Source organism: Amblyomma mixtum, chromosome 1 (genome assembly GCF_055824585.1).
Source record: "Amblyomma mixtum isolate Tamu chromosome 1, ASM5582458v1, whole genome shotgun sequence".
NCBI classification, from domain to species: Eukaryota; Metazoa; Arthropoda; class Arachnida; order Ixodida; family Ixodidae; genus Amblyomma; species Amblyomma mixtum.
In genome coordinates, this window is record NC_143012.1 from 325,712,410 (window position 1) to 325,856,588 (window position 144,179).

Below are 144,179 nucleotides of genomic sequence, written 5' to 3' on the forward strand. Positions count from 1 at the left end.
GCTCCGGACGTCTTGGAGCCAGGCCTCCTTGCCTCGAGCAGCTCGCAGGAACAGGTTAGTGTCTAACGACTCTTAGTGCGCTCACTACCACGCGTGCCTTTGTTTTTGATCTTTTTAATACAACGGCCGGTCCCAGCGACCCCATAAAATGCGTGCAGTATACTACCCATAACGCGGACGTCCAACGGCAGTCGTCCTCTTCTTCAACTAGAACGGGAGTAGCCCCACATTCAGATGTTCTTATACTACAATGGATTCTCCTTTCGTGCGAGCCACGCACGGCATATATGAAGGGAATATATACGGCTGCTTAATAGAACTGAGACATCAGAGAATGGCGGACGACCCCGGGGAAAGCCAGCCGTGGTGGCGGAGTGGACCACACAGAGGTGCAACGAGTCATCTTATTCAGCTGTCTTCTCTACGGCCTCTGTCTTCGCGGTACTGCACCGAAATAATTACTCGCAGTTAAAGAGACGTCCTAACGGCGGCGTGCCTTAAAGACGAACTCGAAAGCAGCGCTGGCGATGCTCGCAAGTATAAATAAAGAAAAAAACAACAACGAGGAAACGGGTGGTGCGCCTCACTATGGACACTGGCTCGTGTAGAGCGCCGCCAGAAGGAGGCGTCTCGACTCCAGCAGCAGTCGGTGTTTTGGAACAATTAGCCGGGTTATTCTCGCTTTTTTCTCTCTGGCGCCTCTCGCTTTCCAGGGCACGTCCGCCGCCCGACTAATACACAGGCTCATTAAGCCAGCTCCTGTCGCTCCCTGCCCCTTACCCGCTTGCTCCGTGCCAGCAACTATACAGCTGCTCGCTCTTGGCTGAAAATGACGTTACGCTGCCCAGCGGGGAGCCAATGCGGCGCCTGTAGTGTGTGCTAAGACACTATACTGCGGAGGGGTGGCGTCAACGCTGGCTGACGCCGGCGCTGGGAGGGACGAGGTCGACGGAGAGGCCTTGGGAGTGCACGCGCTCGGCAGGATACTGCTCAAGCCGCTCCTTTCTTAGAACATTCACCGCCACGCGCTCGCGGCGCGGGGCAGTGCGCTCGGTCCGCGTTGAAGCCTGCACTTTAGGAAGCGGGACGCCGTCGTCGCTCTGAATACGGAATCGGGGGGCGGACTCGCAGCGAGCAGGCTTGTTTCTCTCTTGACTTACTCCCACCTGCTTCCCTTTCCCTGCCGTCGCTGTGCGGTCTGGGCTGGAGGGAGTGCCCGGGGTAGCCACATGTGTGCGCGTGTATGCATGAAGGCAACTTTTTCGTCGTCGTTTTGGCTACTTCCTTTCGCTTTGTTTATGTAGGATGTCGCCTCGCATCTTCTTTTTCAGCGCGTACGTGAGTTCCGGTGGCTGCGGATACTGTAGGTCCGTAAGTGCGAAAAATCGAAGCGACGAAGCGGAGAAGGCTGCCGCTATATGCGCACGCAGCCGGCACAGAAATTGGAGGAGGGCGAGAGAAAGAGCAAAAGGAACCTGCACGAATCTGGTGCACCGATAGGCATCTCTCACGACACCGTGCTCGGCAAGAACGATCTGTAACGTGCGTCCCGGCGCGTATTCATTTCTGGGGCTCGCGGAAGGCGTGCTTGCAGCTGGGAGCACGGGTATGCAGACCGCGATAGAGAGAGCGGAAGAACCTCGCAGTCCGTAATGACGTCCTGCGGTCGAGTGCAAAGATCGGTGAAATCCTTTAAGATGTAAAGATCCTGTGCCAGTGTTAACACCTTTAACGGTGCTCAGAACACCTTTAACCTTAAAACCGTAAAGGGTGTTATTGAGCACACTCATAGGGTTTTGCGCTGTAGCAAAATATTTGCACGCTTTTGAGCGTGAACTTTTCAGAGTGTAGATAAACGGCTGTGGTGCGCTGTCCGATAAAGGGCTGTCGGTTCAACAAAATATTCAATCTTTTGGGATGCCACGCTTCGCGACGAAAGAAATGGACGCACTAGATAGGAAAATCGAGTAGGGGAAGTATTGGAACGTAAAATATATTATCAACTTGATCTAGAAGGATGGAATGCAGGCATTGGTGGATGTGCTCCCAAACGTGTAAGCCACATGGCGTACGTTCCCGCAATCTGTGCTACTTCGTCTACGGGGAGTATAACGCAATCCCCAATGTGCCCATTTGTGTGTCCACCTGATTAGCCCTTCTGGTATTTTGAGCAAAGAGGACAAGAGTTATGCGACATTTCCTGGTCTGCTGTCGCGATCTGTGATTTGGGGCAGACAGTAAAAACGTGCTGCTGGTTGCGCAAATAAAAAAAGAAAAAGGTATGGAGCTCCGCAAAAAGGGGGGGGGGGGGGGGGGGAGTTTGGTCGCATATACACTACACTTAGGTTTCGTGACTTCTTTTGTCTTTTTGCTGGCTTCCATGTCGGCTGCCTTTAATATGCCTACTATGGGCTACGCTGGCATTCCCTCCCTAGGGACATAGATGGCATCGCGGTGAAAGCTATGTCAAACATTAAACTGACGCATCGTTCCTCAGTGGGTGTGCAGATGCAATCAGCTTCAAGTAAGCTCGACCCATCTGCGATAAGATGGGAAACGCATGGTTCGGTAAATTTCTAAAATACGGAGGCGCTGTGTTGCAGCTTCTCTACAAGAAACTTTAGGCCCCTGAACAGCCAGAAATTTTCATACGAGTGAACGCGGTGGCTGTATCAAATTCCACCGAGGCTTGAAATAAGTAAATTTGGTGCAATGCATTCAGTCTGCGCTATTGCTTCGCTGAAAGCGAAGCGCGCACTCTACAATGTAGAGCTGACTTGCAACTGTGTGAATTAAACTTGTCCTAGCGCCAAACATTCAGCCTTTGTGTGCATGTTAAAATATCCATTCCTGGAGAAACGAAGTATAATTGAAAAACAGTGCCCAGTAGCGACCGCCAAGTCATGCAGTTGATTCAAACATAAATTTGCGGTACGCTATTATGTATTCACCTGTGATCCAGAGCAAATTTGAGAAAGTTCAGTATTGTAACTTTCATTTTGTGCAGCAAGGTGCAGCAATTAATACAGCAGGGACAGTACGGCACGCATAACGCATGAATCCTGTGCCTGAGTTTTTTTTTTATTCCATCCTTATAGTCGGCAGACCTATCGGAAAATCCAAGCGATAGAAGGGAGCGGCTTTTGCTGGACAAAACTAAGGGTGAAATGATCAAAAATCGAAAAGAGTTACATTATAGCCGTTGTATTACTTCGCCTAGAAATCATTCGAGCAGGCGTTAGTTTAACATGCATCCCTGCTGTGCAGTTCTTGGTACTAGGAAAGATTGACAAACGCTTAAATATTCTTCCGCAGCAGTACATGACGGACAACAGGGAAACCGTGATTTGGGGCTCGGTTGCACAATACCTGAACATAAGTGTACTAAAACCGGGTACATACAACACCCTTCGGCGAAGAAGAAAAGCTCCCTAGGCGGAGCGCCCCTTTTTACGTGTCAGACAGGAAGAGGCCGCTTACAGTGGGCGATTTCGGGCGAGGAGGAAAGCAGTAAAAACGAGGCACGCGCTACGCGAGATTCCATTTCGTGCCCGGTGGTATCGAGACGACTGCGGCGAGGCCGCTCAACCGCGAAACGGAGCCGGGCTGTGTTTTCCAGGAGAGATGCTGGAGATGAGCGCCCGCGCTCAGCGGCAGGCGAGGCGGAGGGAGTGAGCGCAAGCCGCCGTGTGGCGAAGCGGCGAAATCGCTGTTACTCGAACATGGCGAAGAAGAAGTCCGTTTCCTCTCTCCCCACCCAAGTCCTCGCTAGAGCCAAAAACCGCAGCCATTCTTAAGACGCTCGCAACCGAAACAGCCGGTGAATATAAGCGGACGGAGAAAGGATAAAACGCCTTCGCGAGAAATCCGTGTGCGTAACTGCGGTGGCGACGGAGATGGCATATACGGAGGCGGGCCGTGCACACACGCGGATGCGCTAGGAATGCCGCTTTTAGAAGCCCGGGACTTGTTTTCACTGCTGAGCTAAGTAAGCAACGCCCAGTCAGCTCGTACGGGTAAATAACACGTCGGTCGGTTCAGGCGCTATTGGGCGGCTGCCGCTTAGTGTTACCGTAAGCGCGGAGAAGATATTGGAAAGCGAAAGCTGGCACGGCATCCGGCTTGTCTCGTCTTGGGTGCCGCGCTGTTTGCGTGCTGTTGACGAACGCTTTGCGAAGAACCTCGCGGGACTTGTGGAATCTGCGCTTAGGATATCGATAGAATTAGAGATACTGTCCGCGGCTACGCTGCAGCAGAAATTTCCGACTGCTCGTGCCTTCGACCTCTTCCCGCGAATGGCACAAACTGTATACGGTAAAGGAGCTTATCTTTAAGCGAAAGAAACCCAGAGCAAATCACGTCAGTTGTGGAAAAATTCGCGGGCTACTTCTTTGAGTGTTGAGGGGCATTGTTATTTGTGCTCAAAATTAACAGGGGCTAAATATATAGAAATGATCGCACACGACAAGGAGGAAACGTTGTTAATCATTCCCTCACTCAGGTTTGCATTCATTTTTGACTGCCCCACCGCGGTGGCTCAGCGGTTACGGCGCTCGGCTGCTGTCCCGAAAGACGCGGGTTCGATCCCGGCCGCGGAGGCTGAATTTCGATGAAGGCGAAATTCTAGAGGCCCGTGTACTGTGCGATGTCAGTGCACGTTAAAGAACCCCAGGTGGTCGAAATTTCCGGAGCCTTTCACTACGGCGTCTCTCATAGCCTCAGTTGCTTTGGGACGTTAAACCCCATAAACCAAACCAAACCATTTTTGACTATGTGAAAGATAGACGAAACAGTTAGCATATTCTAGTTCGCATCAAATAACCATTAATTCGAAGCCACTTTGAAACTGAAATCACGATCAGTTAAATAAGCTGACAAAAAAAAAAATGACCGAAGCGAAAGGATTGTGAGAACGAAGAGCCCCTGAAAAGGGCGTAATGAAGAAGTCTAGTAGGCAGTACACTTGGTCTGCTTGTCAGTTTTCATCAGGCGCAAAGTCTACAAAATTGTTCTCTTGCTTTAGTACACGGCTGCGCGTCAGAAGGAAATGTCCTTGGACGCCTTTTCTAAACAGCAAGGACTCTACACAAAAGCTTATCAAACGCATGCAAAGTAAGGCGTCTGTGGATGCTGGTTCCACCAGTGTAGTTCTTCACGCGTCAAGAAGGAGCCAAAGTCAGGTCGTTTCTCCCCTCTCTTTTTCTTATTTCTGCTAACCACGACAATGACGGCCGGCGCTACTACAGAATGCTGCTTTTTTAGCTCTGATACTTTCCATTTTCCTCCTCTCCGGCCTTTGTTCTCTGAGCCAACTCAGCCTTTTGTGAGCCAGTCCTGGGAAAGCTGGCCAATGGGGAGCTTCCAGAATAAGCAGTAGACGGTCCTGAAACACACATGCATACTCTCTCCCACACAACGAGGTGGCCAAAAAAAACAAACAGGACAAACAAGCGTACAAAGGCAGACAGACATATACGTGTGCCCTCTGAGGATAGTATCACTGGAGGTGGTCCCATGCACCGTAAGCCGCGAAGCACTGCACGTACCGCAAGCACCGCCACATAATGCCAGTGAAGAGCGTTGGCCCACTCCCCTTTTCCTTCTCTCATTCTGCCCAAGAAGAAGAAGAAGAGCAGAGAGCCCAAGCCACGTACCGTGAACACACGCACACACACACGTCTTGGCATAAACTAAAAGAGAGTGAGCGCAGGAGGAGAGGACTGGCTTCCTCGCAGGAGCACGCGAAGAAGGACTCTCTCCTCCCCGGCGTCTCCTCGTGCAGCCCTCCTCGGCCAGGTCCAGTGGCCTGGTTTCCCCTCACCCGTCTGCGCCAGCACCACCAGTGCTGGCGATGAGGCGGGAGGCTGCGCTGGGAAGAGCAAAAAATAACGCTCGCGAGCGCGCGCGCCAAAGGAGAGAAGCCGATTGAAATCGGCTAACGGAGTATGCCCAAATCGCGCGCAGCCGAGGAAGAAGGAGGCAGTAGCCTGCGGGATCTCCCCCAGAGGAAGAACAGATAGCGACGGCTGTCTCGCAGCCAGCGTCCGCCTGTGCCTGCAGCATCTGCCCTTGCTGGCCTCACGTTCCCTGCGAGCCAGGCCAAGGGTCCACAAGCCGTGCCCGGGGAAAGATCTTTCAGTACTCTTTTTTTTTTCTGTCCGAAAGATTTGCTTCGAAAAGGACAGCGGGGCTCCCAGTCATCGGAAACTGCCTAGACGAGTTGTCTCGCCACACTGCCGACGGAAGAAGGAACCGCTTGTCGAAAGTTTGCACCACCAAGGCTTGCGGATGCCCAATACCAGGGGCTCGAGAACCGGACACGGTGCCATCACGTTAGTTCGTCCATCCTGAACCGGGTGGACGGTCAGTGCTTTCGGTTTCCGTCTCCGTCGAAAAAAAAAAACGGACTGCGCTCAGATTTCCGTTCTTCAGCCGACCGCCTTCCGTCGAGGACCTCGCGGATGTTGTGGCTTCTGGAATAGGAGTGAAGACCGAAAGTCGACGGCGATTTGCGCAAGCGGTGGTGTCGTGCGCAACAAACGACGGGAGGGACGTCATCGCGCGTGTTTCTCGTTTTTCTTTTGTGCTGTGTGGAACCAGAATCGCAGGATTACCCACGGCGTCCCGATCGGGCTCGGTGCAGTCACCGCCAGACTAGCGCCTCGGGAACACACCTCGCCGCAGGCTACTATATATCGGGCGCGGTGTCCGCACATAGGACCCCACCAACGGGAGGAACGCTCCACGAAACACGCAGGCGAATAGGTGGCGATTGTGCTGGTGTTGGTGGTGCTAGTGCTGGTGGTGGTTCAATTTTCGGCGCCGCAAAAGAGGAGAGGAAAACACAATGTCGTAAGTACACCGGGCTCGCCCGCTTGTTATACCTGCCTCGCCTCCGCGTTCACAATGACCGGCGAACAAATCTCCGGCAGCGTGTATGTGTTTGCGTCGGGAGTGCAGTGAAGCATGCCGTTCGGTGACTTGAGTCCACGTCGATCGCGTAAGCGTAAGTGAGGGGCTGATGGCATTGGCAGCGGGGAACGGTGTGATCTGCTGTTTAAGAAGTGGGAAGCAGCCGGACGAATGAGGACGGTGCACGAAGTGATTTATTTTCCAATTTTTGAAATTATTTGTCTCAAATTGTTCTTACCAATGAAAGGAGGTGTTTACGCCGTCCTCATACTACGGAATAATGCGCCCCACTTTGGAAAATAAATTTAGTTAGCGCAAGTAAGTGTAAAATAAATCATTGCGTAAAGCTGAAGTTTAGGCGTGTTGGTGCGTATTAATTGCGAGTGAAAAGCGCATGAATGACGAGATGGAATGGAGACACAGAAAAGCGCTCCATCCCGTCTTTGATGCGAAGTTGGCGCACAATGAAATATTTCGAAATTTTAACACTAAAAGATTATGTGTGCGTGCATTAGCTTGATTTAGATCGCACCGAGAGCAAGTGGAGACTAGGTTCAGGTCAAATGCAAATAATTAATGCCCTCGCCAAAAAAACATTATTTTATACTCCAGGGCACATGTAGAAGAAAAACAAAACATCGTTTTCTATGTATTTTTTTTATTTTTCTGCTCCACAGAAAGTATTGGAAAATCGAAAATGCACTACCATTTCTAATGACCGATGTTCGGATGAGGTGGTTACTGCACAGGTAAGGTTTCCAAACAATATTTTTGACACTTGGTTGCTGAATAACAGATCTGATTAGATTGCCTCAACAGCTCACTTATTTACCTGCGACATGCAAAATTGTACATGGTACATGTCTGTAGCTGGAGTAAAATAGAATGTTCGTCCATTGCTGCGCACGGCTGTACCTTAATATCACCTGCGGAAATTGGTGAACAATACCCCGCTGTTCGCGGCAAGATGAACATACGTCGTCTGGTGTTTCATAAAGTCCGCATTCTACTCGAAGTCCGCAAACATTCTGGTGTAAACACTATGGTAGAGGGGAGTTCAACGTCCCATTGAGACACATGGACTATGAGGGACGCCGTAGTGGAGGGCTGCGGAATAATTTAGACCACCGACATCCACGGACATGTTGCATTTCGCCTCCATCGAAACGCGATCGCCGCGGCCGGCATTGAACACGCGTCCTCGGGCTCTGTAGCCAAGCGCCCTAACCATTGTACCACCACGGCGGATTCTCGCTCTAAAGAAGCAGCTTCGTGGAGTGTTGACGACTGTGAAGAGCGTTTGTATTTGCAAAACGCGTGCGCCCTTTTGCACGAAGCAAGCAGAACTACCGAAAACGACTTAACTGTCGCGAGTACCTACATTTTGGCGTTTTTCGCGAACTGCATACAAATCACGAAAAATTAGTCCCGCAAACTATTCGGAGAACACGTCGACTTACATCTGCGTGAAACAGATGCCTCTAAGGCGAGCAAGTTGTTCTTACCTGCAAAGCGAGAAGAGAAATGCGGCGGCAGTCTCCCGTGGGCGCTTTCTCTTTCTAGAGTGACTGCGTCGTTGTTTCTGGAAACAGCTGTCTTCGCTCCTCGCGGGCGAGTATAACTGTTAGTGCTCATAGGAAACATTTATATGGTAACGTTTCTAACCAGTCGCCCTAGTTTTCTCTTTCTGTGGGTACTTAGGTCTAGTCCCTGTCCTCTCCGTGGGACAATTGGGAGCCAGTGACGAGTAGAAAAGCCACGCAAGTTTTTGACGGCTTGTGTGAGTTTAATTCTGTGTTCGCCGTCTGAACTGTGAAAGTTCGCAAAGAGTTGTTTACATCCTAGTTGAGGTTCCGGAACTTAATCATGGCTCGAATTACTTCTAAATATCTTCTCTTTTATGGACAGCAGGCATTAGAGTCTTTTTTCGTCCATACACTGCTAAGTTCCTGCTGACGCTGATGCAGCGAGAGCGGGGAATGATGCATGCCTCTGATGTTCCTTCTTGCCTTCGCACGTAGCAGTCTAAAGCTTGCACACGTACGGGGAGCGGGGAGTGATAAAAGGCCTGCCGTCTCTGCTTTGTGAATTTTCATGCTCGCGAAATAATCAGAAACTGCAACTTGAGCTTAAGTTGCGAAATTTATCAAGCTCGCGAAAAATAGGTCCTTGACAGTATTGTCAATCAACTTCTCAGAAGTTAACTTTCATTCTTATATTACCTTCTAGTGCAGTTCTTTCTTTCAGTTCAACTTTAAATTCAATCCAGCCCAAACTACTAACAGATTCATGGGCACCATCTGGTCTTAGACTGCACATTCAGTTCGCGCTCGGTAGCATACAGGAAAAAAGTGGGTAAATGAGTATTCCGCTCTCGCAAGGTCAGTAGAATGCGGACGCAATGCCACCTGTTTTGACGCTGCAACGTTTTATCTGAACTGCAAAACGCTCGCATAGAAGTGGACGACTAGCCTCGCCTTGTATCGCTAATGCATATTGAACGAGTACACTTTACATCAAGAGCGTGAATGAATAAGCGTACCGTTCGTAATAAAAATAAAATTTGAGGAAAAATTCCTTCCTCGCTCGCTCGCTACTTGAAAGGGCGTGGTATTGCAGCTGTCCTCGCGACGCCGTTTTGAAACGCAGTCGAGCTCTTGGTATAACGAGCACGTACCATATGCGGTTCGTTCGTCCGCGGTGGCTCGCCGCGTTAGCCTGTTTGCAAAGTTTCCCACGCAGTTGGTGGTACCAGACGCCTTGTGACCGCACGTGCGTTTACGCGCGGATTAGAGCCGCAAAGCAAGGGCGGCGCCACTCAAGGCACAGTAGACACCTTGCTTGGAGTTTATTGCGCTGAGCAAAGTGAAACTGTGCAACGCCCGGGCGGTGCCTCAAATAAGGCGGCTTGTGCAAAGAATTTATGACCACTCGCTACTTACCGGCGAATAATAATTAGATCCGGTACATGAGGCGACCTAGATTTTTCTCGTATTTTTCTTTCCCCTTCTTGCGTAGCGAATGTGCACGCTTCGTACGTAGCAGGAGAGAAATGGAAAGATGCTTTGCTTTATATAATGTGTACAAATTACTGCGACCATAAAGCCGCCTTTGTTGGCACCTGCACTTGTCCAGTTCTATGAAATGCTCCTTTATACCGACAGAGTGTGCAGACAATGAGTTGCTTTCAACATTGTGTAGTGTCCATATCTCATTCTTCGTGTTCTTGGAAACATCGCGGAGGACGTCGCTGCATGCTAAACTACCACTGCCTCACTGTGATGGCCACGTTCATGCCACTTCCGTGGTCAGGTGAAGCGAAGACTGATTAATTTATTGAAGGTTAATTGTTGTGCTGCCGGCCGGAAGCAGTTTCGATTCCGTTACCAGTAACAAACATTAAGGTCATATCGTATTTAGCTTTGCGACAGGGGACCATTTACATAAATTTTGACACTACTTCGGAGACGACAGTATGCTTTCGTTGAACGCACTATGTTTTATTGATCGGCCCCAAATGATAATAGACATATTGTCTTTTCAATCACACGACAAAGATGACCACGCGAAATCGGCTCGTTACTGTAAATGAATGAAAGTGCACGTGTGTCTCTTTTGCTAGACAACAGAGACTTGCAATGAACTTTCTATTTACATATTTAAAAGACATTCGACATCTCGATGAGCTTTAAATTCACTTGCACGTTACCTTCATGCATTCTTCATGCAGTGAACTTCGTCAGCCCATTTCTCGGACTATGCACTCCATCATTCCATAGGTTACATCAATACTCGCCATTGCATCCTTAGTACCCATTTCATGGCCGCATTTTATCTTCGTTTTTTTTTACCTCTTCCACACTGCTCTCCTTCTGTCTTTATCTCCCAAATTCTCCTCCCTACGCAGAGTAGCATGCCAGCGATTTTTAAACGCCGGCTAAATTCTCTGTATTTCATTAGAGTCTCTCTCTTTCTCTCTCAGGTGTGCAGTTTCTCTCCCTCTTCACAATGCTTAAGCATGAAGCGGGGCACGCTACGCGACAGCGTCGCCTCGTTGCGGTTTCCTTGTTTACCCATTCATGTATTCTTCAGTACACACCTGCGCAAGTAGGACGACTTAAATAAACATTAAACGCTTCTTATCAACCGCTGAACCCTGCACACCTCTTTCCCGAGCGCAGCATACTCTCTCGACGAATATATCGGTATATACATAAAACCAGACAACATTCAAGAAGGAACCGAGAAAGCTAGGCTCTGCCGCCGCCACCGTGCCAAAGGCAATGTCGCGAGAGCAGGCAGAGGACAACGAACCCTCACCGAAGGCAACGGCCGACGAAGTTCAGGGAGAAATAAAGCGGGCGAGTAAAGAACCGCGAGCCGTGCGCGCATCCATAACCGAAGTGGCCGACCAAGAAGCGAGGCCGCTTGACGCGCACGGATTCTCAATGAAGAAGAAGGCGTGGAGGAACCACGGAACGGAGGAGGGATTGGACGTCTTCGCACGGCACGAGCGCTCACAAGTACAAGGTTTCTTTCGTGGCGACGAGACCGCGCAGAAGCAAATCGGTGACAACGCACAGCGGGACGTTCTCATTTACGGTCGACCCGCTGCATGCGCAATTTCAATGGCTTTCTTCTTCGCAGCCGCCCCTTCCCCTTCTACCCACGCGCGTGAGAACGGTCTGAGAATGGAGCGTCGCCGTCTCGGCGGTAACTTTGCGCCTCCCGTAGTACATACGAACTGCGTGGCGGCTATTAACGGATCGACCTCGAACCACGACTGGCGACAATAAGTGGACTGTGGTACCCTTCGCTCTTTCAAAGCGTGGATGATCGAGAGAGTGGCGAGGAGAAGCAAATAGAGAAGGAATATGAAAGACCGCAAAGTGGGAGCGTAGTGAAATGGGGAGTTGCTCGGTCACGGACACAAACAGAAACGCCGGCATCGTCCTGGTCGTAGTATAGAAGGCATACGTAAGCACGTGCGTTTCTAGAGGGAAGCTATGCAAATCGAGACAAGCGTGGGAATGAGTGTTCAGAGGAGAAGTCTATTATCTTTCTTTTTCCGCTTTCTTCTTTAGACTTGCGAAGAACAAGTACAAGAGTTCAGAACAACTCAGTGACCTCTTAACTCCTCAGCGGGCTCTGTCGTCGATAGTAGAATACGAGCGTGTAGTTGGCTGAGTTTGTGCAGTTTTTTTTCGGCGGAGACAGTTCTGTTGTTGCCTGCGCAGTCCCACAGCGATGCCCGCTTACTGGAGCAGGGGGAGTGAGGGGGGGGGGGGGGGGGTTGCTGGTGCTTTCAGCTATTGTCTTCGGGCCTGTCTGCGTCTCACGCCGCAAAGGGGCGACCTACCTGTCCGTCCACCCCCTTGCCCAAATCCCAGACATCCACCAACCCCTCATACGACGCCACGAAAATAGAGTTTCTTGCGCAGTGAAGAAGGCCGGCCTGCGCTGCAGATGCCCTCCATAGGCCTGTCGGCTTTGCGCGCACTGTCGTCCCTGGCGGTCTGCCCTACAACAGGCTGCCGCACTGCGCAAAGCTGGTATAAGAACACGGCGCTCGCTTTTATGCGTTTCAACATCTGGGTTATTGTACCAGAAATAACTCGTCCTTTGCGCCCGGGTGCCACGAAAAAAAGAAGGTGCTCTGAGCTGTGGCAGGGATTGATGCTGCTAGTAACGTCTCGACGCCGTTTGTATTCCCTGGAGGAGATTTCTCGCTTTCGGACAGGTTCGATGTAGATTGCTCGCGCATGCAACGGCGCGGTTATGCAATACCTTTTTATGAAGTTCAGAATTGATCTTTTCTTTCATTTTCTTTCTTTTTTCCCTGTGGGGGAAAGGGGGGGGGGGGGGGCGTTGTATACAATGAAACATGGACGGGAGGGAAAACAATTAAAACTCCGGTTCTCAGGCTCACGGGTTCGCGTGCGAAGCGCGACTAACTTTCATGTGTGTTGCAGCAAACTATGCAAATGTAAAGCACAGTCGCCCTTTAAGGCACTGCCATCTTATTTATCCCTAAAATTAATGTTGCGGTAGCTGACTGACCTGTATGATAGGTTTAAACTTGATGGATGTCAGCTTTTCTTCCAATTTCCGTGAGAGGAGAAGCCGTGGCTAATAATGCTTTGTGCTTTATTGGCGCTAAATGCACGTTTGGCTTTGGAAAACTTGGAATACTTAGCACTTCTTTTTGACTGCAGATTTCAAAGCTCCTTCAAGGAGGAGACAACTTGAGAACTTGAAGCCACAAAAAGGATAATTTCGCTTATTTATTTCAGGAAGAGAAATCACATTCAGCAGCCTGGCGATTTCTCGACTGTAAGTGTCTGAGGCCCTGTATTAGGCATGTGAGAACGAAAAATATGATCCCGTAGCATGAGGGCACGGTCAAGGAGCAGTGGCAGAACGTGACTTACTGGTTATGGTACTGGACGTTTTCCTATGGGTCCTGGCACTAAGTGACGTCCCAAATTAGTAATTCTGTTGTTATGTGCGTGAAAATATCCGCCCAACAACGCGTCGCATAAAGCCAAGAATGATGAGACTGGTTAGATGTAATAATCATGCAGCTCAACCGCGCCCAGGAGAAGCTTATAAATAAAACAGCGATTACTTCGTTTTCGTAAACAATCTGTTAGTGACAGTCGCATGTCGAAGTTACGGAAACTGCAACTATTTTTACGAGTTCATCAATGCTAATGGAAGTAAACTGTGATGATTTTTTTTTTTTTACATGTAGAACTTTATCACAGCGATGTTTCGTACAGCAAGGTCTTTATAAATATTGCTTGAGGTTTGTCGCAAGTCAAGGCAAGGTTGAGAAGGCGCGCTTACTATTTGTCGGCTCTTTCCGAACACGACATCTTTACCAGGCGCTCTGGAGGCGGTTTATTTCAACGAAGGCTCGAAGCCGGTAAAATTCGGTCTTTCCCGCTAAAGGAATTCCTGAAAAGCGCCCTTGAAGAAACAGAAACACGCAAAAGCGAGCTCAAGAAACAAAGAGAAAAACGCTCCCGCTTTGTCGACGTAACTGGCGCAGGCTGACTGCAAAACGCTTCCGGGAAAATGCGAAATAAAGAGAAAGCAGCGGCGTGAAACGGTGAAACCAGGGAGAGCACAGCCAAGAGAAATTTCATAAGCCGCGCTCACTGGGCACGTTCGCTTTGGAGCCGATGTAACAAATGAAAAGAAATATAATAGAACTGCGCGCCCCATGAGGAAGAACAGGTGGCGGAACACGGCGTCGTCGTCACGCGTACCTTTTCCGAGCGACTGCGGACGAAAGTGAACTTTTTTCGAGAACGAGCTGGCTTCCCTGGCCCCCTATTCTTCCCTTCCCCTTTTCGTACCTAAACCGACATACAACCGAAAAACGGTACAGGTCACGCTGGAGTGAGCGTAGACTGTCGTGACGCAGCCACCCTTACATGCGAGCTCTCAAAACAAAGCGAGGCTTTGACGAGCTGCCCTCCTATTGCAGCTCGTGCATCTGTAAAGCAACGCCGCAGGTGCTTTGGTACAGGAATACAAAACGAGCCGGGAGCAACGCACCTTCGCGAAGCACCCACGCTTTGCTCATGTATCCTGCCTCTGCGCTTATTGCGAGGCGTTTAAGCGACCGCGGCAGTAACAGCCGCTTCAGTTGTGAGCTCCTCTCAAAGTTTTGTCTTATGTAATCCAAATATGTCGTGCGCTACGAGAAGAGTTGGTCTTAGTAGTTGCGTCAGGCAACAGAATATGCCGTCAATGGCGGTAAGCGGCGTCATACTTCAGTTAAATTAATAGTGCCGTAAGCGCCAGTGGGTGTGGATAGGCTGATTTTTACCGCGCTTTCTTTTTCTATAAATGCAACCGGAGGTCCTGAATCCTCTAGAACCACTCGACACTGCTTTATATTTGTCAATTTTCTGGTAGCCGAAAGGTAGTGCTTGGAATGTATCCATAACCGGATACAACTCGTCTGCGATGAAACTGCACCCACAGTGATGACCGCCACCCATTAACCCTCCGCGATACGCAAGCAGTTCGTTCGTAAGCTTTTCTTGTTACACACCAACTAGAAGCTTTACACAAGACTAGATAGATAGATACAGAGAGGGGGGAAAGGCAGTGATGTCAACTAGAAATGTTTCCGGTTGGCTACCCTGCACTGGGAAAGGGAATGGGGGGATTAAAGAGGGAAGAGAGAAGGAACGGGAAACACAGTCACATTCTGTCAATCAAGGCAGTCTCTCGCAAAAAACAAAAGAGTGACTTGTAAGCCTTGACGATACAGTTGCGATACATCCGACTTAGTAAAGTGCAACACACAATTCTTTATTTCGTTCACTGCTGTGACTGATTAGCGGAATAATTCTGCACATTTCGGGCCATAAGCTATTGCCGCCAGCTGCTGTTTGCACACCTTGATTCCTACCCTAACGCGCAGCTCGCAAAAGCGTCACGAAGCAAAGGAGCTGCAAAGTGCCCAAACTAGACAGGTAAATAGGTAACACATATTGATTTTAATCGAAATAACATTTTGTGCGTCTTACTCCAGGTTCAATGCGGTCTATGACGACGCTGTAGTGAGGCATTCACCACACGTCCATCATCGCGTATGCGTACACGCAGGCAGTGGCGTGCCACAGCGAATGAGACGGGTATGGCGAAGGGGGAAAGCAAACGTCGTGGGTCGTGAGTGTAGCCAGGCGCCAGAGGCGATACCAAACTATGACAGCGACACGTGTGCACGTCGGCGGCGCTGCCACAGCATGCGCGGCGTCGTGGCCGAACGCGGGACGGGCACGTAACGACACTGCCACGCGTTCGCAGGACCATATATTACGTGAGGCGTATTTTTAGTGCCCGGCGAACCTAACGCAGCAGCGGCGCCGCTTTGCACAGACCGTACGTGGATGCATGACGCCGCATAGTGCAGCACACAGCCGCCACAATAAGGGGAGAAAGAAAGGAAGGGCGAAAAACGTGACAAGCAGAAATGGTCGTTACCATCCCTCCTCCCACTTTCATGCATACTCAGACTGCCGTTCCTTCCTACACGGACACCGAGGAGCAGCAGTCCGGGCAATGAAAAGCGAGAGACGACGAATGCAGGGAGAGCCACAGCCAGGAAGGAAATACACGAGCGAAGAAATGGTGATCGGGACGAAGCGAAAAAAAGAGCAAGAAACAGGGACAGAAAATGGCTGCTGCCGGTGGAAAGGCGTCGTTTCCTGTTCCAATTTCGTCCGATCTTTGCGGCCGTTTTTCTTCGTTCGTTCGCCCGTCTTCTTCTTCCCTCGGTGCACACAGAGCTGTGCGGTGGTGCTGGTGGCTCGTTCCTGCTGTGCCGCCCTCTCACCCAATCCTCTGCGCCGCACCAGTGTCTGTACTTCTCCTCCTCCTGCTCCTCTTCCCCCTCATCCCCTCTGCTGTTCGTCCGCTAACCACGGGGCGGAGAGAGCCTGTTTGTCCTGTCTGCTGGCGGAGATTCCACTCCACTGTTGTTGCCTGTGCACCGACTGCATGGCCGTATCGTCTATAGGCGCCGCGCATCGCAGAGCTAGAAGAGTAAAACGCCCCCCCCCCCCCCCCCCCCTCTCCTCCCCACCCTGCACGAAACACATGAAGAGCAAAAGACGCCGCCACCTCTTCTCGCCGCCCCGCGCCTCCTCGAAGCGGGTCACGATTAACGCAGTGTTGCTGCGCTAGTTTCGACCCTCGGCGGCGGCGGTGGTTGTGGCGGCCCGGTTCGTTTCGTTGGACATCGATAGCGCGGCCTGCCGCTGCCACAGCTATGCAGGAAGCGCGCCAGACAGCGAGATTCGCTGTGGAACAGTGTTGACAGAATAGAGGGCGGGGGCAGAGTGAGTTGGTGCAGAGGAGAAGGGACACAAACAGGAATCAGTGTCGATTTGCGATCATGAACTTGATGGCCTGGCGAACTAGTTTCTTTGTTGCCGTGCGCTGCTCACGCGCACTGCATCCGTGACAAGAATGGTTCCATCTGCATTTCTCATCCTTGCAGGCACAGGTGGCGATTGCTCTCGTTCACGCGCACACAGCACGGATGTCTCGCGCTGTTTTTTTTTTTTTTCAATCATGACTGCCCAACAGAGCAGCCTGGAGGCTGCAGCTTAGAGGGTGTATTCAATGCGGTGCCCCAGATTCCTGGATGCAATGGACATCTTCCGCGTTTTGTCCAGTCAATTGAAGTGCTCCCGCACACAGTTTATGCCACATTTACACGGTTATCTCAGATAGACCTGCAGATATAACAAGTTAATAAAGGAAATAACTGTCACGAATACGCCAGAAGCAGTAGCAGTAGCAATTATAGCCTCCAGGTTTCCACACTTGACTTCTGTCGGCCCTTCGGTAACTGACATTCCATTCCTGTTGCGGATTTCGCTGCCTTCGCGATAATCGCTGGGCAACCAGCAAAACTGTTTCCATAATCTAAATTGACCTTTACGACATAGCCAGGACTGCAAAAGAATGAAAAACTCGCACGCCACGTAAAACATTCGCGAACAATGACGTTGGCGTCCGCAAGGACATCGGGCGCGGCGTGCTAGCATAGAAGCGCCTCGGCGCCAATCCGATTTGCGACGCTGCAGATAACGGGCTAGTTCATCGCCTTGGCGCTTTGAATAACAAGTGTCACGTACTGACACAGAGCCCTGTTTTCCACGATCGCATTCCTTCCTATCGGGCCACCGCTTGTCTGCCAACGCGCACTTCTTTTGTTCGCCGTCCAGGCGCTATCGTACTGACATCACGGGGTTGGCGCAGGTAACAAGACCTCCGTGATGCCTGAAGCCAGGTTAGCAGACCACAGTGCAGCGTTAGTACTTGCGTCGAAAGAATTCTCATGACCATTGTTTACGACCCCCTCCGGCGTTGGACCGATACCATCGTCCAAACTGTTTCCTGCCTGTTGCCCTTCGGAACATCGCTCCTGGATGGTTACGCCTTGTTCTGCGGGCAGTAAAAGTTAACATTTTACTACCAGAAAAACGCCCCGGAAAAGAACACGTAACATCGCCTCAGCAAGGTTAGCCTCAACTTCCCGGCAATGACCGCGGACATTCGCGCTGATCTGCGGGGACTTTCGAGGCGAACTGTGGACTACAAATCTCTTAATTGGGCTAGTTTGTCATTCATTCACGACATCTTAATTAGCGCAATGGGCCGAGCCCAAGAGTCTACAGATGCTATGTGTCTCTCTTGTCTCTCATGACGTTCGGAACTGCAAACCGTACTTAACGTCAACTTAATTATGCCACCATGACCACGAAAGATGAAAATGGGCGGTTTGAAACAGCGGAGTGAAGTTCAGTATAGAGGCTTCCACAAAACTCTTCCTTCAACTCTCAATGACTCCGGGCCAAGGGCTATAGCAGTAGTGCGTACGTGCAAAACACGCGCATTTGGCGGAGTAGCGCATTCATCGTCTTAAATGGGCAGGTCTTCTATAGTCGGATAAAACCCAAGAACGAAGCGGCAAATTCCCCTCAAATGAGCTATTCACCTCAAGGTGAGCAATCAAACGCCATTTTGGTAAGGGCGAAACCCAAATCCTGACAAATTCTGGTGTTCTGATGCTACAATTTCCAACCGCTTGTGACGCTTTGTACGAAATCTTGTGGTAGTCTGCAAAAAACAAAAAAAAAGAAACAAAACAAAAAACATGGCGTTGGTGTTCTGAGTTGCAAAGCTAATTGGCTTTCTTGAGGCCTGCAGAGAGAATGCTTAAGCGGAACGTGGTTCACTGACTCCAGCTTCAGCACAGAGAGCACGCTAGCCATGACACGCTTCGGCCAAGCAAGCTGCCATTGTCCCATCAATATAAAGCCATAATCGTGTAGAGAAACATACACCGAAGAGAAACGGCAAGCTATGCCTGAAAGAGTTGAGCATTCAGACCCCTGCGAAGAGCTGCTCACGGCCAAAAGTTATCTTCAGCCCTGCGGCTTCGACTTCACGACCTGCCGCCACTGCGCCCTTTCACGCACCCCCGGCGCCTCGACGCCAACTTCGAGAAGCGTTGACAGGAAACGTCTCCAGCACAGCCTGCCCTCGTCACAAGCGTGTCTAACGAGCGGCGGCGACGGAACAGCGTGACGGGGGAGGAGATGACTGCCCGATGTGTCACGTAACCAGGCGTCGACGAGGTCGCCCAGGAAACGCCCGCACACGCGAGCACGCCACGGGACGCGCGTGGGCGCACTCGGAGGAGTCGAAACCGCGGATGTGGGTCGACGCTCGGGGTGCTGCCGGTCCCGTGAGAGGCATCACGTGCCGGACGACATTAACCCGCGCGTCGTGGGCTTCGCGAACGAAAGCGGCGCACGCGACGCTCTGGGACATGCGATCAGCGAGCAAGTAATTAAAAAAAAATAGAGAGATAAGTATTCAACGTCTCCTTCGTGCGAAACCAAAAGCGCCTGGTTCCCACCGGGTTAACGACGAAGTGATATCGTTCAGGAGGGAACTTGACAGCACTGCAGAGCTGACTTTCAATGTGTGCTGCAGAGTCGAAGGTGTTTCACTTCAGCTGGTGCTGCGCTACGCGTACACGGCGGGATTTACTAAAGAACTTGCTGCACTGCAGCGCGCTGCACCGGAGGGCTGCTGAAGCATTCATGTAAAGTCACTACACCGCGGAAAATTCCCCCACAGAATATATAGAATATAATTGCCTGCGCCAAAACATAACGTTTTGACCCCGTACTCTTATCTGCGACCGCTATTTTCAGAACGTTTGCGTAGCCCTGCCACCCTGTCAACAAACGCTTAAACTACGTAGCCGGACTAACCGCCCAAGTCGCTTAAGCTCCGTGAACAAGCAACAAAACAAGGAATAAATACTACCTTACTAATGTGCGGAACCGCATATTTTCCTTTTTTTTTTTGTTGTTCTCTCTTTGGGAAGGCAAGTGTATATTCGAAGTAGTAGGGCTTCTCCATATTTAACCGAACACAAGCTTTCTGGAATTTGCGATACGGACCTCTGTACTGAAATCGCTCATTGGTGCGGAAGCAGCGAGTGCATTTAGGAACTAATGCGGACTGACTAATTCTGATATGGCTGTGCAAATGGCCCATGAAGATCATCACTGAGAGAAAGAAAATTTTGGTTTTTCTAGCATTCTCAGATGTTAGTCTAATGTTTAGGGGAATCTCCCCAAAGTGGAGTAGATTTGTAAAAAGTTAGTAATTACTCATTATCCGTTCAAACACAGCCATATGGCTGCAGGCGAGAGGTATACAACTTACGCATCAACTTTGCATTTAAGGAAAAATTCGACCCGGTTCGGGGATCGAATCCCTGGACCACAGCCTTTTCGGAGCGGTCGATCCGATTAAGTTAACCAGGACGGCGATCAGATGGCACGAAAAACATTCTCAGATGTTTTCTTCCTGTAATGTGTCAGGATTAACAAGCGCTTTTACAAAACATTTAGCTCCTGGACACTTTTGACGGATATAAACGCAGAACTATAATGGCAAACCAACGATTTACACACCGAGAAAGTGTATTCTGTTTCTGTGTCGTAGCTCCTGTCAAGTCAGTATGGGGATATAGCTAGGACTACAGATACAGCTGGCAGGTTTTAGAACCCGAACTAGACACAATTTTCACAGCAATCAAAATAAAATAAAATGATAGCAAAGAGGCTACAGTAATTTATTTTAAAAAATGCGAGTGACAAAGCTAGCACTATGTTCCACCTCGATGAACAGTCTTCTTGCGTTTAATAACTAGCATTCTTTTGAACGTATATCCAGTTTTCAAAAAGGAGAAACATATGGGTAGGTGAAAAAAAGATGAGCATCATTAGGCGTGGGAGATGGGGTGAAGGCAGGGGGTTTGCAGAGTCAGGCCTTTGTGTCCGCCAATAACGGGTTGGCGCTCTGCTATAACCTGCAATCTGGAGCTGAAATACCACACAACAAAAAACATAATCCTTTGCTTTTTTGTCTGTGTGCCGTCAGCCGAAATCGTGAACCAAGGTCAATGTCGTGAGATGAGAGCCCCTCGTTCCACTGTGTTGACCACGGTGAAGATCGCTCCACACAATGCCTTTCTTTTGTTGCACAGCTCTATTGTGCGGGCACTTTCGTCTGTTACGCTCAGCAAGAAGCACCACTGCTGAGATTTTTACTTCACATTCGACTACCTTTTCACCGAGGCGCTTTCCTTTCACTGCATTTCCTCTGGGTTGCTTCTGTCTCATTTATTTGTTTTCATTTTCGTGTTTCTTACTCTTCTAGTAGCCCAGCTAGAGGGCCGTTCACCTGTCACCTCCTGTGTCCATTCTAATTTAGGGTTGCTTTCAGCATCCTCGAGATTATAACTTTTTTCGTCCCATATGTCATTTGCAGTCACCTGTAACTACAGATATGCACGCGTAATGCAGCCGACACCTTGGCGTCCTGTCATTTACTGCATGTGACTGCTATAAGATAAATTGGCGAGGAGACAGTACTGATTAAAGTTCGAACGCTGGTTCATGTTGTTATGGTTGAAATTAAGGGAAAGAATGGGGCACGGGCAGGATATGTGAAGCGCAACACAGGTCTCTCAGATCGGCAGAGTGAATGCCAAGCGAAAGGACAAAGCTGTCTGGAGCCGTAGAAACCCGATTAGTGCTATGGACATAATGTTCGCAAGCTTATGTTTTTCGTGAGCTTGGCGCCGGACACGAATATAAATGGAGAGCATTGGGAGAAGCGCATATTTTGCGATGGTTTTGATTGGAATGATGACGGTGGTGGGAATGGAAATGCTACCATTTTGATGCGGCATCGGCTATGCCTTCTCTCGGATAGTACAGCAAAGGGTAGGGGAGTCCTTCATCCTTTCGCTTGGCGTTCACTCTGTCGTGCCGAAAGACCTATTTTGCGTGTCACATATTAATGTCCACTTCGTTCCCTTAATTTAAACCACAGCAACCACAGCAATGGCTGTTGGTTTCCTTCATATGCATCTCGTTACGTGCAGCAAAAAACCTGGCCAGGAGTCTACTATAACCCTCTTCTGCAGGTTTTTATTTTGCATTCCCTCTTTTAGAATAATCTAGCACAGTCTTTTCGATGCTAATAAAATTCCTCACAACAAGTATACACATAGGCTGAAATTGTAGCCGTTCGCGTTCGACTTTCTGAGATTAACATCGAAAGAGCTTCGACACGTAAGCACATACTATCGTTCGGGGAAAGCACGAGACCGTATTCCACAAATCTGCATGGGGTAAAAGTTCAGAGAAAAGTTGATAATGCGATAAAGCACAAACTGTGTGTACGTTGCACATGTGAACTGAAGTTGCGAACTAAAAGCTGGTCTTGTAATGCAGAAACAAATAGCCGCAATCTATACAGGAGGCGACACCTGGCTTGATCGTATACGTGCTCCTTGCTTTCTACTTGCTCACCTTTAATCCTGAAGCTGACCATATGGCGTACATACCTCAAGGCTGTTTTACAAATGTCTTTATGTTTAACCATTGACAACTTGTAGCCCCCATGAAATGCCCTCACTGGTGAATACAAACGACCGTGACTCGCGTTTATCCATGTGAAGGAATACGTTTAACAACAAAAACAACCATATGAAAACGCTGTTTATTTAGCCTCTTGATGGGATTTATAGCATTCAGCACCTGTACTTTTCTTAGGCTTAGGTGAATGCTATTGTCAGTACTTAAAACTTGTGAAGACAACGTAAGACGAGCCTGAAAATCAGCGCAAGCGTAAAAGATAAGCCGTGACCAGATGTGTGAGAAAATGTCAGTTTTACTTTTCTACTGCTTCTGGAAACAACAGCTGGCAAAGGTGTTTTACAATCGATAACATTCACAACCGCATTGCACGATGACAGCTTAACTTTAATCTTGGTGAAAACGTAATCTCAAATTTGAAATAGTTTGCGTTTAAACTTTGAATGGGCACTTATGATTACTCCCCTATACTTCATGGAATTTTCTCAATAGTTCAGGAGATCTTATGAATAACGCAAAAGTGCTGCAGGAAAATAAAATCTGTACTCTCTGCGCGAACTAGGCAGATGTTTTTACATGCACTCACCTCCTATACGAGCGCACTTGGCGCAACCTCAGCTATTTTCTGGGCATCAGTAAATTCCCTCCGTATGATCAGTGACATCCTCACGTGGCTGGATGTGGAAAGCGGAAATTCTTTAGCGAGCGAAGGATCCTACCGTAGCTTTTATTAATAAAATGCTTGCTTCGAATCCCATTCTTTGCTGTTATTAATCGACAGTATACAGGAGATGTGTGCCTCTCGGCAGTGCGTGAACCCTTTAGTTTATTCCCTACTTTCGAGATTAAGAAAAAATCTAGCACTTCTGACCTCTTCACTGGAATCGCAATCTGGTTGTTGCACCAAAAATCAATCAAAATCGGATTTAAGTGCAAATATAAAGCCTGTTAGACCCTTCTTCAAAACATGCGCTCTTCAATTAACACTTGAACCACGAACCAGCAGAGCCATAAACTGAACAACGCACTAAACGCAAACTGTACCATAAACCTATTCATGAAAACACTTATGCATAAATTACTTGTCCGCAAAAGGTGCTTACTATTAGAGAATGTCCAGATATATACATTCCGTTTCGACAAACGCGGGCGCTTCCTAGACGGCACCGAGTTCAGCACCCAAAAAGGCAGGTCATACAATTCTTCGCTTAGGAGGGCGTAGTTGTAGGCCTCTTAGCTTAGCAACCCATAGTAGGGACCAATAATCGGAGAACACACCGGACGAGGTAGCGGACAACACAAGTAGGTACTAGCAACTGAACCGACAATTGCGTTGTCCCCTGCCTCCGTCCCTATTACGTTCTTTACCGTTGGATGCGATGTCAGCGTATACGTGTTCCTAAAAAAAACGCCGAGAGGATCGCGAAGCCGACTGTACGCGAGGAAAGTGCGCGGAGAGAGTGAAGTGGCTTGCGTGCCATTTCCCTAATGGGCCAAATTCAATGGGAATGCGCTGGTTTCCTGGACCGCGAGAGAGAATTCCGGGCTGCCGGAAGCGGTGGCGGCAGCATTCGCTGCGTGGCGCCTGTAAAGCCACCGATACGAGCGCGTACGTGTGTGTCCTCACTGGAGAACTCGTTTGTCTTCCCCCTCACCAACAACGCCTTTCGCTTCGCTTTGCTTTCTCCACGGAAGCACACTGGTTCCCTTTCCACTTGACGCTACGCTCTTAACACTCGTAACAAGCTGTCTTGTCTCTCGGCTCTCCCTCTCCGTTTCGGACGTCTTATCTTACTCCCGTGCAAATGCCTTCTTAGCGCGCCGCTCCTGCGTCGCAGAGGAGAAAACAGAGTGGGTCAGAATTAAAACACCGCTCTGCATGCAGTCGCCGCTCTGCAGTGGAGTAATTTGCGTTGCCGTGTTTAAACAGTTGTCTGCCTACCGGGCCTGCGCGCGTTGTCGCGTGGGAACCCTGCCTTCTTGGGTGCATACGGGCCCGCATAATTGGGGTTGCCGCGCTGCATTGTTTTCCCCGAGGCGGACACACTATCTTTGGTGCGCGCTTAATTCACCCAGCGAAGGTGAAATGGCGCGCGGTTCGCACTGGCTGAATTTCAATTCGCGGCAAGTCCTTTGTTTTCGCTCGCTCCCCTGCGTGTTATCTTAAACTGTAACTTTTATTTTACTTGTTCGTCCAGCGCGCGTCAAAATGTCTTCTACTACCTACGCACCCGTGTGTCCATTTGGTTGTCGCGACCCTTTGGGCCTAATAGCATGAACGTTGCAACTGAGCGAGCACTGACATGAAACTTTACGTTTGTTTACTAGCAACCTAACCTTTCTGGCCTTTGAGCGAGCTCACAAGATCAACGCCAATCGTAGTTTTCGTGCAAGTGGCTGTCGATGCGTATAGCACTGGATGCGAAAGGAAACCTTCGAAAAATCGAGACACAGAACGGGACTTGAAAAGTGAATTCGTTTAAGACCTCGAGGATTTCGCCACGTGTGTTTCCTGTTCCTTTCTCAAGAACGGTACACAAACTCGTTGCCTGTGATCTAGAGCCGTTTCGTGGAAAGTAGGCTGCTCAAACGCGTGTGATTATCCAGCCTTGTGTGCAGCTTATCAGTATAATCGGTCGTTTCTGTGTCACACAGTATACGGTGAGCTCTGCCGCACCGAGCGCTTTCCGGCCGTTAATTGATGTCCGCACTGCTGAGCAGTCTTCTTCGCCACACCGCTTGCACGCAAGGGAGGAAGCCTCCACAGGGCCCTGAGATGGGCAGAAGTACGTGATGACCAGACCGTCTGGCGCAGATCATGCTAGATTGGCTAAATTGTGGCGTGCTGCAAATGATTTATGGTGTCACCACCCTCGGCCACATTATTTCGCAAAACTGGCTTAAACTGCGATGAAGTAAGTAGGAAGAGAAGTTAGGGTAAATAATGCAGCCGGCGTCACACCTAGCTATCTATCTAGCAACTAGTTAGTGTTCTCAAGGATTCGTTGAGGTAATGAGTTGTGTTTAATTTTAAATGTGCATTGAAGCACAAGAATGTATCTTTCATTCAACCTGCGGTGAAGATCATGTATTCAAGCCGAACACGCATGTCCACCCAATGGAACTTAATGCGACAGAGTAAAAAAAAAATACACCACACACATTAGGCGGAACTTCCAGGAACTTCCAGGAATGACGCAGGAATGCGTCAAGCGAAGAAAAACCTCCTTGTCAATCTTGACATGAGCGGAGCAGTGTCGTCAATCTGAGGGCCGCCTCTGCGAGCAGGCAGGCGTTGATTAAGTAAGATGCACAAGAGCGGGAAGCCACCTCGAAGAAAAAGTTAAAAGAAAAACCCTTCCTCGCCTTGTGAGACCGGCGGGAGTAGCAGCGTCCGGTGACGGAGGCGTCAGCGGCTTCGAGACGTCAGATGTAAACGAGATCGGCGGTGGTCGCTAGGCCGGCCGTAACAAGCGTGTGTAATGCGTGCGGTCTGTGTGTGATCGTGGGGTCAACCCGCAGGGGTCGCCCAGCATGCGGTCGATAAATATGTTTTAGCGTCTTGTCAGCCAGTCGGAAGCAGTGCGCTCGCGTTGTCGACCATCGGGCTACTCGACGGCGCCGTTCAACGCCGCTGGCGTCATCTGCTTTTTATCATTTTCCTGCCTACTTGTTCACCGGCTTGCACTGCACTGACGACCGGCGAAAAAGGGCCGCCAGAGAGAGAGAGAGAGGGTGAATTCGCTTTCATCTATTCTTTCTTTCTATTTGTTTTGTTTTCTTTGTTTCGCGTCGCGTTGAACGAGTACAGAGCCCGGCTGTCAGTAGAGCGCCGTCCGATGACACGACTCATCTCGCTCTCAATGCGCGGCGGCGCTGTCTGTCTCAATGTTTGAACGTGCTATCCGCGCATGCGTCGGCTTTCTCTTCGCTTCAGGCTACGTAGTGTCTCTGGCGAAAAGAAAGAAAAAACAACAACAGAGAACGAGGTACAGTGACACTCGCTCAGTGAGACGCGAGAATTCGTTGAAGGTAGGCGGCATTTTGATCTCGCGGATACTAGGGCAGTGATTTTGTGTTTTTTCTTTTCATTTACGTTGTTCTTTTTAGCGATCTGGCATCATCGTGCCTTAAGCACTTACGCTCTGATGTCTTTATAATCGTACCTTCTTTCTATACTGTTTGTAATATATTCCAATACATTCTGTACGGCAGTGTCCTTTGTAATGCAAAAAGAGACGGTTCGCTTATGGAGTGTGCAAGCAAAATACTGAAGTAAAAAGGAAAGGAAGTCAATACTGCAATGCTGTGGTTGACGCAGCGCCACATCATGGAGATCAGAGGAGGTATATGCGCACAGGCCATTTTCTGGACTCCTCGTCATCTTGCGGTGAACCGACCATGCAAAAAAAATGACGAAACCAGTGCATTTCAAAAAAGAAAAAAAAAAATCTGGAATTCCAGCACTATGCTGTGGAGGGCGAGATTGTTTGTTTGCTGTAGTTGCCAGGTGCACTGCATCTCGCAGTCATTGCACCTTCCTATACAGTGAAATGCCCGAGCTTTTGGGGCGGGATAAACGCGTCCAGTTTAAAACGCGCAGTGGCGCGTGCAACGCGTACGTGTCATTCTTCCACCTCTCCTCTCGCACTGCGTTTCTTTTTTTCCGCGTTATACGCAAGCGCCACTTCGCTGAAGTCTCCGTCAAGCGTCAGTGCCTCCAAATTGAAATGTGCAATCAGGCGCGCAGCCTCGCTGCTGCACATAGCTTGCTCGCTCGGAAAATGAGTTTTTGTGAGCGCTTACATTCATCTGCGTGGCAAAACGAAGAGGGTTCGTCCCCAGGGGCTGAAAGTAGACGACGCGGGTAAAGAAAACGAAGCGCTGGTTTCTCGGCGGCTTTTCGACGGCGTCGCTGTTCTACCATCTGTGCAGCCAAACATGCGTGTCACGAGCATGGCTTGCGAAAGTGAATTTTGTTTTACAGAAAAACACGTCGTGTATGTGTGACTGACATACCATGACGTTGCTGAATGGCTGGTTAAATGTAATTCCCTGTCAGTTTTTGCGTTGACCAAAACACCACGAAACACACTTGGTATGAGAAATTAAGTGCACAACACACACGGCTTGTGCTGCAGCCGTTGCAGGATGGGTTAGGAGTTCTCACTGGAAATTCTGTTCAGTCTTTTTGGAGTCGTTGCACCAGCAGATAACAGGTATCAGAGTTGATAACCTTGTATATAGGAACAGACTGGTATACCCGCAATGAAGCAAAACAACTTGAATATGACAAAAAGAAAGGAAACATAATGTCGCCGTTACTGGTGCAGTAGTTGCAGGAGTTAGCAAAATAAGTGCCCTGACACCGCCGAATCATGCTACCTTGAGAGGAACTTAAACATAGTGACACATGTTATTTCACGATAAAAAGTAAAGAAAACAACGCAATGGAACATTTTGCCGCTATTCAAAAATTTGATGTCCGCTATACGACGAACCTCGGCCTCAGACTTCATGGACAGAGGAAGGAACCGAAGAGCGGGTGAGGTTCCTGACGTCAGGAGGCCTGAGCGACCTTTTGTGAGCATGCACTGCAAAGTGACGTTAGTGTGCCCTATGAGCGTTTTACCTGAATATTAAATTCCTTGTTGCTGTTATCAGATACATCAGCGGTATCAGAATTGGAGGAGATTCTCACGTTTGTCTTTCAGTCAAAATAGTGATTCGCATCCTGTACAGCCCGCATCTATAATGACAACCTGATCAGATAGAGAACGAATATCACTCAGCTTATGGGCAAAGTCACGCTGACGGGAGCCGCTCATCTCTAGATGTTGCTATGATGTTGTCTGATGTGCTCCAATGCTAGCAACGTGTTCAGGTCATCATTATCTATGTAACCCACCCCCGCCCGATTTTTTCTTTTTTCTACCTTTGGGCGTGGTGGTTACGTGACTGAATGAGTAAGTAAAACATCGGAGCCCTCTCTTACCGTGTTTTCCTCCCCCCTTGCCTCTGCGCAGGTACCTGGTAATGACAGCGACTACGCTGCTCTGCATCGGCGGCACGCTAGTGTTCGAGGACTCACGGCCGACGCCGTACAACCCAGAGTACGGCCCGGACTGCGCGCTCATCGTGACCACGACCAAACCCCACGCGGCCATCATACAGAAACCCTCGCTAGCGTCGGCCGCTGGCCTACAGTACCTGTCCAATTTCGTGCCCCAGTGAGTATCCGAGGCCTCTCTTCGTCCATCAGTTCTCGCTTATCTCCTGATCCACGGTGGCTGACCTCTGGGATATCGGTGGTCGACACGGTGTGCGTGCAAACAGGGAAGGGAGTTCGTTGTAGAGTAAGTAGGAATGTCTCATCTCGGACAGTTCTTCGCCCAGTTGAAAAAGACGACGGTAAACTTGTCACTGGAGCGAAAATTCTTGCAGCATTTTGGGACATGAATATCTGTACTGAGAAAAAACAATTTTTTTTTTTTTTTGCCGTCACGACGGCAGCACTTTCTGCAGTACTGCGCGGTCTCTTGTCGCTCTGTCGTGAAGCAAGAGTCTGAATATGCTGCTGATTATGCTCTTGATACGAAAAGAATTTCTGCCGTTACGTCACAAAGAAAGAGGTTCCTGTTATATTTCGAAATACACACAAGCGGATTTTTAAACACAAAGCAAAAACCTTGTCAGAGCGTGCACTATTGGGTATTTTGGTTTTGAACATTGGCGATGATGTAACGCTGCAGACAAGTAGCTACCACGTCCACTTTGCTTCCGAACTTCCCAAGAACTGTGAAACCCCTTAAAGTAAAATTCTTCAGAAGTGTACTTTGTAGGCAGGCTACGTGCTCAAATCGTTCGTAGACCTCTAGTTTCAAAACATTGTTACCACGTGCAGGTTAAGTGACGGATCACGTGCTTTTTTATTTGTTTATTTTCCTATTTCGCAAGCTTTCTTTTCAGCACGAAATGGCCCATATGTTAGAGGCAACAAAATAAGAAATGCTAAATTATAAGTTTTAGAGGACTCTTTGCAGCTTTGTACTTGTAATATTTGTTTGCAATTCACAACGTGAAAACTTAGTCATTAAATGTAATTAAAAATAAGTGAAGACGACAAAAACTACCGTTGCTCCTTCTATAGTGTTTCCAACAACAAGTCTTAATTTCTGTCGTTCTTCTGCACACCGTTATATTTTTTAACCTAGGTTGTTCCCCATAAAAAAAAAAATATGTCTACGTGATTAGCGAGGCAGGATAAATGGTACACACAGCGGCTGTCCTGAAAATTATAGGTCACGTCGTAAGCAAAAAAAGAGAAACAAATAGCATTTTATCAAAAATTCGTGCCGTAGCATGTTAAGATCATATACTGAGCCAAATCTACGAAAGGCAATTCCCTAAAGATTGAAGATACCGATAAAGTCAAACAGATACTAGTGACTGACATGCATGCACCTTTGCTATTCTCATGTATGTGCTCCAACATCATGTATGCGCCTCAAGGCCTCGCATAAAGACGACACTGCACCGCCTTCGTAGGAACGCTCTCAGAATTGCCAATACGACTTCTTTGGGACTACTGAGCTCCGATGCGAGTTAGACTCCTGCTCAGCATGCCGGTATTACTTCTACGCATGCGTGCGGAACTCTGAGCGTTGCTTTAGTTGGTGAGAATTAGCAGTGTGTGCTACATCCGGCATATGGTGATCAGTGCCGGTTTGTTTCGCGAAAAGCACACGCTGGCGATCCTTAACCCTGGTTATGAAGGACCCCAGTGCAGCAGGTAATAAGTGAGATACTAAAAGGTGGCGCAGGTTAATCTGCGCTGCATTAATGTTCCCACTAGGAGATTCTGTTCTGCTCATGTTGTCTGTGTACAGCCGTGTGCGTTATAGTAGTAGTAGAAGACCTTTATTTGGCCATAATTTACGGGCCGAACATGTCGACCGCCTGGGCGACCAGAAGTCGCTGTTCTTCCTCCCCTTCAGCGCCAAGCCAGTCGAGCCAGGTGGTGAAGGATAGAGAACGTAGGGGGTACGAACCCGACTGCTGAGCAGCCGGGTAGTAGAAGAGGCAAAAGAGAGTTTTAGAATTGAGGACCCAAGACTCTGTGCCGCCAAGCCGCGTTGCGTTGTTGCTCTTGCGTTTAGAGGAACCGCAGAGTTTGAGAGTTGGGTCAAACGCAGACAGAGTTGCGTCGAGCGCTCGTTACGCCACAGTGGGGAAAATAAAATTGTGTTTGAAAGCAACAAAAAAGAAAAGCTTTTCTTGCAAGTGAAAACGAGCAATGCTTTTTTGAGCAAGAAGAGCGAGCAATAAAATATCATAAACGTAATCGTTTTGTTAGTACTACAAATTAAGTAAACTATCTTAAGTCAAGCAAAGCCAACCGCAGTCAAGTGTTCTTAAATAGAGTTTTTTTGGTGATTCACTTTAAAACTGCGAGTTCACCTGTGTAAAATAGCAAAAATCAGTTGAAAGGCAGCAAGTTTGCTCTGCGATAATCTGCTGTACGGTGATTTCGCGATTTCTCGTCACTCGCGAGGGTGACCCAAGACGGCTTGGGGGCCCACGCTAGTTTTCGATTTTTAGGTCTTGGGTTAACGCGAACGCAACAGCCCAAGACTGGCTTGGGTTCTGCGCATGCGCACTTGCGGCCGGCAATTCTCTTGGGGCAACAAGCCGCTTGGGCCCCCAATTCTAAAACTCTCTAATGTGGACCTGGCCCATTGCCTGGCATGCGGGTATGCTGAGCAGGACTCTAACGCATCGAAGCACAGTAGTCCCAAAGAACTCATATTTGCAATTCTGAGAGCGTTCCTACGAAGGCGGTGCAGTATCGTCTTTATGCGAGGCCCGTTTAACGAACAACGTTATTTCTGCGCACTTTCCGGACGCCAGTTACAGTCACGAATGCAGTAGCGTCCGTAACTGCGGCGAGAAGTTATTACGTGCGCTCGGGCGCGCTCGCGTGCACCTCGCGTTCCAGAATCCCGGTGGCGAAAAAAAAAAAAAAACATATCGGCCGGCATAATTTCTGCGGGCGCGAGAAAAACACCCCAGCACGCGCGCGCAAAGCAAGCGCCATCAATAACGTGCCAACACGACAAAGTAATTACTTTCTCCTTGCCAGCGAGCTAGCAGAAAGAACGAACTCGTCGACGAGCAATCACTGCGCACGCACGCATATCCCGCGCCGTTTCCTTGCCAAGGCAGTGGCTGCTTTGCACTCGCGAGAGAAGAAGAAGCCAAGAAGTGAGCGGGACTTCGTGAGGCACGCCGCTGGGTTGGCTGCAAGGCAGCGGCTGAAATGCGCGATGAGAGTGAATGATATCCGTAGGGGCAGGCGCCGTATGCTTTGCTGGCTGTCTATATACCTCCGGCACTGGGAAATACTACGCACGAAGCTGTGTAGGTGTTTACAACGAGAGCTCCATTGGCAGAGACACGCGCGCGCCCCGCGAGCGGTAATTTGTTCACGTGCCCGAGGCTCGCGGTCCCGCAGAGCCGAAACGTCGCGGAGACACTCTCGACAGTTGCGAAACCGGGTCGTTTACGGGGACCCGAGCAGCCGTGGCCGCGTTGTTGGAGCCCGGAATGGATGTGCATAGTCGCTGCCTGTCTGCTTGGGCTAAAGGAATTCGATTTCTTGTACGTATATACTGCTGCCGGCCTAACCTAGAGCGGGTACACTTCGGAAAGCAATGCGAGATCTGAACCTGCGACAAGGCAGGCTAGAGCTGTTGCAGCAAAAAACAAGCATCGTCTTAGGTATATGGTTTATATGTGCGCTGCGTTAGCAGCAGCGCACCCAGTACTGTTGGCCTTATTCGATGAATTAGCGGTCAAATGGCGCAAGTGGAGCAGCACCGCGGTTAGGATGCATTGACATCGATTACCCTTTGATTGCACGGCGTACTTAATTTGCTGCTTGTAAGCGCCGTGGGGGCGCTTTTGGCTAGAATGTTTTTTTTTTTTGCTTGCTAGGTTCTCCAAGATATTGACACGAAAGTTGGGAGGCTTTGGGTGACCGAGAGAAGGGCACAAGCGATCCTTTAGTTCATTTCAGAAAATCGAGCTTTGCGTATCTTGTCTCTCCAAAAAGCCGACCTATTGAGGCTCTTAGGTGACGTATACCTAAGCAAGCTATAGGCTTTTCGTTCGAAACTACGCTTGTGTACGCTTTCTCAAAAGTTTAAAGCCCAGGAGGTTTGCTTCTTGGTCCCACTGTGTGGCTCATTATGGGAGCGAAAAAGAGAGGGAGGGTTGGAAGGGGGTCTCTTCAATGAAGACCAGATTTCAGCCGGCATGTGGAATACGCTGACACACTGGTCTGTTTTGGTGGAGGGATTTTGAGAAAGAGAGGTGATAGGAAAAAACCACAGAAAAAAAAAAGATACATGGAAGAACTATAAAATAATAAAACGTGCCGTCATTGAGTTGCGGGGAATACACATTGCAGATGAATGCAAGAATGTTTTAAAATGAAGTGAAAAAGTGCGATAACCTGTAGATGGGTAGACAAAACGTTCAGCTCAAAAAAAAAAGGGGGGGGGGGGGGGGGGTTACAAGATGATGTTAAAGTTTGCCCGTGAGTCCAGCATCCTCCAGCACACCCAGCATTCCAAATTCCTTGAAGTAAGAGAAACTCGCATTCTCAACCCTCCGAAAGTTAGGACTTCTACGGGTGGTTAGGGAGCCCAACGACAAGGCTTAAAAGAAACCCCTTTGAACTCTTTACTTTTGACAAAGGCTGTACATGATGTATCAATAGAATAAAGTCTACGCAGTAGAATCTAGCTAATGCTAGATGAAGACAAAGTTAAACATCTCCCTCAATTATATCAGCCATTTTTTTTTTAAATACGAATTTATGTTGTCGCCCTCATATACGGGCGCATCACTGCTACAGAAAGGCCGCTTCTCGGCAGTACTTCTATCTGGATCGTTTTTTTTTTCCTTATTCATTGCGTTCAGCGCTCATAGTCCATTTCAGTAAGCAGTGATATAAGGCGATTTATATGGCCGATGTTCTAATACGCACAAAAGTTGAACTGCTCAGTCCATCTATCCTTGTTGCGTTAGAAGAAAAAAAAAGTCAGCAATCAAATAGCAATTCTACGAACTATAAATGCAGCAGTGTTGCGACTGTGCCTTAATAAGGAAGCACCATGCAGGTTCATAAGGAGCTCTTCAACATTACTTATCACGACGGAAAGCACTGTGTCATGCGTGAAATATTATTGCCGAGGCATGATGATGATGATGTCCTCAGGCTTAATGGCACATACGCACGGCGGGGGCCGAGGCATGCATTCGCTAATGCCCTTCTAGGCGCTAGAAAAAAAGAAAGGAAACCTATAGTAAGAAGCAAAAATTGCTAAGAGAGAGACGAAATTTTTTCCGCGGTTATTATTTTGCATCGAATGAAGATTTATGGCTGTAATAAAGTGCGTAACGGATTTCGGCTCGACCTGTGTTGCCCAGTTTGGGCCCCTTCATCAGGAAACTGTTACATCATCGAATTCGCAACCGACATCGGTTATGCAGTGACCTCGAGAAATGTAGGAGGACAGTAAGGTGCAACGCGCCGGCGAAAAATACCGGCAAAGGAAGCAGATAAGGGGGCTAATGCGTACACCGCTACCACGGCCACGACCCGCTTGCGGTTCGGAGAAACCCGAAGGGGTCGCGGCGTGACCGTCGGGCGCATATTTAGAACGTAACTTGCGCTGCCATAAGCGGCATCTGCATTTTCTTGCGCACAAACATAGTGAGCCAAGCAGTACCACCCTTACCTTTGACCCAACGGCTTTTGCTTTGGAGCACATTTGTTCCAAGTTTCCCCCGCCGCTTGTGTGACGACACTGCTGACACCGTAGTCACGAACCAGCGGGAGCGAGCCGTAATGAATCAAAGCAGCGTGTATGTGTGCCGGATTTGAGGCGGCGATATAGGATGGTGAAGGAGGCGAATTACTGTAATGAAAAGGGGACATTGCCACAGCGTAACCTGCTAGGCAAGGAATGTTGCCCCAAATATGTTGTAAGAGTTGCAAATTCGAAAACAAGCGGCGTGCTTTGCAAAATGTCTGCGTAAAGTAGTTGAACCTTCAGTACGTTGTACGTTTACTTCCTCTCGTAGTTTCTTTTCTTCGTGCTTCCTCTTCCTTTCCACTTTAGACCTCCACTCTCCTAAAATATTATAGTAGGAGTTGCCATTGCTTAGAAGATCGCCCATTCTGAAAAGGCAAGCAAATGAAGACTGCGGGTTAGGTCCGTTCTTGACCATAGTATTGCCTTCACTGTAAAGGGACAGGAAGGATAGACGTCTCTACCACACAAAGTTTAACAATGATTTTAAGGAAACCCTCTCTCCTCTTACAAATGTTTGTACAAGAGGACTCCCCTTCGTCTCGGTCGTGAAAAAATACGAGTCGTTCGGCCCCTTGTTGAAGTTTGTTCCCTGAAATATCGCCTTCAGGAATGTGTGCCAAAGCGAACGTGGTTTGTGTGCCCCCCCCCCCCCCCCCCCCCCCGCCCCCGCCCCCAGTGCAATTTCTCGACTAAATCTTTACCACTTCACCATCCTGACGCCAGTGGATATTTCAATACTTCGTAGCAGTCACATACGAGAACAGGTAAATGAATGTATTCATTAGGTAAGTAATCAGAGGGCTACGGAACGCAGAAAGAAGAAAGAAAGATATACGATCTAACAACTCCAATAATATATGCAGGATGAAATGATTCTAAAGATAGCTTGCACCGTATGCGATCAAATGTAAGCTGCATTGTGAGGATGATTGTAAACTGAGCGAGCGTGTGTGCTTCATCCCCTATACATTGATGCTGGTGCGCATTTCACTGACATGCTGTTTGTGCCTAATGAAGCCTTCGTCAGCGCATGTAAACAGAACCTGTCTGCGATTCAGGCGCTACTGGTATCCGTCTGACATGTAGGGACATTTTAGGGACATTTGTAGGGACATTGGCCCAGTCAGGCGTTCATTGCTACCGCCTTTTGCCTCTGCCCCTTGACACTACTTATGTACTGTCTTAAGCACAATAAACAAACAAGCAAACAAACAATGTTCCTCTTCTTTCCTGTCGGGGCTACATCCAGGGTTCAACTTCTACTTAACACAGATTACTGCTTAGTTGTTATGAAAATATAGCAGGTACACATACAAACAGCACAGGGCAAGCTAAGGACAGCAAAGACAATGTTTGTGTTAACGTAGTCCAAGCTTTGGTCCTGTCCTTGTGCGTTGTTCGAACCACGTGCCTCCTTCACGTCCGGACAAAAACGAAAAGGCCGTAAGCACTGTTCAGTGATGCATTTCTAGTAACTTAGCTATTTATTTATTATTACTTTTTGCATATCTGAATATTCCATCAATCTAAGGCTCTTAAATCGGCAAAGAAAGCTTAAGGTGATTTTCGAAAATGTTTGAAAATATGCTGAAGACCAGATAAAGGCTGGAGATACAGCTTTTGGTACCTGTTGACATACACTATGTTATACTGCAACTCTGGAACCTCCATCTTGTGCGCAGGCTGAAGGCGGTTACGCTGACCGAAGGCCAGCAATGCATCACGTACGAAGACGTGAACCAGGCTCTGCTCGAGGCGAAGACCAAGTTTGGTGAGAGTGTGCCCAACGAGATCTACGAACTCTCCTCGGACACACCCACGCCCGAGCACGTGACCGTGCCGTCCGAGATCGTCCTCGACGCGTCCAGGATACTAGCCCAGAAGTGAGTATGCATTGTCCATGACGCACTGTTAAGACCACCCTGCAAACTCATTCCACGCGCTCTCAATGAACTGTGTGTACCGAGGACTTTATGAAAGGCCCCTATTTGGGAAAGGGGCTTAGCAACTGTCCACTGCCTACACTGGCTATAATTTTATTCGTTGCGGCAATACTGCCACTTATTCGCGAAGGCAGGAATCTTTTCCAGCGCCTTTGAGTACGTTCCTATTAAAGTTTTGGCCCTATGAGGACAATTGGAAAAGACCGGTTTCATGTGCTAGCCATGATTACTATAGAATGCGACCCATAAGACAAAAGCGCAATCTTTGTGTTTGAGAGATAGACTGTCGGAACAACTTCCCCCTTAAGCTTACGTTAATCATTCGTGGTGAGATATAGAGGTAAGCTGTTGTGTAGGTGCCTGGATTCTGGTGTGGGTCTGTTACCTAATCATCTACCTAAATGGTACATTAAAGCACTGGGACAGAGAACGAGGGCTGTCAGTAAGCCCATCAACATTCCATCTATGAGTACATGCCGACTGGCTCGAGACATTACTTGACGACACTACTGCTACGGGTTAGAAAAACTGAAGGCCCCGTGTATATATGTGACAAAAAAACAAATTCGGTTGCGCATCGCTTGCAATTAGAGCGAAAGTGTGCGCATATCGTGTTGTTGACCACAGGGAGAGAGAGAGGCATAAAGAAAGAAAGAAAGAAAGAAAGAAAGAAAGAAAGAAAGAAAGAAGGAAAGAAAGAAAGAAAGAAAGAAAGAAAGAAAGAAAGAAAGAAAGAAAGAAAGAAAGAAAGAAAGAAAGAAAGAAAGAAAGAAAGAAAGAAAGAAAGAAAGAAAGAAAGAAAGAAAGAAAGAAAGAAAGAAAGAAAGAGTAGCACTATACCCACAGACGTTCCGAAGTGCTAATCTTGCAAGGTTCGCCCTTCTTCCGTACGTGGTACAAAGACAGGAATCCATCGCGTTATGAAACCGTGAGCACACTGGAGCCTGACCGCCGGAGAGTTGGCGTAAGATTATTTCCGATAACGAACCAGTTTCCGCAACGCACACGATTCTTTCAACGTCACCCAGTCGCATTCAGTTCCGCACATGCTATCAGTCGTCGGCGAGTCTATGTAGCTTCTTCTCTGACCTCTAAAACGCACGACCTCAAAGCTGCGCGGCCTCAGACGGCTTATACCTGCTCGCCGCATTCGCACAGGCGATGTACGCGCGATAGAGCTTTCTCCGTCGGGGTCGCCACAAGCCTGCAGTGTGGGAGCAGGCAAAGCCCACATGGCTCATAATGCGTCGGCCCCCGAACAAAACCAAAGCACGAAACATAAAATTAAACCGTGTTAGCTCTCAACAAGCATAAACATGCTGATAAGCATCATGTGAACCTTTCACGGCAGAAATTAGCGAAAAGTCACGCAGTATCGAGTGTGGCTTCGACTGGTGCATAGGGTTCCTTTAACTGCTACCCGCTTTTGCCAATGAAATGGTTGCACAAATATATCTGCTATGTTCTTGGTGACCATGGTATATAATAAATTTTAAAGGCTAGATAAATGAAGGTGAAGCTAGAACATCTTTTTCCCACCTACTTTGTTCTTCGTCATAATCACTGTGGGATGGTTTATGTAGCAGGAAGAGATCAGCCATATATGCACTCTAAACATGAGTACACCTATATGGGAGTTAAAAGGGGGTAATGTTGTCCCCTAGTGGACAGTTACCTCCCTTTTTACACCTGTCTATTTAGAGTGTAGACACGTATGCATGCTCCCACCTAAATCCACTAAACGTGAGACTAAAAACACGCACCAAAAGGTCAACACCGTTTAAAATTCTGACATGGATAAAAAAAAAAGTTTTAAGCTCCTTGAACCGTTCCAGGAGAAACGCTACTGCTATATCCTGTCCTTTCTTGGTGTCGGTCCTCTCTGTACTTCGCCTCGTTAGATATCTTCGCCCTGTGCCTTTTATTTCCGCCGGTCGCAGTTTGCATGTTTAAGATATTAGGCAACAATTTCTACGGCCGGCACAACCTTTTCCTTCCTTTTTACTCTTTTTTTTTTATCAGCAAACCACTACCGCCATGAGGCATGCCTAGTGGCCGAAGAGAGACGAACTCTGACCCCGAGTGGCTTTCTTCTTCCTTTTCCTGAAAGACATGTGAGCTCTTCCTGCCCACAGGTTCCATTAGTCTGTGGGCCGATACGTAGAGCCAGCAGTAGCGTCGCTTTGGACAAACGTAATGAGAGAAACGTTGGCAGGATCATAACGACACACAAACTCTGAACATACAACAGGAGACACGGGCCCCTTGCAACATTCGTGACAGAGCTAAGCCGCCTCTAGGCATCTGGGGGATTGACTTCGGCAAAGATAATGCTTGCGTACACATAGCTGTGTGCTCCGACCATGCGTTAGTGCAGCGAGCAATTGGTTTGGTTTAGTTTATGGGGTTTAACGTCCCAAAGCGACTCAGGCTATGAGAGACGCCGTAGTGAAGGGCTCCGGAGATTCCGACCGCCTGGGGTTCTTTAACGTGCACTGACATTCCACAGTACACGGGCCTCTAGAATTTCGCCTCCATCAAAATTCGACCGCCGCGACCGGGATCGAAGCCATGTCTCTCGGGCCAGCAGCCGAGCACCGTAACCACTGAGCCACCGCGGCGTCTACAGCGAGCAATTGAAAGTTTCTTAGAGCAGTTGTATCAGCTAACTGTTCGACTTTTTGTTGCGTTTTTTACTTCCCCTTGCCATCTACCTTCTTACGAATGCTCTTAGGCAACAAAGGTGACTCACCGGCCAGCGGTGGACGCGCGTCTCGCCCCGCAGGTTCTCGCTGTCGTACCACGCCATCGTGTACGGGCTGCCGCAGATCGACACCAGCAAGACGCTGGTGAAGGACATCTGTCCCACCTTCCTGAAGCCGGTCAAGTGTGAGCTCAGCCGCTACCGCACGCTCACCGGAATGTGCAACAACCTCGAGAACCCGTCCTGGGGATCCGTGCGCTCGGCCATGGTGCGCTACCTGCCGCCAGCCTACGCAGATGGTACGCCCACCTTTCTCGTATCACCACCGAGTAACCAGCTGGTATTGATTTCTGTGCTGGGTTCAGTTGGCTATTTCTTTAAAGTCTTTGCGATGCTAACGCTTATCACTGTAAGAACACTAGGGCTCGTGCTCTGTTGCGCCAGCTATTGCTGCTTGTGTACCTCCAAAGTGCTAGAATACCTCCAGTACCGTCGGGTACCCTATTAAAAGGCGAAGGCGAAAGAACCAGCATGCTCTATTTACCGACGCATCAAATACCACGAAGCCGCTCAGAACACAATGATACGATTCAGAACGTTACTGTGAAGTGCGAAGTGTAAGCTATGTCATTTGCTCTTCGTGCAATCTGGCAACTTTAATTAGCACAGTAAGAAAACATAAACTGCAGCGTGTATTTCCTAGTAAGTTCAGATTTTGTCACGAAGGCGTGAGTATTACACACTCGCAGACACTCTTCGTTGCCTGGAGAAGCCTGGTTGCCTCATGTGCAGAGCTCCAAATTACCTTACTGGAGCATGAGCTATTCCAGGATCCAGTCATATAGGATGCATACGCTTAGCGTCCAACGTGTCCATTGTCCATGTGTGCGGTCTCTACGTGACACGAATGTCACTTAGGGCAGTGCTAACCATTGCGCGAACAAAAACATGAGGCCCTTCTAACAGTCGACTACACAGTTTCTAAGCAAGAGAATCTAGACAAAAAGAAATTAAAGGAAATTTCAGCGAGAGTTCTGATAAACAAGCGAATTTGTACCATTAACGTCCTCTATTCGCTGCCATGCATGCCAATCAGCCGCTGCTCAAGGGTTCAGTCCCCGCGGTAGTGTGAGGCTGCAGTTTCCAGTGTCACGTTCCGAGCAACCCGTGCCAGCTTGGCCATTCACGCACTAGTGACTCCAAGCGTTTGCGTTGCAGCGCGTATAGTGAGTGACCCTTTCCGTAGCCAGTTCGCTCTCCTACACCTGAAGGCCTGTTACGAATCAATCGTCATCCTTCGTTTCATTGGTCCGACGCGCTATTAGGCTGCGTACAGAGACATCAAAGCACCTGACAGTAAAGGACAAGGCAAAGTAGCGAAGAAGCGTAAACCTCGCGTCTGTCCTGCAAACTACAAAAGTGCGAATATGTGCGGGAAAAAAAGGTCAATGAAAACTTGGTCCTACGCCCCTCGTATAACGTGAGTGACGGCAATCGGTTTGCATAGGCGCGCAGCAGGCGAAGGCACCCGAACTGCGTGCAAACATTCGCGCTGGGGAGTTTGACTTTCCTCCTGGCAACTAGGTAACTGGAAAGCGACCTCGTCTCAGGTCGAATGGAAGCCCGCATGCGAAAGTTCGCCCAAGGCTCCCACTACCATCGAATACAGAAATGGGCCGCGTGCCTGCGCGCGCGCTCATACAACCTACAAGGACAGTGCTTCCAGCGATGCGCTTTGGATGGCTCAAGGGAGGAGAGGCTAGAGGAAAGACAAGTTCGCATCAAGAGAGAAGAATAAAAAGAAAAGAGAAAGAGAAAGAAAGAAAGAAAGAAAGGATAAGCGCGAACATAAGCAACACAACGGCATGAGCTCGCAGCGTCGACGCAAAGCAACAACCGGCGGAAGCAGCCCCGGGATCAAAAGAGCAATCTGCGGCCTTAGAAGGTGCATACCTCGCTTTACAGCAGGTGGTTAAACTAACTATCTCTAGCTTCTATCAAATCCGGCCTCTAGAAAAATTCGAGCTCGTGAAAGCCGTCTGAAGCGAGCGCGCGCCGTAAGGAAGCGGGAAAAAATAACGAATACAGAAAAAAAGACTACAGCACAAGACCTTGAAACGTTGCTTCTGATCTTTGCTCAAAATCAGAGGCCACGAAGGAACGACGCTGCCACTTTTGCTGCTCCATTTCTTGTGCGGGGTTGCGTAACGCGTCAGGCAGTCAGCTGTTTCAAGCTCGGACACGATGAATACTTGAGTGGCAGCTTGTTATTTTCAATCACAGCCGCATTTCAACTCTACTGCTGTCCCTCAGCCAGATGCAAGCGGCAAATAATGACGTCTAGGAGAGATTGTTGGACCAATTGTACACGATCTCAGCTCGTATGAGAATGCGCCATGTTCTCCAAACATCGACCCTGCGACGTCACCTCGCGCGAAGACGTTGCCTATCTAACGTCTCTAACCGAAATTAAATCCCCTCTATTCGCTCAGTCTTTATCACCTTTCATTTCAACGAAAGTGATAAGCACATGATCATTTACCACACGCACAGAGCGTGTATATCTCAAATATTCCTTTCAATGTTAATATTCTATATGCCTTAAGCCTTTTCTGGGTTATCGTAACCAAAATCAGATTTATGTGCTGCTTTTCGAAGCGGTGGAGGCTGGTATTACATAGCAGGAATTTCTTTTTATGGTTGTCTTCTTTTAATGAAGGAGCCTTAATGCCAATGCAGCATCAAACATTTATTCAGCTACCTTCTCCCAATAAGTGGAAATATGGGGCTCACACAACTTCCGACTATTCTTTGATAGCCCGTTTTTTAAACGTCACCATCATTTAACGCAAAAAAAAAGGAAACGAAAAGCAAAAGCGGCGTTTTGTATCCTACACTTATAAAATTAATTGTATATGACAGGAAGCATTTTTCTTCCAGAATAACGTGCATCAGGAGGCAAGGCTGAGTACAGCGTAACGATGGCCTAGAAATACGTAAGGAATGACGCAATGACTCAACACAGCGTAATGAGTGCAAAGTAATAAAGTGATTCCTACAGCTAGGCCACCGCACCCCCTGATTCTTCTTCCCTCAAACTGCCCCCGCTCTTTTCGGCACCGTTTCGATGAAGACATCTCATGGAATCCGCAGTTAAAACACGCGCCCCGCCCCAGGTGCTTCATTAACGGCCGAGAGACGGCGTTGAAATGTGCGATAGAGCCATGAAGACGGCCTGAATTTCACTGTTCACCACGGAGCGAACTAGAAGTCCTCTGGCATCGGATGGACTCGTAAAACCCCGCCGCATCTTGCAGTAGAATCAGCTGCATGGGCGACTGGCTGTTCGGTCGTAAAGGAAGGAATGAAGTTGAACGCCGTACATTTGCTGCGCCGACAGGTGCAGGCCAAAACGCGTGCTTGTTTGCTTACATGCGATGCACGGTCCACCAGAGAGAAAAAAAATCAACCGCGTTTCCAGCTGCGAAACAAACAGCGGCAAGTAGCCACTATTTTTAAAGCACCTGCCAATGTTACGGCCTGTTCGTGACGGCAAAACAACGCAGCAGCTCGTGACGCATCAACTTCCTTGACGCTAATTTTAACGATCCCACCCGCTAACGAGAATAGTACGTGGACTTGATGAGGAAGCTCTTCAAAGTCTTGACGCATTTAGTGCGCACAATGAAATGTACGAACAAAGTCCTCGCCTCGAAAGAATCGGTGGCCGAAAGGAAGCGTACGAAGAGTTTCCTTCTTACTTCCAATGCCAGTAGCATGCCAGCTCTGTCGGGACACACCCAGTTCGGAAGCAGTGCGATACTTCAACTAACTCGACGTAGCTAATCTTGTTAACGCGTTGACTAAGAGGCGACTATAGAGTGCACTGTTTCGGTCACGTGCGTTAGAACTATACTGCCGCCAGTTGTAATGCTGAAAGTAACACATCCAAAAACTGCCGCTGACAGTCCTGAAAGGTAGAGCAGAGTTGCCTCATTTTGCGATACGAATGATCACAGGTTGAAAACATACTTTGGTGCATACAAAAAAAGGAAGATTAATCTTCGTTCCATATGCGATTTTCTGGACGAAACGAGCTAGCTGGCGTAATACTCTTCATCCTTCCGTTCTTGTTTTTTCCCCGAAAAACGTTTTGCGAGGTAGTATTGCTCTGCATGCCGCGTGAAAAAAGGCACTAAACGAAAGCGGAAACAAATTTTTACAATAAATTCATATCAGCAGTTACATCGCGACGTACTGTAGTGGACGTGTTCATAAAAAGCTAAGTCGAAAAATTACTGGGAGTTTATGCAGTAGGTAAGAAAAACCACATACACACACGCACACACCGGGTGGCCAGTGATACTGGCGTAGGACCAAGTTTTTCGCCACACATGGTAGATCGTTCGGAATTCCCGTTATGTAGTGCCAGCGTCCAGCTAGGTCAACGTACGGGCTTCGTGTGCACTTGAGTCTCCTGCTCCCGTTTCTACCTTCGTTTACATTAACCGCCCTCCACCTCCTAAAACTCCTCGAGCCACACAGACTCGACGACGTTGCTAGCATGATGATTAAATGCCCTAGTCAGCGGCGCGACCCCCCAACGGTTGCGGAGCGCTCGTTCTTTTGCGGATAGTATACTTCGCTACACAAACAGAAGCGAGCAGGGGGACCTCGTGGAGGGCAGTTCTCTCTTTCTACAAAAAGAGAGAGGTGGGCACAGAGAGGTTGAGGAGCGTTTAAGGATGTAGGAGCATGCGGCGGTCGGCGCCGTCTACACAGGTGCCGCAAAAGCGCGCATAGCCGGCGTGCTCTCGCAACGCTCTTGTGCGCGATCAAGGACCGCTAAACGAGCGACTGCCGCTGGCGGCGTTTTTCTCGCGGCCACGCCGGAGAGCTGCTCTGGAGATTCACCCCCAAAAAGAGAAAAAGGGGGACGCTCCGTCTGTGCGCGGCCTCCAGAAAGAGAGAGAGAAAGGGAGGTGAACGCGCCAGAGACGACCGCCGAACCGGTCGCTATACCCTGCCCGTCGCCCGCGGCTCGCACGCACTGCTCGTTGATGAGGCTGTTGGTGCAGCGCACGGACCAAGCTGCGGCCCTGTTAACGGAGTGAAAACGATCACTTCGCTCTGCTTTCATTTTGAGAGAGAGAGTGAGAGAGAGAGAGAGTTTCGCCTTCGAGTGCACCGGGTCTGGCCTGTTAGGCTGGTGCGATAATTAGTAGGTAAAGGGGCCTCCACTCCTATGCAGGCGCGGTTTCCAGAGCGTAGAATTAGGCGCACTGTTGACTCAGCAACGGATAGTTGGGTGCAAATGCAACGCCGATCAGTACAGGAAACGGAAGTGTGCGTTGTGAGTAATCTCCATAGCGGGCAGGCTAGATCGCAGTTTCTTGCCGCCTCCGGCAATGTGTGGTCAGGTTGCCAGGTGCGAATGCCGCTGCATGTAAATGGGACCCGCGTATTTGAGTCGATGTAAACTTTCTGTGTACCCTGTGCAATTACTGGCTAGCATAGAGCGGGGAAGGGCGACGAATTAAGGCTGTGTTTGCAACTCTTTCTGCCCTTTCAATAAATTCATTATTTGCAAAGAGTGCAATGAGTGCGGAAAAATGTACTTTTTCTCCCTCCCTCTTCTTTTTGGCAACCCTCTTCAAACTAGGCACTGAGTTTTATATCTGAGACCGAGGAGCGAGTGCGTCGATCATGCCCCGACATCGCTAACAAGCGGCAAGGAAACGGCTTACCGAGGCGCTAACCGCATATTAAAAGCCAAGATGTTTCTTTGCAGCTTGAGCCAGCACCCGGTTCCATGAGCTACAGGTCATTCATATTATGCGCAAGCGATTCTATCGCAGTCCCTGAAGGTATAGCTATACGACACACCTACACCAGCGACACACCTACAACAGTGCTTATGCACTCATGCAAATCAGTGCCTGCGAGGCCTTGTACGTCCACGGCCTCATATTCAAACCACATTCCTTATTAAACGTTCTTCAAGCAGGAACAATTTAACCCTGTCCGCTCTGCCCCTGGAGCTGGCTCCACTGACGCGTAAGCGCACCCAAAAGGGCCCAACGCGCCGGTAGCGCACGCGGCTGACAACAGCAGCGGGCGCGCAGTTTCACCTTGAGAAAGGTGTAGTGCAGGCGAGTCGGTCACATTCCTTCGCTCCTACGATCCGATTGGGGCGGTGGCGCTGTGCGTAGACCTTGGTATCCGCTTCACTGCAGGGACCTGGCCACTTGGCCGAAATCGATGCTGGCGGCAAGGTGCATATGCTACGCGCCGACCATTATATGGTACACGAATGAGCATGCGGCAACGTTCGCGACTCTCAGCGTCCGCCCTGAGGACAGCAAGCAAGCGTTGCCCGTTGTTCGTACCGTTGTAGGTATCGAAAAGCTTGACACGCTGCGAAACCGTTCAGGCTTACAAAGGCGCCTACTTCATAAATCACACTCGGTTGCCACAGCGTTATGTGCGCGAGGGTGTAGGCCGACACGCGCTTAAAGATCAGAAGGCGAACCGGCGTGAATATACCTAAGGTGCTTGTTGAGTTTATTTGTTGTTCGATTGCGTCTATCCAGTGCCTACTCAACGATGTTGTGCAGTCCGCTACGATTCGTTGAGTGGTACTTAGTCATCGCGCTTGGGTAAGGAGACGTCGCGCGCATTGGAGGATCTGGTTTGACTGCGCCGTTTTCTTCGTGCCTTATTTATCAGTGAGATAGTGTGTTCCGATTTTACAAAGCAGCTACACCAGTGTTGTACTCACGGAAACTGAGCTCTCAGGTGGCGCCAGCGTCGGTAACGATTGAGCCACGTGCTTACCATTCTTGAAAGTTAGCTTCTACCAAGCGCCGGTGTCGCGTACAGCTATGCGCGACGTCCTATGCTTATATACAGTACTAAAGGAAAGCCTTTTTAACTTTCATCGGAGATGCTTCCCTTCCCTCATTCGTGCTAGAGCCAGATTTCCTCCTGCGACAGGTGCGTGTGCACGTGTGGCCGCGCCGTACGTTAGTGTCTCGCAGCCCCGTTAACCTTATGCAGAATGGTAAACTGCGCTCTTAACTATGACAAAAAACAACTACAAAAGCATTAGGGCAAGTTTGCATTCAAAGATTTCAAGCGACTAATATTTACCGCTGCTATAAAAAAGTCAAGAGGAAGTCTCGCTCTAACAAGCCTCGCGGCGACGTTAGTGTAGCCTGTATGTTCAATTAAAGCTACCAACCTCCAGCTTATATATCTAGATTTCACAAAAGCAAGCGTAAGCTCTGATGCTTAATGGAGAACTGTCACACTGAAAGGACTACTAAAGCGCTGCACACGTGACGTGGTTATTCCGCTTGCCGAACGAATGTCACTTTTTCAGTCCTTTGAGTATGTACAGTCTTTGTCAAAAGTTTAGAGCCAAGTGGGTTTGCATCTAAGCCTTGTAGTCGGTCTCCTGTATCATTCCTGGAAGTCCTAGCTATCCATTGGAAGAGGCAGGACTAGAAATATTCTCACCTTCGGGAAATTTTCAGCGCTGGATATGCATTAGGAACCACGCAGTGTGGTTCAGAAGCAAACCCCCTGGGCACCAAACTTTTGACAAAGACTGCACATTAGAATTATCTTTTGGAATTCAATAAGGTTAGTTTTCGAGAGAAAAAAAATCTCGGGGAAACACCCAAGTGTTCGATGGTGCTTCAAACCTGCCAGTTAGTAACTGTCGAGAACTTAAATAATAAAAAAACGAACAGAAAGACTTCTGATTTGCGGAGTGCTAAGAGACGTTCAGGCGAGGCTGCTTAAGACGTGACAATCACAGGTCTGTCATCGGCCCTGCCCTTTGCCGCAGGAGTGTCGGCGCAGTCCGGAGTGATCGCCGCAAACACCTCGTCCTCATTAGCACCTTGGCGTAGACAGGAGCTGTCATGCTGCAGATGCAATGCTGCCGTTCCACTGACCCATATACCAGCAAGGCGTCGTACGCGAAATCAAGAAATCCTTAACCGCGCCCCTCTAATAAAACCATACCGGTGTTGCACTTCTCTGTGAGGTAATGCAACGAATGAGACGCAATACGTATACCTTGGAGGTCACCATGGAACGATGCCGTTTCGTTCCAGTCAGACGGCACTGCCATGGCTTAACCGAGTTACTGCTCTGCGCTGAACTAAGGAACTGGTTCTAGCGGATAGCGTTCGGAATGGAAGAACCTAATCTACGCTGTGTGCGCTTGCTATAGGAAAACAAACTAAGAGCGGCCGCTCTGTTCGTTTGTTGACAGAGAGAGACCAGAGGGGGTCACTGGAGAGGTGAGGCCTCCACTATATCTCCACTCCCTCCCTGCTATTCCTGTCGATCAGTTTACTGTTGCTTTAATTATAGCTTCTTCTTGTCGTAGGCCTCTTTCTCCAGATATGGTAGTTGCGCGAAACACACACACATACAAGACAGGGCACGGGACGACCCTGTCGTGTGTGTGTGTGTTTGTTTCGCGCAACTACCATGTCTGAAGTATTAAACCAACTAGACCGACAACACGTTCTACTTAGCCTCTTTCTCCTCGGATTGTTTACCGCGCTGTATATGTAAAATGCGTGCGAAGCCGACCGCTATTTCATGTTGGTAAACAGCGAGCAGTTCGTGAAGGCGGGCATCGTTCAGAAGCCCGGGGGTGGGGGGGGGGGGGGGGGGGGGGGATGAGGGTACGGACAGCAGCATGAGTGCATCCAGGTGGGCACTCGCAGGGCGTACGAAGAAATGGGACACTATTCATAGCATTGCGTCCCCAATCCTCCCGAGGTCTTCGGCCAATTTCCTCGCCTCTGAATGATGACGACAAATCTCCCCAGGGCTGCAAGCGCGGCACGATCGCTTATTTGGGCGCATTCGTCTTGGCGCGTTTGACAAACCTGACCGCGAAAACGTATCAGGCGAGGTTTTGCTCTTTACAATGCGTATAACCATGGGCTATACATACCAGACCTCGCTTGAGATAGGCTTCGCCAGATAGGCTTCGCATATGCGAGGTATTTATCGATTAACTTGCTTTTTGCGAGCCTCGCTTTTCCCATTATTTTGCCTTAGTTTTTGTGAGCACGAAAGCGAGCTCAGGCCGGCTCGTCTAATGACATACAATTGACCATTTCTTTACTCTGACCAGCTACAATGCATTCAGACATCTCTTCAGAGATCTTCAGGCAACCTTCAGACATCTCCGAACGTGAGAGAAGCGTGCTCTGTTATGGGAGGAGAGACCCTAAATATTTGCCCTTTTCTGTATTTACTTTGTTTTCCTGATTACACTTTGCCTACATTGTGCTCCGCATGTATTATCTAGAGGAGACACGGCGGAGTAATTCTTTGAGATTTTAAACATCACCTCGACATGTACAAACTGTCAAGTCGATGTCTCTAGAGAAAAAAGCATTTTTCGCTTTTTTGAAACGTTCATGATGCGTGACGATTTGTGTGCCGCAAAGAATACGCACTTTATCGATTTTGTTTTTTTGGAAGACGCAAGTTTGCTGTTTAGAGAAGCGCGGTACTTTGCACGCTGATTTTATTGGCGGTTGCGGGTATATATAGTTTTCTTGTCATTCTCTCACTAAATATATATGGGTGCGTCAGTCTCCGTATCTTTATTTATTTATGTAACGCTAACTCCATGGGTTATTTAGCAGTCTAGAGCTGTCTTTTTTGAGCCGTAGAGTGTAGTTAGATTTAGTACCTATAATCGGATACTACTTAGGTCTGTATTGAAGCTACGCCCACATTCATCCTCCGCGCTCAAAATTCCTCCACGACGAAAAAGTAGTCCGCTTCTTAAACGTTTCTTGTTATCTAAACAAGAAGCTTGTCACAAGAAAAAAAGTTATGAGCTCTAGAATTTTGATACGTGGATTGTTTGATATACATTAAAATATTAAAAAGCTGATTTCATTTACTGTCGCGATTGGCCAGCGAAGTAATACAAGACGCCACGGACCGCGGACTAGTGATAGCAACTGCTGTTTTTTTCAAGTTGTATCCTACTATAGGTCATTATGAAATAGTTCTGCCTTCTTTCATCTTTCTCTAGTGAACAACGAGTTCGGAAACACTACGACGCGCTAATATATCGCAGTTGCGGTGCTAAAGAGTTGCGAAAGAATAGGTCAGAAAAATGAGGTATGCTGCTAAAATGGCAATACAATGACATGAAAGAGTTGGGTGACAGGTTGCGCAAAACTGCACACTCGCCATGAACGGAAGGCTTGTTGAAGAAAAAGCAAAATTAAATTAATCTTTTTTCCATTCCCCGTCCTCACCTTTAATTCGATGTAGGGCTCGGGTCGTTTTCGTTCGAAAAAGACAGTGCTAGGAGCCACAATGTCGCAAAATCTATGCAGCTATTCGCCGATGTACCTAATCAGCATTTGCTGTATGAATGGGATCACGAAGCGCAGTCTCACAACCCCATAGATTACACAGAACCGCATAAAGGATATTGCCCAAGAAAGCGAACTGTTACCTCAGAAATGCAGGTAGCAGCAATAATAAGGGGAAAACTTTCTGGGAGCAGTCAACGATTACGTCCTAAGTATGAGTGAGCAGCATACATCACGTTTTTTTTTTTCCAGTAGTTTTTTTATGCATAACATTGCCGCCCCGAAAGTTTCGTTGCAGAAGCAAAATTAATTTTTGTTTGTTCCCTGTGTTTATGGTTTTATGGGGTTTAACGTCCCAAAGCGACTAAGGCTATGAGAGACGCCGTAGTGGAGGCCTCCGGAAATTGCGACCACCTGGGGTTCTTTAACGTGCACTGACATCGCACAGTACACGGGGCTTTAGAATTTCTCCTCCAAAGAAATTCCAGCCGCCGCGGCCGGGATCGAACCCGCGTCTTTTGGGTCAGCAGCCGAGCGCCGTAACCACTGAGCCACCGAGCCGGCTGTTCCCTGTGTGAACTATGTGTCTGCTTTCATACTGCTGATATTTGTACGGCTAAACGCCATACACCATCCTACCTTTTCATGTTCTGTTAAACTTCTGTCAAGCTGATTCATCCATAGTTCATTTCATGTTTTGAGTACGAGCCAGGCTGGGCCATTAAGCTTCAGCTAAGACCTGTTCTGCTGCTTCATTGAGCTTCATTACATTCAAACATGTAGCTGACATTCGCTCGTGCTCTTCTCTTGTCCCCCGGCAGGCATCAGCGAGCCCCGTGCCGCCAAGGACGGCGGTCCCCTGCCCAACGCCCGAATGGTCAGCTTCCTGGTGCACCACGACGTGAGCGAACACGACCGCCGGGTGCGGAACCTGCTCGTCGCCATGGGTCAAATGTTGGACCACGACTTGACCCTCGCTGCGCCAACGCTCGGTGAGTGATCTGAGAACCACGCTGACCGACCAATCACATACTCTTCGAGCTACAATTACAGTCGCCCACGGCGTACAAAGTGGTCACGGAATTCGGCGGTAAAACATGCCGATGCAGACGTCCGTCCCTTTTTGCCAATGCAATCTTTATGAACGCCGCTGCACTGGATTTGATTTTTTTTTTTTTGCCGGCTGAAAAGGTTGAACTCTATTCTGTTCTCATGTGTCGTCGCAACTAGAAAATTGACTCACCGGACTATTGATGACGATGATCGTTGCAGGAGACCAACGCAGGGCAGTGTTGCCGTTACTTATAAGGTGGAATGTAGTGGCCTGTTGAACAAAATGAAATAGATAATGTTACATCACATTTCGGCCCGTAACCAAATCGTTAAATCATCACGATGAATCCCAATACTTTCCACTGTTATAACGCATGCGGAGCGAATTCTGGCTTACCTACAAATTAGCTAGCTCACGAGCACACAGCGCAAATCTTTGGTTGCGCCTTAAATACTGCTGGTATCGTAGGCGCGGCTGCTAGCAGAATGCTTTCCGCTGTACCACTCCAGCTTTCGGTGAAGGTTGATGCGAACTTCGCGAAACAATCAAAGCGAGAAAAAAAAAGTTCAGAGGGCACTTAAGGCTGCTTACGTGCTGTGAAGGCGAAAGTATCAGTATGCCATCGTGAGTGTTCGACCTCGACACTCAACAGTGAAACGGAGACGCACCTTCGAACGCTGATTCTACAAGCGCTGAATCCACAAAGGTTCAAGTGAAAGAGTCGGACACTCGGTTCGAATACCTGTCGCGAGCTAGCCTCCAACCTGACTAAGAAACGTGCGCTGTATGGAACGAGAAATCGTTCCCGTAACGGTGCACGACGAACAGTTGCGTCGCAGTTTTAGTACGAAAATTGGTTGTCTGGGAAGGCATATAATTGAAGGTGCATATGTCGTCGGTTCGAATCCTTGTTGCAAGCTAGCCTCTAACTTGACTGGCACATGTAAGCTACATGCAGACAGAAATGGTATGACACCATCCGGAACGCTGTACGACAAACGGTTGCATCAAAATTTTGGTAGGAATGTAGTTGGGACAACTGGCGCCACAACGAGGTGTGGAGGGGGGGGGGGGGGGGGGGGGGGGGTACATAAGATGTAAAATTTAAGATGTACTATAAGGGGTACAATTTCAGACAGTCAATATGATTGTCTGAAGTTGCGCTGCTCGGCTTGCTGTGTACATTCTACGGCTGTTTCATGACGGCACCCTATTCTTGCCATTTCTGGGATTTTTCGTACCATCTGCGAGCCACACACTAACACACGCTGCCGGCTATTCTCGTAATGGGGCTCGTGAGGCTCTCACCTTAAAGAAATTTTAATTACGTGGAGCAGCAATTAAAGCATGGTCCCGCCGTGTCACTTCTGACCAGGAGTTTCCCACCGCACAATATTGCATTCACAAAGCAGTAAAACGACTGAGCGTAGCACAGCCATCCCATTAACCCCCCTCCCCTCGGGTTTTTTCAGCGCTACAGTAAAGATAAGATAGCTCTCCGCCAAGGTTCAAAAACAAAGGCGTCAAGAAATAATAAAAAAAGCATTGGTTTTTGAGGTTAACAATAGCTACAAAACAATAAATGCGACATGGTCCCAGGGAGTCTAATTTTAAGAAAGGTCCCTCACTTCAACCTCTATATATTACTCTCTGTGCCTGGCGCAGCGCACGCCATGTAACCCTGACAGGTGGCGCACCATGACAATACAACAATAGGTCTACTCCCTCGGACCCCGATCCATCATGCTCTCGCGTCACAACTTTGGGTCCTTCAGACGCCACCATCTCAAAAGGGAGCGGCGGTGCAGAATCGCTCACCCTGCCCGAGACCAGCGGCCCCTTTTACTGCGACGACGCAGTAAATGCGCGCTCTCCGTCGTAACCAACCCACCCTGCGTCGCTGTGAGATTCGTCCACGGCAGCGGCTCTCGCGGGGCTCGCGATAATAAGTGCCCGCCGCGCAGCGCGTAACGTTAAGGCAAGGCGCTGCAAGAGTGAATGCATTATACACGCCTCCTCGTTGGCTAACAGTTTGCTGAGGCGAGCCGGAAGACGCGGTACACACTAAACGCCGGGAGATATGCAAACCACGCACGTCCTGTGAAGCGGCACCGAAGAATTCAGGCCAGGTTAAGACTCGACTCTTGGTTTTTGTACTCGGGAGCGCAGAGAGGAGTACGTGCCGTCGCGCAAAATAAGAGCAGCAGGTATCTGGGTCGCCAGAGGAAGCGATCAAAGACGCATTTCGAAGTCTTCAACGTTAGCGATCGGTTCACCGCAGTGCCCCCGGCTCGCTCATTGTTTGTTGTGGTTGCGGTTGTTTACGAATCGACGAAAGGATGGCGGAACGAACCTAAAGAACCGGCTATTGCAGAAGCGCTGGTGAATAGTCAGCATGGTAAAAAAAGAAAGAAAGGAAGGAACAAGTGGGAACACAGTCGAAACAGATAGAAGGACCAGAAACATGACGCGAACACAGACCCTGAAGCTCGCAAACACGAGCCTACTTTGTGAATACGCACGGCAAGCGATCAGCCCTGCTATTCTACAGTGTTCGCAAGAACGCACACTACGTTCTTGGCACAAAGAAGACAAGGTAAACTTGCAAAGCATGAAACCGATAAAATGAAGAAATAATCAAGCTAATTAACAAGCGGACAAACAAACCGAACAACAAAACTGAAACCTAATCAATCAATACCTCCCTTCCGATAGCGTTAATTAGGCAGCTATGCACGCAAGGCAATGACGATATAAGCGAGATCGCGTTACTTCTTAGCTGGGCATGACGAGGGAGAAAGCGCTAAGCACGTATTGGTTGTTAGAGCTCCTGCGCGTGTTTCTCGCGCCTTCTTCGTCTGCCGTTTTGCCGTTGGTGGGACGGTGGTACTGTTGATTAAGCAGCATAGCTGTGTGTTTGCACGCGTTCCGCCGCTACCTCCTCTGCTGACCGGGAGACTCCATTTCCTCGCCAGACGTCGTCCCCTAGCGTAGCGATGTTTATTCACTGTCATTACCCGCTTAGGGCACTTACGTGGTTAAGTAGGTCTCTCCACTGCATGTAAGGACACTGACGCGCATTCATGCATAAGGGTGACAAAAAGCGTCATCTGATGTTGTGGTTATCGCAATGGTTCAACGGCAGTTCCATCGCAGCAGTGAACATTCAAACCACGTTGTGCCTCGCCCTCTCCGTCAACCCAGTGCTCCAACTCCCCGTTAACATGACAGCCCAGTCTACTTCTGCATGGTCAGGCAAAAGAGATCATATAAAAACATAGAAACAGTAAGGGACATGCGTGCTTTTATTCGCCGGGAGAAATGCCAGCTGACTGACTAGTGAGGCAACGCAGGAAAAAATTCTTTTTTTCAGGGAATACGCGTCCCGTAAAATTTTTCCCATGACTGTACGACCATGTGTGCATTAACCACTGGGAAATAAGCTGCTCGTGCTGACAAAATGGACAAAATATATTATAAGTGACTTCTGACCGCTCAGGAATAACGCATTATATCACCGAAAAAAAAAAAAACGTTATTAAGGCATAGAAAATCATATTCACCGACCCCCGCCCCCCCCCCCCCCCCCCCCCCCCCCCCCCACTTTCCCCCGCCGAAAACTGCGTTCTGAATGAAACACCGCAAATGTCCGTCGAATTTTCCAAAATATAAACCGAAAAGTCCAACATTATAAGTGAAGTTTCTGCCTGCAGCGCTCAGCTAAGTACAGCGGGTAAAATCGGCGTGAACGCCACCTGTGTGGTAAAGTTTCTTTTCTTTTTTTAATGTTCGAAATTTTCTTCAATTCAACGTGAGAAAATAGGTCCACGTATTATAGCCCACAGTGCTTTCGAGGCGAATCCATAACTAATCCTAATGCGCTGCCGTAATTCTTTGCAATTCTTTTTCCTGCTCAGAGAGGCGTGTGTAAGTAATCAGGTGTCACTGCTTCAGCTCTGTCCTTGCCGATAAAGTCGCCTGATGTGTCCTATTGCCGTGTGAGTGACTTTTTACGATCTTCATTTCCACCTTTTACCACGTTAATCTCGAGGTTCCTTAGTACCATGTCTGAGAAATATTTCAGTTCAATGTCGTTATACACACCAGCCATGGAAAGTTAAATGATAGCTGTAACAATAAGAGATAGGATGGGAGCAGGAAGTGTCAAGGAACAAACGTGAGCTAATATGTTTTATCTGAAATCAAATCAAATAGAATGAATGGCCATGTGCAAGGCATGTAGAAGGGGGCGGTAGAAAGTTAGGTGGCAGGATGATATCTAAAAAGTTTGCTGGGATAAGATGGCCGCAGCTGCGCAGGATAGAGTTAACTGGAGGATAATGGGAGAGGCCTTTGTTCTAGAGTGGATGTAGTTATGATAATGATGATGATACACAAGGTTAGGAAGGTTCTGCTAAACACTAAGAGCTTCCGTTTTGTTAACCTTACGTTTGAGTTTCTTTATTTCTACCACAGCCAAAAAGTTACATCATAGAAACATACGAGCAAAAAAAAAAACGCTGTAAAAGTAAAAGTAATGATCGGCAGAAAATATCAGGCAAAGCTCGCTATTCTGCTCTTCGCCCTCGAAAGATGTCAGACCGAAGTGAGCTGTCTACTTGATATACGGCCGAGTCAGATGTGTACACAGAAGCCCTCTGACCTTATCAGATGCCTTCTCCAAATTTCCTCGTTTAACTCTGAACTCACTTGACCCCTCCCACAAGGACGTAAGCCGAGCCACCTGCATTGCGATTTGCGCACGTCGCATGGCCACTATTACCCGGTTTACTGAATAAAACTTTAACAGCACTCATACTCCGGTTCCCTTACACACCATTTCTTTTTTTACTTCCGTCGTATCATTGACAGCAATAAGCTCGGTCGAAAGTGCATCTGAGGCAAGCAACTTGTATTTCATCTGGTTTTGAACTGTGGCGGGTTCTTACATCATAATATATCTTAGAACAAGAGCGATCATTGTTTTCATGGCCTCAATATAATCGCTTTGGCAACTCAGCTGCGCCAGAAAAAGCGTCCAAAGTTAATTTCTGACGTAGTCCCATCGTCAGTGCGGAGAAGTTCTGATTGGACCGCGGCGGATATCTTGCTCCGTCGCGAATTCGGAGATCTCTTCGGTATCGCCGCTTTGAACACGACATTAGATAAAACGCTGAAGTTGATGTGCAACCTTTCATTACAAGGCTGTATCAGCAGCGCAACAAAGCCACCGCCACTGCAGACTAAACGATCCTAATGTACTGCGACTTCCGCCATGTTTGCGAGAAAACCTGACGCGATGAAAGATTATCGCCGTAACTCAGAAAAAAAAATAGAAAGTGGATTTTGACCACCTCTTTGACACAAGAGCTTGTAAGGTCGCCAGCAGAGTGTCAACACTCTAGTATAAGCATGACACCAAAACATCAAAACTATCAAAACTAAGTCAGCTTTTTCATTTTAGCATGCTCGAACTAAAAGGATCTGAAGAAATGTTTTTGATCTTACCGACGTAATTAACTACAGAAGACCCTTGCACACAGCCCGCTATAATTATGCAGGAAAATTGTGCATCAAAAACTTGGTTGAATAACCGCGGCCTGGAATACTCGGAACTCTTCACAGGCTAGATGGTTCATTGCTGTACGAAACACGTATACAGCAGAAACACATACTATAAGGACGGTACATATCTTCTGTAGCACGTCTTTGTTGCTTACTTTGGTTGCGCTGCTTTCGTTTTAGAGCAGATATATAGACCTCCGTAACGTACCATTACACGGTGATTCGGTCGGGAGAATGTTTAACTGCTTTTGAACAAAAATAGCAGTTCTGTTTCTTCCGGTGTGCACATTCACAGCACCCAAAACACGCATGCACGGTGCATGTAATAGTTCGCCACGACGAGTGTCGTGCCTGCTAACGACTTTTCTCTTTTCCTTGTTGCCGCCGCGCCCACAGCGAACAGCACAATTCGGCCGCTTCGGAAGCCGACTCGCAAGGCTCGGACGCGTAATGAACTGAATCCGATAGAGATTGATGGTCGCACGACAGCCTCTTCGACACGAAAATCATTTACAGCCCTTCCTTGGCGTGCTCCCTCAACCCTACTTCGCTCACGTATCAAAATATATCGCGGCCGGACGAAGCGACAAAGAACCGTTTAAAACGAGAGATAACGATCACCTATCGGAACGGTGGCCGGTCCCCCTATACACTATACACAGAGGGAGCGCGTATTCGTGTCACCCGGCTCAGCGTCGTCAACGAGGTGTTCAAGGAGGCCCGCGCGCGCACGCGAGCGCACGTGTAACCCAGATCGCCGAATGGCAAAGCCCGCGCTCCATCGCGCAGCCGACTTCGCTTCCTTTCTGCTTCGCCTATCCTGCGACAGCTTCTCGCGAACGGCCGCAGAGCCGGCCGGCGTCCCTATGAATAGCCGCGGCGACTGTAAATCCTGGTGCTCCCGACACCCCCGGAGGAGGCTGCGAAGGGCACGATTCACGTGAGCTCAAGCAGAAAGACTGAGAGAGAACGCGCTGCATTCACCAAGCTGACAGAGTCGCGTAGGGTGTACTACATCCACGTATGCAACGGAGAAGGTAGTGTTAAGAATTGCACCCGGGTAAGGGGCAGCTGAATTTGCATAGCAATGATGGAAGCGGTAGTTTCTGCCTCTGCCGCGCCCTTCTCCCGTAACGTGTCGCTCCCTCTATCCGGATGTCGATGCAGGCACAGTCACTCTTCCGGAGGCCCTAGGGTTTAAAGATAACAATGGTCATGTAAATAAATCTGCAGTGGAAGTTAGCAAAAAGCGATTGGAGGATTGGTGGCTGAAAAGCAGAGATGTGGCATAAGGTTAGAAGCGTAGGAAACCGTAGGTAAAGAAAATGGCGAATCTTAATGATGGTTCTGGTTTCTGGGGTTTAACGTCCCAAAGCGACTAAGGCTATGAGAGACGCCGTAGTGGAGGGCTCCGGAAATTTGGACCACCTGGGGTTCTTTAACGTGCACTGACATCGCACAGTACACGGGCCTCTAGAATTTCTCCCCCAAAGAAATTCTAGAAATTCTAGAGGCCCGTGTACTGTGCGATGTGAGAATGAGAATTAACAACACAGTTGAACAAAAATAAAGAAAGAAAAGCTGAGCATGGTGGCAATTGCCACCACCCCGTTTCAAAGGGGGCGCTCCTATCCATCCATTCATCCATACGATTGGAGGAATGTTGGCTTGAAAGCAGGCAGGTGACCTAAAAATAGGTGTTTACGAGCCAAATTTGATATCCCCGAAAAGTTGTTCAAATATTTCATTGAGAATAAAAAGGTATTGCGGTCACGAAACTGATTTAAAAGTGAAAGTGAATTAAAAAAAAATCTCAGCCTGGGGGCGTCCTTCTTCGCCCCTTTTTAAGCGGACGTCATTACCATCCATCCATTTTTCCCGAAGCTGTGCCTTGTACGCAATAAAAATAAAGAGCTACTCGCTTAAAGCGAAGGGTTTGGCGCCCCATGCAGTCTTGAATACCCCGGGAACCACCAGAAACGAAAAGCCCTTGGCGTAAACGTATGCATCGCTTGGCAAGATGGTGACAACGAGGTAGTTTTTATATAAATGTTCCCATGTTCTTGCAGACGTAGCCCCATTTGTTTTCCGTAAAACGAGCTGTTCACTTAAGCCTTTTTTAAGACCGTACGTCAGTATGCGGAGGACTGCAGCGTTCAACTGTATATGCTTGCGGAAAACCGCCGCAATGCCACATCACAAAAATTCCTAGTGAATAAACAGAAGAAACCAGCTTGACTTGTAGCAAACGCTGACAACAGTAGTCCCCAATAAAAAACCTACGTAAACTCGCACAACGATGACTTCAGTAAACTGGCAGAGATAATGTATGCGCGAAGGACAATTCTTAGCGCAGAGTTGTCCTTCTTTGGCTACACACAGGAATCGAGGAAACCTGCGCTAACGAGGAGTGACTTCGCGGCTACCCGTCGCTACCGCCAACTAGTTTCCTTGAACGGATCGTATACCAGATGAACAACCTGCAGTTATTTAGCATTGGACAAACAAGGCGCACCGCGCGCATACACTAGTACTTGCGACGCCGCACTAAAACACATCCGCATCGATACGTCGACACGTACACACGCACACATACGCAGATACGAACGCAAGAACAGGCGTATCTGCGAATGTCGCACTGAAATGCGCGAAAGCAGGCGCCAGTTCGCATGCCTCTGGGCGGCCCACTGCACGATATGAGAGAACCCCTTCCTCACCATAAGAGAAAATGAAATAATAAAGAAAACAGAGGAGGGTCGACTGAATTTGCGCGCGTCCGGTCTTATTAGCTTTTTTTTTTTTACGCAGCTCTGCGGCCACGCCCTTATCTCTCCATCGCTTCCCGCGCTTTCCGAGAGGGAAAGGGAGATAGAGAGCTTTAACTGTTTTCCGGCGACTCCCTGCCTGTTTGTTCTCTGCTAATCGTCCTACCAGCGAGTTTTACGTTGCCGGCTGCAAAGGAGAGCAGGTCGCTCGGTGAAGGAGTTCGGGTTCCAGGTACCGTTACATCTGTCCTTTAGTACGCTTCGGCACAGCAACAGGGCCAGTGGCGAGCCAGCGAACTTGTGCCCAGCTACGTGGAAAGAGAACCACCGACCGTTCGAAGCGTGATTCAGCCACGCGTGAAGCTATACGGCGGGAAGAGATTTGCGGGCTCCCCTTATCCTCCCTCTCTCTACCCTCTTCTCCGTCGGTGCTAGCTTTCCATGAAAACGCAAGAGTAGGCGGGAGGGATTCTGAGAGGACTCCAAGCTTTGCGCAAGTCTCGAAACTACGTCCTAGTAGCCGCATAGTCAGCAGATGAGAACCGATAACGGCACAAACAGTGAGTACGTGTCCGAAAACGAAAGCAGGCTTCGGCGTGCTTTGTAAAAACAATACAGCCATGAAGCTGTTGACATCAGGTACCTGATAAAAATTTAGAGTGAGAACGAAAAAAAGAGGGACAAGGTTGCTGTAGTGTTTGTTTCAGCGCATTAACGGTCGGAGGTGTGAGTGGGAAGTAATGCATAAGGAACGGATCACGCATGAATGAGCAAAGGTCTACTGATCTGAGAGGGCCAGTCGCGGCGACACATACGCGGCTTTTTTTTTTAAGCCAACACCCGGAGCAGAAAGTAAAAGTAGTATGAAAGATAAAGCCAAAGAAGCACACTTCCAGTGCACAGCAGTTAGAAGGAAGCTACCTTTTGGCCATTAAAAACCCGAAAACTGTAAAATGACTGGCCACACTTTTTTTCGCATAAGCCGAAAATTAACTGCATTAGAAACGCGTGTGCGCGTGTGTGTGCATGTGCGTGCGTGTGTGTGCGTTCGTGTGTGTGTGAGAGAGAGAGTGAGGGGCCGGGAGGGGGGGGGGGGTGTGCATCAGTATTATTTGAAACAGAGAAATTAATTCAGCAATCATTTGCACAGCCGATAATTTGACAGAAAGTAGAAAATGTATTCGAGCAGCAAGACAATTGCCAGCGCTTTGCAGCACGAAATTCTATAAGACCATAGCAGTTACAATGAAGTATGTTTGTACAATCTCGAGTTTGTCAAGAAAGATTGTACGTCAACAACTGACTTGTACCGAAATCCTTTAACAGGGCAGTCTGTATACTCTAGTCTCATGCTGCGCTTAATGCTACGTGCAATTGAGTGACTCAGCTTGCACGTGCCAATCGTTTCTGAGCCCGTCTTCCTCTCGGTTTTAACGTCCATCTTATCAACTCCCAAAACAAAACAACGAGCGAAACTCCACGCACCGCTTTCAGTGCCAGGTCATTGCTAGTTGGATCAAGGAATTTGGTTATTGCGATTTCCCCGCCGAAAAATGAGTGACTGCCAACAGCACGGCCTCAGTTCGGCTAGATGATCGCGCCACGATGCAACTGTTATTGACGAAGAGGAAAACTATTGGTGTTGCGAAGCAGGCATTAAATTCGCTGATTTTCACTTCATGCGAACGTCTTCTACGAACGACTAAGAAGCGCAAAATCGGAAAGCTGTTTTTGGTATCAAGAACGTAATAGTAACGGTACGAGTCCACGATTACCGCGCATTCCACTCGCTCCCCCTCCCTCCCAAATAAGAAAAAGCTTGGGACACTTAAGCTCCGCCTTAAGGGTATGAGGCGGTAGCTTTAATGCGTCCCAGCAGCGGCCTGAGGTGTTTACTCTCTTGGTATCATTTCGCCCAGGTTCTGCTACATGCCTATATATGCGGAGCTGGTCATTTTCCAATATACATTCATATATCGCGGGGAGTCCTTGTACCAATCCTGGCGCAATGGTGCAGCGGTTAAGCGACGCTCCACTGCCCCGGCAAATGGCTGCCTCAGCCACAGCCTCCGATGGGGCTTGTGCGACACAAGTTGTTCTTCCCGATCAACCTCTTGCGACTAAACAATAATTTAACTGCTACCGGACACGGTGCGCAGATTGTGATAACGTCAAAATGTCCCGTGACCTTGGTGGAAAGTGGAACACGTGCTTTTTATCTCACAACGTCGATACCAACAACGCCAGATGTCCTGCAGAATCAGCCTTAAGGCTCTCTCGTTAAAATAGGTAATGAAAGAGGTGTGTGGTATGTGGTACTTAACATTCCGAAGCGACCCATGCGCTATGAGTGAGGGACTCTGTGATTGCCGGCTCCGGATTAATTAGACCACCTAGGTCTGATGACATCGTGTTCCTCCACTCAATAAGATTTCTCCGGTCTGTAGACGCCACTGATGACGTCACGTCCCGTCGTGAAATAAGCGTCATATGACAGACGACGCCAGATGACGCCCCCGGGACGCCGCCGGATTTTTTCTCTGATGAGGCTTTTAATGCTGCCACATTAATAAAAGAGGCAAGACGCACGACAGGCCCATTGGTCTGCGACCGTCCAACGTCAAAACACCATTTAGCATGCTAGAGATATTTCTGCTGCTCAGCATTTTTTTTTTTTTTCTAATATGAATTTTACACCGCAGACCGCGTGCGAGGTATGTTTCTAAGTATAAAGTGACATGAATGTGACGGCTAACTGGCAGTAAATGACAAGACTAAGAGGAGGTCAATGGGAGAGACATTTATCCTGCGGTGGACGCAATTAGGCATATAATGGTGATGTTTATGGTGAATATGACGGCGAATGGCAAGTCGTGAGTGTTCCTTTTATTCAACAACTGACTCTGAGGATGCATATATGGTTGTTTCTTCAGTGCTTGTTGGTTGCTGCTTTTCCACTGAGGAAATTACTGGCTTGGCGACCTGTAGTGCTTTTTTCATCCCAATCTCCGCTCCATCCGCGAAAAAAATGCCACAGTCTTTCTGCTGCTGCACCCAAATCAGGTATTACAATGCACTTAGCATCAAGGCGCAGGGGAAGAATGGAATCAATGGTGTGCCACTAACACTCGTGAATAATACAAAAAAAAAAGGGGGGGTTGACTTTCCGCTCCATTTGCTGCGGACATGCATATTTATTAGCTCGAGTTCTCAAGAAGCGCGTGGGCATTACAAAAATAAAATAGAAAAAGGAGAAGCGGAGAAGGAAGTGGCAATGGAAGAGTTGTCACTTTAAATTCACAAAAAGACAAATGAAAAAAAAAAAAAAAGGGGCCAGAACGTCCCCCGTCGCAAAATCGTATTCCGACGCATGGTATAATCGTCAAGGACGAACAAGGCCAATAGTTCGACGATGGCTAAGCCGGGCGACGCCCCGCGCCCCAGCTAATTAATATGCAGCCCCCCGCACTTACTCACACGGTCGGCCCTGAAGCGCGCGTCTCCTACTAGTTCGTGCACACGAACAAGGTCCACCCACTACATCGGGAACTCCTTTTTATGCCGGGCCTCTTCAGTGCTGCCCTCCGTGTTTTATTACTCCAAAAACCTCCCCCGACAGCTAGCGTCCCGCAAGTGCTAATGAGATAACGAGAGCCGCCGCACGTCCGTCCAGGCGCCCAGAGCACATTCCGCGCGCGGTCGCGCCCAAGGTTGGCCGAGGGTTGCGTTGCAACAGCTGCAACGCTCGTATCCGTTTAAGGACCTTGGGAACGCAGACCACTCCCCTCGAAGACGGCGCAAGCAGTCCGGCGGAAGAGAGAGAATGTTCATTGCGAAAACGTATAGAAGCGGGCACCCCATTTCTATCGCGCGTTCCAGCAACACCCCACCGATGCCCCCCTCTCCTGGCTCAATACCTGCTTACGCCCTACTGCGCACCTGCCTTGATAACTAGCTTCCTACGAAAAACAGCGGGGCTTAACCGAGTTGTTTCTCTATAGCGCACCCTTGAACCGATTTGTACAGCCTTTTAGGGTTAATCCAACGGGACATGGAAACGTCGTCGTCGTTTTAAAGCCACCGCAGCGTTACACACCTAATCGCACAGTCAGTGCAGCGCGCTGAGTGCTGGTGCTCCCAAGGGGTGTCTGCCGCATTCCAAGCCTCGGCGCCGAGTCGTATAACCGAAGGGAAGGGTGGGTGCACGGAAAGGGAAAAAGGAAAGGGGGGCACCAGCGCCACATTTCTTTTTGAAACCGTAAGGAAGCTAATTACAATTACAGATTACATTTGCGCTCTGTGCGGTGTGGCGGCCTTTCGACCGGGGCAGCGAGTAATTGTACTAGAAATGTGACTGAGTGTTACGAGGTCTGAAAGCATGATTGAAGAGCGGGACGTCCAGGCAAGCAGTGGGAACAAACTACAAGTGCCTCAACCGTTGACCAGGAGAGTGCCTGCGCAACTCGTAACACTCGCAGAACGAATCTCTAACGCTGCAAAATGGAAGTTCTCCCGCGCCAATGCGAATGATGGGAGGTAGGTGGGAGAAAAATAAAGAGAAGCAAAGTACTTCCCGTGCGTTCTGCTTTCTGGCTGGAAGGGAGAGTGTCCGCTCTTTCGATGCTAAGAGAAAACGTGAGCGCAAAAAGTCGCGGAGGCGAATTTCAATCACGGCGGCCCACTGATTTAACTCGCAAATGCTCCATTTGTAGTACGCCTCTGCTTATCTGCGCGGGGAAGCCTGCTCCGTTCAATCTTCGGAAGGTCTGGCGACAGCTGGCGCGGCACGGCCAACACGCTCACTGAAAACGCTGACACTCGCGTACTCATAAATTTTCGTTCAGTTTGTTAGTGACTCAGACGTGGAATAAGTACAGTGCTTCTACAACTACCACGGAAGGAGATTTGTTGCCAAGCATTGGCCCTGGATAACATAGAAACCCTATTCTAATTATCTCGTATAATATGAAAGAATTAGAGTATAATTAGGGTCCTGGGTCATGATTTTATTGTACATAATATAATCATAATGGCAGATCTGCCCGCCGCGGTTGCTCATTGATTAGCGCCCTCGGCTGCTGAGCCCGAAGACGCGGGTTCAGTACCAGAGGCGGTGTTCCCACTTACAGTTACTGATCAATTCGCTCTCGCCTTACCATAAGCTTGCCGTCCCGGTTGGATCAATTGGTGGAGCGACTGGTCCGGTGAAGCGGTGGTCCCGGTTTCGAACTCCGAACCAAAACGAATTTTTCTTTAACTTCGAAGTTTCTGAAAAAGCTGTATAGCTTTCCTTTGTAGTCGTATGGCTTGCACTTGGGTGGATGCCAATGAGTAATTGCTCCCTTATTACAATCTCAAAGCAGGCAAAACACTATGCACAGACCCAGTCATAGTGTAAGACTATTCTTACACCGTCGGTACAGTGCAGAAAATCTTCAGGAACCACGACGCGCAGAGCGACAACGAGCCCCGATGCGGAGTGCTGACGTCATATTTCACTCTTCCTTCTTTGAAATAGCAATCCACGGGTCATTAACCAATCCTGTGACCTTTTCCAGAAGCCACGAATGCATAAACGTTTCGCCACTCGCAAGCACTCACCCGACTCGCGCATGATAACACGCTTCGAGATGCGAATCAAAACTAGAACGCGCGAGCTGCTCCTATCCTTTGCAGCCTCCGCCACCACTGCGCGCCTCCTAAACGATCGAGCTGAGACGAGTTAATCACCCCCTACGCTAGTGTTGTGTATTGCAACACTACACAGAATGGAACGCGGTATAATCTGTGGTCTGACGTACGCGTGCGTATAACGTTGAGGGCGCGCGAAAAAGCTCTTCGTGCAGGCGGAGGCTCTTTGTGCGTCTTGAGAGTGAAGCCGATTTATAACAGCAGAGTATAACAAGAACGTAGAGCGCTCAACCTGGAGGAACGCCATCATTGAGTATGCCTGCGGAAAACGTTCGTACATGCAAAGCGCGACGCCCGGTGTATGGCGAAAGCGCAGGAAAACCAACAAACAAAAAGGAGAGCGGGCGCACAGATGAGCGAGCTGACTGCAGCCACCATTAATCTTCCGCTCGCAATCTGGGCAATACAAAAGGGATGCGCACAACGGATGGAAGAGCGAAGGAAGCTCTACACAAACAGGGTGTATCGTACAAAAGAATTGCCGATTATTAGCATATTCGGGTAAGCGGTGCATGGACTTCTTGGACTGCGAGCAACTTGCGTTACAATCCTCAAGAGCGAGACATTCGCATCAATAAGAGAGAAACGCGCTCCTCAGCAGCCGTCGGTCTGCGTTGATAAAAAACATAGCTTAGCATCATGTTTTCGGTGCATCGAAGAGGCTTAGGAGGCTTGAATGTCGGAATTCCGCAGGATGGCAAGGCACAGCAAAGCAAAGGTGGTGGTGCATCAGGAAGTTAATAACATTAATAATAATCTTTATTTGCCATCATACATTTAGATGGGAGGGCGGCGGGAAAAAAGCTACTAGCAGGCAGCTTGGCGAGCCCACAGCTCCTGCTTAATTTCTTTTTGCCGATGAAGCACAAAATATACATTAAAAATGTACGAGTACACAAGTTGACACAGTAGGTGAAATTAACATTCGATATAATAATCAGGTCTTAATGAAAAGAGAACTTCCAGTTACAGTTCAAACCGCAGAACAACATGACAGCAGAGAATAATAATGTATCCAAAATTACGCTCTATACATAAGGCTGAGATTCCGGTAAGAACAAGAAACTAAATCAAAGCCATCTAATTTGTAGGCGTTCAAAAGAGAGGGTAGCGTGCAGCGTGTAGTCTTTATACACACCTCTTTAAATCGAGCAACAGGATTAAGCATTCTCCTTGTCGAGGCAAGTGTTGAACCTATGTTATTACATATGAGCAGGAAATGCGACACACCTGCAAATAGAGGTGCGGTGAATTAAGACGCCACAGATTTTTAGGACAATTGCATTTTTCGGGAACCAGTCAGTCGGGACATCGTGCTGGCGGCGCGCAAGCAGTTCAGCATTCAGTTGTGCGGCTTATTTATCTATTATAGCTATGAGCTCTGTAGTTTGCGACTGCCTGCCAAGACTTCAATATTCGTTGTCAGCTTGCCGAGAAAGAGAAAAAGAGGAACGCAGCTTAATGCTGGTGTCAGGATTGTCAAGATGATGACCCAGCAGTGTCGTCGTTCGCGACAGTTGACCATAGTGAGCCCTCATGACAGACAGTGTACTACAGTCGGAACAGCAAATCAAGTCATATTTAAACTTCCAGAAAAAGTAGCCGATTTTTTTTTTCCCCTGAAGATGCGGTGTGTATTTTCTCGCTGTAATTTTGTATAACGCTGTAATTTAGTGCAGCAAGAAAAAGTGAACAGGAAATTTGGCGTCAGTGGCACCGACTTCGTGTGCACTTCTGGACACCTGGCGACAATGACCGCTGGTGTGCTAATATGCATCCTCGCACACTGAAACGTTATGTGACTAGGTCGACAACTAGCCCGGGCATAATGGTTAGGAGAGCCTTTCCCAGCACTTTCACCGCCAGAACTTCCCACATACCCACTTTAACAGGACCGCTGCTACCGGAAAAGCTATTGGACAGCAACTTTCTCAAGCTTCTGCCTTTCTCCGACTCTTGGAGTCACGCTTCCGGCATTACAATTCCATTAAGCCGCTTTCAAAGCGATAACTAGACATCGAGACCCGAAGCTAGCTCCAAATGAGACAGTCGCACGCGTCCGTCCAGTGCAATGCAGTGCACACACGCACAAGCTATGCCTCGCCCCATGTGTACCTAGCATGTGTACCTATGGATGACCTGGTTTCCCGGGGAATCCGTACGGCGTTTCGTCCAGACGGGAGCGATACGCTCCAAGGCTATGCGGGATGGAGTGCTTTCTAATTAGGTTCGCACCCACCATGGTGTGTCTACGGACACCGCTCGGTTCAAAGTCACGGGCGCAGGGGGGGGGGGCGTACTGCCTTTTCCCACCACGCCCAGGCACCACCGTGGTTCCCGACATCGTCGCCGCTCGCCGACCTAGATGTTCTCTCCCGACGCCAGGTGCGGGGGGGGGGCGTGGCAGGCAGCCGCGCCAGACACGCGATGCACCCCCCGCAAAAAATAAACTGGTTACGCAGCCCCTGGCACGGCGGCGGGTCGCCATGAGGAAATCGTCGGGTACGACGTAAATATCCCCCCCCCCTCCCCCTGTCTGCTCGCCTCAAAGAACGCCGATCCATGCCATTAATGCGACGCGTTTAGCCTACATAGCTATTGCCGCATGCCCGATTGCTCGGGAATCGCGGCAGCAGATGCGACGAACCTTCGTCTTCATTAGCGTCGAGAGTGACTAAGACTAGCTGACCACGTAAGGGTTAGGGTGGGTGTTTTGTGTGTTTGTGTGTGTGCGCGCGCAGCGCGGTTATGCATGGGGCTTGCAGTGTTGGTGGGGGGAACTGGGTTACAGCGTTGCCCAGCCGCCTGCAGTGTGTTTCGCAACAGCTGTTGGTCAGCTCTGCGTGCTCGATGAAATCACCCACCAATGATGAGCGGAACCACTTCCTTGTCCCCGTATGCCGAACTTGCTACTTTGTAGCGAGACGGAACGTTAAGGCTCGTAGCTTTGTTCACCACGGTTACTTGTAACGATGTACATATTTCATTGGGAGAATGAGTCTGCAAAGAGTTTAAGGCGGGAAGCGTGTCGTACTGTGGTGTCAGGCATAGTTATGCAGTATTTCAAAGAAATTTGTCGCACAGCGCAGAAGAAAGCTATTTTACAACTATGGTGTATTCGCTATGAAGGTGCGCGAACCACTCTGCAGTAAGATTCAAAAAGTTAATATTTTATTTGTATTTGCCACGCAAATCTACCTTGTTAATCTCTGAGAAAAACGGAAATTGTTCAAACTCTCGCCCTCCTGACGACAGAAGGAAGAAAAAGGTACCATTATTGACGACAAATTGTTCAGAATTTTGTATTTTCGGCGCAAACATTTAACGGCCGCACTCTGAAGGGAAATCGAAGCGTATAAATGCACGTGCCTTACTGAGGGAGACGGCTATTCGGAAAAACAATCCGCTGGAGAATAATTACTTACTAGAGTCCATCTGATGAGTACGTGCTTCCCAAGAGGAATCTACTGCAGCTTGGGAGGTGGGCCCGGGGTTCCTAAATACATCGAACTGACACTGCTCCCGCTTTAAGTTGTTGATCAATTCGGCCTCATCTTACCATCTATTAGCCGTCCTGGTTAGGTTAGGTAGTAGAGTGACTACCCCGACATGCAGCGGTCGCGGGCTCGATCCTCGGATAGGGACGAATTTTTCAGAAAGCTGTACAACTTTCCTTTGCAGTCGAATAGCTTGGATCATGTGGACACTAATGAGTAAATATTTCCTGATGAAAGCCTGAGAATTAAGGTTCCTTGGGAATTTTCCCTATATGCATTGGACCTAACCATTCCACAGCGTGAGGTACGCTACAAAGAGCTGCCCAAGTAAGTTGTCCTTATTTGCACGGCAGTACTTCAGGAACCGAACGAAGTAGAAGCCGACAGAACTCTTCATTACAAGCTGCCATGAGGAGTATCAACGGGGTGTTCATGTCACGATTCCGAAGAAGACTAGTATTTTCCAGCAGGAAGCAAGAGCAACGAGCAAAAAGCTATTACGGCAGTTCATTCGGCTCTTGCTCCCTGCACGTCGCTTATAGAGCAGTTGCCTTTCGGAGCGAAGGACGTATTCTAGCCTACCCTTTAGTAGCAACAGACAAAAAGCGTGAAATACCCACAGATTACGCCTCAGACCGGCAGCTCTTCTGTGCATCTATTTGGTGCGTTCATAACTTTCTTCGGTCGTTTTCTGCTCCCAGGTGCAAGAATTTATTTCTTCCTGTGATGCGCACTGTACCGTGGTGCGAGAAGAGCTTTATAACCTCCGCGCTCTTGGAATCACCATTGAGAATTGAGAAATAAGGCTCCATGTGTAAGTGAAAAATAGTTGCAAGCCGGCGATTTTTTTGCTATCGTGGTTAATGCCTGTGCTTTTCTTGGCCTGTCCCACTGTAAAAAGAAGCGAAAAGAAAAGGACCTGCTGCATGCATACGCTAACATATTAATTGGTTACTCTGACGTTTTCATGCCACTAATGTTAATGTTTCTAAACATCAGTGCATCGAATCTCTGCGCCCCGAAGCGCTAATACAGTCGAACACGTATACATCGAACTCGAAGGGGATCGCAAAGTAGTTCGATATATAAAAGATGATGGTCGATTCGCGTAGCTCAGACAAATGCGAATTACGTGCACTAGCATTTCGCTCTCATTTTGGTTCCAGCGTTCGGATCCATTGTTCACGGATGGAAGTTGTTCGGATAGCGATAATGAGTTAATGCTCCTATATGTAGATTTGGTAATTCTCTACTTTACATTCACAGATCCCTGGCAGTCCTCATACCACTCCTGGCGCACCTCTCGCGACCAATCATTAAATTACATGCCTCTTGCCTCAGTGGGCAGTTTGCCCACAACCCGGCGGGCAGGTGGGCAACCACCACGAAGCAGGCTTTAGACAAACAGACATACAGACAGACAATCATGCAAAGGCTAAGTGCGGGGAATGGCCACTATAAGTACTAGCGCAATAAATATGCTAATAGATAACCTTATCTGTAACCTGTAAGAAAGAATACATTGCACCTACGATAGTGACGAGCTTCTTGAAGCGATGTGCCTCCCGCCCGCGTGCTGGTATAGTGCACGGCGCCCCTTAGCTTTGCTAACCTGCTCTCGCATCGAAGTCGCAACGGTCGCTGCTTTGGAGCAAGCCGCTGCCTTATATAAGACGTCTAATCTTGTTACCAGTTCACCATAAATAGAATAAACGCTTACTAAAATTGTGGAATTGGTTTCCGCCAACTTTTCGGCATCGAAGCAACGAAGAACGCCAGGCGAAAGCCGCTGTTAGGTCTTAGGTTGGCTTCACCACATAATCACGGTGCGGCTTGGGAGATGAGTACGAGACCGAAGCCAACCCTCGAACACACCCCCCGTCGAATTCGTCACGCGGTTTCACAGCGCTAGAGCGTCGCCAGCAGGTGCCCGAGGCCACGTAGCCGACCCGTCTCCCTCCGCTTGTAAAAAATGATCGAAGAGCCCGGCCACTTATAGGATGGCGCCGTGCCGTTCGATATATCGAATGATCGGCGAAATTGCAGTTGGATATACTGAGCAACTTTTCACTACTTTAACAAAGGATTTTTAAGGGGATAATCGGTGGGTTCGATATAGGCAATAATTCGAAATATCCCGGATTGATAAATCTGAGCTCGACTGTACATAATTTCATAACCTGTGAATTTCGATAACCGCGCCTGGGCACACTTTCGAAATGCCCCAATAAGACTGGTTTATGAATTACGTGGTACACATTTTCAGCTTTCGCAAGGCGATGCTTATTTGCATGCAAATTAGAGTGCATCGAATTATGTGCAGTCTTTGACAAAGAAAGGAATCTTGAAGTGAGCGAAATTCTGAGTAAAGACCTCTATATGCTCCTTGAAAGATGGCAATTGCACATTTAGCTGAGCCTGGGAGCTTATGGAGCTGGCTAGTCGCTCAAGGAAGAGGAAGATGTAACGCTTGGTTTTATTAATTGGTTCACTGCGGATGGTATAGCACAAAACAGATGAAATACAAAAGTAGAAGACAACACAAACGAGTGCTGTCACACTGTGCTTTTGTCCGTCTTCGGCTTCGCGGTTTACCACCCACAATGAACTATTGCCATCTTGCCCAACTACCCACCCTTCATCCTACTTTATTAATTTAATAGCGCTCTTTACAAGCATTTTGATGTGCGAAGAGAAAATGCGGAGGTCACCGTCACAATACGACTGAGGTCATTATAGATTGTGATAGAAACTTCGTTTTTAAAAGCACTTGCTTTACGTCGTCCTGTATTCCTGAAGCGGGATTGATCGTTCTGCGGAAGGTTTTTCTTTTTTTTTTTTATTGTTTTCGCTGCTGTTGCCAATGAATACTTGTGCAGACCCGTAGCAGCTTTCTGTGCACGAATGCGATTCGACTAAGCGAGAAATTCGATTAAGACGAACTGATTCGGCAAGCAATTCCATATCTTTTATCGGTCTAATTTCCTGTTCATTATGCGCAAACTTCTGGAGCTTACGCCCTCGCTCTGTCTGACATGTGGGTCTCATTCCCTTTAACCTTTGGGCCATAAATTCTCAACCTTTTTTCTTCCTCAGCCAAACCAAATGGAGGAGCAGGGCCAGGTGCAAGTCTCCCGCGTTACCTTGCTCAAGGCGTTCCCGTCTAGCGGAAAATTTTCAGCCAGCTTTCGACCCCGATATGCGACTTAATTGCGTCTGCGGGCCAATGTGGCCGTCGCGAGCCAGCGCGCTACGCGGACAGACACAGCTAGCCTTCCCAAATGAAATCGCCCCTAGCACACACGCACGCACACAAACGCACACTGTGTGACCACTGCAAGGCCACCGGCGCGCGGCGCTTACGGCGGCGATGTGTGCGAGAGCGCCGCTAAATTCCCGCACACATTCCAAGCTCGCCCGGGCAGCTAGAGCTCTCGGCCGCGCCGCCGCTTGGCAGGAACACCCGTTGCAAAAGTGCCGCACGGCTCGGCGGCCGTCCTCGGCTTTGTCGACAATCCGCTGCGGGCACAATCCAAAGCCGATTTGGAACAGAGCCTGCAGCGACTTGAGCGAGCGCTCGAAACAAAAGGGCGAGCGGTCAGTAGGAGCCGCCTGGGCAGAAATTCTCGGCGGCCTCCTTGGAGCCAGGAAAGGTTGGGGGGAGAAAGAGAGATGGAAGGGGAGAGGCGGGGGCAGTGTTGCCGCTTTATAGGTGTCTCCTTCGTGGCAATTAGGCCGCGAGAGATTAATTGCGGCGCCGACGAGTCTATCTTTGCGAATAAGCTCGTAAGAGGACGGAGCAGGGCTGCTCCCCCCCCCCCCCCCCCCCCGCCCCTCCCCGCTTCCAGCAACACTCTCTCTGCGTACAAACGAATGCCCGTTACACGTGCAGCGCGGCGCTCGAAATCTGCGCGCCCTTACCCCAGCCAACGGCAGTGGCGACATGGCTGGCTGACCGCGTGCTGCCTGTGGTCCGGCATCGTTGTGATCGTACGGAGCAGCGCGAGCGACAACCCACAGCTCTCTCTTATCTGATCGCGGCGCGTATGTATGATGAAGATTATTATCACGAGCGCCCCGCTCCTTCTCCCCACGGCCTCCCCCTCTATTCCATTGCTGCTTATTTTTTTCCTTTCGCCTCCTTCGTGTACATATGTAGGCCAGACGTATGCGGCGTACCTATCTCCTCGACATGCAGTATACGCAGCCCGTATATAAGAGACTGAACGATCCGCCTTTTTGATATACAGAGATCTCAGTTTACGCGCGCAATGAGTCGTTCCCCGACTCAGCGCCCGTCCTAGCGATTTCTGTCGCGCCCTTGTTCGCCACTGAAGGATATGTCGAAGTGGCTTTGCAGTTTAACTTAATCGATTTGGAGTTGAAAGAGTGGTCTACAAAGAGATGACTACGTAGTTAGCTCCGCAGTACAGACAAAGTAGGCTATAAAGAGATGAGTGGGAATGCAAGTACGAAAGCCTGGGAACCTACACGCAGGAGATACCACATTTGCTTTGCGTTTTTGGCGGTTAAAAAAAAAGTATACCCCAGTACATGATGGGGAATGCACAGGACGATTATGCGTGTTTGATATGCTGGATCTCGAAGGAAGTACCCCATCTTTTGCATAAACGTCCCCGTACACGGAGCACTGAGGGTAGGAAAAGCCTTCGTTGGAGTGATTTTATAGCCTCGCACGAGGCGTATCAATATTGAGCCAAGGTAATGCGCTTTACGACCAGTGTACCTTAATTTACGACTTCCATGTAGTTCCCCGTGAAAAAACTCCCATCGTTTAATTTACTTCCCGTTACTATTCCACAGCTCTTGTTCCCACTTAGTTGCACGACTCTGATGCCTCATCAGTTTATGTTGTCCTTCACCTGTCACAGCAACCAAGTGATAAAAACCGATTCCGAATGAAGTAACATTAGCTCGAAGCCATGGGTTTCCATTGCGCTGTCATTCGTGCATTCGCTGATTCGAAGAGGACGCACAAAAGATTTGCGATTAGACGGTTCCAAAATAGTCCAATTAGGAAACTAGACCCATTCAAGCCGATCAGGTATCATACCGTCTTTCTAGTTTTTCTTTCTCTTTCACTGCATATATAGAAGAGCTAACGTATGAAAAAGCACGCGGCTGTCATTGGCTGTCAAGTGCCCCATTTTACCGAGTGTGTCAGTTTCTTGCGGCATCATTCGTATCGCTCCCCCTTCTATCTCTCTCTTTCTTCTCTTTGCTCCCTCTTTGCCGCATCAATGCCTCGCTATGCGCCTTGCGGGAAAATGCAGTGCCACGAAATCAGTTTTGAAGTAAAGGGGACAAAGCCGAAGGTAACTAGCGCCGAAGGTAACTGAAGGTAACTCATATGGCCACGGTTACTGCAGGGTACAGTCAGTGGTGGCAGTAACCTAGATCTTCAGCCACTGCATTATGCTTTTTTTTTTTCTGCGCAAAATCCACTGAACGTCCTGGTGACGATCTGTTTATTCTGGGCAATTTCGGAATAACTTTACTGCAGCCCTCTTCAAATACAGCTGCAACTTCCGTTATAGGCAAAGGGTGGCGGCTCCCTTAGTGGAATTGCGCCGAAGGCGTGCTTGAAACAGAGCGCTTTCTGAGTAGGAATTTGTGCTCATGTCCGCACCTTTACCAGGATCTCAGTTCCTGCCCTTTTCTCAGCTTAATTGGTTCATTCATCGCCATGATGGCCCCAGTCACCAAACACAAAATCACCACCACTGCTATTTTCAGAGAGCTCACAATGTATGGTCGTTTGCGGGTGGTACGAAGGCGAGCATATTTTCAGCGCTTAAGAGAGAGTTTACGTTGCAGTAGCGTGCGACGGTTCAATAAAGTACTGCCTGACGACTGACCAGAGAGGATCCATGTGCAGCACGTAGAAGGATAGTGTGGTTGCCGCTTAAAACGGAAACGGTTGCCAAATGCCGAGTTTTTAAAGCGTATGCTGCTCACAATTAATATACAACCCACGCAGTGAGAGCACTGTTCTTCTTTACGCGGCTTTTCACGTCATACGGCTCGGCAGGAAACCGTACGCTACAGATGTTTGTTTCAAGTGCCCACACGCGCGACTGAAGTAAGAAAAAAAAAAGCAAAGCACCAAATGACCAAGACTTATATGGCACAACACGAAGCTAATGAAAGTCTGTACTTCGTAATATCAGGAAAGAAAAGGAGTCTTACAGAGAAAACGTTCTTGACCGCAGTGACATAACAACGCCCATGTGCAAGGACGAAGCATCTGCTATTGTTGCGTGATCCTTGGGGGGGGGGGGGGGGGGGGGTGAGGCAATTCTTCATACCTCAACGGCGGAAACCGCGCAGCAGAAAGCGAGGGAACAGCATACGTATACCAAGCGCATACGCTCAAACACAAGCCACTCCTTTCTCCCCGAACACGCGCGCATTTTTGCGGCGAATCGCGGCTCAATTGAGTGCTCCGCGAACGAGGCGGAAAAAGAGTGGCAAGGAGTGAAAAGGCGCTTGTACTCTGTCAGGAAAAGCACACATACAAGTGCGGCCCAACGTGTCGAGAGGAAACAGACAGGACTCCGGCCATGACTATGGATGAGTTTCGAAGAGACGACGCGATGCCCGCGCGAGCGAACAAACTCAGTTAAAAAAAAAAAGAAGAAAGCATAGAGATCGGCGTCATCGACGGTGCTTGTGATGGCGATGGAAGAAAAACGAGAGAGAGAGAGAGGTGGAGGAATGGCGGCTAAGGGGAAAAGAAACGCGAGAGAAGAAAACAGAAGATAGACAAACGCGATATAGATAAGGAAATGCAGAGTACTGGGCCACCTTGCGAGTCGAGGGAAGGGAGAGAAAGCAGTCTAGAGGAGAGCTTGTGCGCGGGGTGGTGTAGCGGCGGCAGAGGAGAGGACGGCATAAAGGCGAGCGTGCGGCACGCTGGTTGCTTTCGTTTCCTCGCTGTTTCGAGGCCATGCGCGCGCGCGCCTGTGCCTCTGTCGGCGTCGCGGCGACGGTGGAGACGCGGAAACACGCGAGGAATAAATACTGACGGCGCGAAGGTGACGGAAATAGTTCGCCCCACCGAGGGAAAGGATTCACCGAGAGTGCCACCCCGACCGGGCCATCGATGACTGACCGGTCAACGACGGCGCCTTTGCGCGTGTTCGACACGAGAAAAGAGGCGGTACAGCATTGACGCGATAAATGGAGCGCTTTAGGTATCCTAGTTGCGTACGCTGTTGTTGTTGTTGATTTTCTCCTTTTTTATTTTATTCTTACTCTGTTCCTGCGGTTCGAGGGATGAGAGGGGACGTGGGCTCCTCCTTTCTTATTGCGACAGTGTGACTGCTGGCATAATGACGTGGGCTCCTGACGCTGTTACTTTAAGTTCTGATTTTGGACGGACACCGCTCAATGAAAATAGCGGGCGGTTGACGCATGAACGGAGATGCAATGAATATGGGGGGCATATGGTCTGTGATCAGAGGTCATGCACTGGAGCTTACTGCTCATTCGTAAGAATGAGAAACGGCATCGGGAACACAGTGGGGCGAATTCACTCACCATAGGTCACTGGCGCTTCGCTGCAGAAGAAGTCGCGGCTCGTGAGAACTTTTGCTCCTCTTTTACCGTTTTTGGCTTGTTGAAACCGAAGACGATAGCAGAGCGAGTGCCTCAATTTCGCTCTTTTCTTGAAAAGAAATCGTGCCTCAAGGTGCCAGAATACGCGGAAACGAACGCAGTCGGAATCGTACATCAAACTAGCTGCGACATGTAAACTAGCGCGAATAAAACAGCGGGCAGAGAGAGAAGCAGACGGGACACTAGCACGTGTCCCGTCTGTTTCTTTATCTCTGTCCGCTGTTTTATTTGCGCTAGTTAACATGTCACAGCCAGTGTCCCAGCACGAACTAGCCCAATTTTCTTGTTTAATCGTACATCAGAAAGCCACAAAAAATGTATCTTAATTGGGAGTGAAATCTTTTGAAGGATAAGGAGTCGAAGAGAAAAAAAATTGAGACAACGTTTTGCATGAATTTGCGAATGCAGGGGGACGAACGCCATTGAACAGAAGCAGTCGCGAATGCACTTCGTGAAGTCATCTAAAACTCAATGCCGCCATTGCGGCATTTTTTTTTTTCGCTTTTCGGTGAGGGGGGGGGGGGGGGGAGGAGTGTTTTAAAGCAGCAAGTTGAGGAAATTTTTAATTGCAAGCTGTTAAAGTGTGTACAAAGGCGCTCGATGTCAACTTTTGTTCAGTCCATAGAAAAAGCTGAGGAAAAATATAACGAAGCTGTGCGTCTGAGAGCTGCCAGATACGCTGTTTCGTGCATTCATATATGCTATCGGGAACATAAGTATTGAGGATACTCCAACAGCATCAGATTTGCATGGTTTTACTATCTGCCAGTGGCTCGAAACCACGCTTGTGGAAGTGGTAGCCAGTCTCGCCTTCTCTAACATATGCGAGTTAAATCAGGCGTTCGTTGGCCCATACCGCGTCTGTGCGCCTAATCGATTGCCATTCGCGTGTCATGAAGACTTTTCTCCCCGATAGTTCATTGAATATATCGGCTTAAATGTGCAAATTCTGCGCAATACACGGGTAAGCTTATTCGCTGCCGCTGTCAGTGTAAGCAAACTTCATTAGCTAACATAACACAGAATATTTAACGTATGATGTTGTGCTCTCTCGTAAATATTCAGGGGTGCAGGAAGCTTGATTGAACATTTTGCCTTCCGCTGGCCCGGCATACATGAACTGCAAAACAGCGGCAAGTTTATTTCTATTTGTTCACGTATTTTGTCTCATTCAAACTTAAGATGCGTGTCTACTTGAGCTTATAGTTAGCTGCACTGCTTGCTTGTTTCTTTTTCTCCACCTTCGTATTCAGACAAATCCAAGATGTTCTTTGTCCACGTGTTTCAAACACAAACGTGCCCAGGGATACTTTTCGAGAACAGTGAGACAGCGCGTACCCTTTTAGCTTGAAAAACAACCAGCACTCTAATAGCTTTTTACTGTGCAGCTTCTTGGAATATGTTTCTTTCAGTCTCCGTGTCGCAAATAACGAGTCGTAAGCATAAACCCCACCTGCAATGGAAAAGGGGGAAAGTAAGACGCCAGAGGAAGCTGGGTGGTCCGCCCTTCGTTATCTTTAATCTACCGGAAGACTAATTATAAGGCTCAGAAAACGCCCACCACTTAATCCGGTTGATACGAAAGATTCCATTGGTGATCTAAAAATACCTGTTGCGAAAATCGTGCTAGCCTAGGCTGGCTAGTATTCTCTCCACCGCGTTTGGAAACATCTCGTTCCATCTAGAGTAACTTACAGCACCCGGTAATCTAATCAGGAGAGAAGAAAATACGCCCGCATAGGCAAGCATGTACATAAACAGGCAAAAACGGGACAGGAAGATCAGGTAGTTGGTCCTATTAACGCATTAAATGCTGCCAATCAAGTACACAAGTCTGCCATGTGAGAACACGCCTTTTCGGGCGCTTTTCTGGTGTCCGTGGAGGTGTTCGAGACGAATGCGAAAGAAAAAAAATAAAACACGAATAAAGGAGGGTTTTCCTCCAGCTTCTTATAGACCTGTCGCCACAAAATGGTGCCGCTACATGTCCACTTGCACTAAGTGTTTCCTTGAGGAACTGAAGCCGATACGAACGGGGCGGGCGTACGACTTCGATTTCCCGGCGATTCATTCTTGCGTTCCTGCAGTTTTTTCCTGCTCGCGACACGCAAGTCTAGGCGATCAGAGCAGAGGCGAATGGCATTTAGGACCAACGAGAAGTTTCCAAACCATCAAACGGCAAATACACAGCCGAACAGAGAAAAGCGGTCGTTTTGCCCTACTTTCAGAGGTGAAATTCTTTAGGTCATCATCATCAGCCTATGCCAACTGCAGGACAAGAACCTCTTCTGTTGACGTTCAATTAAACCTGCCCTACGTCGTAAGTCGTTGTGGACTCATAAAAACTATTACGGCATGACTTGTGGAATCTCGAATGCAGCGATATGCGGCGTAGTTAGGAGCATGTGCTTAGCCTTTCAAGGTTTCACGGCTGATTTAGGTGTCATCGGATGCGACTAAAGCCCCTGCATGGGGCTAAAAGTTTATCAAGAGACTTTACACCTACGACTACTGACGGCGAGAAATCAAGCTTGGTATGGAAAAGAGAACTGTGGCCACATATCTGTACAAGAGTTTGAATTAAATCAGAGAGCTATGACGCTTACTGAAATTTGAAGGGTGATGCTTGCTTGCGACTGATGATGTTCCCCTCAGTGAATCACGGGTCGCTCTGTTTTTGTGACGCTTTCAGACCAAGAGCGCCAGGACATCGAGTGCTGCAAGTACACGCCGGAGGAGCGACACCCTAACTGCATGGCCATCGACGTGCCACACGATGACCCATTCTACAAGTTCTTCAACCGCAAGTGCCTCGAGTTCGCCAGGGTTCTCGCTGGTCTCAGACCGGCGTGCACCCTCGGTAAGCACACTTTCTCGCTAAAGTTACTTTGCGTACTGGTATAACCAAAACTCTAGGTCAAGTCTTACAGGTTGGCAGGAGGCGAAATCAAAAGAATTGAGTTTATATCGTTAAAAATGGCGCCTCGATGCACGGAAGCCTGTTTTTCATTTGTGCCTCCGGAAGTTTATTGTGCCAAAGCAGGAATTTCGTATCTCTTAAGACTAAACGAAGCTGCCTCTTGCAGGACCACGGTCCCAGATGAACATCATCTCTGCGTACATCGACGCTGGCTTCGTGTACGGAAGCGCCCAGGAAGTGGCCAGCCGACTGCGAGAGTTCTCTGGAGGTAAGTACATGTCCTGCGGTTGAACTCGTCTCATACGTTTATACCTTGCGCGCACCCACACACGCGCTAATGGCCTGTAGCGCTCGCCGCGACCTCGTAAGCCCCCAGCCAGGGCACAATAATCGGCGACACCGCGCATATAGCCGCTACTAAAACTTCGGCAGCAACGCCCCTGCAGCGCCAATTTGTATCGTTGACTCATGCTTGTTTATTTTTCTTTCTATTCCTCGGTTTACGCCTTGGCCCAAACAAGGACGCCTCAAGACCACTCCTCTGTACCGGGACTTGGGCCTCAAGGACCTTCTGCCCATGAAAACGGTCGAGGCGGACGTCGGCTGCATGGCGAGACCCAGGAACCTCTACTGCTTCGACGCCGGCAAGTGCTTAGCGCTACGAGTCCTCTCTTCTCACCCGTCCCCTCGATCTTCGCGCGCGCGGGTGTGCGAGCGTAATTGTCGGGGGCAGCCAACCAACGCGTTTTGGCGGGGCTCGTCTAGCCACCCTTCTGTCTTGGGGCCCGACACATCCGTTGTAGTCTCAGAGCGAGTCAAATCGATGAGGCCTCCTCGCACAACCAGCTGCCCCGTTCCTCTTGTTAACGCATCACCGCGATACACTTCAATCATCGATAACATCAGTGCAGTCGTGTAGAAGTGAAAGGGAACGAAACGAGGAGAAGCTGACAAGGGCACGACGGTAATGATGATGCGTTGCCTTCAGAAGTCAGTCGTCAGGCCGACGACTGCAGAGCAACGGCTCTTTTGGGCAGAGACAGCGGCGTCGAGATTAGCAGCTACAGAAAGGTCAGAGCAGGCGCCTATGAAGCGCCGAAACAGCCTCGAACACTCGAAGAGCTGGTAGAGGGGCCAGTCTTCTTGAAGTCCAGACTACGAAAGAGTCAAGGACTTCTAAGAGAATAAAAGGCAGCTGGTCTTCATTGTTAGATTGTCATGTCAGTACTGACAATGGTGCCCTGATTTAAAGAGGTAGGAATAGGAGCAGACACGGACACAAGCGGATGAAGCGCCGAGACAGAACAGTACAAAGTGGCTCCAGCATCGTTCAGACACACATCTGTTATCAGCGAAAACTTTCATTAAACTCTGCGGCTGGCGAACTGGAACCCAAGGTCATGCTCCAGCATCCATGGTTTTATCAACAGTGATCACTTCCAAGGTTTCAATTAACTGTCTGTGAGGCAACAATGGGCGCACATGAAGCCTTGGTTTCAGAATTAATCGCTACAGGTGAAAAAAAGAAAAGCGGCCTTCATACATCACAATGCTTTGTAACATCAAGGCTATGAGATGTCTACGCAGCCATTTCGGCACTTCATGCATCTACCGAAACCTCCCGTCGCCAAAAGGCGACCTTGAGACGAGAAATGTGAGAACAAAGGGCTACGTAATCTTTGCTCTGCATTGTTTAGGTTATTGGGCGCCAAAGAAAGGGTCGAATAAATCTTTGGTCTAAAGTAGGCGGCGATCAAGGCAGGGAAGGTTGAGGATACAAAGTGGAAACGTTGGGAGTTATGCACTTCGAACAACCGGGCCATATGTGTTTTTTTTTTTTATTTATGAATACTGTCAACCCTCATTTGAGGGTCATTACAGGGAGGGAAAGTGAAGAGACAAAAAAAAATGCATATATAACCATGAATGAACAAGCTTCTTTGAGCATACAATACAAGAGAGCATTGAAACGCAACACAGTTCACACCATTGTAGAACCACCTACTATACAAAAAGCAATATTGGACAATCAGTTACGCGCCCATCTACAATAATCCCATGCCTAGACGGAATCCCCAAGTGCATTCGGTTTGGTTTGGTTTATGGGGTTTAACGTCCCAAAGCGACTAAGGCTATGAGAGACGCCGTAGTGGAGGGCTCCGGAAATTTCGACCACCTGGGGTTCTTTAACGTGCACTGACATCGCACAGTACACGGGCCTCTAGAATTTCTCCTCCAAAGAAATTTTAGCCGCCGCGGCCGGGATCGAACCCGCGTCTTTTGGGTCAGCAGCCGAGCACCATAGCCGCTGAGCCACCGCGGCGGCCCAAGTGCATTCAAGAATGCCGCTACACCTGTAGACTCAGCAACGTGAGCGGGCAGTTTATTCCAGTGCTCAATAGCATCCGGAAAGAATGAGCAGCGAAAGACGTTAGTTCGTGTCAAGTATGGCCGAATCGCTTTGTGGTGGTTAAGGCGGGAGCTTAGTCTACCTGGAGGCTGCAGATATTTTTCTTTATTGATGTTAATTTCTCCGTGAATGATTTGGTAAAGTATTTTTAATCTCTGCCTTTTACGTCTTTTTTCTAATGTTTCTAGACTACATGAGTTTAACATCTCCGTTACCGAATCTGTTTTCCTGTATTTTGAACAAATAAATCTCGCTGCACGTCTTTGAATCTTTTCTATTTCCGCTGAAAGAATCTTCTGCCGAGGAGACCATACTACAGATGCATATTCTAGGGAAGGCCGGATGAGAGATTTGTATGCTAAAAGTTTCACAGTGATGGAGTATTCAACAGTGGGTATAGAAAGAATTGGTTGCTCTGGTTATTCCTTCACAAGTCACACTGAAAATGCAAGACAGAAAGAAAAGCAAACAATGGGAGCGGTCTTCTATTACAGTTTCAGATGTTGCGGGATAAAAACGCGTCACAATTCTGTTCTCAATCATAGCGGCCTTCTATGTTTCTAACACTTCATACGTTCTTCCCGTTCCGCTTCTTTCTATATGACCTGTTTGCAGCTACCCGTTATGAAGCACTTGCTAAATACCCTTCCTGAAGAAGAGACGCATGAAGGCAGGAGACTTGTCGCATGCTTTAGGCTTGTTATATGATCGTTTTCTTCGAAACCCTCTTCACGTCTGTTTGGAACAGTCAGGAAACATTGTGCGCGAATATATTGTCGCAGTAAAGTTTCATTTTACCATATATGGGAGATGAGGTTTCCATGAGATGCTACTCTCTGTCAACTGTACGTGTAAGGTACACGGAGTTGCCGAGTGCGAACCCAGCCGCGGTGGCCGCATTTTGATGGAGGCGAAACACAACGGCGCCCGTGTGCTGTGCGATGTCAGTCCACGTTAAAATCCCCAGGCGGCCGAAATTATTCCGGAGCCCTCCACTACGGCACCTCTTTCTCTCTTTCTTCTTTCACTCCCACCTTCCCCCCTTTTCTGAAGGGACTGAGCGGGTGTCCACCGAGATGCGAGACAATTATTGTGCCGTTTCCTTTCCTCCAAAACCTTTTTTTTTTCTATTTTAGCTTCAATTTTCAAGTTTTCCTGACTTCTTACGGCTTACAGCCAACAGTCAGGCATCGACAGCACAGACGAACATGTCGTTGTCTTTGCTGGTAATTGAATCGAGCGAATGCGGCAAATATAGCTCTGAGGAAAATATAGCAGATCTTCCCCAGAGTAATTAATAGTTACAACCCTGCCTTCGACTGGTGATCTGTTATGAAGATATTGTACATATTTGTTATTTCATGCATTCTCTTGTTATTGTTTTACTGCTGTCTGTCATCGCCGTGCCAAGCCGCCACGGGAGATGGGAGCTTTGTCAAGCCGCGTGTGCGGCTTTTTTTCCTTTCTCCTCAGCCATTGTATATGACTGAAATAAATGCACTGAACTGAACTGAGCACTGAACTGACTGTGGTCTGAAAGGAACAGCCCACAAGGGATTTCGCAGCGGTCAGCTAGTCATCGATGAGTTGAGCGCCAGAACTCGCCGCTGTTTATTCCTTTGCAGCGGGAAAGGCGAGTGTAACGTGCAAAAGTATCCAACGGCGCTCAGGCCCTGGCTTAATTTGAAATCTAAGCTGAGCGCCACAATACACCACTGCGCTATGTCAGCGCTTGCAGCACGCAAAACCTATACACACTAAGAAATATCCGCTAAAGTAATAAATCCCCTTTTTTTGTTTTTAACAGATATATCTACAAACTACCAATACCAAACGATCTGTGCCTTTCCAATTCTATACCGACTCTTACTCACTCTTATTTTGCTTGAGTTTGCGACAACTTGTGCATTAAATGCCCCTTGTACTTAAGAGGTTTTATTCAAACATACTATAGCCTTTAGGTTGCACCTGCCGCTGACGGTAACGAATTTAATCTAGCAGGCGCCAGGCGGCTGGCCGTGACGTCATGACAATAGGTCGACGCCATTGGTTGAAGGGCCTTCTGCTTTGATTTGAATCCGACCATAGCGTGCTTCCATAAATTTTGTTGAGTGTATTTCACGCTGACGCAATAAGAATGTACCCAATCGGCACTGAAACTCCCTTGGACGTTCTGCGGACGTTTAGGACATCTGTGGGACGTCCAAGGAAGTTTCAGAGCCAATTTGGTAGCGGCGAAGTTCCCACCGCGTCTAACATTCGACTGTGCGCAGGCGACGAGCGTGTGAACGAGCAGCTGGCGCTGACGGTGATGCACACGCTGTGGCTGCGAGAGCACAACAAGATCGCCAAGGGGCTGCAGCAGGTGAACCCGCACTGGGACGACGAGACGCTCTACCAGGAGGCACGGCACATCCTCATCGCCGAGGTGCAGCACCTCACCCTCAACGAGTGGCTGCCCATGGTGCTCGGACCAGACGCCGTCAAGAAGTACGGACTGCTACCTGCCCACGATGTGAGGGCCTTCTTCGTGTTCCTGTCGTCTTCCGCTGTGCCAGTTGTCGTTGAAGCATGCCTAACCAACTCGCCCGAGTGTTCACGTCCCACCACGACGCTGCTTATTTATTTGTTATCCTCGCGGCCCGAGGGCACTACAGAGTGATGCGGGGCTACATTACAGAAGGGTGAATAGAGCAGTGAAAAAGTACGAATACAAATATAGATGAGGCTCACGAGGATTACAGAAAGCTACAACAACAATGCTTGGTAGAAAGGCAGCGCAAAAAACAACAACCACAGGGGAGGACAAGACACAAAAGAACGCTACCAAGTACCAAGTATGAATTACCTATCAAGTATTACCAAGTATTACCTACCAAGTATTACCTACCAAGTATTCTACCAAGTATGAATTACCAACTAGCCCAGCACCATGTTTTATTGAAGTACAACAACAAAAAATGCAAATACGCAGCATTAAATACTATGTTCGAAAAGAGAAACCGGCTAAATATAACAAATGACAAAGTATAAAAAGTTAAATTTTCAATCAGCTAAGAACGGAAAACAAGCATATATGGCAGAAAATAGCTGACGCATAAAACAAGTACTACCAGAGTATCACGCGCTGCAGAAGAAAGACAGCTCATCAGAAAAAGTTTCTCCTAGCTCTGTAGTCAAAGGAGGGTCTGTTTGTGCAAGGCCTTGCACAGATTTCTGGAGCGTTGCCTCTTGTAAAGGCGTAACGACCGCACCTTTGTAGCTGTGTTTGACGAAGGACGACTAAACCATTCATGTTGACTTCGCTGCTCAAACAAAACTCCTCAAGAAGTATTCCCTTTCAAAGGAATAATCTCTATCTGACTTTTTTTAAGCAATCCCAACCTCATTGGTTTGTTGTACGGCAGGAAGACTAAGTATTTCTGATACCGCCGTTTGAGCATAAGCAAAACCGCTTAATTTCTCTGATGTCGGAATTTGGTGGCAGGTTGTACACCTTGAATAAGCTTCTTTTTCGTTGATATTCCTAAACTGAGGAAAGAATAATAAAATTCCAGCCTATTCTAAGGAAATGATGTTCGTATTCCGATTGCGGAGTGTTCTCGATAAATAATTAGTGGAGACCATCCCTTTTAGACGCTAAATTTCTCGCCTAACCTCTGCGCCGTTTTCTTGTCAATGGGTTTTCAATACATCAGAAATAAGTAAACGAAAGCAAGTTGGGAATCAAAGACGACGAAAGTCGCATAAAAGTGAACCGTTCAGGCTTCTGGAACAAAGCATCTTTACTTCCTTCGCGATTGTGTAGCGACAAACCGCGCTATCAAAGTTACAAATACGAAGTAATGGGTGAATTTTCACGTTCTGAAATTAAAAGCTGTTCGCGACAAAGCCGCTTGGCGCACTCTTATTGGGTAGAGAAAATGCGGTCTTGTCGCTGTGTGACTGCGGAATAACATGCAGCGGTCAAATGTCTTGATTGAACCGCTAGGTAAAGAAAATCTCCGTATGCAGCACGCAACCTCCGTACTTCAATAAGCTGCCTTCGAATGGGTCTTTCATTTTAGGCAATTACCTGTGCAGGGTTACTACGAGGGCTACAGCCCCAAGGTGAACGCTGGAATCCGGCAAGCCTTCCAGGCCTCTGCGTTCCGTTTCGGTCACAGCTTGCTGCCTGACATCACCGAGAGGTACAACAAATTCCACGAGAAGCTCGGTAAGTGTGGCGAGGCAGACGTCACGGCAGCTTCTGAAGTTTCCTCAGCGGCTTATGAAACTTTTCTTAAGGCAGAGGTTCAACACAACAAATTTTTTTTGTTTGCAGGAGAGAAGTTTTGTGTTCAATTATGCGCATGACTAAACAATCACATCAGTTCATAATTTGTGTTACTTTTTATTTTTCCTCACGCTTGTATTGCTAATACGTCCCCTTTCATTCAAGGCAATGACCTTCTACGTCACATCTACTATAAAGCTGTGAAACATAGCTTTGTGTCAGTATAGACAAGTTTAGAGAAGCTTCTGCTCCCTTTCTTCATGAAAACATTCTATATATCTCTTTACACTGCATTCTCGGCGAAACAGGTACCAATCGTTGCTTTGCATCGCGTACATCGGCGAGCGAAACGTATTTGTAGAAGACACATCAGGTGTCACACAAAAATTTGTCAGTGACTCCGAAGAAAACAAACACGAATAACAAAATTAACTAACAGCGAAGGGCTGCAACAGCTCTCCAAGCTAAAAAGAGGCCGATGAATGCAAAGCACATGTAGGTACTTGCCTTACGATGCATTTCCTTGTATTTCGACTTAGGTACTTCTAAGACTGTCGAACTCCACAGAGAGCAGCAGCGATGACCGCAGATATGCATTTCACGTTTCAAGCTCCATGCTGTTAATATATATGTGTTGCTTTTTTTTGTCGGCACAGCGACAGATACATAGAGACGTAAAAGCTCTTCCAGCTCACTTGAAAAACATATCATATGCGTGCTACGTGTTCGCAGATTTCATAATTTATTTGCGTCTGAAACTGCGTACTTCAGGTGTCTCAACTGACGCGCGCACGTTTTCATTATTTTTTTTTTATCAGAGGCCATCCGTCTGTCGCGATTGCTGCGTCAGCCCTACGATCTCTACAAGCCCGGAGTCGTCGACTCGTTCGCCCTCGGTCTCGTCGACCAGCAGTCCAACAGGATGGACCCCGAGATCACCACTGAGGTGCACGTCGCGACCATTTGAGCTCATTCGCAGAGAGTGCGGTAACTGCGCGCATGACAGCTCCTTGCACAGCATTGGGCAGAAGATAATCCGCGAGGAAACTGTTCGGTATACTGCAGCGTGTTAATTTCTTGGGACAACTAAATTGATGAACGAACGACTCGGCACATACCGGCGAAGGTACTCATCTATGGGCACAAACGTCGAGCCTAATAAAACAGGTTAAAATTAAATTGAGGAAAACCCAGCGAGCTTTGGAAAGGAAAATTGATGGTATAACCTTAAGAGATTGGAAGAGAGCAGAGCGGGTCAGGAAACGAATGCGGGTTGATGACATCATAGTCGAAACCAGGAAGAAGAAATGGGCTTGTACAGGGTGTGTAATGCCAAGGCAAGACAACCGGTGGTCGTTAAGGGTAACGGACTGGATACCAAGAGAAGGCAAGCGCAGCAGGAGGCGGCAGAAGTTAGGTGGGCGGATGAGATTAAGAAGTTTGCGGGGATATATGATGGCCACGGTTGGCACAAGACAAGGCCAATTGGAAAGACATAGGAGAGGCATTTGTACTGCACTGGGCGTAGTCAGAATAATGATGGCTGCTGAGGAGCGTTCTGCTCGAACTTGGCCCTATTCCATATTTCTCTCGAAGTGAGCTAAAACGTGGCATGATGCGTTGAACCGTCGCGTAAGTTAGTACGATTATCATGCAGCTACAACGAGAGAACACGATGTTAATAAGGAGCCCAATTGAAGAGTAACAAAAAGCTTGCAGGTCGTTTTCACAGAAGAAACACAACTGCAAATTAAAATCTTTGTTACATTGCTGTCGCGTTTTTTATCTTTGTGAAGACAACGATAAAAGAGTTCTTCACATAATCATCACCAAAAAATAAGCCACATGGCGCCGTAGGTGTGCAAAATTTGTGCTTGAAAAAGCAGCCGAGGAGCCTCTCGCCCTCAACATTTCCCGTCATCCGCGATGCAGGTCACCAACCATCTGTTCGAGATGCCGGGCGACGGCTTCGGCATGGACTTGGTCTCCCTGAACATCCAGCGTGGCCGTGAGACCGGCGTCCCGGGCTACAACGACTTCCGCGAGTACTGCGGCCTGCCCAGGGCGCGGGACTTTTCCGACCTGATCGGATACCTGCCCAACAAGACCATCCACCGATACGCCCAGATCTACAAGTGCGTATTGTTTTCGAGCTATTTTGTCAGTATGTGCGAATAAATCTGCAACGCGACAATCGAAAGCGCGATGTCAAGGTTGCGTTCCGAAATGAAGCTCCATAAAAACTGCTCAGACGTCACGTGTGGTTTGGTTTGGTTTGGTTTGTTGGGGTTTAACGTCCCAAAGCGACTGAGGCTATGAGAGACGCCGTAGTGAAGGGCTCCGGAAATTTCGACCACCTGGGGTTATTTAACGTGCACTGACATCGCACAGCACACGGGCCTCTAGAATTTCGCCTTCAAGAAATTCAGCCGCCGCGGCCGGGATCGAACCCGCGTCTTTCGGGTCAGCAGCCGAGCGCCGTAACCACTGAGCCACCGCGGCGGGTCACGTGTGGTTTAATATCAATGGCTGCAATGATAGGAAAAACCAAACAACTGAAAAAAAGCACTGCAGAGGGGACGCAAAATTTTCGTGTTTCCTTTGTCCATTTGCTTGTCCTTTATCATATATCAGTCGTCTTCTGCCCTGTGTTTCCTCATCCTTCGTCCTTGCTTATATGCGCTTAGCTCGAAATGATCTATTTCCCGTCAACGGGCGCCGAATACCTCGCGTATCAGATGCTGTAAGTCGAGGAAAAAAAATCCAGGACACGCAAATTGATTTCTCTCACGCGTTCCTTTTCGGAGTTCGTTCATCTTCAGCTGTCGCCGCTGCGTGGGACTTTGCTCGCTATGGGGTCAGGAAACGGAACGCGCCCAGATACCCTTGTGGAAAGTTAATGAGGTCGCCCACGGCCTAAAGTGCACGGCCATAATCTCATCTGGCACAAATAAACATACCCGTACGCACGCCATTATGACTTCTTGCAACCTACACAAGGGCACCATTATTTGCCCACCCACCTTCGGCGCGTGGTTCCATGGTCCTTCCTGTCGTTTTTATTTTTCTCGACACCATTCACTCATGCATGCAAAGCTTCCATTCAGTGCCGGGACAACTAGGTGATCGTTGGTAGCTACATGCACTTCAGATGCGGCAGATAAAGGCTATTGACAAAAGCTCTTTTCCGATGTCGACCTTGTATGCATTGTTTTGGACTAAATGAGTTTTTCGGAAGAATCTCTGCTTTATGCTCCACCTCCCAAACTGTTCGTGCATGAAAGCTACGAGCGAGCCGGTGGCTTCAAGACGTGTACTGTTCTCAGGCGCTCGCAAACCAACCTGATAGGTCTGGAAGCCGTCGTCTCGATCTCGTAGTTTGCACTCCACTGCGGTGAACTTGTGAAATGAAGCATAGACACGTACGCGCGAGTGAGGTGTCGAGACCGAAGTCTCTTGAGTGGGCTAAAACACGGGTATCTTACGAATACACGTTCACCGGAAGCTACACCAAACACGGAATTAACGAGCTAAGCGTGAAGCGTCCAGGTTTTCTCCACATACCCTAGAGTTTTGCACATTTCAGAGGTAATAGCGGTGTCCTATGAATGCACGCAATTACCAGAAATATGCCGCAGCCCGCGAATATTTTTCTTTTAAGTCTTTAAAGAAGTTCCCAACCTCTTCACCTAATACCTCAGTGCGGAGACGCCGTTTTGTCGCACCCGCGACCGTTACACATTCTCTCTGGGCAGCCAGGCAAATGCGGGTGTTTTAGGCTACGACATACTACGCCGAAATAAGCCATTTACTCTGAAAAAAACACCCTGCAGATATAAGGTCGGAAACCTTTTTCCTATCGTACAAACTCCCTTTTCAAGCGGGTTCACATTTTAGCGTCCTTCCTTTACGGCTTTACGGATTTGACATCGCTGCCATTAAACGGCAACAGGTTTCAGGTGATGAGCAATCTAAAATTGTATTCGTCACTTCACCACGCAGGCACGTGGACGACATCGACCTGTGGAGCGCCGGCGTGTCCGAGTTCGGTCTGCCGGGCGCCGTGACGGGACCCGTGTTCGCCTGCCTCATCGGCGAGCAGTTCGCCAACATCAGGCGCGGCGACCGCTTCTGGTACGAGAACTCCGGATGGCCGTCATCCTTCACGTTAGGTGAGTATAGCACAGGGCGCGGAAGTGTGCGGCTCGCCACTTGGCGGCGCATGTCTCCGTGGCGCTTTCTTTGTCATTATCTCTGCGAGCACAACGCCTAAAAAAGCCCGCGAGTGGACACTGTTGGAATTGCACAACTGGCACAACGTATCTGGCCATGTTGTGAAGCGTTGTCCGTTGCGTTGACCGGCAGGAAAAGTTGCGAAGGGAAAAAGGTGCAATGAACAACCCCAGACTTCTCTTCACCGGGACGAGGCACTCACCCCATCCATCGCGTAGTGCAATTACATGACCAAATATGGTCCATTCATGAAAGCAACCACCCCGCGGTTCACTCCACTATGGCTCAGGCCCATCTAGACAACACTTTCTTTGACCATGAGGGGACCGCGGGTCATAGATTTTTATTTATGGACAAAGGCAGAGGGGTCGGCTAGGGTAATTTGGCCTGCTGCTGATTATAAGATCCCCTAACAAAGGTGTACCGTCAAAACGTGCCAGAAAAGGTATCAACCCTAAGCAGAAATGAAAGCTGCCGTTTTCTTTTACGACGTGTGACGACAACGTTGAATATCTGTTCAATTCCGCCTAAAGTCTCAGCTCAGAAACAGGCAGAGTTCAAGCATAAGAGACTATGCCATTCGTAAAGGATCAGCTCAACAGACAAAGTAATACTCATGCTGACCTGACCGTTATAGCTGACATCACTGTGACTGACTGCGTTCGTCTGTCTTTGCACCGAAAACATGCTTCGTCGGTTCACGTTAGGACTACGGGCATAGCAAATGTACACAACTGATTGAACTAAAGACAATCCGCGAGCTCCAGCAAGCAAGCAGTCATGTTGACGTCATCCCTTGGAGAAGTTATCACTTTAAACCCCTAGCATGAAACGTACTCTAAAACTTTCCAAGCCTCAAACACTAATGTACCTGAAACTTTTCTTCTGATTACAGAGCAACTGACTGAGATCCGGAAGATGCGGCTCTGCAGATTCCTTTGCGACAACGCAGACGACATGTTTGACGTTCAGTACAACGCGCTCTTCAAGGTGGACCCCGTCCAGTAAGTTCTGCTCTCTCTTGTTCCTAATGACAAATTCCGTAAATAAATCATAGTGTGCCTTCATGCTAAAACCTAAGCGTTCGAGAAATGCGGTTCATAACACCACACCCAGAAATTCTCGACAAGCGCATTCTTCAACGGGAATTAGTGTATTAACTCAACTTTACCATATATCGTAAGATCTCACTATGCCAATCAATATATTCGCAGATCTCCCCTCCGCAGGCTTGCATTTTTTTTTTTTTTTTTGCTATCAACGTTTCTGCTATCGTCACAAATATCCACCATTGGTTTTCTATCGCAGTCTTTACTCGGTGCGAGCAATCGACAAACTTTAAAACAAAGATTTTGCTACGCATCAGAATAATGAACTATTACCTTTAATATTTCTATAACGGTACCTTACAACACTCCACAATTGCGTCACAATTAAAACCGAATCCTGGACTTGAGGGTTAGCTGCCATTTAATGTTAAACGGAAACAGCATCGCAGCTGACTATTATTTCCTCTCAGTATATTTGATCAGCTCCAACCTAATACATCTACAGACAACTGCGTTACACGAAAGAATAGTGCTGAAATTATGCAGTAGAGGGCTTATCTCAAGAACTACTCATGAATGCAAAAAAAAAAAAAACAGTAATATTAAGGTGCAGGTTTGCAGATGAGGCACCAGAGGTTCCCAACTCATTTTCTTCTCATTCTCTTCGCAGCAATCCGAGGGTCAACTGTGCCGCTTACGACCTCATGCCCAAGATGGACTTCAGCAAGTGGAAAGACACGTCGTACCTAAAGAAATAATCGCCAACACCTTAACACAATACGTTGTTGTTATCAACAGCAAGCTGCGCGAGAGAAACAGATACAAGGACAATGTCGCATCCTCTGCTGCACGAAAGAAAAAGCGTTGTCTAACATCACTATGGCACCGATGATCGGGTACCAATGCCTCTCACCATTATCGTGCTTCATATTGTAGGTTGACGTGGACATAGCCATAACACGTTCAGCGTCAACCATGCTGTTTATAGCAGGACATGTTCTTCAAGAATGTACTAGCCCTGTCCTATTGCAGCAGTGTGAGGGAAGGAAATAATTATTTTGTTTAGATCATCGAGAGCCATGCAGGACGAAAAGGCAGCACAATGCTTCATGAAGCCAGAGGATGCGACATCTCGCCACTTAGTGTTCTGCAGTTGTTAAAGGCGTTTTGGGCCTAGCGCGTCGAACTCCATTGAACGTACAGGGATAACGAGAGTGCAAACAAGACGCTTATCTGTTTCATAAATTGGCTCGAATCGCAAACGGCAGACGAAGTGCCGCTACGCACACTCTAGAGAACGTCTCTGATCACCGCTGCATTTCTTGGGCAAGCTTGCAGTGATAGAAAAATTTAAGATGAAGATTCACTTGCGTGTGCTGCGAACATCGTGCTTTATCCTTAAAAGACGCGCAGCTCGTGTCCTTTAATAGCGTTTTCTTTTGTGCCATAGCGTTTTTAAAAAAAGAGAAACGAGCATTACACGACGAATGCGACTGCGTCATAATCAATGAAGCAGGCCTTACAGCCACAAGCATTGCTCTCGCACCAGACTTGAGCACTCGCAAGTCGTGTGAGCAGATAACGTCCATTGGTGTTTCCGATTACTTTCAGAATTCAGCTAAGGCTTTGTTTTTTTTTTCTTCTGCATTCTTATGCCAGGAAAAGTAAGCTACGTTTATTAAAAAGCTTCACACAGACGGCGAATGCCTAAAGCATACTCGGATGATTTTTTTGTGTAGTTAAGTAGTTATAATTTTCTATGTCTTTACAAATGAGACTGCACACTATAGGCCTGTATTAGAAGGGTTTGTGCACGAACGACGTTGCAACTATTCCCTCACCGCCAATACATTATGAAGAATAGCACAGCTAACAATGAACTGTACAGTAGTAGCACACTGTTCGGCCTAGATGCTCCAAAGTTCACGACGTAAGTTATCGCGAAATTTTGGCATGCATTTTACTTTTATAGGTCACCCCCCTCTCCCCTCGCTTATCTCAATTCAAGAAATACGATTAAGATTAAAAAACCGTCTTCAGAAAGCGGGTAAAACAACCCAGTCCAGATTGCCGGTCACTTTGAAGATCTGCATATTCCCAAGTTTCATGCAAGCAGTAGCTCCGACAAGATAATAAGCGAGGGCTGGATTAATATCTAGACAAGCGGCAACCGCAGCCTTAGCATTCCTTTCACTGCTATATTTTTTTTCTTGAACTGCTCTTGTACCTTCGCCGCCTGTGTACGGCGGACCGCCTCAGAAATGGCCGCCGGAGGCCTGTCTTTTGTACATACGGTTCACGGCTGCGCACTCTTGGTGACCAGGACCACAGGGCAGCTCATATCATAGTTAGGAAGTGTATACTCTCGCCTGCCTGCGTGCCTTCCAGCTGGGTTACCGCCTCAAGCTTTGGCACAGTCGCACCGCGGCACGGGTACCGTTACCGACGCACTGGCGAGACGACTGCGCAGGCGCGACCAGAACCGACGGCGACCTGCGCATGCGCATTTGTGTCGTTTGTGCACTGGCGCTGGTACTTCCGTGTCGACTTGCTAATATCTACTAGAGAGTAATAGCAGACAGCGGTTTGGGGCAAAGTGGACGTCGATGCTCCACAGGGATAGGGGCCGCTTCCGATGCGCGCCAGAAGCCATGCCAGGACATAGAGATGCGGTCTCGTGAAACTTTCTGCAAAAGTCTCACCTTCTCAAGGGAATCTTGGAGCAGGCTCCTTCCTTGGCTGCCTTCTTTTGCCTTGTCCGCGTCTTCCTTCTGCGCGTGCGCGCCGCGTACACGCGAGTGCTAAGCAACGGTAGTGCACATGCTTGTTTCTAGCAACAAAACTAGCGTGGCTGCTGACCTATTTTTGCCACCTGCTAAAGCAACTGCAAAGGCTTACATTGACCATTGCGGTGAAGCTCTTCGCAATGGCCAAGAAGCTTTCAAGGGTTAACAAAATCAGCGCATGCGGGCTGAGTACTCCTTAAGCCGACAAAATATTGTTTCTCGTTGTTTAAAACAACGAACAAGCAGATAAGAAGCAGCTTTTCCCTAACAACGCGCTTTTGATGAGGGTCACGCCGAAGCTCACTCGGCTGCAAGTCAAGCTCATCTTCGTCATCGCATCAAAGCGTATACACAGCTTCGTGAAATAGCTAAGGCAAGCAAAAGACACGGGTACGCGCTTTTATTGACAACAGCTGCTTGCGCCATTTTTCGTTAACGCATCGTCACGGGTTGGTCTCGCACACCGAGACAAGGCAAAAGAAGAGTGGACAAAGGTCTCAGAGCTGTACTCCATGGCTACCTTGGATGCCGTCCATTGTGTCCTCGACAGCTTAGCCTTAAAAGCGCTATACGGCCTTCATGTTCACTGCGTCTGAGCCGGAGACACTGCGCTCATGGGGAAACGCGGGTAAACTCACCGAAAGCGCATCTCCTACTGCTCGGGTAAAGTTACAGGCTGTGGGTACATCCGCTGACACTTCACGTTGGACGACTATAGAGCAGCTGAGCGTAAAGGGATATGGCGTCGCATATCCTCATGGGCGAGGACAGTCGACGCAGTATGGGGACCAATCGATTGCCAAGATGTTTTTTTTTCTTTTCTCTCACTTTCGTTATTTTTTTTATAACGTTGCACATGTAGGACGCAAGCGTAAAAGATTTCTTTTTGTTTCTCCTTCGGCATCAACCGCCTTTGTAAATACTTCCCAGTCTCCTCCCCCCTCGTCTTTATGATATTTATATGCTACACCCCTTCGGTGGTCAACGGGCTTCGCTGCATATCGAAAGTGAACACTGTGTAATCGCGTTAAAAAGACTGCGTTCAGTGCCGTAGTTAGTGTTGTCACTTCCATGGATTTGGCATGTTCAGCTCGCTAGCCACTTTGGATTTTCACGCGAAACGCCTGAGTGCCCAGTATTGTCTCGTTCAATGAGTCCTTAGCACTACTAAAGCGAAAGTCTTAGGTCCCACGAGGTGCACAAACCATGATTTTATATATAACCTGCAATCTCTTTTCATGAAGCCTGTTTTAGATTGTATACTGCGATAAAATCTGGAGAATGCTGCTAAGCGAGGGCGAATACCGACGGCTGTGAGAAGTCCGTGGGCCATAAGGGTCAACTGTGTTCTTTATTTTTTTTTCCTTCCCGTTTCTTTATATACTTTCTTTCGTTTTCAATGCAGCAAAGATCTTTGATGTGAGTGAGAAGCGAGCGAGCTCTTTGAAATGATACGCGCGCATTTTTTTTATCTGTATGAGAAGTGTGCAACTTTTGTTAACTAACTTCTGAATAAAAAAAAATGTTGGTTTTTCATTAACTACTGTGTCACGTATTTCGTTCTCAACACTGTGAAAGAGGACGGAACGGCTGGTAGACCATCAGCGTTGCGACCAACTACTTCCTGCACAGGGTATCATCATCATCGTCATCATCATCAGCCTGACTACACCCACTGCAGGGCAAAGGCCTCTCCCATGTCTCTCCAATTAACCCTGTCCTTTGCCAGTTGTGGCCACTGTATCCCCGCAAACGTCTTAATCTCATCCGCCCACCTAACTTTCTGCCGTCCCCTGCTACGTTTGCCTTCTCTTGGAACCCACTCCGTTACCCTTAAGGACCAGCCGTTCCTTGCCTTTGCATTACATGCCCTGCCCAAGCCCATTTCTTCCTCTTGATTTCAACTAGGTGGTCATTAACCCGCGTTTGTTCCCTCATCCGCTCCGCCCTCTTCCGATCTCCTAACGTTACACCTATCATTTTCCTTTCCATAGCTCGCTGCGTTGTTCTTAACTTAAGCTGAACCCTCTTTGTTAGCCTCCACGTTTCTGCCCCGTAGGTGAGTACTGGTAAGATACAGCTGTTGTATACTTTTCTCTTGAGGGATATTGGTAAACTACCATTCATGATCTGAGAGAACCTGCCATATGCACTCCACCCCATTCTTATTCTTTTAGTTATTTCCCCCTCATGATCCGGATCTGCGGTCACTACCTGCCCGTAGACATATTCTCTTACTACGTCCAGCACCTCGCTACCAATTGCGAACTGCTGTTCCCTTGCTAGGCTGTTGAACATTACCGTGTTTTCCGGTGTATAAGACGCAGCTTTTTTCGAAAAATCTCGCTGGTGCGTCCAATAGAAGGGTGCGTCTTATACGCGAATTTTTCGTGTTTTTTTTTTTCCGAGTTCAGAAATTACTCAGGTCCATGTTCAAGTTTTTTTCACCGAGAAAATATCACTACCAATGACGCGGTTGTAACACGATTAATACTTCAATATGGGGACCGCCATGCGCAACTTTTTTAGGCGAACTTTATCATAAAACAGCGGGGAAGACGACTTCCGGGATCCCAAACGGGCGACCATTTCGGAGGCCCCTAGCAAAAGTATTGTGAAATGCCAAAAGATGGCGACTATCGCGCTTCTCGCCATTGTCAAGACAAGCTAAGACAAGCCGGCTTTCTTTTTTAGCCACGCTTTGCAACTTTGTTATGGTACCATAACTTTGTTACTCCGTGTATGTAGTACGTAAGTGCGAAGAGAATGTTTCAGCTGTGTTGCCTCCAGAAATGGGCGAACTTTTTGATAGCGCATCCGCAGATGAGAACTTCGAAGGTTTTAAGTAGAAATAAAATGCTGTTGTGGACATATGGAAGAGTTATTTCGTTGTTTCTGTCTTTTTTTTTTTCTAAAACATGGGCGGGTATGGCGTGAGTGCTGCCTTTTTCGATCACTTAGCGTTGCTTAATAATTTCTCACAGGTACGGTGAATTTCGCGATGGTCGCACAAGCGTGTTTAATTAAGCCTCGTTAGCCCAACTGGGTAAATTGGGGTGCGTCTTATACAAGGGTGCATATTATACACCGGAAAGTACGGTACTTTGGTTTAATTTTTAACCCCACCGTTCTGCTTTGCAGTTCTTGTCCTGAGTGGCTTGGCAAGGCAATGTCATCAGCGAATTGCAAATTACTCAGGTCTTCTCCATTAACTCTTATCCCCAACTCTTCCCATTTCAGGCCCCGAACACCTCCTGTAAGCAGGCAGTGAAGAGCATTGGCGAGATCGTGTCTCCCTGCCCGACATCTTTCCGTATTGAAATTTTATTGCTGACTTTATGGAGAACTATAGTAGCTGTGCAATCGCTATAAATTTCCACATAACACTCTTCCACACCCTGATTCCGCAATGCCTGCATGACAGCTGAGGTATCACACACACACAGGGTATGCACAGGGTATCAGCACTAGCTAATTTTGAGATCGGCGCCACGAATGCCCTAAAGAGAACACGTTAGTCGTCGTCAAACACGTCAACACACTGCTGAGGGTTAGATGACTGGTTCCAAAGACTTAAACGGATGCAAGACAATTTTCTACCACGTATGATCTCAACACCTATTCACTCAACATATCGCAGGGAGGGCACGCTGAGGTTAATTTCTTACATAGCAGGAAAGCAACTACGAAGCGGCTCAAGGGTGTTGCAACTTTTGTGGCCCAGCGAACAGGAAGTCTTGCAGTGTAATGTTGCCTTTTTTGAACGATGCCTTTGGCGGCAGTTTGCGAGCCTATTGGCTATGCCTCAGACCAATTTGGAATCGATGTTCTTGGTTGGAACCCATTCCCGTACTCGGCCCAGAGGTTAGACAGAGGTTAGGTTGTTGTTCTTATGTGACGCCAGCCGATGTAAGGGAGCGTGACCTGCTGATTAGGCCCCCTGGTAATCCCGCGTTGCACAGAGAGAGCAGGTAGTGTCGAAACCAGGATCCTTAAAAGGCAAGCAACCTTGTTCGTTTCGGTATTAGTTTAGTTCCATGGGGTTTAAGATCCCAAAGCGACTAAGGTTATGAGGGACGCGGTAGTGGAAGGCTCCGGATAATTTCGACCACCTATGGTTCTTTAACGTGTGCTGACATCGCACACCACGCGGGCCTCTAGCATTTCGCCTCCAATGAAATGCGACTGCCATGGCCGTGATCGAACCGGCTTCTTTCGGGTCAGCAAATCACGACAACCACTGAGTCACCACGGCAGCTATGCTTCTGGAGAGACATCAGTGTAAAACTTAGTATAGCATGAAGCCCTGGTTGTCATAACCGCCGACATAGTTCGGCACAAGTCAAGCAGTCGCGAGGGTGCTCAGGCGCACACGACATGAGCGCCCCTGCTCATGTCACAGCCAAGGATATCAAAAGGCCGAGGCAGAAGCCACTTCGGGTCACCCTGCTAGGGCTACATGTTACTTAATTTCGCTGTTTACAAGGCACATGCTCGGCAGTGAATTTACGGCTCGTACACGCTAGAAATGCGCACTGGTAAGCCAATGAAAGTGTCCACCATGCTCCTGCTCTGTAATATCCCCCCTCCTAATGTGCTCATGACACACTGAATTTTCTAACCAACATCCTCAACATCAGACATCCCCGACACTTCCAGCTGCTCAAAAAGTTCAGTTTGAAATGGTGATGACGGTCTTTTTACTACGGCTGTGTGGTGTAATACGTTCGTTTCCGAAGGTTTGCGTCCGGGAGATGAAAGTTAAAACCTTACCTGCGGTAGAGGGGCTCTGCCCTTCCTGCTCAGCTAATTAAGTTTATTTATTGTCTGTCTGTCACAGTGCAACTCCCGAGGATGAGGTTCTGGGTGCTTTCCTGTATCACTAGTTGTGAATCAACATGCATCTTCATGGGAGTAATTACTCATTGGCATCCACCCGAGCGCAGCCATACGGCTACAAAGGAAAGCTATACAGCTTTCTCAGAAACTTCGTAGTTAAAGAAAAATTCGTCCTGGTCCGGGGTTCGAACCCGGGACCACCGCTTCACCGGAGCAGTCGCTCTACCAATTGAGCTAACCGGGACGGCAAGGTTATGGTAGGGCGAGAGCGAATTGATCAGTAACTAGAAGTGGGAACAGTGTTGGTCAAATGTTTAGGGGAATCCCCCAAGGTGGAGTAGATCTTCGCTTTTCATCTGACAGCGATGCACGTTTTGGTACCAGGGGTGAGCAGCTGCACTACAGTGAACTATAACTAGTAGTGGAAAAAGCGGGAGCTGCGATGTGAGGCCGGAAGTGTAGACTGTAGACAGAGGCACTGGAATAGTGTTAATGGCGCTGGTGTGCTGCTTCCAAGTGGCACGAGGCGCAGTTTTTAGTTCTAAAGTTGTAGCATATTCTTATTTTCGAGAAAGTTTACTGAAGACAATAGCGCCTTCACACACAACACGCACGCATGCACGCGCGCACACACACACACACACACACACACAGAAAACAGAAAAAAACGAACACTACAGTCGCAATGAGACGTAGCGGTGGTGGCGGCAGCAGTAGGGTGGCTGAGCGCTGTTCTGTCGGCAGTCGACATCTCCGACTTCATGCCACCTATGCGCTGCAGTTCATACTTTTCGTATACTACCCCCTGTACTTCTAGTACACTAGCTGCACGTTCGACCGCGCAAATGGCAGTGTCTTGCCTGCTGCGACGAAGGCGTTGCAATCGGGTACTTTACTTGCAGAATGCTGCTCGTACAGCCCAATTAGCACTCATGCATCATCGTTCCTCCTGCGCTTTCCTGCTCATCCTTTTCATGGTTTCAACGGTGTACAGGCACAGCGAATGTCACATGGCAGTCAGGTCTGTGCAGTTCGCGCAGCCGGCCATATTCATATTTTTACGAAGCTTTGCAATGCTTATTTGTTAATGTTGAACGCCGCCGACGCACAGCTTTATCACTTTATCACTTTGTGATGCAAGGTGTGACCTCATTTATCTAGAAGGATCGCAGCCAGACTAAAGTGATTCTATGTTGTTCCAGACTGTTGTGGTTATTTTGTACGTCGAAAGTTTGTTGCCAGCTTTTAAGTTGTGCACGGCCGAGAGCGCGCATATTTATTCAACGACTGCTGAGCACGCTTGTTACTCGCCGCCACCAAGTCATTCAGTTCTTTGTGGGCACAAGTCAGCCTAATAAAGAGTTTCATTTGGAAGCCCTTTTCGCTGTCTTCCTGCATGCCGGACTGCAATCACCACTACCTGACAATATTCTCTCCAGGTCACCAATTGTCCTTGAATGCCTCAAAGTGTTGGCAGTATATCTAAGAATAAAGTTCCTGTGCCAGCACAAACAACTTGGCAACCTCTAGCATAGCAGCACGAAGAAAACACTAAAGTGAGTGAACCAGAGAGCTTGATTACAGCAAAAAATAATTTATTAACACTATTTGTTTCCAGGCTTCAACATGCCAAACACTTTGTTGCCACGGATGTGGGATGCAAGATCTTGCATGCATGACACAATGTATGTATCCCGTTCAGACTTCCGTGAACCATAGATGGCCACCATTGTCACTCGTGGATCCAACTTGATCAAGAAATAGCTTTTCTCCATTCTCTGCCGAGATGCGAGAAGTGAAAGCAGCAATGTTACACTCTTGATAATGTCTGCTATTGCTTGGTTGCAGTTAAAGGCACTCACTTACTGGATGTTTCACCTAAGATATTCAGCAATTTTTAAAAATAGGCTTCTAGAGTTAGACGAGCAGTTTTTTCGAGCTATGTGGCGCATCAGAATACCGCTAAGATGTGCTAACTAGTAGGCTGGTTAACCAATATTGAATAAACTTTTTAACTATTACTGTCCCAAAGGGAATCGGGCTATGAGGGACGCCGTAGTGGAGGACTCCAGATAATTTCGACCACCTGGGGTTCTTTAATGTGCACTAACATCACACAGTACACGGGCCTCTAGCAGTTTCCTTCCATTGAAATGCGACCACCGCGGCCAGGATCAAACCCGTGTCTTTCGGGTCAGCAGCCGAGCACCACAACCACTATGCCACCGCGGCGGCTAAAAATCTGCCATTGAGAAAGGCTCTCAACATAAGTCAAAGGCTGTTAAAACAAGTCACAAATATAGCATGTCAGAAAACTAGATATTATTTTGTGCTTTAAAAGATCCAAAGATGGACCATTTATAGTACCAGTGACTGATAAAGAGAATTTATGCACAGCCCTATCTCAACGTGAGAGGACAACGCCTCATTCCAAGATAACAGACATTTATTTTCAGTATAAAGCACAAAACACTTGTTTAGGCGAAAAAGGACGGGGCTCCGTAATCCTTCTTGTGTTGTATGAAAACCAAAACACTGTGGTGCACACCATCAAGCAAATTGTTTGAACCAGAGTTGGTTTCAGGGAAACTTGCAAAGGATTCAGATGCAGTAGCAAACTATAGCCTCACTTCTATCTTCTTTGAGCCTTTTACACTTACAATGTCAAGGAAAGGCCACATGCCCTGGGCATCCTTAAATTCCTTTGCATCTTGATACCACAGACCAATTGGTATCAAAGGGACATCAAAATTTGGTTGCCTGTTCTTTCTTTGAAATATTTTCAACACATTAGTAAACAAGGATCACCACATGAAATTTATTTATACCTGCAAAAAATCAAAACTGAGTTACTTCTTTCATATTATTTTCATTCCATCAGCCGTGCTGTGGCTGTGACCATAAAAGATTTCAGGCAACATAAGGCATACAAAAGTGCAGTATAATCACTGCACCACTGTTTTATTCTACCTGAAAAGTTATGTCAGACAAATGAGCAAGCAGATATTGAAATGTGTTCCTTCTGAAATAGACTTTAAAACCTGTGCACCTTACTTATGGGTACAAGAAAAAAATACCCCAGCAAAAATAAGTGCACCAATCCTCAAGGCCAAAGTAAGTTGGCCGACCTTGCAAAGGATGCTAGAGACAACAGAAATTACTACTCACTGAATCATAGAAGTATACAATCCCTTCAGAATTGAGGTCATCAGACTTTTTTGTGATGATCATGATAATGTTTGGTCTATGCTGTTTGTCCTGATATGTCTGTACAAGAAAAAGGAAAACAGCTTATTTGAAAACAGAAGACGCATAATTGTCACACACAATAGTACACAAAAAGGAGCAAACAGTCTTTGAACGCAAGAAAAGATTTGCGTTCTACACAACTAAAATAGAAATATTTCCTGTTTTAATTTTCCCCGATTTCAGAGACTGCTTGTTTTCGTATATAAGTACCTTAATGAGCTCCTCACCTCTCCTATTCCTGTCTGCTACAGACAGTGGTGCACTTGATTTCATTTGAACTAAATACTAACTCTCAGTCAAAACAAAGCATATACTGCTAGAGTTAAAACAAAGCGTATGCTGCTAGATACATTTGGGCGAATATTGGCACCTAACACATGCATACTGTCTATAACTTAATTTCCACCTCTGCACACAGTTATTAATCAAGAAAGCTCACTTCGACTTCTTTTCTTTCTCTGCCTATTCAGTACAAAGCTTGTGATTTCTTCCTTTCCTTAGCACACAGCGCATTCCAAAATGTGTTTACACAGTCACCTACTCTAACTGTCAACTAGTACAGGCAACTTCAGCTTCAACCAGACGGTGCAAAATAGCCAGACAACACTGGGCTGTTAATACAGAAATTGCTTAGCTGTTGTATATAGCTAGGCAAACCTAACACATTCTTGAAAACTATACATGCTTGCAAGGCACTAGTGCTGCTGACATATTGGCTGGAACAGTGTGCATTGGGCTGCATACTGACATTTTGATAGCTCAGAATGGCTGCACCCACCTGTGCAAGTTAAAATGGTCTATGCAAGAAAAAAATTGGACACTATTCCTTTTATTTAGAGCATAACACTATTCCTTTTGCTGACAGCTCATAACTTGTAATAAGGGAGTAATTGCTCATTCGCATCCATCTAAGCGCAGCCATAAGGCTACAAAGAAAAGCTATACAGCTTCCACAAAAACTTCACAGTTAACCCTTTTAAGGTTTTTGCCGTATATGTATGGCGGCGGTTTTCTGTCCCGCAAGGTCTTTGCCGTACGGGTATGGTTTCGATCTTCCGTTTGAAATTTTGCGCCAAAAGAACAATGCGTGCTCACTGGGGGGTGCTGCCACCTCTTAGGACTTACAAGAAGTGTTTGAATTTTGTGCTGCCTTCTTACGGAGATAAGCAGAACTTATGTCTAGCTTTAGTGCGGCGGCACAGACTGCGGCAACACCCCTTTTGTAGTTTTGGTTTCGCCGCGTGATCGCAACAGAGTCGCGCGAAATTTGAGTTTTCTTTTTGTCAGCACTATCTTGCAGGGGCTGCAGAAGTTGATTTCTATCTTTATTGGCGCTGCTCTTAGCTTGCTTATCACCGTTGCTCGCGAGGTATTCTCGCCCTCTGTGGCAACGCGCCTACGCGGTTTCGATTCCGCAGCGGGATCGCAACGGAGTCGCGCGAAACGTGTTTTCTCTTTGTGGGCACTGTTTTGCAGAGGCGGCGAAAGTTGATTTCTATCTTTATTGGTGCTGCTCTTAGCTTGCTTATCACCGTTGCTATTCTATTCTATTGAACATTTTCCAGTTGTGAGTGATGCTGTCACCAAAGTACTGTTCCTAATTTTTTTTTACTATTTATTCTCGATTATATACATTTTGTAGATTCAAGATCCGCAATAAAGTAATTTGACCACCTGGGAAAGTTTTCTTCAAAATAATTCGACCCTCAAAGGGTTAAAGAAAAATTCGTCTTGGTTTGGGGTTAAAACCCGGGACCACCGCCACGCAGAAGGAGCCACTGTACCAACTGAGCTAACCGGGATGGCTAGCATATGGTACTAGTTCGAGAGTGAATTCATCAATAACTCTTAGCGGAAACAGTTCCTGATCAAGTTATTGATCAATTCGCTCCCATCCTACCATGTGCTAGCCGTCATGGTTACAAGTTGGTAGAGCAACTGCCCTGGTGAGGTGGTGGCCCTTGGTTCTAACCCTAGACCAGGTCGAATTTTTAACTATGAAATTTTTGTGGAAGATGTATGGCTTTCCTTTGTAGCCTCATGGCTGCACTTGGGTGGATGCTAACGAGTAATTACTCCCTTATTACAAACCTACTCCACTTTGGGGGATTCCCCTAAATATTGGACCAACTACCTCACAACTTCTATGACATCATCCACTATCAGTAATTCCAGGAAATATTATTTCATGCACTCAGCTTTGCCCGTTACCTTTGGAACCCATTTGATGAAAACAAACCAATGCTTACGATACTAAAATTTATTTTGCAATATGTCAAAATTTGCTAGAATTTTGCCACATTCAATGAAGAGACAACTTTATCAAGATACTGATCAGACTATTAGAGTTACACAGTCAACAAAACATTGGCAGTAACAGCAGCCCTTGCCATACACACTGTCAAAGCTCTAGAACTTTTTCTGGATTTTTCTTTTTGCTGCTGAAAAACTGTTCACACCACTGATTTTATCACTGCTAAACAATTTAGGATGCACCTTTTTGTACAAGGGCTCAAGTGGAAGAGCCGAGTGGTCAGCTGGTAGATGCTTGTGCCTTGTTGAAAAATTGGCGAATTTATGGCAGTAATGAGATTGGCATCACGTACCTCTCATACTGAATGCAGAAGCTCTATGCTTACGCCACCGTTACACCTGAGTAGCACAGCCCGCTTGCACATTTTTGCTTAGTTTGCACATACAGATAGCCGTCAGCCAAATATCCCCATGACTTGAACACTTTCTTGCAGTCCATCTTTGTTAGCTTTAGAAGATCGACTTACGGTGGGATAAGAGTAGATGACAGGATAGGAGTCAATGCCCTTGGGAGCTTCAACAAAATGATCTGGGTGACGATAGCCGTGCTCGTAGTAGCCTTCAACACCCAGTGCTTCAAACAGCAGCTGAACACAGAGTGCATCCGACTTCTTGCACAAGCTCGCTATCCTGAGGTGAACACAAGAGGGGAAAAAGAAGAGGCGTGTAAGAGATTACTGGTTCGATTTTTTATCATCTCTGATCTACGTACAAGCGTACAAGTGTAGAAACTTGTTCTGGTAGGTTCGTGGCAATTTTGGTGCAGTGAAAATGGCAGGGCTGGAGAAAGACAACAAAGGTGCCATGTAGTTTGATCTAAAAGTGCATGTGCTAGAAAAATGCTGATTTACCTTATTGCTAAGACAAGTTGGGAATGTGAAATGGTATGAAGCAAGGAGCTGAAGGCCACTTGTAACAAAACTAGGTTAAGCGGCACTTGATTTCAGTAATAAAGCTCCTACCAGAGCTATCCACTGGCATTTCTCTGCTTCTCTGATAGTGGCAGTGACTGCAGCACCACCATGCAGCTATGTGCTCAGTATCGTATCGCATAAGGACTTCTGACAGTGAGCAGCAGACGTACGAATAACAATCAACAATTCTTTTCCTTCATATTTCTCTCTTGCGTGCACGTGTGTGCGTGCATCGCGCTACAACATGAACTTCCCCTCTATTACCTTTCTCGTCACACTTAAAAAGTAACTGCTGGTGAATGCCCTAGTCGAGAATTAAGCTTTTAACTTCACTGGAATCTTCTTTAGACAAGCACTTGCGGCTCTTCACTCCAGAAAGGGCTGAGCCGGAAGCATAGAAGGTCCAGGGCTGGGGTCAGTGGTGTTGGTGTTTTGGGGCATCAAAGGGCAAAATTCCAGAAGAGGGCAAATACGGGCAAAGACGAGACACAAGAGAAGGACAAAACACCAGCGCTGGTGTTTTGTCCTTCTCTTGTGTCTCGTCTTTGATTGCGCTGTTTTTCCAATTCGTAAATCAAAGGGCAACTCTGAGATTTTTTTTTTTCTACCATTCTTAGTTGACAATCGCATCATACCCTGTAGAGTCCCCTTTCTCCGGCACAAAAGACGCTTTTTCAAATAACCAGGAAACTGAAACCTGGAAACTGAAATCAGGAAACTGAAACCGAAACTGGGTTTCTACCAAACTATGATGCCACAACAAACTAACTAAAGTGTGACGTCTTGAATGCTGTCTAACTTATCATGTGCATGTTGGTTCGTTAAAACAGCAACTGTATGTGACAGCTTGGATCATTATTTTTTTGAAATGATCTAAAACAAGCTTGAAATTTTGTCCTCCATCCAGCTGTGAAATTTGGCACACAAGATCAGAAGACTGCTGAGAATCTACTCTGAAAGTTTCAGCAAAATCCATGGAGATAGAAAAAATGCCGGGCCTGCAGACCGGTCAGAGCCAAACATCTTTCACTGTTGGTAGAAGGCAAAATTTCAGCATGAAGAGCTGGAGGAGATAGAAACTGAAGTTTCTGCTGAGCAACTTCAGCATCAATGGCAGAGAATGTGGATGAGTGCCACATTTATCTAACATCCAGCAGGTATGATGGAGGTCCAATGCACTGGACATTTTAGGCTTGGAAACTGAGCAGACAATTCCCCTCACACAGTTGGCTTCTGGACTTGCATATACTTGCCGATCACAAACTCTCTATGCTTGGCTCGATGCCATTGATCTGCATAAAGTTTAGATTTAGCTTGCTTTTCCTCAAATCTCTGTTGCAAAACCTTCAGAGATTCTGTAGGATTAGCTGTGGAGCACAAGTTTGGCAGGCCAACTACATCGAGTCTTATTCAAAGTAGCCGAAGGCAGTGGTCTGCAAGTCATATTACTCGCACGGGGCAGCTGAACGTAGGACTTGAATATGCCGCTGAAATAACTGGCAAGTCCATTAGCTTAGGAGTGGCAAACTAAAGAAAAGCAATCATGTATGACCCATTCTTTCCGAAAACCTTGCAGGTCAACAGATGAAATCGATGGTCCATGGCCAGAGGGGATTTCTTAAAGGTGCACTGAAGAGGAATCTGAACTTGTCTTTTTGCCGCGGGAACTCGATCTACACGTTCCGAGCTTTCTTAGAAACATTGATTTATTGCCCTGTGTGGCCGATTTTCCTAACTAAATCGAATTAACGTCCGGCTCCCGCCTTTTTTTTTTTAATTCTGCCTCATACGATGGGCGGAGTCGACCAACGCGTGGAGTGCCTTTCACCCAGTCCCGTGGCGGCTTGCAGTTCTGCCATCGGCGGAGTAACACGTAGTAGTCCGTAGTAGGAAATAGTCCGCGCCGATTTTTATTTCTGCGGGCTTATTTTGCGGCTATATTATCTGCGAATGAAACTATTTATTCATGGAAACCTAAAAAAGAAAATAAAGCGAAAGCAAAGCCTCCACGGAGATGGCTGAAAGGCACTTCACGCGTTGGTCGACTCCGCCCACCGTACGAGGGAGAATTAAAAAAATAAAGGCGGGAGCCGGACGTTAATTCGATTTAATTAGGGAAATCGGCCACACAGGGCAATAAGTTGCAATTTCTAAGAATGCTAGGAACGTGTAGATCGAGTTCCTGCGGCAAAAAGACAAGTTCAGAATCCTCTTCAGTGCACCTTTAAGGCCAGCCTTCACGAGCAACCGGCTCTTTGACATTTGCAGTTGTAAACGCTTCTCACGAAAGACACCCCCGACAAATTACTGCAATAGTCCACAAATGCTATCATGCATCGACAGTCACAAGCATCATTATAACATCCTACATTGTCAATTCTGGCCTTATCCCAAGGCTTGTTTAGACAGGTAAACGACAGGTTGCACAGCAGTTGCATCCGGCGAGCTAACTTGTTGCAAGACTGGCACACGATGCATGTCTGTACAAATTCTTTGACGTGCTCATCCATCCCCAATCACCAGCATACAGATCTCACAATCTGCTCATTCTGCGGTTGATCCCAGGATGTGATTCGTTATCAATGGCCATGAGGTGTGTTGTTTCAAACTTTCAGGAACAATGATTCTGTTTATCACCCTGGTACAGTATGCACTGCAAGATGAATCGCTCAGACCGCTGGTAGCAGTACAGCAACAGCTGTTGCAACAAAGGTTCCTTGTCAAGCCATGCTGTGGGTGAGGACTACATGGCATGTGCAACAATCAGGTCATTGATGATCGTCTCCTGCAGTTCTTGTTCAATAACAGCTGGAGACAACTGCTCGATAAGTAGAATAGATGCACCATTTCCATTATCCTGTTTTAATGCTGTGTCATCACATCAAGTTCATGTGGGTGGGTAACTCAAGGCAACAAGACTGGGCCAAAAATTACAGCCTATGAAGTTCCCTGTGCTGGGCTGCAACCACTATCATACCAAGCAAGTTCGGCAGCACTGCCTTACGAATGAATATGCATGTGAATAGAGCTGAAAAATAAAATTAAGTCCCTAAGACCAGAAAACCTGAATCCATCCAATCACATCAGGTTACACAGGAAAAATCCTTTAGATGCATTCCCAAGATATCCTTTTCAAAGTACACACAGCTGCAACCGGGAAGAAAGAGCGATGAAATGTGCCTTTTTTGAGCAAGACACCATTAATTTTCACAGATTATGCCAACCATGAGAGGGAAGCAGAAAAAACTACAGAGAATTCAAATCAGAGTGAAAGCACGGATTTGTGCTCCGTAGAAGACGACGGTGAGCAGGCAGTGCCGCGGGACTGAACAGATGGAAGTTGAGGAAGATGAAACCCTCCATTGCACAGCGCGAGAGTGTGGTGCAGTTCAACACAAGGCGCGTTAGCTGTAGCGATAGCATAGAGGTCTCACTGAGCGGCCCTTAAAGGAGATCTGTTCACGCAGCCGTGAGTTCGACTCCCAGTCATGGATATTGATTCAATTTCTTTTTGTCTTTTTCACGGTTTGACCTCTAACTCAGCTGAAGGTCAAATTTGCACGGTGTTGCGATTGAAGCCCGATGTCCTGTAGTGAAGCTTTCGCTTCAAAAGCAGTTTGCTCAAGGCACTGCTAATGACACTCAGGAGTGAAGTGGCATCATAACACAAAAGCGAAGTCCATGGCAGCTCACAAACATTGTAACATGCAGTTTCAAGGAGGTGTCACGTAGGGTCACTGAAAACACTGAGTAGCTTGTCCACTTCACAAGTTATCTGCTTTGTGCTGCTCTGCTCTGCATGCAGATGCACGTACTTTGAACCCCTCCAGTCATCAAAGGGCCTGTGGTTTAATCTTCAAGATGATCATCTCAGGAACAATAGGTGCTAAACCAGCTGTGTCGGAAGTCGAGAAATGAAACCTCTTTGATAGAAACGGCTCTCAGCAGTTCTGCTACAGTCTTCCACGATCAGGTGCTGATGGTAATGTCATGCATTAGCTTGCCACCAAGGACTGCAGGTGGCAAACAAATAGCAAGCAGAAAAAGTACGCCCTGCAATCATGAGTGACCTTGTAACTGCACTGTTTGCCCATGTGCTCTAATTGGCCTTTTGGCACACATGCCACACAGTGTATCCTTCTTGCTGTCTTGCTGCCATCATAACCGAAATGACCACATGATATTTACCACATCATTAGCTGTGCACTTTGCCCTGCGGCAGAACATAGCGTATCAAGTTACCGCAGAGATCACCACAGAGTGAATGATGTTACCGACATGGTGGCCACGGCACACTAAGCAGTCCTGCCATCCCAACATGCATGTGACATTCACACCACGGCAAATTCTACGACAATTACAAGCTTATCGACAAGGTACACTGCAGCAGCATGACCAGTAAAGGTCATCTTAAATGGACTGCAATGATATCCTCAACAGAAAAATACTACTCATTTCCCAACCACTCCTGCAATGACTGCACGGCTGTGCTGTTACTATCACGCAAGTTACATGGCAGCATAGATGCCTCATCATTAGGGCATGCCTGACAAACAGAGATGCTTTAATGCATACTTACAATTGAAAGCAGAACTGCATAAGCTAACGGCACGCTAGGCTCATCTAATGATGCATACAAATGCTATAGTATTTAAGAAAGCCAGCTGTACAGCAAAGCACAGCATTTTTTTTATGCCGCCGCGGTGGCTCAGTGGCTATGGTGCTCGGCTGCTGGCCCGAAAGACGCGGGTTCGATCCCGGCCGCGGTGGTTGAATTTCTTCGGAGGAGAAATTCTAGAGGCCCGTGTACTGTGCGATGTCAGTGCACGTTAAAGAACCCCAGGTGGTCGAAATTTCCGGAGCCCTCCACTACGGCGTCTCTCATAGCCTTAGTCGCTTTGGGACGTTAAACCCCATAAACCAACCAACCATCTTCTGTACCAGAGATCCTGCCCCCACTACAGAAACACATTAATTGCCTGAATAAGGCAAAGTGAGCAAGGCACAAGTATCAGGTCCACTCGCGACTGTAGGAAGGTTCTTTAAACAGGTTTGGCCACCATTTGTACCCATACTTTACATTGCGAAGTAAAATTGCCATAGCCAGATGACCCCGTGCAGGACACAAAGTGCTGCGAGAAACTGTGTGTGCTAGCACTGTAGGCCAGAGCAATAACTTTCTTATCAAGGGCTGTAGCGAGATTGTGATGATTTCCATGTCATCAAAAGCATCATCTTCAAAAGTATCCTGTGAGCAAAGCTCCCTGAGCACTCAGCATGCCCAGTTTCGAAACTGGAGAGAGAGGCAAGAAAGTGTTGACAAACTGTCTATATTAACGTTTTTTTTAATGCTGTGCTTACCTGGTACTAATAACTTCTTAAATCTACTGTTGCACTGGCTATAAGGCTAGTACTTTAGTTAATAACCAGTAATTAATATTAACTCTGGCCGATAAGCTGACAGACTGTGATGGTTTGTCCCTCCAATGTCTTCAAAGATTAACAGACACATAGCAAACCCAAAAGCCTCATATCAATTGGGCTCTGATTTTGGGCAAATCTGTTTTCATTAGAAAAAGACTACATGGCATCACACATAACGTTTTCCGAGACGTGCTTTATGAAACCTCTGTGTGTTTACTTTTTCTGCGCCTTTTCACTCAAGAGTTTTTGCTGCCTTATACTCTCACTTTGTTCTAAATGTGCTCTGACAAACTGGATGGACATGGGTGCCAAAAAATGTAAAATTGAGTGCATTCAATGACAAGTAACATACAAACTGCCACAGTCTTCCATTTTTTTTCAGCTAGGGGATTACCTCATGCATACTTATTCAAGCTACGAATTTACAGGCCTTTTTTTCATCATTCTGGCTTTTAAGGAAGTGAATGTTTTGCGCCACTCAATTATATAGTTACCAAACCAGTGCCTCACCTCTGGCAGTAATCAATGGTCATCTTGGAACCAAAATTCTTCATTTCCTGAGGTGTCGTTTGTCGGCTCAAGATCTTGTAGAAATACAGTGTAAACTGCAAAAAAGAAAATTTGTCAAGCAGTTTAACAGCTACAACAACAAACCCAAAGGTTAACAGCAAAAGTTATCTGGGACACAGAACACCTGGGCCCACATGCATGAAGTATAGTCTATAATCGGATACGACATAAATCTGCAGTGAAGTTGTGCCTACATTCATGACACTGGCACAGAATTCCTCCAAGAGAAAAAAGTAGTTCATTGTTAAAGTTTTTCTCGCCACTTGAACAAGAAGTGCATCACAACAAGAAATTATAAACGTACTAATTTTTAGGTCTCTGGCTTGTTTGATACAAACAAATACTAAAAAGCTAATGAAGAACCTGTGGACTCATGTGCCAGAAGTTCACCTGTTAAGCTATTGAGATATTGAGAAGAGTACAAATCTGCATGGATTCTGCCAGCCTAAATTGACCACTTCGGCGACAAAGGCTTCTTCTGCAGTCAGCGGAACAGACAATCACATTTTTAGGCAAGGCTGCAGTCTTTTCTGAACAAAAAGCCAACCAGAGCTTCATATTTGGCTTCACATTAAGCAAATAAACCCTTCTTTCTTCGGCATAATAAGAGCTGCTACTTTCTTTTTATTCTCCAATGAGTCCTGGAGTAGTCCATCTCATGAATGACACATTCTTGTTTTCAGTCATGATGAAATGGAACACAATCAAAAACTTGATGCAGCACTGAAACAATTTTCATCTTCAGTATTCACCCTCAACTCCTCAAAATGCATTTTCATTGAAGAAAAGAGACTTGCTATGCCATTAGCTGTCAAGGTAACCGTCTTGAATCTAAGAAGGTTGAGGCAGTGAAGACGCTTTTGTCCAAGACCTTTCCACAGAGCATTTCACCCAGAGAAAGCTGAGCATCAGGCCGGAAAAAGCTTGGGGTCAAATCCACAAAACAGTTCATTCTGGAACCTCCTCGCTGTCAGCTGATAACATATAAATGCACTGAATCCCACAGAATCTGTGAGCAGAGAACACACCAACTATTAGGTGAAGATGCAACAACTGGAAAATCAGGAGCGGCTCAGGCATGGAGTTCATTTTGATTATTTGGGTTTTAACGTCCCAAAGCAACTCAGGCTATGAGGGACTCCGTAGTGAACGGCTCCGGAAATTTTGACCACCTGGGGTTCTTTAACGTGCAGTGACATCGCACAGTACACGGGCCTCTAGAATTTCGCCTTCATCGAAATTTTGCCGCTGTGGCCAGGATAGAACCCGCGTCTTTCGGGCCAGCAGTCGAGTGCCGTAGCCACTGAGCCACCGCGGCGGCCGCATGGAGTTCAGACATGAATCCCTCAGACATGTGGTTCAGTGAGGCCATTAGGTTCATTCCTCCAGCATCCTAAATTTCTGTAGCTTGAATGCTCCTTTTCTTTTGCTCCTAAGACTGTAGGATATGTTGGCACTGACCTTTCCAACCATGAAGGAATTCAGCTTATTGATCCAAGTAACCAGGTGCGGAAGTCTGTCTGCCCGCAGCAAGGATGAAGCAGTTCGACGACTCTGCGAAGTGTGTCCAAGAAAAAAAAAAAAAGGAGACAAGGAGCTTGAAACCGCACTCGTAGCAATTTTTTTAACATTTCAAAAGCTACTAAAGAATGCACAAACACCAAGAGCGCCATGAATTCTTTATCCCAGAATTACAAAGAAGAGCTCATATGAAACGGAACAACAAACACAGCCCTGTACACAACTGTTTACAGATATACACACTTGTAAGTCAACCTATTTTTTTTAGTTTAAAAATCCGAAGTGGGGGGTCCACACACAATTGAGCCAAAGCACAGCACCATAAATAAAGGCAAGGCAAATGAGATATCAGGGATGCTACAACGTGGTTGCAATTTTGTTTGTGCTATGGCTCTGCCCAGTGGCATTCGGCTACTCTATGCGCTTTTTCAGAAGAATTTTTCTTTTTTAGTTGCAACTGTGCATTCAGTAGCCAAGGGAGCGTCAATAGTTGATGGAAGGGCCGCTATTCCAATTGCGGTGGCATCGCACGGCAGCACTTCCGGGGAGTGTTGGCAGCTGATGAAGAGCCGGTGCTGCTAACACTCTCTTTGGCTCTGTTTGACGCATTTGACGACTGCCGGCCACATTTTATCAGTTTTTAATGTAGTGCTTCGTAAATCGTCATATGTGCTTCAGAGCTCGTTCTTGGCTACGTTTAAGATGGCTGTTATTCTTTACGTCGAAGAAACGAACAACTGCGCGCCAGGCCACAAGTTTGATGTCTTGGAACAGGATGTGCAGGTATGGCGGCTGGAGTGAAGCAAAATTATGAGCTGTCCCATGCGATGGTGTGATGTGGTTGTTTGCAAAGCGCGGGATTTTATTGGATGATGATGTTAGAACGACGTGCTGTGACCCTGCCAGCAGCAATGGCAGCGCTGGTGAGGACGAGTAGTCCAAAACTAATACATTTTAATGTGAGAGCGTTAAAGAGCTTGTGCGGTGAAAAAGTAGTTGTCAGCGTCGCTCTTCGTGCTAGCCTTGGGCAGCTGCTGATAAGCACCAGTGGCCTGATAACACTATCGCATTCTACACAAGAAGGTGAAGCTCAAGCATCCTTCAAGTTTTTCCTTTTGGAATGTGCCCATGGGTACGCCCTTCTTCATTGTTTTTTTCCTTACATGCGATATGGGAGTCTCGACTTACCTTCACGTGAACTTATAATCGGGTAAACACGGTAGTTAGCACTGTGTCTCATAAGCTGCTACTTTGAAACAGCTGATGAAACAACAAAATAATAAACTTATAGGGCATACATAGTATTGCAAAATATCTCACAACATCTCAAAGTATCACAGTGTTATCATTACAGCAAAATGATCGAGATGTGACTGTGCTAGTAGTGCAGTCACACCCAGTTATAACAGCCACAGTTAAAAGAAAACCCGATTATAACGAACAAGAGTGGTGCTACCATCAAAATATACAATGACACTGTGTCGCAGATAAAACTACTGAGGCCGCACCACCTGGTTACAGTGCATGATATAGTGCAATAAACTTGCCTGAGCAGTCAAAAGATGTGAGCTTTCCAATTGCACAGTGGCTGAAGAGTGCACCGTAGCCCCCATATACATGCCTCCATCACATCCCACTAAGAATCTCGCAACCCCAAAAAAGCATAAAAAAGGCGGCATTGAAATTACATTCACCCCTCAGCCAAGTGTGTGCCGACGGGCTGCAAGTTCACTCAGTGCTTTGGTGTGTGCTGGCTGGGCACAACACCTGAAGTGGTAGCAGGAGCACTGTGGGCTCAAGACAGTAATCAACCACCGGCAGTGATAAGAGAAATCTGATTGTAAACGTGCACTGCACTAGCTTTGTCACTGCGTCCTCACAACTTTGTTGAGAATCGGGAACAAGAAGGCCAAAATACCACCAGCTGCCGTGAATGCTTCAACCGCGATTAGCAATACCTTTTCCCTAAAGCAACACCTAGAAAACAAGGACCCTAGCAAGGAGCATGTGACTGCATTGAGGAGCTAGGGAAGAATGATGACAGGGCCTCCCTTGAAAAAAACAGATCTGCAACACTGGCGGAGAGCGGCTTGAAGATCCTGTTGCTGGCTGTGGCATCTCTTACTTTGCACTCACTATCTGCACAAGTCTCGTGAGTTATTTTTATATTTTCTCATGATGCCTGTGATCAAAGATGCATAGCCAAGTGTACGCGTGCCAGAAAAAGCAGCCACTACTGGTGCTGATCACTAATGCCGGAAGTGCGCCTGGCTCAGGGCTATATTTCTGCACGACAACCATTATGGAAGTAAGTAAGACAATAATGCTGATATGTGAGCATATATGAAAATTATTTACATAGCATATTCTGCGGCAGTGTTCAGTGTCTTGTGGCTATTAAAGTACAACACAGTCACTTTTCCAAATGCAATGGCACAACACTGACACCTCTTTGGTTTTTTTTTGTGCAGTCGTCAGTGTATCACATCATCTGGACATTGCTATCAGCTATTTTCCGAATCCTACTGCCTTTCATGTTCATGCTCCTCACATTGGCTCCAGTCTATGGCCTACCCAACACGTCTAGTCTATCAACACCAGGGAAAGCTCCAACATTAACATGAGGACATGAGCATGAAGGTGATGGCGAGCGGAAAAGGAATCCAGACGTTATTTCGACAGAACCATTAGAGGTCACACAAGGCTTCAAATATTTCTCTAAAGCTCCACAGCTACTGCCATGAAACATATTGTCATGTCTCAATAGACCAAAGGTATATCCACAAGGAAGGGCAAGGACTTAATATGAAGGTGCTTAATGGGATGACAGCCAACAGTCCTGCATTGCAGCTTCGCTGACTTTTGGCTTCTGAGCCTCGTGTACCCTGGCATTGTCGTCTTCGGTGCAGTGGCATTTACTCCCCTCCCTGGACAGCATCGACCTGATGATTAGACCTCGCCAGACATCCACCACGTAGTGACGACATGAAAAAAAAATTTCAGGTAGACTCGGTCCGAATAGTAGGGCTTCATGTGTACAACATGGACGGCGTCGAGTTGTTGCTGTCGATGCTTCGATATGAAAGAGTCATCCAGGATCACCTCGTATGTGAGGCCGCTCAAGCGTCGGAGGACTACTGTATTTACCTGAATGTAACGCAACCACAACTGCAATGCAAGCGTTGACTTTAATGTAACATGAGGGTAGACTTTGCGGGTGCGAAAGGCAAAAACAAAGGGAAGAACACGAATGTAACACGCGAAACCGAAATTATAGACCACATTTATAACTTTAGAAACCAGAACTATGGCTCACCGATGCTACTCAAGAATCCGAAACTATACTAAAAGTCAAGTACAACTACATAAAGCACCTGCAAAATGGGCGGGATTTCTATGCCTCGTCTTCATCCTTGCTGCCGTTGTCGCCATCACAGTTGTCATCACAGCCGGACTCATCTCTGTTTCCTTCCTTATGTGGTTGTCTTTTTTCGCACTGCAGTTATGTCCAAGTCTCCCAAAGCAGGTCGTCCTCACTTCCGTTGAGAGTATTTGAAATCGAGCATTTTTTAAATGGCTGGTAGAACATTTCATGAGACAGCCCATACCACCTAGCTGAAACCCACTGGGCAACAGGAGATGCGGTCGGGCATTTCAATCTTCCTGCTAGTGTTGAATTAGATCCACATTCAATCCAGTCCTAACACAACTGTCATAAGCGATCCTTGAACAATTTGTTGAGGCAAACGTCCAGGGGCTGAAGAATGGACGTGATGCACCCAGTATAACAACCAGTTCTTGCACGCTGCAACTTTTTTTCCATGCCGAGTATCAGGTGACCTCGGAGAGAATCCAGCGCCAAATATCAATTGCGTATGCAGCAATGCATCTGGGCTTCGATCCCAAATGCTGCAAATCCAATATATTGCCACGTGTGGTTCAGTACGTCAGGCATGGTTGGGCACGTCAAAGTGGGCGACTGCAGCGGACGTCAGTAGCAGCCCAAAAACGGAGCATTCGCTTGCCAGACACTTCGGCTTCTTTCTTTCTAAGGAGAGCTCGCGTGCATTCCGCACTGTCATGTTTCCAGGAGAACGATGACGACAAATGGACGGTGTCATTGTTCGAGAACAGGGAGTCGTCCATAACGACGAATGGACGGTGGATCCAAGTCCATCCAACACTTTTTGTGACACCGCACGATAACATCATTTGGAAATGTTTCTTTCGGGACAGTCTTCCAGCGAAAAATCAGGAACGGAGGGAGCTTGTGCCCATCAGACAAACATACCAGCATAAATGTTATTCAATTTTTTTTTCTTGTTTTTGTTTCCAGTGCTCCTAATGAGAACTCCATGTTTACCAGACATGTGAAGTGTCCTAACCATAGGCGTGTCAAGGTATAAGGTGGTTTGGTCGGCATTGCCGATTTGTCCAAGTGGCGTGTTGTTAGAGCAGCAGATATCAATGACGTACCGTTGAAACTCACGAAATTTTGACTCGAAGTCCTCGGATAGTGTCTGACAAATCAATGCAGTGCGTCAAAGGGAAAAACCAGCCCTCTGCATTTACTTCTGTATCCAACCGTGCGATACTTTGAATTGGTTTGGTGCCAAACCCAAGTCTCGTGCAAGTTCACATGCTTTGCACTAAAGCATTTCAATGCTCACACCATGGAAATGTTGTTCACTGATGAAGTCACAAAGAAGACGCTCCAACTCCGGGAAGTGGCCTCTATTGGGCCCCTGCAAACCTTTACTTAGACTGCTGCAACTAAACAACTAACGGCGATGCTTCCTCCATCCCCTTATCGTCGCTCTGCTTATGTCCACGCTTCTTGTGCCCACCGAGTTACCGACTTTTTTGGCAAGCAGAATAGCATTGTGTTTGAAGCCAGCAGTATACTGAACGCGAAAGCATGCCATTTTGAATGTGGACAGATTAAACAGACAGGTACAGACTGGCGTGTTGAGGTGCTGAACAGCCTGCCTGAGATGCCCGAGATGAAGTGCCTGCCTGCACTGCCCGAGATACTGGTCATATGGCATGCTCACTTGCTGTCCGCTCCTCCGGCGGCAGTCACTCGACACCCAAGCGCAAGCTCCATTCCACCGAGCTGACTTGCATAAATTTGCAGTCACGGAGGCCACGCAACCTTACTTTATGTTTCAAGTATTTGTCAAGATGGTGCTGTCTTGTTGCTGGTGCTAAAGTCACTGGAACTTTAGCTGGTGCACCCTCGTAGGAGGCATTTGCTCTTCCTTTTTGCCTTCGCAACCGGGTTCGTGCCTTGGCCTGGCCATAGTCCGCATATTGGTTTTGCGCTGAGTTTAGAGTGCACGATTTTGAAATAACATGTCAATCAACATACAAGTAAATGAAACGCATTAAGCGAGTTTAATAGTGAGTGTCTGGTGCCCCTCTTTGCATTTTTATGCCTACTATCAAACGTAATGCGGGGGGGTGACTTTTCACTTCTATTTCTGATAAAAAAATTTGCTTTACATTTGAATAAATACGGTATGTAGGGCCCGAAGTATTGCCGCAAAAGTTTATCGGAAGTTCACGGCAGTGGATGGGTGTCCAAACCCCACCTTTGTCTCTGGGTTCGTACAAAACACGTCGATGCCGAAGGTTGTAATGTAACGTCTTGCATCACAGTCCAGCTGGTGTGCGATCCACACATGGGCTAGTTGTCATGCTTTCTCGGAGCGTTGTGCGAATTCTGCCGCGTTCTATCTTTGTCATCGTCATTCGGAAGCAGCATCACATCGAGCACAGTGGTGACTTCTTGTTAGTGAAGGAGTGAAGGAGGCTGTATGGTGACATGAAAAACTCACAAATCTTCCTCAGAAATGGCTAGGAACCGCAGCCTTAACTCTTTGCTACTTGGGTTGCTAAACTGCAAAATCAATATCCAGAAAAGGAACTGGCCATCTTTGGATGTGGCCTGTAATAAAATAGAAGCCTAGGCGGGCTCCACAACCCGCCTTGGAATTAAAAGTGATACCTCTGGCAACAGGAGGCTTGCATTCCATTCTCCCAGCCTGGCGTGGGCCTCTTTGAGGTGCAGCAGTGCCTGCAGGAACTGCCACTGAGACAGCATGACCTGGGCTTCAAGCAGCTGATGCAGTGTTTCCAGCTCCGTACTGCATTGCATGTCACACATTTCACACACATGAAATCACACGCACTGATGAGAATAGACGCTGTACATATAGAAAAGCACCAAGAACCAGCCCCATTTGGTGTGGAGCTGGTGCGGCAATGAGCGGAAACTTAACGTTAGTGTGGTAGAGAACATAAACAAGCAATTTAAAATAAAAAGAAGGTAAAGCCCACAAGATCGTTACGCTTGTTATAACCTACGGACAGCTATTTCCCCAATTTCCAAATAAATAAAACCTGCAGAAGGCCCTTTTACCATGTGCACTCGACTAAGAGCTTCACTTCTTAAAGCGACAGCGTTAAGGGCCCTTTTCGGCGGAAAAGGCGGCAGCATCCCGTCGGCATTGTGCAGTGAAACTCAAGTCACATGTAGACCCGTAGAATGAAAGTGGTTAAAAAAACATGAGATGTAGTGGAAATTAAAGGTTGCTGCATGTCTAAAATGATGCAACTTTATAAAGTAAAGTAAAGAAGAATTTAAAGAATTTTAGTCGGCATTTGAAACTGTGACCCTTCGGTTGCAAGTCAGGCACACTACCCCTTGGCCACACAGGCTAGTGGTCTTTCACATAAAGTGGTATCTTACGACTGTTATGCTAATAAGTCTGTGTGTAATTAGAGAGGTTCTAATTACAGAAGTAGTCATTAGGTGAATAGCAAAGTGCATGTTGGCATTTCATATTCTCTTTGCTTGACGTGGCATAGCGGTGCTGGCATGCGACGGCACCAGAAAACCCCTGTGATGTGATGTTTGGTTTATGGTTCAGTTTTATGGGGTTTAACATCCCAAAGTAACTCGGGCTCTGAGGGACGCCATAGTGGAGTGCTCTGAATAATTTCGACCACCTGCGGTTCTCTAATGTGCACTGACATCACACAGTACACAGGCCTCTGGCATTCTGCCTCCATAAAAATGCGACAGCCACGGCCGGTATCGAACCTGCGTCTTTCGGATCAGCAGCTAAGGATCATAACCATTCAGCCACAGCGGTGGCTCTGTGAACTATGTACGCCACTGCCCCAGCAGATGGCGCGTGAGCAGTGTAAAGTGTGCATCGCCTTCGTTTGATTTCTCAGTGTCCGTGTGTGAAAAGAGTCCGCTGAAGGGATCGATTAACGCTTCCACATCATACCCTTAAGGCGGAACTTAAGTGTCCCCCTAATTTTTTGGGGTGATTTGGTGGGGTGTGATTCTTAGATGAAAGCAGCTTTCAGTTTAACCCCACAGCTACACCCCAGGGAAACTACTTTATTGTACCATACAGCCCAATGCTATATCTGGGGCCTAAGTTCAAGTAGCTTTAAGTTTCTAACCAACTAGCCCGCCAGAAGACTATTCTTTAATAGCTATCGCTGTCGCTGCTGTGGGGCCCTACTTCTCATCACCCTTGAAAATGAAGTCCTTTTAGGTCCCATACATTGCATTCTAAATTCTGGGAACTAGATAACTTTTCACAGCAATGTCCTGAGGCACCACACAAAAATTAATTCAAAATCCAAGAGCACAAGAGTTGTAGTGATGTCCTCTTTAGCCGTCCAGTCAACGTCACTTATTATTAGTCTTTGCCATCCACTTTGAGTGCAGGCGTCATCAACTCTGCTTTATATGACATGTTGCTGCACAGCAATGCATGCTGTGCATTAACGAATGCAGCAGGCAGCTGTCCTCACGTGGCAACTCCCCAGGATGCATACTGCGTTAGAGAATCTACACATGCATGAAACACAGCTCCTCTTTACAGGGTTTTTTTTTTTTTCTGATTATTGGCTTAAAGGTTGGCACAAGCAACCCATACACGAGCACGGCCTTTAGTCAAGTGTATACAATGTGTTACAGAAAATAAAGAAGCTCATATACCCTATCCTGTGAGTAGGTAATTATGTAAAATACCTTGACACCAGTGAAATTTCATCAGACATTAAGCAAAGGATATTAGCAAGACTATACCTATTATCCCTGCTGCACTCTTATCAGATCCGATACACCTGCACTACCCTGTAGTTCAAATGCTTTATGTGCCAAATTTCTGTACGACTCCGCACAAAACACTATTTGACCCGGGGACAGAGATATTCTTGGATTCTACTGAGAAGGTGTCACAGTTTTATTAAATTTATTCCTCAAACACTGCATAAGATCATTTTAAAAATTTCATGCTAACCAAGAATATATGACCCATTACAGAGAACAGTAGTAAAACTTCCTCATTCATGGAAAAGGAGCCTGTTGATTGGTAGTGAAACAATAGTCGCCTGTACTAAGTGGATCACATTTCATTTTGTTTTAATACTGTAATACTGCATTATTTGCAGGCTAAGCATCTTCATCCATAGCTCTAAAACTGCCTTTATTTTTTACTTTTCTATTTTACTTCTGGCTGATATGCCAGAGCAATAACTGTCTTGAGTAGATGAGTTCATGATTCAAAGCTCCATGCCCCATTACTAGAGGCCACTCAAAGAAGCCTGGATTTCCCACCATGCAAGCACAATCACGTGACAGAAGGGAGCTGAAGATCGCCTGCAGCCCTGTACTATCACCAGTAAGAGTTCGTGGGATGCTGGATTTGCAAAAAGAGCATTGATGGATGAATTTATGGGTGCCAAATAAAAGTGCAGACTGGACCATTCAATTCCTGACTGCTTCTTCAGGATGCATGAAAATGCAGATTCTTTTGTCAATCCTGCATTCTGCAAACTTTCGACGGGAAAGCACAGTGTGTTATACAGCAATACATCTTAAATTGAAAACTACACAAGCATGGTACACACCGAATTGAATACATTTTCGGATGGGACCAAAATCTAGCTTGTGTTTTTATACAGCAACGATACTTTTGAAATAAATTGCACTGCACTGCGCAAGCAATACAAGCACCAGAATACAAGATATACAAGCACTGCACACTACAGCCTGGGCTTATTTCCACCCACCTGCACACTTTTACAAATATGACAAAATGGAGTTAAGCCTACCTCCTAACTTTGATCACAAAAGAGTGATACCCCCCTTCAAGTAAACCACTAGATGAACATGCACTGTAGCACCACAAAGATTCCCAACTATATTTCCCAACACAGTTTCAAGACTGATGCTGCCTGACATATTGCCATACTACTGGTACGGCCAATGGAAGCTCCTCTTATGCAATAATGCACGGTACGATAAGGCAATTACAGTTACATATCATACCTATGAATTTCACTGTACATGGAGTTACGAATGAGAGTCACGCATTCATTGATTTGCAGATAGAAGATTCACCTGAATGATGACTTCAGTGCAGTCAAGACAGGATGATGAAAAAGGTTTTCATTCTGTGATATGATTTCATTTAGTGCTGCGGACAATTCCTTGAACTTCATCATCTTCCCAGAACTAAGAGAGTAGAGCTTGTCGTAGCTGCATTCGTAGTCAAGGCGATAAGTCAGCAACATAGCTCAATGGAAATACTTTGTTTACATTACAAGCTAGTCAAGCAACTGCACAAATAGTAGGCTCCAAAGGCGATCGAAAATTGGTACCCCAATCCTAGCAATCATCAAGAAAAACAACAGGTAAATGCATGTTAACTTTTAAAAACATTACCATTGAGCAAACAGCAATCATTTTATGTGGCTAGCAGATTGGTTCTCAGGTAGTGCCTACATAACAGCAGACAGAAGAACACAAGCCACACAAGGAAGGATACAAGTCCACCGATTTGACCCGTGCCACAACAAACGAATGTAGCTGTCCACACAGGTGGCTTAGAAAGGCATCCAGAACAGGAGCTGGAGGTGACTGAGACATGTAAGATGAGCTGCTCTGGTAGGAGCCTACGACTGCACCTGGACTCATTGAGCTCAGAGACGTAGCTGACGGCGAAGGTGACATAGGTGAGCAACTCGAAGGCGACGGGCTACAAGAGATTGGCGTCGAACAAGACGCTTGGTCCTTCAGGCGCAGAAATTCCAGCCGCAGTGCCTCATAGAGTGACTTCAGAGAGGTCTGAAAGGGTTACAAAAGCATTGTAAGAACTGTAAGTACCCAAAGTGTAACGGCTTTTAAACTAAACATTAGAAGACGCTCCTGCCCACAATGGGAGAGAAATAAATAAACAAAAATCACAGGAGCAAAAAATGAAAATTTCAACACCGCAAACTTGATAAATTGGCTACAGGAACACACACACACACACAAAAAAAATGCGAATTAGCTACGCAAAATGTGAATTAGGTGCGCGAGCTCTTCGGTTTTCACTTCGGTTCCAGTGTTCAGATCCGGTGTTTAGATCCAGTGTTCACAGATGGCAGTAGTTCAGATAGCGATAATGGGTTAATGCCCATATATGCAGAAATGGTCATTCTCCCCTTTACATTCATAAATCCCTGGGACTCCTCATACCACTCTTGGCGCAGTGGTGCAGCGCTTAAGCAATGCGCCACTGCCCTTCTATGGCAGGTGCTGCCATCGGCGGGACCTGGATTGCTTGGGCTGGGTTGAGACACAGGCTTCAGCAACCTCTCGCGATTAATTGAACTGCCACCTACCACGGCGGGCAGGTTGCTAGGTATACACATACACACATCAGGGCAGGTGAGCAGCCTGCCACAAAGCAAGCTTCAGAGAAACAAAGAGACAAACCAACAAAACAGACAGTCAGACAAACACACAACAGCTAAAAATGCGGGGATGTCCACTACAAGTGCTAACGCACTAAACAAAAGAATACACTCTATGAGAAATTAAGTAATCAGTAACGACATTACACCCGTGCTATCCGCAGAACTTCTTGCACATAGCGCAACGCTGCTAGGAGCACTCATACTATTGCTTAGCAACACTTACTCTATCGAAAAAATGTCAGTATAAGTTAGGCGATTGATGCCCGCCCGATATTATGGTGCAGCATGAAGGTAAGACACTTACGTCTTTCCTCAGAAAGCTTTTGGGAGCCAGATACTGCAGCGACATGTACAACTTTTCCGCGACGGCCATCTGTGACAACGCTGTGAGGACGCTGCTGAACAAGTAGTTGGCCCCTGTTTTGAACAGGGCATCGCGCTCCTTCTCCTGCAAATAACAGGAATCGCGAGATTACACCAGTGACCAACTCCGGACACAACAAATTTCGTACTCACAACAATCTCTTTCGCCTTGTCATAATTGAAATGACCGAGGCTAGAAAAATAGAGCTCCAAAACTTTTTGCTCTTTAGCAAGAAAGTCGTCACAGTCCATGCCTCTGAAAGTAGAACAATGCCATTAAACAGTGCTGCAGAAACAACAGCGAGATGGACCCACAAGTTCACTTCAACCAACTAAAACAAAAAGCTACAAAATCCAGCTATTGTCGGATTGAATCGACTTAGTTTGGATTGGAACTCCTTGGATCGCTACCACAGTAGTTTCGGTTAGTTTCGGTTTCAGCTACTTCAGCGCACTGATGACAGAAGAACTGATGTTTAAATATAAATAAATCCTGCAAAGGCGCGCAGCACGAGACGTTGCGGCGAATAGATGTTCTCAAAACTACGGGTACACTGCGTCACGGCGAAGCTCTTTCACGTGAATATGAACTTCTGGGTCGTACCCACGGTGTAAGTACCTGTGGTTTCGTTTGGGTAGGAGTGCATGCATTGCTTGCAGACGTGTGGTTTCGGCCTTTCTTTCCTTAATACTAGCGCTCACAACGCTGGGAAAATAGTGTTGTGCGCTGCCCCAAACTGCAGCGACTTCATTGCAACGTGATGCAACGTGTTCCGAGTGCCGTCAAGTAGTGAGCGGCGAACGTGCTCCACGAACAACTGATCTAGGCTTCGCTTCGAACAATTTTTACTGGTAAATGTTTGAGAAGGTTAACTGTGGAAATTAGGCAGTTTGGTAAAGTGGATTGTTTTCTTTCACTGACGAGCACCAAGTTCTCGCTCGGACAACCTCGGCAAACCATAGCTGTACGTTCTTGCAATGACGATCGACGGCAGCCAAGGGCGTCCGCAGAATTTTTTGCAGGGGGGGGCCCCGTTGGTGCCCCGGGGGGGGGGGGGGGGGGGGGGGGGGGTATGTTCGTAGCAAAAAGGCGCTATTTGCGGAGTAAATTCATTTATTTATATATAAATAAAAATTAAACAAAATGCACACATGAAAGAAAAATTACAAACAGCAAATTAAAGCGCGGCTAGGAGAGGTACATTGGAGTTTATCAACGAAGAAACAACTAAAATTAATAAAAAATGCAAAAAGATGCTATATCACTTCGTGGAGAAGAGTGCTCAGTCTTCCTGCATACGGGTTCTCGACTCACCCGGATTGATGACCAGCACACAGCACAATATGTTCGCAAACACGCAACTACAGTCACTTAGTCAGTCTTCCTTGAACAGCAACTGTAGGCGCCTCGGATTTTTCTGGGCGAATTGCGTAATTACACGTGTGATAAATTCACTTCTGTGCTTCATTACACGCTCTCGGTGCACACTCATCATACACATTGATTGGAAAAACTGTTGAACGCGTACGTTGAAAACAAAAGATGACTATATATACAACGAAAACTTATTTACAAGATAAATGCACGCTCGCAGCTTCATACACCTCGCTCCATCTTGCTTGCGCATCCGCACAGTCGAGCAACCCCACACACACTGCTCGCCGCTCGTCGTTTTCTCGTCCGCTGTCTTGGTTGTTCTCAGCTTCGCTGACAACCGGCCACTAAAAACACCCAAGCACAAACACAGAGGCGCGCACACGTGCGAGGGCTTACTTGCCGCAGTATCCCCGAATGCGCACTTTGGGGGTGAAAGGAACGCCGCGCAACTTCCGAGGGGAAGGGACACTCGCCACTCCGGTCGGAAAATTTGTTTGTGTTTTTATGGGGTTCAGAGCCCCAAAACGACTCAGGCTATGAGGGATGGAGTAGTACAGAGTTCCGGGTAATGTCGACCACCTGGGTCTCTTTACCATGCACTGACACGCACAGCACATGGGCGCTGTTGTGATTTGAGGCCCAGCCAGAGGTGACAGGCGAGCCAGGCAGGCGCCATCGGGCTGCGTTGACCAAAGGCGCTGGTTTTCACAGAAGACGCAAAGAACGCTGGTGTGGGGGCGCCTCGGGAGACTGCGTCGCCGTGAACAAAAGCAGCTAATCCCCTTTGCCGGAGATTCTGAAAGCGGCGCTTCTACCGAACTGCGCTACACGTGGATCGGAGGAGACAGCGAGCGGCGGCGGCGCCAACTCATCGCCCGCTTGCCCCTGAGCAGCCCGACAAAGCGGGGGTGGACACGGCTGATTTGTCCTTCCCTCCTTAAGAATTCATCGGTGACCGGCGTAACGACATAGGCGAAAACAAGATGCCCCTTGCACTGTCTGCCTCCGTGTCGCTATCTCTCTAGAGATCAAAGAAACAGACACCCATCTCAAGGCGGCTCGAAACACATGCTCGCCGGTGCCGCTGTATGTCTGGAACAGGTCGCCCTTCAGTAGAGCTAACGATGGCGTGGTTTGAAAACGGCGGAACGACGCACGCCCGGACGCGGCATTTCGCAGATGTGACCATGCGGGCTGCTTTTACCCTTTTGACTGAGCGCACCACCGCCCCTGGTGTGCGGCCATCACTCACGGTTCGAGTGAGTGATTTTCCAGGGGGGTGCAACCGCCCCCCCTTGCCCCCCCCTCCGGACGCCCATGACGGCAGCAAAACGCGATGCCGTAGCGTTGCAAATACAAGCTATTCGCTCCCCGTCACTACAGTGTGACAAGACGTTATAAGGACTGAAAGATGTATTCTTCAGGTAACTGTGCTTGCTGCATGCGAGTTGTTCGAATCCAGAGCCACCACATAAGGCTTATGTGATCAGTATACAGTCAGCTGCATAAACGGCGAGACACCGGCCACTGCGCGGCCTCGTTGCCTAACGTTGCTGAAAAAAGGAGAAATAAACTACATTTTCAATGATTTAAATTATTTTGATAATAATATATGTTTTCTCACGCATTTTGTGAACCTGCTTTAAAGTCGCCACTTTTAGTGTAAACCTCAACAGTGCAAATCCGTGACAGTGGCGGATTTAGACGAAGAGCGACCGCCCCCTCTCAGCGAGAAATTTTGTCAAAAAACCATGCAAAAGCCCGCATATTTTGAGAAAGAAGGTGAGAACGGCATTGCGCAAATACGACAATCTAGCACCCCAACCACCCCGGTCACTCATAAATCCGCTCGATCCGTAAATATTGGCGCTGAACTTCTAGGAACTATCAACGTTACTGCTAGTAACGTTGAGCACTATAGCTGAACGAAGCTACCAATAAAGTGAATATTCAGTTTACCTGCAGCGCGCTCACGATCTTGTCATGGGCGCCGACGGATGGATGGATCCCTTTAAATTGGGCGGTGGCTCAATCCACGTATAGCCATGACTCATGAAATTTCACTAGTCTTGATTTTAGCCGCCAATCAGATAGCCTTCGCTTGCTTAAAATCTATTTTTACTTCACTATCCTTAAACCCCAATGCTTTGAATAAATCAGCCCCGCTGATTTCAACTTTTACGGTGAAGCCCTTTACAGAAAAGTATCAAGTATTCCTCTTCCTCTCTACAGGCACCGCATGACGTATCCGTCTCGTGGCACCAGACACAATATGTCTTAGCCCGCAAAACTCCCGTCCTGGCCTCGAAAAATAAAGAGCTTCCCCTACAATTATTGTACATTTTTTCTTTGGCAATCCTGCTTAAACATTTTGTACATTCCAGCGGTGATTTCGTTAGCACTCCTGTTTCCCGCAGAGCCCTCTCTGTTTCTTTAACCTTTTATTTAACCGATAATTGTTAATTTGTCCCCTCAACTGCATAACCACTTTCCATATCCCTCTTACGATCTCGCACCTATTGTAATTCCACAATGCCATATTTTTTCATGACAGCTGCATTCCTGCTAGATTTAGACATTACATATTTTTCATGCTCTGTCAGATACTCAGCACCGTTATTTATCCGCACCCCAAGATACTTGTACTTATCCACTGCCTCTAGCGTGATCTCCTGTATTCTACGTTCGCCACCCTCATCATTAAATATCATGACTGCAGATTTTTCCTTACTAAACTTGAAACCTAATCTATCTCCCTCTGTACCGCATGTGTCTATTAACTTCTGCAAATCTTCCTTGTTGATACCATTAGCACTATACCATCCGCGTACATCGGTCCCGGTAATAACTGCTCAATCCATTGGTCTTGCTTGAAAAAAAGAAAAGAAGAAATGTTGAAGCATAGTCCGCTCTTGTCTAATGTGGTCTCTAACCCTTGTTGCTACAACATGAACAAAGGTGACACAGGACATCCTTGCCTAAGCTCCCGCTGTATCTCTATAGGCTCTGAAATACTTTTCCCACTTTATAAGCACTTTGTTACTTTTATAGTTATCATTTAAAATATTAATTACTCCATCTTTCTTGTCCAATGTGCCCAGTATGTCCTACAAATCCTCTTGAACAACGCTGTCGTAGACTCCCTAGAAATCCAGCGGATGGATGGATGCATGGAGGAAAAAAAAAACTAAGGAGGGAGCTTGACGTCACGCGGCCAGCGTTCGCAAGCCGAGTGTTTACGAAGCCGTTTTCTCCCTCAGTTTTTCGCTTTCCGAGTCTGTCCTTTATGTTTCGATTCTGGTACGTTTTAGTGTGCGCGTATGTGCGACCCGCGGCGCGGGCGTCTACAGCAAGGAGGTTGATCTACAGTCAGTCTGCCGCGCTAATCTGCGCATGCGCGCGCGCAGCGGGGCTAGATTTTACCGCACGCTATCACGTGGTGTGATCACAGGGGGACACACACTCTTTTTTTACTATATCTTTACTTGTTAAGACTAGGCTTCAAGGTTGTCGCCGGCCGCTCCCTCCTCAGTTTTTTTTCCTCCATGGATGGATGGATGGATGGATGGATGGATGGAAGGAAGATAGGAGCGTCCCCTTTGAAACGGGGTGGTGGTAATTGCCGTCATGCTCGGCTTTTTTTCTTTATTTTTGTTTAACTGCTGTAAATTGTCATTAACATTCACCATTTTCTTTCACTACGGTTTTCGTACACTTCTTACCTTATGTCACCTCACTGCTTTTCAGCCACCAATCTTCCAATCGCTTTTTGCTAACTTCCACCGCAGATTTATTTACATGACCATTGTTATCTTTAAACACTAGGGCCTCAGGAAGAGTTACTGGGCCTGCATCGGCATCCGGATGGATACCATCACATTTGAGTATGAGGTGTTCAATTGTTTCTGCAGATCTACCACACACAGCACATGTGTCATCATCGTCGTTAAATTTCTTTTTATAGCTGCGCGTTCTAAGACACCCTGACATAGCTTCAAAGAGTATGGCACTGCCTCTTGAGTTATCATAGAACAATTCCCTCCTGATCTGCCTTTTCCAGTATCGATATAGTTCTACGCTATGCTTCTTTTCCATTGAATTAATCCAATTTTAACTTCCGCGTTTTTAACCTGTCGTTTAATGCTCTTTCTTTCTCTTTCTTTCGCGATCTCCATCAAGGCGCCCTAGCGATCTTGGAAAGGGAGCGCCATCTAGTGTGTAGCTGGAAACGACCGCCATGCTAGGGTCTAGCCATCCTAGCCATGCTGGTATAGTGTACTAGAATACACTATAATGCTGGTACGTGGAGATGGCATTCGCTGTGTACGCACCAAACAGGGCGCAGGTGAAATCAGCATTTCGGAGTTTTCGCGTTCATTTTTAGTGTGAAAGCGCTATTCTGATGGGTAAACACCGAGCAAGATCTAGCGATTTTTCTAGATTTGCGGTGTTTGTGGGTTTTTGCCGAGCGAAATAATAAAAATAAATACAATAAATATCCGCGACTGGGAGTCGAACCGTTGGTGGCGCAAACAGATGAGCTTCACTCACGTTCGCGCTCCACTGATGGGCTATATCGGGGCAAGATCGCTTTACTGTTCTCGGCGTTGTTCCCAATAAAAACTGTAGATTGCCTATCTACCGGCGATAGTAAGAAGGTCAAGCGAGAAAGACTTTTGTTGCTTTGTCGTGATGTAATTGTCATATGTTTCGCCCCGAGACCTTCAGGCGGCGCCCACACACATTCCGACGTGGGATTTGGAAGAAACGGGTGACTCCCCCCGACCGGTCATATATGCTCACTCTCTCGTCCCGCACGCCAAGAACATGCCTTAATTACGCGGACACAGGACTTTTAGAAATGCGCACCTTTCTATCACCCCTCTCTGTGAACGCCTGTTGCGGAGTGAAGTTATTCCAACTGAATCTATGTCGTGAGAAACACTTCCGCGCTTTTTTTTTTTGCACGTGTTCTAACCTAAGGACAATTGAAGCATACCGTACAGGTAACAACACAGTAAAAAAAAACAATTGGAACTACTCAGATTTACAACTGGTTCCAGTTGGAATGGAGCTCTAATTGGATAGTCCAAATGGACTCCCAATTGAACCAATTGAGTTTCTAACTGGTGAGCCCAATTGACCTGATTACCACTTACATACAATTAGTCCGTCCAACTGCACCCAATGTATCCAATGAACAGTTGCATATATCGACGAACAAGGCAGTTCTGAATGGTTCTTATAATGAGAAGTAGGAGCTTAACGCACTAAATTGTATCCATCATCTGCACTATCACTGCGGTCGAAATTAAATAACTGAACTTAGTGGGCAAGCGCCACTGGCCCCAGAAGCCTCATAAATGGGGGGGGGGGGGGGGGGGGGGGATGTGCGCGAGCAAAAGTGTGTTCTTTGGATGTACATACCAAGCTTATGCTGTTAGTGTTTGATTATATAGAGTTTCTAGTGCTTGATGCATGCGTGTTTGTTGGCCTTAATCGCGATAAACGCACGTAATTATCATATGGCAGAGTGTCTCCCTGCAGTCCTCACAAATCAGTTTAAATCTTCCTTCGTAAGTTCAGCTGTAAAAATATTTCTCACATTGTGTATTTTGCACAACTTAATTTAGAGGTACATTTTGTGAATATTTTCTGGATGCAAGAACTCCCTAATGGGTCCATTTGGTTTGATCCAGTTCGGTCCATTTGGGTCCGATTGGTCAGTACATGTGTAAAACACAACTGGAACAAAATGGGAAATCCATTGAAATGTCCAGTTGGCACCAGTGTAAATTTCCAATGGTTAATTTTTTTACTGAGAAAAGACGGCTGGCTATGGGACTTACTATCCTCCGTGAGTTTCTCAGTGGCCATCACCGTAGGCGATCGGTAAAGCAGACTTCAAAAAGGCTAGTTAGGACGTTCTACCGATCGTCTCTTATATGAGCTGCGGAAACATGTATGATGTTATGCACACTCGATCTTTTTAGAGGAAGCAATTTGGCGATTGAATATTTGGGGCCCTATTTTGTGAGCTTTCATCTTTCCTTCCCTTTGTTCCTTCATCTTTGGCAGCGGCCATCTGTGACGTGAGGGCAGACACCCGGGAACCAATGTCGCTCGCCGACTCCCTTTACTGGTGTTACTCGGGAACTTCCGTTACAGATCGAGTCTCCCGCTCCTTCTGTGTGTGAGGCCTCCAGCTTCCGGGCCCGGAAGAAGCCTCCTCACACCCTCCGGCGGGTGCGCATCCGGGCATCCACCGGTAAAAAAATGCACCTGCCATCAATGAGCGTCAACCACCAACCAACCTCCACTTTCCAAAGGACTCCATCCGCCTTCATCTAACGTCCAGACGGCTCCACCCACCACCTACCAATGTACACCTCCAGAAGCCTCCCCACGTCGCAAAATCACGGTGAAAGCAAATTCAAAGGCGCAAATTCGTCTCCTGGCAGCTGAAGCAGAGTACAGGTGACGCAAACGCCAACCGGGCTCTAATGCTAACGCATACACCGCGGTATGAATCACACTTATCATCTGGGATTCCCCCCCCCCCCCCCCCCCGAAAATCGCACCGTGTCAAACAGTCATAACTCGCTGATCGCCACATGTCAAGTCCACGATTCCTGGGCATCAATTTTATTTGTGAGACAACTGTGAAATACTGCAAGATACTGTTGTGGAAATAATTAAGGTACTGGCCCAATCTTCCGATGCGAATCATTATTTTGAAGTTTATCCTTAGCTCGCATCAAGTAGTTAAAGGTGCACGAAAGAGAACTGTGAGCTCGTCTTTTTATCGCGGGAACTCGATCTGCACTCTCCAAACATTCTTAGAAACTTCAAATTTTTGTCCTGTGGGGCCGATTTCCCTATTAAATCGAATTAAACGACCCGGCTCCTGGATTTTTTTCAGCTCACCTCCGAAAAGAGGAGGAGTCAGCCAACGCGTGGTGTGCCTTTCAGCCAGCCGCTCGACGGCTCTCCACTCTGTCATCGGCGGAGTGACACGTAGTGATCGGCGAAAGCAAAGAGTCCACGCATATTTTTGTTTCTGTGGGCCTAATTTGCAAGCCGTGCAGTCAGCGACTGAAACTATTTATTCACGGAAACCTAAAAAACAAAATAAAAGCGAAAGCGAAAGCGAAGCCGCCACGCGACTGGCTGAAAGGAACTCTACGCGTTGGCTGGCTCCTTCTCCTTTCGGAGGTGAGCGACAAAAAAAAAAAAAGGCGGTAGCCGGGACGTATAATTCGATATATAGGAAAATCAGCCGCACATTAGAATCAATCGAAGTTTCTTAGAACGCTCGGGGAGTGTAGATCGAGTTGCCGCGGTAAAAAGACGATTTCAGATTCCCCTTTAGTACACCTTTAATGCTGACACAGAAATTGAGTCAAGAATGTCAGAGAACATTCGCCTGTCTGGGAAGTATACGTGGGAGAGCCATTCCTGTACCTGTGTTGCTCCACATGCAAGATGGCTATGGCGGCAGATTATTGAGAGCTCCCACAACCCGGCGCATCTAGATAACAATTTTGATAGCCGGGAACTGAATGCGGGCTTTTTCGGTGCAGATATTTTACCAGACCGACACCGTTTACTAGGGGGAGTCTCTGTGCATCTATCGCCGTAAAAATCTTTCTTCCAACGGACACACGATGTTTCCCATCGTGGGAAACATATACGTACACCTGCACCAATGCCAAACTCTGCAATATGTAACCTCCAAGTAAAGACACGGGAAAATTTCGCTACCCAAAGAAAAAGAGAATGGAAGGAGGGAAACAGCCGAGTACTCAAGACGCTGCAGCTTGGGGTATAGACCCAGTGATTTTCAGAAGTGTGGCATTCAGACACATTCTCTGCGAACTGGCTATAATATACATGCCAGCATGCATGCAAGGGCATATTATTGCCTCAAGACGATGACGACAGCGGCGTCGCACCTTCCGACAACAAAGTAAGTCGCCGCGCTCACCGGAACTGCGGGCTGCCTCGGGCGTCCACGGACGGCCTCGCACAGACGCGCACATACAAGCACCTACCGGCGTCTACGTATCGAGGGCACCGCTCTCATTCAGCAGGACTTCGGGAACGGCTTAATCTTGATCTAACACCCCTGAAGTCGGCGACGTATGTGCATATGTATGTGCGCATGCAGTGGCGGTGGCTAAAGCGGCAGGCAGCGCCGGGACGCCCGTAGTGGTGAAGGTTATCTCCACCATCTCCCGAAGCCAAAGATACCAAGACCCTCCCCTGCGCATGGCAGCGGCGACGGACTGTGTGTGTAACGGGCGTAACAAGCCGCAACACTTGGTGGCACCCGCTCGTACCTCTAGGCCACCGCTTCCGGAACGAAAGCAAAGCCCTGCAGCTGCAGCAGCGCTGGAAGGCTTTTTTCCCATGGCTTCGAGTCGTCTCGCGAGGGACTCGGTTACACGTCCGCCCTCGTTTTTGCTATTCCTTCTCTGGGGCAGCAGTTTACCGCCTCGAGCTGAGCGCAGGAGAGAAAACAGAAGGTGAGGCAAAAAAGAAAAGAGACAACAACGAAAACACACCGCAATCCTTGCTGCTGCCGCTGCTGCTTATCCCGCCACGGCCAGCTCCACTAGGGAACGAAGTGAAAGCGACAGTGTGCTTGGCGGGGCGCTCGCGTCGTCGGTGGCGTCGATATATAATCAGATGACTGCACCATGGCCGACACTCAGTCGGGGATTCCCTTCGTTAGGCTATGGTCGTCTCTTCCCGCTTAGAAGGTTGCTAGAGCAGACGTCTTTTGATCAGAGCACAAGGGTGAGCAAGGAAGTCGCAAGGGTGCGATACCTGCTGGAAAATTTTCGCGCCTTCCTGAGGTGAACCAGTTCTTTGCAAGGTAAGTGCAGTTCCGTTTTTGTGGCATTTCTTCGCGCCGTATGGTGAACCAAGGAAAAAAGAGACGGAGAAGGAAAGAGTGGGGCTATATTTAGCACTGGTTCTTTTCCCGTCCAATTCCTTTGCTCCTTGGCCATTGGTCATACCAGCGCCTTTGATACCATAGCCGGTAACTTAGATTCTATTGTTTTTTCGCTATCAGACTTGACGTTGAAGGCGGCGTCTACTTATGATATGGTATATCGGGTTTGACGCCCCGATGCTGCACAGGAGAGAAGCCTTAATGGGGGGCTTCGGATCAATTTCGACCACCTGGGGTTCTTTAACGCACGCTGATATCTGGCAGAACACTGGCGTTATTGCATTTGGCCTGCATCTAAATGGGGCCACTGTGGCAGGGTTTCGATCCCGCAACCTTGGGCTCAGAAGCCGAACGCTATAGCCACTAAGCCACCGCGGCACCCGTAAATACCAGAAAGGTCTTAAAATACGAAGATGACGGCTCGTATCACCTTACAGATATTTGCATCTTCAGGGGTGATACAAGCGCTGTAGGAAACGACTGAAAAGCAAACCATATGCGGCCTGGAGAATATTGAGCAAGAGTTTAAAAACTACTGCTTTCAAACAAAAATAAGAAGGATTATAAATAAAAATTATTTCTCACTGAAGCAGCCGTTACGTTGTCTTAAATATACAGTGGCTCAATATTTACACTCGGCCCCGCCGCGGTGGCTTAGTGGTTACGGCACTCGGCTGCTCGCTCGAAAGACGAGGGGTCGGCCCCGGGCGCGGCGGCCGAATTTCGATGGAGGCGATATTCTAGAGGCCCATGTACTGTGCGATGTCAGTGCACGTTAAAGAACCCCAGGTGGTCGAAATTTTCGGAGCCCTTCACTACGGCGTCCCTCATAGCCTGAGTCGCTTTGACACGTTAAACCCCAATAAACCGAACCAATATTTACTCTCTAGTGCCTTCAAACAGAAAGATGAAGGACTAACGAAAGCGATTAAAGGCCCAGTTCTCAGTGCATACATACAAGCGGCACTGAGTGTGAACTTTAGCCTTGCGTGTCGGTGCTGAAGCTCTGAAAAGTTTCAGGGCCCTTTCATATAAAAAAAAACAGACATGTCCAGACGGACAGAAAGGCATACAAGGAGGAACGCGCACCTGCGGGCGCGTATACGTCTAGAGTAAGGAACATTGTTTTTCCGCTCTTTTAACGTAACTCCCGTCTTTGGCCAACTGTGTTCGAGAAGAACTCCTTAAACAATGCGCACAGCTTCTCAATGAGAACCTAGGATTCTCAGCGATACACAGCTGAACGGACATATCGCGGTGTGAATCTGCATATTCGTGTTCAACATGTGCACCACGCCGCCATTTCAGCGGCCCCATCCGCGTCCGATTACGGCAGGGGTCAAGCGCGCAAATCGCAGTGCAGTAATCCGAGCCCCAATATAGAAGGCGCTAATACTGGTTGCGTCACTCGCCGGCCGAGCTGCAATTAATGAAAAACCACACGCACCGGCGAAGCGGGGCGCGATACGGCCAGCTGGCGCCATTGAGGGAGCCCCAAAGTGACCGCGTGAGCGGCTTCGGGTGGTTGGCCAAGGCTTTCCGCTTCCCCGCGCAAGGCAATCAAGAAAGGCAAGAAAGTAACGTATTGCGCTACACGCGCAAGAAGACGCGAGGGTTGGTTGATTCGGCGTTGCATAGTCGGCAGAGACTGTTTTGTTTTTCCTTCCTCCTTGTTTTGTTTCTTCTTATCTTATATCCTCCCCGGAGCGGACATAGCCTTCTGTGAGTTGAGAATACCTACATACATCTCAAGGCGTGTAGGATATAGGAGGCAGCATCGACGAATTATTGAGCTTAAATAGTGGGTGGCAGTCATCGCAATTAAACTTAATAAGAGGTATGGTTTGAAGGTTGTGTTGACCTACGTATACATCCAGTCATGATGACGAAATGGTTCGTGAAATCGGCATTTAGTAAAGTAAAAACGCAGTGCACTGTCCCGATGGGCAACTGTTGTGTCCCCTTATTGCTTTTGTGTGTGTGCGCCCCCGCATCCTCCTCCTAACGACCACTCGCATCCTCCTCCTAACGACCACTCGCATCCTCCTCCTAACGACTACTTGCCCCTCGTCGCACGCTGTCGCCAGATGCCCCCCCCCCCCCCCCCCCATGGTGCGCCCCCGCATTCTCCTCCTGTTTTGGGAAGCCACTCCCTCCCGTGGACGCTTCTCGGCTCCCTCCTTTCTTCGGGCGGCCAGTTCGGCTCCTGCCTCGGTCGACGCTGGTCGCACCCTCATCGGCTTTAAATAAACGAAGTCTAAAAGTACCGTGTGCGTCTTTCGCTGCATTCAACACAGCGACCGGACACGACAGTGGCGACGAGAAAGTGGATTCGACCCGCGCTACGCAACGCTATTGACAAGCCATGGCTACGCGAGGGTTTCCCAATCAGATACCAGAATTCAACGGCTCATCGTGGTCATCGTGGGTTGGACGCCTTCAGTTCTACTTTGAAGCTAACAACATCACAGACCCAGCCTTGAAGAGGGCCAACCTGCTGACGCTGTGCGGGGAGCAGACCTACGATACCGTCTGCGCCCTTATTCAGCCAAGCACACCAGCGGCAGTGTCTTACGACGACATCGTAAAAGCGCTGCAAAAGCACTACGACCCAAGGCCATCCGAGGTCTACAGCCGGGCTCGCTTAGACGCAGCTTCTTCTGCTAACACCACCATGCTTCCTTTGGACGTGATGTTACGCGACAGATTTGTGTGCGGACTGAGTGACGAGTCACTGCAGCAGCGCCTGTTCGCTGAGAAGGACCTCACATTCAGCAAAGCTTACGACATCGCCGTTCGAGCGGAGAGCGCCGGTCACCAGCAGAGAGGGATTCGCCGGAACACCGAGCCGGTACACCAGACAAGCAACCAGGTGCGCAAGCCTTCTGTTGTTGTAAAATCGGTCAAAAAGGCACAACGCTGCTGGCGGTGTGACGACCAACACAACCCCCAGGGATGTCGATTCCAGTCAGCCACGTGTAATTTTTGCCACAAGCGAGGGCATATCGAAAGAGCATGCATTACGAAACGGAGACTTGCCAAGATAAAGTCACCTTCCCAGCCTAATCACAGCGTCAACGCCTCAGAGAATACGCCGCTATCTGATCTCCATGGAACAACATCAGCAACACCATCTGTGTTGTACGACCTGAACACCATGAATCTCGGCACGCGACCGAAGATTTTTACAGAAGTAAGCGTACATCACCAGCTGATTAAGTTCGAGGTGGACTCCGGCGCAGCCTGTACTCTGATCAGTGAGGACACGTTCCGAACTTCATGGCCATCTGACGCACCCGCCCTGCAACAAGACGACACGCACCTGCGAACGTGGTCAGGACAGAATCTGCCACTATTGGGCTCTGCCAACGTGCAGGTTAACTACAACGGCCAGACCCATACGCTACCTCTGCTTGTTGTGAAGGGCACAGGATCAAGCCTTCTAGGGAGAAACTGGTTTTCTCCACTAGGCGTGATGATATGCGGCATACACCAGACGCCGAGCCAGAACATGGTTGAGCAACTGCAAGAGAAATACGAAAGAGTATTCTCGGAAGAGATTCCAGGAAACGAAGGGCCCCCGGTCACACTGGAGTTGTTGGACAACGCGCAACCCAAATTTCTGAAGGCCAGGCCGGTGCCGTTTGCTCTCCGAGATTCAGTTGAAAAAGAGTTGGACAAACTGGAGCAGCAAGGTGTCATCGAGCCGACGCAGCATTCAGAATGGGCCACACCACTTGTCGTAGTTCGCAAGAAGAACGGAACCATACGCCTCTGCGGAGACTACCGGAGCACCGTCAATCTTGCGACTAAAGCGTCCTCTTACCCGCTACCGACACCTGAAGAAGTATTCAGTGTACTACGTGGCGCAAGAGTCTTCAGCACATTGGACCTCACCCAGGCGTATCAGCAGCTGAAGGTGAGCGAGTCAACTGCTGAATTATTGGCAATTAACACACTGAAAGGCTTGTACAAAGTCAAGCGACTGCCTTTTGGCGTAGCTGCAGCCCCGGCCATATTTCAAAAATTCATGGAGACAGTGCTTCAGGGCATCCCAGGAGTTTGTGTCTACCTTGACGATGTCATCATCAGTGGCACTTCCACTGAAGAGCATGCAGTGCGCCTAGAGCTCGTTCTCGAAAGGCTAGCAAACGCTAATTTGTGCATAAGCAAATCGAAGTGCTGTTTTGCGGTGCCAGAGGTGCAATTTCTGGGACACCGAATTGATGCGGAAGGCATTCACCCTACCGAGGACAAAGGGCGAGCGATCACAGAAGCACGAGCTCCAACAAACAAGCAGGAGCTACAGGCTTTTCTCGGACTCTTGACGTTCTACGACCGGTTCTTGGAACAAAGAGCTACCGTGGCCAACGACTTATACCAACTCCTTCGGAAAGATGTGACATGGACATGGTCGCCACGCCATCAGCAGTCATTCGATGCCCTGAAAGACCTGATTCGAAGATGTATAGTCCTCCGCCACTACGACGAAAGGAAGCCTCTGCTTTTGGCTTGCGACGCATCACCGTACGGAGTCGGCGCGGTTCTATCGCAAACTGACGAGCAAGGAAGGGAAGCTCCCATCGCCTTCGCCTCACGTACGTTGTCGCAAGCAGAACGCAACTACGCGCAACTTGACAAAGAAGGGCTAGCCATCGTCTACGCGGCGACACATTTTCACCAGTACATTGCCGGCCGGAAGGTGACCTTTATAACCGATCACCGACCGCTATTGGGCATTCTGGGACCACAAAGGCCTATGCCACCAACTTTGTCTCCGCGAATGACACGTTGGTGCATCAAACTCTCAGCGTACGACTACGCTCTGGTCTACCGCAATGGGAGTAAACATCAAAACGCCGATGCGCTAAGCCGTCTGCCACTAGACGCAACTGTTGACGAACCATTTCCACCAGGAGACGTTCTGATGTTCGAAGCACTGCCAGAACCTCCGCTTACAGCAGGCACAGTTGCAGCATCTACGCAGAAGTGCGCAGCTCTCCGGCTAGTTTACACAGCTGTTCAACAAGGCAACGTGCATAAACTCAAAGGGGACAACTTCGACGCTTACCGCAGGCGCGCTACAGAGTTGAGCACCCATCGCGGCTGCATCATATTTGGGTCCCGAGTTGTGATGCCGAGAGAACTACGCGCACAAGCTATGTCTCTCATCCACGCCGGACATCGGGGCATCGTTGCAATGAAAAAGTGTGCCAGAAGCTACATGTGGTGGCCTGGCATTGACAACGACATCGAAACAGTGGTGCGAGAATGCAAGCCTTGCCAGAGCAGCCGGAGCGCCCCGCCGAAAGCTCCTGTCCCAGAATGGGAAAAGCCAGACACACCATGGCACACACTGCACATTGATTTTGCAGGACCAATTGAGGGCTGCACTTTCCTTGTGGTCGTAGATGCCTACACAAAGTGGCTTGAGATAAGGCAAATGGGACAGACGACTTCGGCAGCAGTCATTGACAACCTCCGATCACTATTTGCAACGTTCGGCCTGCCGCGCAAGGTAGTGTCGGACAACGGAACACCGTTTGTGTCTGCGGAGATCCTCAAGTTTTATCGCGACAACGGGATCTCATCAGTTACATCGGCCCCCTACCACCCAGCGACAAACGGACAAGCCGAGCGCTACGTAGCCGAGCTAAAACGCGCCCTTGAAAGAGATCAGACAGGCTCGCTGCAGCGCCGCCTTGCGCGCTTTCTCTTCAAGCAGCACACGACGGTTCAGAGCACAACAGGCGAGACCCCCTCGAAAATGATGTTCGAGCGTGAAATGCGAACCCAGCTCACAGCCATCCTCCCCGAGCCAAAGGCAGAGACGTTCCGGGAAGAAAAAGCAATTCCGCGCTGCGGCACGCTTAATGAGGGGCAGCGCGTCCTCGCCCGACAGTTTCTGAAAAAGCCACGCTGGGAGGAAGCTACAATTGTCAGACGCATAGGCCTGCGCTCTTGGCTCGTCAACATACATGGCACAGTAGCACGCCGACATCTCAACCAGCTGCGTAGATTTACGACGCCGTCTGAGAGCTGTCCGCCAGCGGAGAGAACACGTGCACCATCTTCCCACATAGCCTGGCACCTCTTCCCGGAAGAAGAGACTTCGCCCAGGACAGACCTAGGAGACACAGCGAACAACAGCCAGCCTACAAGTGTTTCTCCCCCGAGCGCACAAAGCCAGCGCGCCTCCACGCGTGAGCGCCGACCCCCTGCACGATACCAGGCAACTTTCTAAGGGGGAAGGAAGTGTTGTGTCCCCTTATTGCTTTTGTGTGTGTGCGCCCCCGCATCCTCCTCCTAACGACCACTCGCATCCTCCTCCTAACGACCACTCGCATCCTCCTCCTAACGACCACTTGCCCCTCGTCGCACGCTGTCGCCAGATGCCCCCCCCCCCCATGGTGCGCCCCCGCATTCTCCTCCTGTTTTGGGAAGCCACTCCCTCCCGTGGACGCTTCTCGGCTCCCTCCTTTCTTCGGGCGGCCAGTTCGGCTCCTGCCTCGGTCGACGCTGGTCGCACCCTCATCGGCTTTAAATAAACGAAGTCTAAAAGTACCGTGTGCGTCTTTCGCTGCATTCAACACAGCGACCGGACACGACAGCAACTTAATACAAAGGTAGGCAAAAGGCAGGCAGGCAGGCGATCTTGCCATGGGGACTACGACATAGGTTCTGGGAATAGTAGAGGGGAGCTCTTAGAAGAAATCGCCGTGCGAAATAGCTTACGAATCACATTTATCGTCTACCAAAAACGGGAGAGCAGAAAGCGGACTAGGAAGAGCTCGAACCGAGAAATTAGAAATAAAATAAATGGACCATATTGTGTGCCCATCCCGGCATCTTGTAGGATGTGGAAGCGCTAGTCAAGGTGAGGCGTAGCGACAACAGCACGGCGAGGTCTCGAATTAGGCTAGATTTGAACAGGAGCAGAGCAAACAAGTGAAGGATTACACAAACGAGTTCGCTGTTAGAGGGTAAGTATCTCGCTCAGGATCTCGGTAGATATTACTTTTTAATATTATTTAGATACCCTTCTTTAACTTAGGCCTTAGCGCACTAGCACCGAATGGTAATCCCAGAAATATAATTAGAGCCCGCAACAGAAGTAGGACGTAGGATAGTTAGGATACCGGCAAGTTCTCTCAGACTCTCTCTCAATCAGACACGCTACCGATAAGCCACGCAAGCACGTTCGTATCGGCTTGGTTAAAACGGGCTTTCATGTTTGTCGTGCGGTATTTCACAAATATAATGATTGTGAAATAGGAAACAGTGTCCGTGTCGGAGTAGGCAAGAGCAGCAGCTGCTATCAAAGGCGGGCGTTCCACAGCCGCGGATCTCTGAGTCTATAGACGACACCACCAGCTACTTCCAGCAGGCGGTCCCGCAGTCCTCGATGACTTCGAAGTCATCATCAACGTCAGAGTTTGTGTCAACTGACAAGGAAACAATATTCCCATCTTGACAACAAATTTATTGGCAATCAATGAATCTTTCGCTGCCGAACTCCCCTTTAAAAGACGCTACAGTCGTGCACCATGCATTAGACGCATTACCCGTAAGTTTATAATTTCGCTTTAACGAAATGTACCGCAGCAGACGGATTCGAAGGGAACGAACCAGAATGCGTTTTTTTTTATTTCTCTTCAAACTCTTCAGAACCATCACTGCGCATCACGTAATAGATAATAAAATGCTTACAGGCAGCGTCCTCCTGAATAAATGGAGCCATATGTACTTAATCCCTCATGACGTAACTTGAATCTCTTGTTGGCTTCAGAAGAGCTAAGTCTGCTGGGTATTGTTTAAAGTTCCGATATAAATATTACATCAGTCATCGTCTTCTCCCTTTACAATGGCGATTAACATACAGCGCTTACAGGAAACAGCAAGGCCAACAATTGTATGCCGGGGAATAAATGTTGCGGCGTTCGTCACCGTTTAGTGTGAAAACGTACACCGCAATTACGCCCCCATGAGCGAACGGTACAGTGTTGGGTACGTTGCCAACGCTAATCAGTGCGTTTCCATAGCTTCGCGGGTATGATCGGCCTACCTAAAGAAAGAATTGGTCCCTACAACGGCATACGTTGCTATGAGATGGGGGAAAAAAATATCTATAATGTACACACATACAAGCATTTATTAGCAGTAAGGTGAGGTACCTAATACTCTAAACATGCCAGAGAATGTCACCTTGATCTCTTCAACCTTAGTTTTCCCGCTCTCTCTCCTTTTTTTATTTGAGGCCTGTTCTGAACGGTGTGTTCTGCACCAGTGAAGAAGGAGTAATTTGCTTGATAGCTCCGGCGTTTGACCCCAAGTTTCATGCCAGCTCTCTTTTTTTTTTCTTTTTGTTTATTTCTGACTTGGCGTGTGTATCTTGGCAACGTGGTTTCACTTTGCACCAGTGCGCCACTACTCCTTACTTCTCCGCTTCGTTTACTTCTCTTGTGTTTGTTGCCATTAATTACTTCATAGAAAGAGCGGTACCACCACATCTTCAAACTGTCCAAATAAAACGACGCAGCGCTGCACAAGGCTGCGCCTGTCAGGATGGGTAAGACCGAACAGTCTTACACTGGCAAAGCTGTTCATGCGCCTTGTTAACTCGCGATTGACCACTGTTCCAGAGCACTGGCCGATCGCAGTATTCGGTGATATGATAACTAAGACAACGCCCAGTCATGGATTGCTGTTACTAGTGAACAGCTTTGGTGACTTGACGCCCGATTTGCAGCTGAACCGCTGCACAGATTTTGCGAAATGAAGTATAGCTATGGCCAGCGAACCGCAGCAACGATTTACCCGGTCGCTGCCGGTGGTTGTTGGATGATAAGCGTGTACAAGGCTTCGTACAGAGCTATATGATTTAAGAAACCATTGATAATGAAACCATTGCGTTTGATTTAGAGTCCCGAGTTATGATAGGGGAGAGATGAAGATATGATGTGGTACTGATGAGAACGAACAGCGGGTTAAATTATGCCGTTTTCGTGCAAAAAAAAAGTGCACTCTGGTGAGGACGGTGATTGTTAGAGTAATAAAATGTAGTAATAATAATTTAACTTCTAATGCGAAAGCAGTGCTAGCTTGCATGTGTCCTGTAGGGGTCATCTACGTATTGCGCATGGACCTCTGGCAGTGGCAGTGAGCGTTATACGCTATGCTATAGCTTTCTAATATCTCGTTATTCCTTGAATCACTTTTTACTGTAAATTTCAAGACAGGTTCTCTGAAGTTTTCTGATCTCCTGGGCCAAATTTCGCAGCCATGCGCCATTTTGTTTTAGCACAAATAAATTTTGAATTGTAGTTTTTCATGGCCTAAATTGAGCCAATTTCTACCGGCAGCTTTGCGCGTGTGATGTCACGGGCTGCAAGCCCGCCGATATTCGCTCTGCGTCTGTTGAAGGAAAAATAGCCAGGTTGTGTTTTGGTGTGCTTAGACTGTGATCGAAGCTGTCACCTACAGATGCCCGTTTATCCCTTCAACCCGCACATGAGAGGTTTCACGACTGTATCCCTGACGTAATGCTTTTCTGTGCCGTGAGTCATACTTTGGTCGAAAACCAATTTCAGTTTCGGTTTCCAGGTTTTTGCCGCTTTAACATTACTTTCTCATTATTTCGAAAAACTAGTCGCCGTAACTAGGACAGGGAGGTCTAAGAAATATAAAAAGGTAGTCAACTCAAAATGTTCGAAATTCTTCAGGAGTTTTCCTTTACGCTTTTATTTCCACTTTTAGCCTCCTCATTCTCTTTTTCTAAGATTAAGTTTATCGACTACTCGTGAAGTACATGTTCAAGTGAGAAAAACCAGCGAAAATGGAAGCAGGACAAGTAGAAGACACACACTCAGCCTGTGTGTGTCTTCCCCTGGTCCTGCGTCCATTTTCGCTGGTTTTTCTCATTTGAAGCTGTGGTGCAATGCTGATACGCTTCTGTTCCATTGTGATGATAACGGCCGGACTCATTGGCTCTTGAAGAGGCATATTCAGGCTATCGCCTGCAAAAGTAACCATATCACGTCACTCTCATATAACTGAGTGATGCGCTGCAAAGCGTGTGTGCGCATAGCGTGTTGATATTAGGCGGAACTTGCCGATGCGCGACAGCAGTGCTTACAGTACACTCACGCATAAGCAGAACAAGCACAATTAATTTGTACTAAGGCTTCTTGGCAGTGTTGTGTTTACTTTTCCTTTTCTTCTGTTTCTAATCTGATGTCTCTTCATCATGATACTATAAGCTGCAACCACTGAAGCGAGTAGATAAATTTGACAAGTATAAAATACCAGCAATCAGGCACGTCATCAGTTAGGTGGAAAAAGAAGCACCATGCACAGTAGAGTAGGCTCGTCTCTACCGCTGCGATGAATGATGATGATGATGAAAACGTTTATTAAAGCCACAGTGCCTTAGTTGAAGGGAAGGCTGATCTGGTCCCTAGTCCGGGACGCCGTTGGTAAAAGCCGCTGCCCGTGCTCTGGCGACGAGGGCTCGTTGTTCCTCGAGGTCCGAGCTGGACTGGGCCGCCTCCCAGCCCTGCCGCGTTGGCTGATTTATGATGTCAATGCTGTCATTTTTCTGACAAGCCCATACCATATGATATAAGTTTGCCTTCTGGCCACAAAATTTGCACTGTGCCGAAAA

At 47.8% G+C, this 144,179-nt stretch overlaps 2 protein-coding genes across 2 annotated transcripts; one reads left to right on the plus strand and one right to left on the minus strand.

Moving 5' to 3' along the window:
- The first annotated feature begins 25,325 nt into the window (after positions 1 to 25,325).
- On the plus strand, positions 25,326 to 94,635 carry LOC149372784 (immunomodulatory peroxidase-like). Its single transcript, XM_089582538.1, has 15 exons — positions 25,326 to 25,330; positions 28,442 to 28,645; positions 35,983 to 36,183; positions 39,029 to 39,246; positions 50,142 to 50,312; positions 78,226 to 78,393; positions 78,620 to 78,721; positions 78,975 to 79,097; positions 83,137 to 83,378; positions 84,947 to 85,079; positions 85,958 to 86,085; positions 87,072 to 87,274; positions 89,142 to 89,311; positions 90,268 to 90,376; positions 91,092 to 94,635. The coding sequence occupies exons 1-15, from the start codon at positions 25,326 to 25,328 to the stop codon at positions 91,177 to 91,179; spliced, it is 2,265 nt and encodes a 754-aa protein (XP_089438664.1). The 3' UTR covers positions 91,180 to 94,635.
- Positions 94,636 to 99,624: 4,989 nt separating this feature from the next.
- Positions 99,625 to 123,521, minus strand: LOC149372785 (KICSTOR subunit 2-like). Its single transcript, XM_089587379.1, has 10 exons — positions 123,330 to 123,521; positions 123,118 to 123,261; positions 121,898 to 122,196; positions 121,471 to 121,608; positions 118,048 to 118,186; positions 111,978 to 112,070; positions 110,457 to 110,551; positions 104,076 to 104,238; positions 101,215 to 101,313; positions 99,625 to 99,824 (listed from the first exon to the last, which is right to left on the minus strand). The coding sequence occupies exons 1-10, from the start codon at positions 123,426 to 123,428 to the stop codon at positions 99,651 to 99,653; spliced, it is 1,443 nt and encodes a 480-aa protein (XP_089443505.1). The 5' UTR covers positions 123,429 to 123,521; the 3' UTR covers positions 99,625 to 99,650.
- Positions 123,522 to 144,179: the final 20,658 nt, after the last annotated feature.

Coding starts and splice junctions, on each gene's coding strand:
- LOC149372784 (XM_089582538.1), top strand. Junction 50,313..78,225: donor CCTCGCTGCGCCAACGCTCG/GTGAGTGATCTG, acceptor TGACGCTTTCAG/ACCAAGAGCGCCAGGACATC. Junction 78,394..78,619: donor CAGACCGGCGTGCACCCTCG/GTAAGCACACTT, acceptor TGCCTCTTGCAG/GACCACGGTCCCAGATGAAC.
- LOC149372785 (XM_089587379.1), bottom strand. CDS start 123,428: ATGGACTGTGACGACTTTCTTGCTAAAGAGCAAAAAGTTTTGGAGCTC. Junction 104,239..110,456: donor ACCATTGATTACTGCCAGAG/GTGAGGCACTGG, acceptor TGTTCACCTCAG/GATAGCGAGCTTGTGCAAGA. Junction 99,825..101,214: donor TTGTATACTTCTATGATTCA/GTGAGTAGTAAT, acceptor GCATCTCGGCAG/AGAATGGAGAAAAGCTATTT.